This window comes from Panthera pardus, unplaced genomic scaffold (assembly GCF_024362965.1).
Source record: "Panthera pardus isolate Hobbes unplaced genomic scaffold, ASM2436296v1 HiC_scaffold_11, whole genome shotgun sequence".
NCBI lineage: Eukaryota > Metazoa > Chordata > Mammalia > Carnivora > Felidae > Panthera > Panthera pardus.
Genome location: NW_026526666.1, coordinates 106,348,216 through 106,458,094, shown reverse-complemented (window position 1 = coordinate 106,458,094; position 109,879 = coordinate 106,348,216). Strand labels below are relative to the sequence as shown.

Genomic DNA, 109,879 nt, shown 5'->3' with positions numbered 1-109,879 from the left:
CAGTCTGTTCAGAGTAATTTGGCTGGAGACCCAGAAGCCCCTTTCTGGTCTGTGGCGGGGGGGGGGGGGGGGGGGGGGGGGGGGAGGGGCCGGGAGGGGAGGGGGCGGTCTGTATCTGGGCTGAGAGACTAGACTTCTAGGTCTTGCTCATCTGTGACCAATATGTGTAGACAGGCAGCTGTGTGTATGTATGTGGGAGGGGTGCCCTCTTGGTTCCAGGTTCATTTCCTGGGTCCCCACCCTCACTTCTTTGTCATACTACAAATTAGCAGGTGTGAGCATACATCCTTGGGGCCATCCTCCTTCCCTGAACCCCTCCCACCAGGGTCGGGGAGGTAAGGTACCTTCTCCCAGAGGGGCTACTTCCTGCATTGCTTCTGGCTCAGAGATCTGTGGATGGCTTGGGGTGAGGGGGTGTGCCACAGATTCAGCCCTGGACGGACAGAAGGGGTCTCCTCCCCCTCCCCCTCGATCTTCAGCTAAGCTAGGCTCCAAATTGCACTCTCTGGATCTCAGTTGATCCCATGTACCTAGACAGGCTGGGTGGAGAAGGGCCCACCGCGCGGCTGAGGAGGGGGCGTGGCCGGCCGTCCCCTGCTGAGCCGACACAGTCGCGGCTGGACGACAGAGGGAGCCCTCGCTCTGCAGCCAGGCCGGGGCCGCCCCGGGACCGGGCGGTGGGCGGGTCTGCGCTCCGTTCTGACCAATCACCACAGCCACCCGGTCCACATTGGTCCTAGCCGGCCGGGGGCGCGGCCTGCTGGGGCCGCCTCCCCTCGCCCGAACCTGCTGGGGGTCCCGGACCCGGGCGAGTTTCTGTCCCCAGCTCCCGAGAGGGGCTGTGGTGTGCCATCGAGCTGTTCCCGCCAGGGGAGGGGCGCAGCCCTGCAGGGTCCGAGGGGCGGCGGGGCCCCAGGACCTGGCAGCCCCTTCCCGCGGCCAAGGAGCTCCCGCAGCTCTGGCCCCGGCGCAAGCCCGGAGCCCCTTGGAAGTCCCGTCACGTCGCCTCCAGATTATGCATTACCCGATTGCAGCCGCATTTCCTGGGCGGGGGTGGGGGTGGGGGAGAGAAGCCCGCGCAGGAGGGGGAGGGGCGTCCACGGGGGTGCGCCGCAGAAGAGCGAGCACCTCCCGGGCCCGCCCACCACCCCCCCCTCCCCGTCCCGTCCGCCCTCCGCCCTCCGCCCTGGCAAGTCGCACCACCCACCTTGGCCCGACCCAGTCCGACCCCCACCCTCCCACCAGCCCGGCCTCCGCCCGGCGTCGCTGTCCCGACGCTTTGTTCGCGGCCGGCGCGGGACGCTGGGCGCCGGGAGGGTAGGGGACCCGCGCGGGCTGGGGGAGCTGGGCTGGGGGGGGGGGCGGGAGGGGGGAGAAGGGGCGGGGAGGGGGCGGGGCTGCCCCGGGGTCCCGCCCCCGCGCCGCCCTCGCCCCCGCCGCCTCCCGGGAGCTGCGTCCCGTCCTGTCCAGTCCCGCTCCCGGCGCGGCCAGGCCCGCGGCGCTCGCTCGGCCGCCTTCCGCCGTCGTCGGCCCGCGCCATGGCCAGCCTGCGGCCGCCCGGCCCAGCCCTGCTGCAGCCACTGCTGCTGCTCCTGGTCGTGGCCGCGCGCGCCCTGCCCCGCGCCGACGGGACGTGCCCGGAGCGCGCGCTGGAGCGGCGGGAGGAGGAGGCGAACGTGGTGCTCACCGGCACCGTGGAGGAGATTCTCAACGTGGACCCGGTGCAGCACACGTACTCGTGCAAGGTGCGCCCCCGCCGGGACCCCTCGCCCTCGCCCCAGAGAGCCCCTCCTGGAAGCCGGGGCTGGGGGCCTCTTCCTCTGCCAGCCTGCGCCCCTAGCCCGGAGGCCGGCCACCCCACCCCACTGGGACCCCCATCCCAGGCCGTGGGAACGGGCACCAGACGCTCCGCAGCTCTCGCTCCCGCTCCCTTTGGCGACCGCCGGGCCCCCGGGTGGGGAGCGGGGTCCCGGAAAACTCGCGAGTGCCGGAGGGAAAGTTCCTGCGGCACCGCTGCGGGCCCACCTCGTGGTGCCAAGGCCCGGGAGACCCAATCGTGTCTGCCCCCACCCCCACCTCCAAACCCACCACCTTACTGGAAGCAAGTGCGCCGTCCCCCAGGGGAAACTGTATGGCTATCGCACCCCCTCCCATCAGCCATAGGAAAGGAACGGGGACAAGGAGAGGTGATGCCTGCTGTTTGGGGTGAAAGTGGGAATTTGGCCTATGGTCAGTGCTGTCACTACTCCCTCCCAGAGGCCTTTACCAGGGCCAGAGGGCGGCGGGGGGGGGGGGGTTCCGGAGAGAGTGGAGTGCACATAGAATCTCCCACCCCCAGGCATCCTGGCGGCGGGTGCTGCAGTGACTAGGTGTGGGGACAGGAGCAGAAAAGTGGGTGGAACCGTTGCTGAGCCTCAGCTGTGGAGGGGTGCAGGGACAGGTGCCCCATCCTGCTCCTGGGAGAACTGGATCCCCCTGGCCACAGGGGAGGGGTGCTGCTCGGCCTCTCCCTCAGCTGGATCTGGGAGTCTCCTGGGTTAGGTATGGTGGGTTTTTCCCATAACACGTTCCTAGGGAGGACTTAGGGGATCCAGGGCCCATCCCCGCTCTGGCCCCTAAAACCACCTCCCTGACCAGAAATCGGATCATTCCTTCTCCATGGAGATGGGGGTGGGGGGGGCAGCTTCTTTCAGATTGGCCTGTGTTGGCTACAGCTGGGATCCCCCGCCCAGCCCCCTCCCCTCCACCACGCCAGGGCACTTTGCCAAGTCCCTGCAGGATTTTCCCGACTTCCTCCCCGCTGCTCCTGGGTGTGGCTGGGGTGGGGGGAGGCGAGGAAAGCGGCCCAGTCCTCTCCCTGCTGGTTATCATCCTCCTGGAGCCTACTGTGTGTCTGGGGTTGGGAGGGATAAGGTTGGACAACTGGGCCACTGGAAGGTGGAGGGAGTCCCTAAGATGCTGCCTTCCTGAGGCTCCCAGCAGGGACCTGGCAGGTGGGCAGGCCACCATTGTCTTTCATCACCCGGTCCAGAAGTCTCAGATCCCCAGAGCTCCTGAGAAAAGGGGCTTCTTCTCAGGGAATGTGTGGTGGACTCATGTCCCCTGTGCATATGTCCCCACGGATCTGTTCCTTGGAGAACATCCCAGTGTAGGCTGCAGCTGCTGAGACCCTCCTGTACCCACCCACCCCCCTCGCTCCCCGGGCTGTGGGTGTCTCAGGGCTTGGTTTGTCAGAGCAGGTACCCTCAGGGCCCCAGGAGTGAGAGTGTGTAGGGTGGGGCTGCCCTGTGCTGCCCAAACTTGATTTTGTGGTTCGGAGGCTGCCTTGACTGCATTCACTGTAGGAGCCTGGCAGGAGGAGGGGTCTTTCACCTCCTGGGGTGTGTGGGGGGAGAAGGTGTCTTAGCCCACCCACAGGGCTGCAAGGAGCCAAGCTGGCCCAGAGCCCTGAGCTCGGGGCCCATGGCCCTTACACCCCATTGTCCATGTTCGCTGCTCCTGGCTGTCCCCAGGGGTGGGCCCAAAGTAGTGGTGGGCAGGTGGAGAAAGTAAGGACGTGGAAAGCAGGCACCCAGGCCAGGTGGATCCCCTTCCCATTTCCAGCCTGAGCTGAGATGGACATTATAGGAATTGGGGTGGCTGACGTCAGTTAGACCTAGTGGGTGGGAGTGCTGCCTCCTGGGTGAGGGCACACGTCCTTCTGTGTGACACGCACAGGCTGTGGCACCCATCAAGTGTGTGTGCTTCCCTGCAGCCCCCTCCTGCGGGCTGACCCAAAGATCTACGCACATCTGTGCCCAGGCTTTGAGTCTACTCTGGACGTTTGGCCTGAGCAACTGAGGTGGGAAGAGAAGAAAAAGCCCAGGCGCCCAGTCTGTACTTGTTCCTGGACTCTCCCCAGTGGAAAGAGGATCACTGATACCTGCCCCCCCCCCCCCCATGTCCACCCCAGGTTCGGGTCTGGCGGTACTTGAAGGGCAAACACATGGTGACCCAAGAGAGCCTGCTTGATGGTGGCAACAAGGTGGTGATTGGCGGCTTTGGAGATCCCCTCATCTGTGACAACCAGGTGTCCACCGGGGACACCAGGATCTTCTTTGTGAACCCTGCTCCCCCGTACCTGTGGCCAGCCCACAAGAACGAGCTGATGCTCAATTCTAGCCTCATGCGTATCACTCTGCGGAATCTGGAGGAAGTGGAGCACTGTGTAGAAGGTATGTGGGGACTTGACCAGGGGCAGAGGGTGACTGAGGTGGGCAGGCTTGGAGGAGCTCCATATCATGCCCTGGGGAGCAGAGGAGAGTTTGCTGTAGGCTAGAGCGCATGTGTCTTGGGGTAGTCTGCTCTCCTTCCTTCCTCCCTCATCTCCCAGCTGAGTCTGGCCATCGCAAGGCCACAGCTCCGATCTCTGACATTAGCAGGGATCCCCACTAACCACCCCCGGTCCCACAGTGCCACCGTCTTTTGTCTTAGGGCCAAGCAAGCCCCAGTCTTGGAAAGGGGACAGGCTTCCTCCTCTTCTGCTTACCCTCTCCCTCCTGGTCCTTTTCTGAGTGGGAGGAGGGGACCAGGTGAATGAACACCAGCTGTTTATGTTCCTGGAGAAGCCCAAACATCTGTCTGGACGGGTCCCAGATGTTGAGCAAACCCCTCAGAGTGCCCCCTTATGTGTTCCAAGAGGCCTGTCATTTCTAGAAGGGGGAGTTTGTGTGGGGTGGGGACTTCTGGGGGTTTGAGTGGGTGTGAAATGCTCTAATTGAGTCGAAGAACGTTTCCATGTCTGCTGTCCACACAGCACATGCCTATTCTGAATGGCCCAAGAGCTCCCCTCCCCCAGCCCAGCCTCTGGGAGGTGAGCTGGAATCACATGACCAAGGGCTTCCCTGCCGCCCCCCCCCACCCCCTTGCCCCAAGAGAGTCGCAGTTGGGGGCTGAGATCCTTTGCTGGGGAATGTGGCAGGGAGAATGTAGGAACTGCCCCTCGCCCCCACATCCTGTCTGTCCTCTCAAGGCTGCCTGGGAAGGGATGCATCGGAGGGGGGTGGCGGGGGTGGTGGTGGAAAGAACATTTCCTCCTCAGGGCAGTGGGAAGGGTCTGTGACTTCCTTTCTCGGGAAGGCAACCCTGTCCTCTGATTTGTTCTTTTGGCCAGCAGGGAAGTCCCACTTTCTATCTAACTTACTGCTGTGATGCTGGCTTGCTTTTTGCGGGATCCTGGATGGTGGTCTGAGAGGGACTGTGCAGGGGTAGGGGCAGGACCTGAAATGGGGAGCCCTGTGGCATTTTGCCCCTGCTATGATCATCTGTTCCTGAGCCTGCTCCAGGGTCCTGGGCCACAGCATTACACACAGAAGCCGGCAGGGCTGTGTATTCCCGGTCTCTTCCCAGCACTGACTCAGATGAGGGGGACCCAGCCTGGCCCCCTCACACCTTACAACCTTGCCCTGCTCTGGGTGTTTGTGTTCTGGGGGGAAAGATGGGAAGGTGGCATGGAGATGGGGCAGGCTGTGAGATGGTGATACCCAGTTTGGGGGATGGGTGGTGGTGGGGGGGGCTAAGGAGAGGCTGGAGAAGAGGGGTCAGGGTACAGAAAGTCCCCTGTCCCTATAAGATAGAGAGAGTGAATTATCAACTCTACAGCTGGGCGGGTCCAGCCTGAGGGTCTGTGACTCAGTAACTGTGGCCTTCTGTGGGGTCAGAGGGCATGTGGTGGGAGGGCCACCCTGGGCAGAACAAGGTTTGGCACCTTGCCAAAGCCTGTTCTACCCATGGCAGCCCCTGGCTCTGTATATGCCAGGCTGGGCACAGAGACAGCTGGAGAGGAGGGTACCCAGGGAGAGCCCCCCAACCAGGACTGGGTGAGACTTGACCTACTGTGTGCCCTGGGCAGCCAGCACTCAGTTACCAGGCCAGGACCTGAGCTCCAGCTGGAGAAGGGGTAGTGCTGGCCCCGTAGGCCAGTGTGCAGCAACTGGTGTGCACCCAGGAGGGGCTGAGCCACTGGACTCTTCCTGGGGTGGGCGGGCCTGCTAGGGAGGGTGGTCTTGGGAAGACGAGACCCAGAGAAAGGCATTTGCTGTGACTTAGCTTGGAGCCTTGCAGGTGGAGCCAGGTGGAGGGAAGAACCTTCTGGGGAGGGGGGTGGTGTAGATGGAGGAGCTTGGGTTCCACTGTAAGGTGCCTGGGAAGTTTTGAGCTGGGCGACATAGATCTCTACTTTGAAAGCAAACCAGGGTGCCATGGTGGGGGGAGGCGGGCGGGGCGGGCTGGGAGGGCCAGGTGCTAGGACAGGGTTGCTGCATCCCAATGGCCCAGGGTGAAGGGGTGCCTCCCCCTTGAGGCTCCGGAGGCCTGAGGCACAAGATCCCGAGGGGCTAGGGCCAGGCTTGGGCAAGTATTAATCCCGTGCCCACCTTTCCAAGCTGGGTGAGGGTGGGAGATTGGCCCGCCTCCTATTCTGTGTTAGGTAAGGACCTTGGACCCCACCCCAGGACTCCACCCTAGGTTCTCTGGGAATCAAGCGCCTCACCCTGGTGAGGGAGATGGATGGACAGGGCTGGAGCTAAGCTGACCCCTCCCTATCTGACTCTGACCCCATTCTGTTCCCAGGGGCCGCACTGTTGTCCCAGCCCCAGGGTGAAGCCTGGGCAGCCCCCAATCTGCGGAAGTCACCGTGAATCTGCCAGGTCCCACTGCGTGCAGGAAACCCCTATCCCTGGCACACTTCCCTCCCCAGGGCCGCCCTCCCCCCATTCCTAACGGCCCAGAGCAGCCAAGGTGGGGGGCAGTGTCCGTCCAGGCCCACCTCCTGGGGTACACCCTGGGCTCGCTCCCTCGTCATCACTGCCTGAGCACTGCTCCTGGCAGTGTCCTGAAGGGGAACCTGCCGCGGCGGCACACACCATCTCTAGGACTTGCCTTTCTCAGTTTCTCCCCCAGGGCCGACAGGGTCTTTCTGACTCTGCCAGGTCAGGCCCCCTTCCCCAGCCTCCGGCCCCCAGGAAGGCTCCTCCTCCCCCTGTCCTCCGCCTGGGGAACCACATTCCTGGCATAACTGAGACAGGTATGTGTCCCTCCCTGTGCGCCACCTTTGGGTGAGGGAGGCCTGCTGCTCCGGGGCAGCCTCTGCCAGAGGGAGACCCCTGCCCCCTGCTCTGTCAGGGAAGTAGCCTGGCCTCTTCCAGTGCCAGCTGCCCACGCACCGCGAGCCTGCCCAGGCTGGCAGCTGAGCAGGCATTTCCCCCAGTGCTCGGCCACCTTGCCTGGGCCTGGACACTACCCACACACACCCACTACTCTCCCCACCCTTGCCTCAAGAAGACTGGTCCTGGGGCTTCTCCTGTAGCCCCGGGGAGGGACATAGGCCTGTCTGAAGTCCTGGGGCCCTTGCCTCCCCACTAGGAGCCAAGAGCAGAGAAAGGAAGTGTTGTCTGCCCTTCTGGGGCCCTGGCACAGGGACAGGGTCAGAGTGAGTCTGGCATTGGCCCAGCCCAGCCCTGCCCAGCCCTGAAGGGGGTCCTGGCGGCAGCAATCCCCAGCCCAACCTGGCAGGCCTGATTCTAGTGAGCACCGTCCCTTCCTCCCTGCCAGGCCAGCTGTCTAGGGCCTTCAGGAGGGCAGTGCTATCGGTCCAGTTGGAGAGGCAATGGGTCCTGGGCCCTCTGACTTCTTTCAGGCACTACAGGCCTTGGAGCTGGGTGTGGGTGGAGACACCCCCAGACGGAGACCAGCTCTGTACAGTGTGGGGGCAGGTAGGTGTTCAGGGGAGGGTTCTGGGCAGTTAGCTTTTGCATTCCGCCCCCCCCCTTCATACCCTACTCCCCCCACATTCCTCCCTGCTGAAGTGGGAGGTAGCTTCTCCCTGTTCCTCTCCTGCTCTCTTCTAGACTGGGTTCTCACCCCACCGCCTGCAGACCCCACCCAGTGTCCTCCTGAGCCCCTCCCCCAGGCAGGTCAGCCAAGAGGGCTGAGAGAAGGCAGGCCCAGACTGGAGGTTGCCTGCCCTTATTCTCTCTTCTTCCCTTCCACAGCTGGGGGGAGGGAGTCTGCCCAGGTGGGGGATGACCCCCCCACCGTGCAGTCCTGTTCCCACCTAGGGAGTCCTTGGCAGGAAGTCCATTGCTTCCGGGGCACCTGCTGGCTTTGGCTTTGATTTTAGTGTACCTTCGCTGGGGTAGTCCCAGGAGTGGCCTTTGCTAGCTGAAACGGAGGGCGGGCTCTCCTGTTACTTCCCTGGGATGTCTCTACTTCGGCAGGGCTAAGCCAGTGAAAACAGCTCTTGGCTTTTTCCAGACCCACCCACCCCCTGGCTCCCCACCCAGAGAAGAGCCCCAGCCCCTGCAGACTGGAAATGGAAAAAAAAGGTTGTTTTGGAACTGTCGTGTCCTCTCCGTCTGTCTTCACTGGGCCTCCCGAGCTGTGCCGGGCCGGACACACTCCTGTAGGGCTGGTTATGCCCTTGCAGCATCTCTGTGGGTGCTGGGACTCCTGTGCACAGATGGGGAAATGGGAGATCACCTGGTCAGCACTAGCTGGCCTAGGTCTGGCGGCTGCCCGCCCACACCCTACCAGTCCTCGCAGGCCGAGTGCCAGGGTAGCGGAGGGGAGCATGGGTCTGCCCCAGGGAAGTTAATGGGACAGGGGCCCAGACCTCAGCACCAACGGTCCAGCACGGCCTCCTCCATCCATCCTGGCTGTGTTGCTTCCTTCCTGAAGGGTTAATCCCCCACCCCCAACCCCATGAGAATCAGAGCCTGCCCCCTATCACCACAGGAGGGTGGAAAACAGCTGTAGAAACAGGCCTCCTTCTCCGCAACCCCCTCCCCCAGTCCCTTGCCTCTGCCTGCGGGACCCAGACCAGTTGCACCACCCTGCATGCCCCCCATCCCCACAAGTTCTACTCTTGCCCAGAGGCCTGGGCACAGGGTAGAGAATGGACTCCCTTTCCTGTTCTGCCCTCCTGGCCCTGGCACTCCCCTTGCCACTGGAATTGGGGAATCAAAGCTCCCACTCAGGTCACTGAGGCCTGGCTGGGGCTGGGCTGGAGGCTGCAGGCGCTCTCACCACAGTTGCCCACATAGTGCCGTATACCTCAAGTCCCAGGAAGTTCTCACTGGAAGCGCTGACTGATAAGAAAAAGGGGGCTCAGAGAAACAAGACAGCACCCCGGTGACAGTTACCCTAATGATAGCGACAGCTCAGTGAAGGAGGGTAACGTGCCCCCCATGGTTCTACACTGGGGCTTAAGAGGGTTCAGGTTCGAGCCTGAGGCTGTGGTTAGGATCTAGAGAGGGGGTGACCTAGGCCTCTGGTGGAGCGTCCCGTGGGGAGAGAAGCTCCCCTAGAGGGGCCCCTCTACCCAGAGCAGACCCTGAGAACTTCCTCTGAGGAAGATCCCCTGCCAGGGGCTGCTTACAGCTGGATCTGGGAAGGGGAAGAAGGCCCCTCCTGGTCAACACTCCCCCCCCCCCCCCCAACGGAGCCGAGGCTCTGGAGAGGGGGAAATTTCTGTCCTCACATGCAGCCAGCTGTTTCCAGCTGTGTGGCCTGCACACGTGTGTATGCGTGTGTTTGTATGCACGTGTGCCTGCAACCACAGACCTACTGATCTGGGCACATGAGACTTCTGGTCAGAGCCCCAGCTGGTGGCTTGTGGTTTCTGCCACCCTTGTTTCCCTGGGCTTGGCCTGGGGTGGGAGCCCTGCAGGTGGTCTGCCAACTGGCTGGTTGCAGGCAACCTTTGCTTGTGTCTCAGGGGCCTTAGAACAGGACCCGGCCTCTGTTTGCTATGGCTGTCCCATTTCCTGCCTGCTGCCCACCCTGTGCCTGGCAAAGACTGGGCACCTCGTCCTGCAGGCTCTCCTCTGGGAGTGACCACGGTGGTTTCTCAACGATGAGATGAAAGGGCTGTGGTCCCTGGGGGCCACTCAGGTTCACTATCCCAGCATGTGCTTGTGGGACCCTGAGTCTGACACAGGGCTCTGGGGGTGGCAGGGTAGTTAAGGAGTCAAGCTGGGCAAGTCAGGAGGGGCAAGTCTGCATCTGGCCTAAGGTGGGCCTGAGTCTTCCCCCCTTCTCAGTCACCCGACCACCTGCCCTGGGAGAAGCAGACAGCCTGACACGGCTGCTGGGGGCACTTGCCCCTCCGTCCACAGATACGAGAGGCTCCAGTGCACATCTGGGAGAAGTAAAAGCACAAACATCTGGGCCAGATTGTTGCCTGTGCCCACCCACCAGAGAAGAGGGTACGTCTCTCTCTTCCTGGAGGGGGAGGCAGTGAAGCTATGCCCGTTCATTAATCCATCTAGTGGTTCCTTCCTCATGCACACATCCATTCACAGCCCAGCACCAGATCCTCACTAGAAGGTGTGTGTGTGTGTGGGGGGGGGCCTGGAAGAAGCTGCTTCCACCTGCACAGGCCCTGCTGGGGTCCTGAATGGGCTTCCCATGGAGATGGGGGTGAGCTCGGTGTTGGGAGGTGAAGGCAGAGGGGCAGGGGTGTTCTGGGCAGAGAGGACAGCAGCAGGTTCAGTGGGTGCAGGGCATAGCTTCAGTGAGGGGTGGGAGCAAGCCGCCATAGGCGTGGTACAGGAGAAAGGGCTGGAAAACCAGAACCCATTGCTACAACCGGCGGGCTGAGAGAGCAAGCTGGCCCTCGCCCTCTGAGCCTGCGCCTTCCCAGACGATGACAGCACGCCTGCAGACCCCATTCCTGTCTGCAGCTCTCTCCTCTCTGGGGCTCCGTCTCTCTGCCCCTTTGTTCTCTGAACCTCTCTCTGCCTCTCCCCGCCCCACCGGTGTCTGCCTGCCACTCCTCTGCATCCTGACGCCAACCCAATCATCACCTTCATAAAGCACCGCCACTCAGACCTTGGTGCCAGTCTGTGCACCCCCCATGGTGCCCAGTTCAACACAGCCGGGCCCTCAGCAGGAACACTCCCTGACTCACCTGACTCTCCTGACTCACCACGCACTGTCCACACTTGGGTGGCTCCCTGGATCCCCCAGCTCTCCTTTCCTCTTGGAGACGGGCAGGGCCTGACCAAAAAGAGGGGGACTTGGAGCCGTCCTGGAGAAGAGGGACAGAGGGTGTGGATCAGCCCCACTCCATCCCTACCTTCTTTTCTCCAGGCACCTACTCTCCTCCACCTCTGTTCAGATGGCGCCCCCTGGTGGCTACAGCTGGTATCCCGGCAGGTGTGCAGGCCTTGAACTGGGCGCCCTCCCCCTGTCCTCCCCAGGCCTGAGGATCTGCCCCTCTGGCTCCTTATCTCCTACTCCTAATGCCTGTTACCTTCAGGCTTCACCACACTGGCATCACTTGGTCTTTTGTGGGCCTGGGCCCTGGGCCTTTGTAGTTGCCTCTGGAAGCTCTTCCTCCTGGTCTATGCAAATCCCTCTCTGCATCACCCAGGTCTCTGTAGATGTCATCCCCCAGTCCCTCCAATCTAGGTCACCCCCCCCCCCCCCCCCGCTACACTGTACCCTCCCTGAGGGCAGAGAACCTACCTGACTTGGGATATCCTCAGCCTTCCCAGTGGAGGAGCTCAGACAGGCTAGTGCGTACAGGGCCTGGGGCACCAATAGCTATGTGTAAGGAGTGAGGGTTGGGCACAGAGAATGCTGGTCAGGCAGCTGGCGTCCAAGCATCCAGCCGTGCTGACCCCCTCCTCAAAACTGTCATTTAATGCCACCACCCTGCAGCGTAGACCACCCAGTGGAAGTGTGGGCCTTGCCTGGTAGCTGGGTGGGTGGGCACAAGGCCCGCAGAGTCAAACATGGGTACCTCTGGGCTGCACCTGAGGTGAGACTCAGGCTTGGGCCTGACGAGGCCTCCTTCCCAGTGGCTGGCCCTGGGCCAGCAGCGACATCCCGCTGTGAAGTGCCCATTGTCTGCTGAGGCCCCGGGAGAGGGAATGGCTGCAGCCTGAGAGCAGACACCAGGAAGCTGGGGCCTGGGGGTGGGGCCGCTCTGTCTGGTCCTCTTCCCCTCCCCCACCAGGGCAGCCAGACACCTGTGACTCTGGGCCAGCTAGGTAGCCTGTGTTCTCTTGCTGCGCTCCACAGGCGGCTGCGCACCAGTGTGGTGCGCGCCTCAAGATCCCCGGGGACTGGGGGGGACAGACAGACTGGAGGTGGCACTGGCAGGGGTGGGGGCGGAGGCCTCAGCATTAGAGGTGTGTGTGTGTGTGTGGGCATGTGCGTGTGTGTGAGACAACCAGTGTGTGTTCATGCCGGTGAGTTGTACACTTGTACAACGCCCAGTGCAGACTTGAGGGAGTGCGTGTACTTGGGTCTCTGCCTGGGTGACACCTGGAACACCGAATGTGTATGTGTACATCTGTGCGGTCACATGTTGCCGTGTGTGAGCCCAGAGACCAGAGGGGCCAATCTCTGGCTCAGAATATCCTCTGCCCCTTCCTAGGGCATGTGCCTGGTGGGCTGGTCAGGGCTGAATGATCTGGAGTCTGAAGATCCCAAAATAGCTCTGGTAGCCTGCACTCCCCTCCCCCTACTGGGTCTGGGGCCTCAATGGCCCTTTGTCTCTCTGAAGGCATGGAGCCCCTGTGGGGGGCTCAGACTCTGACTGGGGCCAGGAAGGACAGGCTGCCTGCTGGTTTCCCTTCCCCCAAGCCAGGCCCTAAGCTCCCCCCCCCCCCCCGCCCCCCACCATGCTGGCCGGGTGGACCAGTCTCTCCCCTTCAAATGAGCATCTGAAAGCCAGCCCATTTGCCCATGGAGACAATCCCTTGCCAGCCCCCACCCACCCCAGGTTTATACTGATCCCTGGGCTTACCCCTCCCACACCCTGGTTCCTTTATGCCCCTCCTCCTGCAAAGCCCACCCATGAAACTGTGGCAGCAGCAGACAGGGTCCATGTGTGGGCACGTGAACGTTGCTTGGGGTTTGACCCCAGCACTGTCCGTGGGTCCTCTTTGAGCCAAGCTCCTGGGGGAGCTGCAGTGACAAGTAAATGAGAAAATGTGTGAACTGCCTGGGCTCACTACACCAAGTCTTTGGGCTCTGACCCAAGCCCTGCCCTGAGAAGATAAAAAGTCAGACCCTGCCCTGGGTGCTCCCAGTCCAGGGTGACGTCCCGGGGAGCTGCCAGCACTATCAGTGTGGTAAGCATTGCCAAGGTCCCGTGAGGTGAGGTAGAGGGTGGGAGGCACCCCCGAGGTGAATGAAGGTGGGCTGACCAGGGGCGGGGGTCTCTAGGTGGTTCGACGGATTGTTGCTCTGGGTCCAGTGCACTGCGAGGTGAGGAAACCACTTTGTTGATTGGCTTTTCCTGCAAAGTTTCCTCAGAATCTCAGGCTCCAGGGCTCTAAGAGGTTTGAAGACCTCCGCTGTTGGTGATGGGGGACCCTGACAGGATGGGCTAACCCTGTGGGATGTGGGACTGGTGTGCCTGGCCACCGGATGGAAAGGACTCAAAGGAGATGGACCTCATAGAACTGGGTGCTGGCTGGCAGGTGGCTGCTGTTGCTGAGGAAGTGGGGGGGGGGGCGGGCAGAAGGTTGGGTGGAGTGTGGAGGAGCCTACCTGACCAGAGGGGACGGGGCGGGGGGGTGGTGGTGGTTAAGAACATGTTTATGTCCCAGAGAAATACATCGTCGGGTGGAGGGACTTTAGGGAGAGTCCAGGTGGAGGCTTGGTGGGAGTTGAGGCACTAAGACACCTGTTGGTGCCCTGGGGTGGCGTTACTCTGGATGAGTGGAGAGTTGGCACCAGGAAGGGCTTGTTCCAGGGCGGAGGAGCCCCACAGACCTGAGAGAGGACAGAGAGGAGACCTAAGAGTGACCAGGGCGGCACTGGTGGCTGTGGCAATAGCGGTTTGGCCGGAAGGGGGACCTGCTGACTTCACTTACAAATAACCCTGCGGAGTCCTAAGTGCAGTGTGGGTGTAGGTCTGAGTGAGTGGGCGGGTACGTGAGTCTGTGGAGTGTGGGACTATGTGTAGATGCGTATGATTGAGCATGGGGGTGGGTGGGGGGAGCATTGGTGCAATTAACATCTTTTCAGCTGGGATAGGGACCAGAAGGAGTCCTAGGATGGGGCTGGGGGGGAGGCCTGATCCCAAGTTGAAGAGGGACCCACTGTGCCTTGGAGGCCAAGCTTCCTCCCCCTCTCTCCTCAGAAAGGGCTGGCAGACTCTAAGAGAGGGACAGAGGTCACTGCAGAGACTCAAGGGCCTGCGACCAGGTCCAGGCTGGAAGCGGCCAGCCGTGGTGGGTGTGGCAGTGGGCGCTTAGGGGTTCCTCCCAGAGGACTGTGGGACGTGAAGGGACGGGAGTGCAGGGCAGTGAAGGTGTTGGTCATAGAGATCGCCACCAGTGGGATCCTGGCTGCGGAGGGTGACTGGTGTGGATGGTGGGGAAGGTACGCGACCCCTGCCTCCCTCCCTCCCCAACCGGGCAGGGGCTAGGAAAGGGGCGTCCTCTGGGGGCGGATGTGGACAGGCCTGACTCCGGGAAGGACCAGGCACCCCCCGGCCCGGCTGTGACGTCACGGCCCCGACGTTCCCTGGTGGCCTCTGGGGGGCGCTCCAGGCTGGCGGGACGGCGCCGGAGTCCCGCGATTATTTGCATAACACTTCTTTACAAGAAACTCATTTGCATGTTCCTCTCCACGGCCGGAAGGGAGGTGGGGGGCACGCGGGTGGTCTGAGGAGTTGCCACCAATTCCCGGGAGGGTGGACCCATCTTGCCCCCTCCACCCTCCGCGTTGGGCGCAGCCCGCTCCCCACCTGAGCGTGTACCTGGGGACCCTTCCCCCACATGCGCGCGCCAGGGCGGGGCCAGCACAGGCACACGCGCCCGTAGCGTAGAGTGGGGGCCTGCGTGCGGGCCTGAGCCCCGCGGCGTGCGCTCAGAACGATCCTCCAGTCCTCCGCCGCGCCCTCGGCCGCTTACGCACGCGGTACGGCCCAGCGCAGCCGGGTGGGCGCGGAAGGGGACCCGCCCCGCCCCTGACCCCGCCCCACACCTTCTGGTTCCGCCCACCCGGTTCCGAGCCGGGCCCCCACCCCCCCAACCCCGGCCCCGCCCCGGCACCTGCCTCCTCTCCCCCCACCCCTGTTCCTTCCCGGCCCCCGCCCCGGCTCCCACCTCACCCCCCCCCCCACCCCACCCCACACCCCAGCGCCCCCGCCTGCCCCTGCTGCTGCCCCCGCCCGCCCTCCCGTCCTCTTCCGCGCGGTCCTCTGCGCCGTGAGCCACGACTCCCCACGGACACCGGGGTCCCCGGAGGCGGCTTCCTTTGTCTCTGCTCCCCGCCCTCCCTCCGCGGCGCCCCTCGCCCCTCACTCACCGCCCCAGCCCCGGCGAGGGCGACGGAGCCGAGGCGCGGCCCTCCGCGCACCCGCTCTTTATTCTCTGCCTCCCGCTCGCTGCCTGCGCCGCTCCCGCCTCTGCTGGGGACCCGAGACCCTCCGCGCCCGGCCGCCCGCGCCTCCCCACGGGGTCCCCGGGCGAGGGCCCGCTCGCCGCCAGTGCCCCTCGGGCCGGCCCTTCCGGGGTCGCCCGGCGGGCGGGACCGGGGGCTCCCGGGGGCTCCGGGAAGATTGAGCACGCCGGAGAGCTGCGGGCACCTACGACTACCGGGCTGTGGATACAGGGGGTGGCCGCTGGCGGGCCCTCAGTTTCTCCTCCGCCTCCCTCTGAGCCCACATTTGGGGTGCTACTCCGGGAGAATTTTGCACATCTCCCATTATGAGCCTCAAAGGCTGCGGAGGGGTCCTGGCTCTCTGGGCTGTGACCGGCGTTGAACTTTGAGAACAGAGCTGCTGTCCGCTGCCCCAGGGGACCCAGCATGGGAGGAGTTGCCCCGAAGAGGCCCAAGGGCGCCCCTTGAGCGACCCGCTCACCCTGAGAGTGGGGGCTGAGGAGCCCAGGGCCATGCCTCCACTACCTCTGGAGAGGGACCCGCGGCAGCAGCGCGGGGTCTCCCTGCTGGTGCGGTATTTCATGATCCCCTGCAACGTCTGCCTGATCCTGCTGGCCACCTCTACGCTGGGCTTCGCCGTGCTGCTTTTCCTCAACAACTGTACGTGGCTGCGGGCATGGCCACCCCCACCCCTCCCCCCCCCCCCCGGGGCAGGCTCGTGTGACCCTCCTTCTGCTGGCTGAGTTCCCCTGCCTCAGCCACCAAAGACTGGGGGAGAGGCAGGGTCAAATAGAGGCGACCAGCTGAGAGGTGGCGCCGATGGGCCATCTGCATCTTTTGGGGATCAGGATCAGGATGAGTCATTCTCTGGACCCCTGGGCCTGTCAAAGCTTGTCCTTGCGTTCATGGGGAGCTGACCCTCACCCTGAGCTGCAGAGACAACTCGTTCTGGGAGCGGGGGAGGAAGGGAGTGGCTGAATACACTGCAAGTGGGGGCTTTGGCAGGGCCTGGGGCTGGGCCCCTATGGGAATAAGAGGCTGCCCACACCCCTGCTGTTGGAGCCCCCTGTCAGGTGTCCAGCCACACAGCTGAAGAGGCAGAGAAAAGCAAGGGCCTCTGCCTTTGTCTGCCCACAGGCTTTGGCCAACCCTCAGGGCTCAGAATGGGGCCAGGGGTGGGGGTGGGCACGGGCATAGAGGGCAGGTGTGGGTGTGCAGGGGCGGCCCCTCCAGACTGGGCAAAGGGACAGCTATGGCAAAGCCTACTCAGTGAGGCCTAACTCAGACATTTGTTTTTTTCCAGACAAACCTGGGACCCATTTCACACCAGCACCTCCAGTGCCTCCGGACGGTGAGTGAGTGGGGGGCCTCCGATGGGACCGGCTGCACTTGGGAGACTGTGTCTGGAGGGACGGTGGCACTCTTGGGGATCAGGAGCCATTCTTAGGGTGTGCACACCAGACATATCAGGTGTATCTGGAACAGATGAGGCTGGATGAGGGAGCCTGGGTCCTTCCTGGGATATCACAGTGGTGGACGGGCAGAGGGCGTGTCGGGTCTGGAGTCCTTGGGCCTGGCCCTGTCCTGGCCAAGGGCCATCGCACACAAGCATGTCTCCAACTTCTGTGGGCCTTGCACTTCTTGGCCGAAAAATTGGGAATAAGTCCTGGGGCCTGCAGGTTGTAAGATGGGTCAGACGACATGTGCAGAGCAGGGGGTGGGTGTGAAGGACCGGTGACTGAGGAGGGATTGGAGGGCCTGTCCCTGAGACTGAACAGCCTGGGCTTGGCCTTCCTGACCCACTTTATGGGCTGGCCTCCCTGAGAGGTCTGCTAGTCTGTAGGCCACTGTGATTTAGCTAATATGGGAAGGGGAGGGGAGGAAGCTGTTGATGCCACCAGAAAGGGCAGCTTGGGGTCCTCTCCTTGGGTGGGGACGTGGAGAGCTACCAGGTTTGCTGTCAGTACCGGGCGCCCTGCTGGGCAGGTGCCTGGCCCCGTCCACAGAAGTCACACGTAGGAGGATATCCTTATATGGGATGGGCTGTGGGAGAGGGTCCTGGAGCTGTCTGGATTTAAAGGCGGGGCTTGGGTCGGGAGGCACCTTCCCCTCTGCCGGTGTCCCCAGTCTCCTCTCCTAAAGCGTAAGAGCTGCGTCTCTGCTTTACGCACACCCCGGTCTTCCCTGCAGCTGCACACGTGGGCCCCCACACCCACACTCTGGTCCTACTGCACCCTTGGGGACGGCTACGTGCCACGGCCGTCATCATCCCTCCGAGGCACACACACTGTGTACTTGTGGCCATGGGCAGGGCTTGGGGTATCCAGTCCATCCCCCACCCGAGACCAGGGGAGGAGTTGAATATACTCACTCCAACCGGTGGTTATAAAAAGCCACTGCCGCCTCCAGCATGGCACGCGTGAGGGAGCCCTTGGGCGTGCAGGGAGCAAGACTGCGCAGGGAAGCTGAGTGGCCGAGGAAAGGCTCCTGTAGGAGTCTAGCCTGGGGTGAATGCGGCAGGACACGTGGCTCGTGGGTATATGGGTGCCCTGCCTGCATTTATGAGGGGCAGTTTATGGGGTGATTAAGGGCTAATATGGGCGTGGCTCGAGTGGTGCCTGCCACACGCAGGGCACGGCTGTTGTGATGAGCTTGCCAGCAAACACGTGTGCACGTGTGTGTGCTTGTGCGTGTTTTACGTCCAATCAAGAAACTTGTCTTGAGCCTCTGTGATTCCCTAGACCCGGGGGGGGTGTGGAGAGCAGACATGGGGACGGGCAGCTGTGGAGCTGTATCAGGGCTACGCGCGGGAGCAGCCCTCGCCTAGCCTGACGGCCTGAGCACGGGTCTGGGGAGGGAAACCATTTCAGCCTGGACAGGGTGAGCGCCGTGAACTCAGGCTTCTGCTCTGCCCACGTCACATCACCAAGGGCTGTAACTGTGCTGGGAGCCACGAGATCTACCCCCACTTTGCAGCCAGGAGATGGCCCCGGGCGAACCACCACTCTGACAGCGGCGTGGGCTCCACAAAGTGGTGGCAGGTGGGAGCGCTGGGGCTGGACCCGCCTGTGTGACTTGGGAGTCAGTGCGGGAGCCTGAGCTTGATGGCCCCCAGAGGCACCCTGGCCTCTCCTCTGCCCTCAGCCACCGTCAGTCCGACAGCTAGTTCCAAGGACCCTGTCCCCGAGACGGCTCTGGTCTCTGCCCCCAGCCCCCTCACCTTGCAGTCCATCATCCTCCCTCCGCCTGACCCAGTGCCCCAGCCTTGCTTGTCACAGGTTAGCTGTCAACACCGCCATCGCCCACTAGTAGCTATCTTGGGGGGACAAAGCAGAACCCTGGGCTGTGGAGGGAGGGTGCAGGTCTTGGTGGGCAAGGAACGTGCTGGTCATCCAGGCGTAGATGTCTTTGTCCAAGGGGTGGGAGCCTTGGAGCGGTCTGGCTGGACCGAGGGTGATCAGACGGAGAGAGGTCTCAAACCAAGGGCACAGGCACACGGCAGGCAGCCCAGGAACCAGAGGTGTAATGAGGTGACGACCAAGTCTTTGCCACGGGGTCCAGTACTCTGGAAGAGACCTCGGTCGGTAGGTCCAGTTGAAGCCAAACAAAACGGGGCCACTGGATATCAGCAAGTGCCTGTGGATTCTGCCCGGGGGGTCCCGGGGGCCTCGGGCAAGGAAGATGAGAGGAAGGTGCTAGGGGAGAGTAGATGGAGTTGGAGGGAGACAGAGAGTAAAGAGGGCTTGCGGGTAGACAGGATTTGAGTTTGGTTTGAGGCGGGACAGAGCGGGGTGCTGATGTAACGACAGTTCTTGTTACGGTCCGCATAGAGCTACGTGCTGGGCGCCCTCCAAGCCGCTGCAGATATTGGCCCCACGGTAACCCTGGGAGGCAGGTCCCACTGTCCCCACTCACAGAAGGAGATACTGAAGCATGGCAAGGTGATAACTTGCCCACAGTCGCCGGGCGGGCGGGTGAGTGCAGAGTTGGAGGCAGCCTGGCTCTGGGCTCTGCAGGAGCAGGGGCTCAGGTGAGGTGGGGAGGAGGAAGACAGGAGTGTCAGTGGGAGGGGAGTACAGGTGGCTGCAGGGACTCCAAGCTGGGGTGTCCCTACTGGCCCCGCCCTTGCCTCAGGCCTCGGTCCACTCGGCCTGTGTGGGGTGGGGGTAGGGATGCCCAGTCAGGCCCGGAGGAGCCTGGGGTGGGCTGTTGCCGTGGCAACGGCTGGCTGCAGCTCCCTTTGGGGCCCTGCCCCCCCCCCCCCCCGGAATGGAGGTGCTTCCCCCTCCTGCCCCACTTTCTGAGCCTGCTGGGAGGTGATGGGGGGAGCCACCCCACCCTCTGCACCATAACTTATTAATGATAATTACAAGCGATTAAACATTCATCAGGTCTAAACGGCTGCAGCCTATATCGGGCCTGCACTCGTGTGGGCGTGCAGTCCTGGTGGGGGTCCTGGTGGGGGTCCCAAGCAGTCAGCCTACCTGGGTCTTCTCAGGAGGACCTGTCTCTGACGGCTCTGGGTTTAAATGTCCGAGAGCCTTCATTCCTCCGGTCCAAGGGACTGTGGTCCCTCACCGGTGGGGTCAGGAGCAATACTTCCTGGGGCTGCTGTAGAGAGTAGAGGTTCAGCCACAGGGTGTGTGCTGGGCACACAACAGTTTTTAACTACAGGGTTAGGCACTGAAGTGTTTAAAGAGGAGGGTAACAGATCTGCAGAGCCCCTGTGCTCAGCCTCCCAGAGGAGGTCACGGTGGAGAGTATGGGGGGGGGGTGGGCAGCAGGACTGGGGAGGAGGGGGAGGACATTTACTGAGATGGAGGCCGCAGAGGACAGACGGGGGAGAGGGAGGTGTGTGAGCACCCGAGGGACCTCAGAGAGAGACCCCGTCAGCTTTCAGCGGGGGAGGCCGGGAGGGTGGGAGGGCCAGGAACCCTGGAGAAGGCCCTATTGAGAACGCCATAGCTGAGGGACCGAGAGAGATGTGGAAGGTTCGCAGGGTGGGCCGAGAAAAGCCCGAGAGGCAGAGCTTACGTGGAAAAGATGTGGGGAGAAAGGAAACCTGAGGGGAAGGCCTGGGGCCGGGGCCAAGGAGGGACCCAGAGCCAGAAGGTGGAATGTGTGGCCTGACCCCGGATGCTTCCCCCACACCTGCCTTAAAACCAGGTGACTCAGGCCAGAGGTGGCAGGGGTCGGGCCACTTTGGGACCCTGGAGCAGCCGCCCCCAGGAAGGGGCCGGGACCGGGGCTCTGAGGGGCGGGTCACGGGTCAGATGAGGGGCTTTGATTCTGATGTGGAGGCAGGGTGGGTTCCTGAGCAAACCCGGAGCCAGTTCCCTGTGATGTTGTCCTGGGGGTTGTAGGTGTGTGGCTCTGTGTGTAGGGTCCCCACGGCGGTGGGTCAGGAACAGGTGGACTCGATTCCCTGGTGCTGGTGTGAGATCTGGGGGATGCCCCCCTGCACAGCTGTGGGGTTTGGGGGAGGGGGCAGAGAAGGTTCTACCATGAGGAAAGGCCCTGGGGCTGGTGGCGGGGGGTGGGGGGGGGGGGACTGTGGTGGGTGGGGCTGGAGAGGGAGAGGGAACAGGTCCTGTCAGCGCGCACGGGTGCGTGTGTGCATGGCCGCGATGGACACACATAGGTACGTCTCCGCGCGTGCCAGCGTGGACGTGTGTGGACGTGTCCGTGGGGCTAACGAACGAACACACCGAGTGCATCGTGAGTGCAGATGCGTGGACGTTGGAAGTGTGCACCGGGGCCCGGGGGGCGGCAGAGGCTGGGCCCTGACCTTCCCTTCTCCCGTCCTACGCCCAGCATGCCGAGGAATGTTGTGTGGCTTTGGCGCCGTGTGTGAGCCCAGCGCGGAAGGTTCCGGCAGAGCCTCCTGTGTGTGCAAGAAGAGTGCCTGTCCGGCTGTGGTGGCGCCTGTGTGTGGCTCCGACGCCTCCACGTACAGCAACGAGTGTGAGCTCCAGCGGGCGCAGTGCAGCCAGCAGCGACGCATCCGCCTCCTCAGCCGCGGGCCCTGCGGTGAGTGCGGGCTCTGGGCGCTGCCCCAAGGGCAGAGGGGACGGCTTTGTGACCCCACCCCCCACCCCCACAGGCTCCCGGGACCCCTGCTCCAATGTGACGTGCAGCTTCGGCAGCACCTGTGTGCGCTCAGCAGACGGGCAGACGGCCACGTGCCTGTGCCCGGCCACCTGCCGGGGGCCCCCTGACGGCCCCGTGTGTGGCAGCGACGGGGCCGACTACCCCAGCGAGTGCCAGCTCCTGCGCCACGCGTGCGCGCGCCAAGAGAACATCTTCAAGAAGTTCGACGGCCCTTGTGGTGAGCCCTGCCCCTGTGCGCGTAGCGTGACCTCTGCGCGCGCGTGCACGGCACAGCACCCTGACCTCCGCCCTCCTGCCCTCTAGACCCTTGCCAGAGCGCCCGCAGTGACCTAAGTCGTATCTGCCGTGTGAACCCACGCACGCGGCGCCCTGAGATGCTGCTGCGGCCAGAGAGCTGCCCTCCTCGGCAGGCACCCGTGTGCGGGGACGACGGGGTCACCTACGACAACGACTGTACGATGGGCCGCACGGGAGCTGCCCGTGGCCTCCTCCTCCAGAAAGTGCGCTCCGGCCAGTGCCAGCCTCAAGGTGGGTGGCCGCGGGCGGGCCCGGCCTTGCCGCTCTGTGTGACCTACATCCCTGCCGGTCCCCACACTCTCCTGCGCTCCTCCCTGGTGCCCACTCACCACCTCCTGTACGAGTCCCAAGGCGGCACTCCGGCCGGTCTGATCTCCTTGCTCTGCCCTCCCAGACCAGTGCCCAGATGTGTGCAGGTTCAACGCCGTGTGCCTGATCCGCCGGGGTCGCCCCCGCTGCTCCTGTGACCGCGTCATCTGCGACGGGGCCTACAGACCTGTGTGCGCCCACGACGGGCACACCTACGACAGTGACTGCTGGCGCCAGCAGGCTGAGTGTCAACAGCAGCGCGCCATCCCTGCCAAGCACCAGGGCCCGTGTGGTGAGCACCAGTGGGTGGGGCCCACGCTGCAAGCGGGCTGGTCCTGCATGGGTCCCTGCCGGCTGTCATCACACACCATCCGCATCCTGAGTCACACTCCCGCTGGGGTCCTGGGCGAGAGCCGGTGACGGGGGAGGCCCGGCCGGGCTGCTGTCTGTCGATAGGCTCTGGGGCGGTGGCTTCTGTTCGGAGGGTGCCGGGAGTACCCAGCGGGGAGTGGGCAGAGCCGGGTGCCCGGCTCCCTGGTGCCTGCGTGGGGCCGTTCCGCCCTCCAGTCCCCTGGGCCCTGTGCGGGCAAAGTCTCAGTCAGGCTCGGGCTGCGTGGGGGCGGGCCGTGGAGGGTGGAGACAGCATATACTGCTGTGGCTCTGCCAACCCCCAGCCCGTGTCCTGTCAGTCGGTCTGTCCGTCTTTCCGCTCTCTCTCTCTCTCTCTCTCTCTCTCTCTCTCTCTCTCTCTCTCTCTCTGCGTCTGTCTTCTCTCCTCTGTCCTTCCTTCCCTCTTGGCTCCGCCTCTTGTGTCTTCCAGCCTGACCTGGCAGGATGAGGTACCGCGCCTGCCGCCAGGAGCCCACAGCCCGAGGTCTGCCCCCGGCACAGCAGGGAGGGGGGGTGGCTCGCTGCTGCCTGGCCTTGTGGTCCTCAGAGCAAGTGGACAGACACCTCCTCCCCCTTGTGGCCCTGGGTGTGACTGTGGGCTGCAGACTCCTCCCCCCCCATGGGGAGAGAGCCCCCCTACCTGTGTGGGTGTCCCAGGGCTGTTGGTGGCCAGGGGTCAGTGACCCGGATGGCTGCATAAGCCTGGCCTTCCCTCAACCCACGGCAGGGGGGGCAGTCAGGAAGTTCCTGCGTCTTGGGGGCGGCCCCTCCCTCCACTCACGCAGGGGGCCGAGGCTGTTTGGGTCTGTGTCCCTGTCCGCGTCTGTCGTGTGTCTGTCCCTTTCTCTGCTGTGTCCTGAGCATTTCGGCCCTTCTCCCGGTCCGCCTCCCCTCTGCTGTCCCCACCCTGGGAGAGGGTCTGCTGCGTGGAGCTGGGGGCTTTGTGCATAAGCCCGGGGGAGCAGGTGGAGCTCACTGGGTGCCTGTGTCCTCCCCAGACCAGCCCCTGTCCCCGTGCCTTGGGGTGCAGTGCCCGTTTGGGGCAGCGTGTGCCGTGAAGAACGGGGAAGCCGAGTGTGTGTGCCAGCAGGCGTGTTCGGGCATCTATGATCCCGTGTGTGGCAGTGATGGCGTCACGTACGGCAGCACGTGTGAGCTGGAAGCCACGGCCTGCACCCTTGGACGGGAGATCCGGGTGGCTCGCAGAGGACCCTGTGGTCAGTGGTGGGCGAGTGGGTCTTGCCAGTGGGTCGTGGGTCCTGGTCGCCGTGGTGACGGAGCCCCTTCCCTAGACCGCTGTGGGCAGTGCCGCTTCGGAGCTCTGTGTGAGGCCGAGACCGGGCGCTGCGTGTGCCCCTCCGAGTGCGTGGCCCTGGCCCAGCCTGTGTGCGGCTCTGATGGGCACACGTATGCCAGCGAGTGTGAGCTGCACGTCCACGCCTGCACACATCAGATCAGCCTGCGTGTGGTCTCGGCTGGACGCTGCCGTGAGTGGGGCCGTGGGGGCCGGCAGGCTGTGGTCCTGGGTCTCCCCCGCTCGGCTGGCGTCCCCTGACCGCCGCCTGGCTTCGCCCTCCACAGAGACCTGCGGAGACACGGTGTGTGCCTTTGGCGCGGTGTGCTCGGCTGGACGGTGCGTGTGTCCCCGGTGTGAGCGCCCCCCGCCCGGCCCCGTGTGTGGCAGCGACGGTGTCACCTACCACAGCGCCTGTGAGCTCCGGGAGGCTGCCTGCCAGCAGCAGACACGGATCGAGGAGGCCCGGGCAGGGCCCTGTGAGCAGGGTAGGCTCGGGGATGACCGGCAGGGGCTGCCGTGCACCCGCCTCAGACAGGACCCCACGGGTGACCCGGCCCCCTCCCCGCAGCCGAGTGCGGCTCCGGAGGCTCTGGCTCTGGAGAGGACGGCGAGTGTGAGCGGGAGCTGTGCCGGCAGCATGGCGGCGTCTGGGACGAGGACTCGGAAGACGGGCCCTGCGTCTGTGACTTCAGCTGCCAGAGCGCCCCGCGGAGCCCGGTGAGCAACCCCCCCCGCCCCCCCCCAAGCTCCCCCGGCTCCGGGCGGGCCGCGGGGAAGCGGCTGTGGCCACCCACGCTGACCCCGCCCTTCAGGTGTGTGGCTCCGACGGGGTCACCTACGGCACCGAGTGCGAGCTGAAGAAGGCCCGGTGTGAGCTGCAGCGGGAACTGTACGTCGCGGCTCAGGGAACCTGCCGTGGTGAGTGGGCACGCGGGCTCCGTCTGGGTGTGTGTGGCCTGTGCCCTGTGTGTGAATGTGCCTTGGCGTGTGTGCACACACGTGTGAGGCATGTGGGCAGGCACGTCCCCGTGAGCGCCGCGCGCGTGCCGTGTGGGGCGTGCGCACACGTAAGCGTTTTAAATGTGCGGCGGTGGCGAGCATTCGTGTTTGTGTAGTTGCACACGTGGCCGTAGGGTGCCCATCGGTCAGCGGGTGCGCTGAGCACCCACCGTGCGCCAGACTGGGCTTTGGTGCAGGGAGGCCGCGTGTTAGGGAGGCCCACGCTCTGGACACTTTGTTTTGGGGGAAGACTGACGGTGATCCGGTGGATACGTCACGTTTAGGTACTTCTACGTGTGCACGAGTGCTCGCGGGCGTATGCGCGTGGACTTCTGCACGCGTGTGCACATGCATGTCTGCGGGGTGTTTGAATGCGCGCGGTTTTGGAGGAACGTTGGCAAAGGTGCACACGTGCGTGTGTTTGTGTGTGTGTGTGCCAGTCTGTGAAAACGTGCTACCCTAAGCGTGTTTGGTTCCGGTTGTGTGTGTACATACGTGACCTTGGGTGTTCTGCATGCTCTTGGTCCCATGCGTCCGGACGTGTTTTATAAGTGGTGTGGTCCGAGCCCCAGGTACCCAGGTCCTGGTGGGAGTTGCCATCAGGGGAGGTTGAGGCGGAGTGGCCAGGCCCAAAGTGGGCATCAGGCAATGCGTGACATCTGAACCCTCTGCCCCCTTCCTGCAGGCCCCACCCTGGCCCCGCTGCCACCTGCAGTTCCCCCGCACTGCACCCAGACCCCCTACGGCTGCTGCCAGGACAACATCACTGCTGCCCGCGGTGTGGGCCTGGCTGGCTGCCCCAGTGAGTATTTGACCCCAACACCGACCCCCAGCCGGGTGGAGCCATGTAGCCGCAGTGACCTTATCCTGCCCTGGCCTTGCAGGCTCCTGCCACTGCAACCCACATGGCTCCTACAGTGGCACCTGTGACCCAGCCACAGGCCAGTGCTCCTGCCGCCCAGGGGTCGGGGGCCTCAAGTGTGATCGCTGTGAGCCCGGCTTCTGGAACTTCCGTGGCATTGTCACCGACGGCCGGAGCGGCTGCACTCGTGAGTGACAGGGGCGACGGTCAGTTCCCAGGTGGGCACTCCCACCTGTCCACCTTGTCACTGTGTTCCTCGTCTCACCTGCTCAGACCCTGGCCTGATCCGCACCAGGCAGGAGCTGGGCTGGGCTCTGGAGCCAGTGGGGAAACCAGGCGTGGACCTCAGGTTCTTCCCCCTGCCCCCCAGCCTGCAGCTGTGACCCCCGGGGTGCTGTGCGGGACGACTGTGAGCAGATGGCAGGGCTGTGCTCGTGTAAGCCTGGGGTGGCCGGACCCAAGTGCGGGCAGTGTCCGGACGGCCACACCCTGGGCCCTGCTGGCTGTGAGACAGGTGAGGGCCGTGCCTGGCACCGACCTTGGCTCCCTTTGCTGGGGGTGGGGCCGTCATAGGGGCCAGGCCTCCTCAGCCAGCAGGGCCCCCCGTGTCTGCCCCAGACTCCTTGGCGCCCGAGACCTGTGCTGAGATGCGCTGCGAGTTTGGGGCATCCTGCGTGGAGGAAGCTGGCTCCGCACACTGCGTGTGCCCAACACCCACCTGTCCAGAGGCCAGTGCCACCAAGGTGAGGGGTGGGGCATGTGGAGGGCGGTAGGAGAGGCGAGGGGCCTTCCGCCAGCATCCTTGCCCTGTGCCCCAGGTCTGTGGGTCGGACGGAGTCACCTACGGCAACGAGTGCCAACTGAGGACCATCGCCTGCCGCCAGGGCTTGGACATCTCTGTCCAGAGCCTTGGCCCATGCCAGGGTGAGGCCCAACCCACCGCCCCAGAACTGACCGCGAAGGCCCGACACTGGGCTGACCACCCGACCCAGCCCTCCACTCAGACTCTCTTTTTCTTGCAGAGGCTATTGCTTCTGGTGCCCGCCCAACATCTCCTGCACCCGTGGCCACCTTGGGGCTCAACGTGAGCAGGGCGCTGCCGCCCCCACCCAGCGCCCTCCCCCTGACTCCCGGCAGTACCCCTCACAGCCGGCCCACTCCTCGACCCTCACCGGGGCCTCGGACCACTGCCCGCATCCCCAGGACAACCACGAGGCCCGTGCTGACCATGCCTCCCACGGCCCCTGCCACAGCCCCCAATCTCGCCACATCTGCCTTTGGCGAATCTGGCAGTGCTGATGGGAGCGGCGATGAGGAACTGAGTGGTGACCTGGAAGCCAGTGGGACGGGCTCAGGGGGTGAGCATGGGCCCAGGGATGTGGGGGACAGCGCCCAGGAGGGCCACCCCTGGGGCTAGGCTTAGACTGTCCTTTCCCAGGACTCGAGCCCCCTGAAGGTGGCAGCGCTGTGACCCCTGGGCCACCCCTAGAGAGGGCTTCTTGCTACAACTCACCTTTGGGCTGCTGCTCGGATGGCAAGACGCCCTCGCTGGACACAGAAGGTTCCAACTGTCCTGGTGAGTGGGTAGCCGGGGGCTGGGGTGGAACGTGAATGGTGGCCTGGACACAGCCAGGAATGCTGTCTCCCCCCACCGCAGACAGGAGGCCTGTCCAGCAGGTGGGCCCTCAGGGTTTATAGTCTTCTGGTCTTGGCACACACACGTGCGTGGTCTCGGGGATTCGGTGTAGGCATGCACACGTGTGGCCTCGGCCCTCACGCACGTGTGGGTGCCTAGGACCCTGTGGCTAACTTCTTTCCTATTGCAAGCCGGCCTCGGGCACTGCTCCAAGAAGTCTGCCTGGTAACTGATGCCAGCCCTGCCCTGGGTCCCCACTAACCTCATGATCATCTGACTAACCACCACCTGCCCTGCACCCCGTGTGGCTTGCTGCTGGGGCCTGTGCCCGTGGCCAGCTCAGAGGCCAGGCAGGGCCTCACTGCCCCCTCCTCCACAGCCACCAAGGCGTTCCAGGGTGTGCTGGAGCTTGAGGGAGTCGAGGGGCAAGAGCTGTTCTATACACCGGAGATGGCTGACCCCAAGTCAGAGCTTTTTGGGGAGACCGCTAGGAGTATCGAGAGCACAGTACGTATGGGGCCCACAGAGCAGGGCTGCACTTCCCTCCCGGGACAGACCCAGAGACGGGCTGCAGCGAGAGGGCCTGACAACCCGGCCTGGGCAGCTCCCCGGAGCCTTCACCCGCTCCGCACCCACAGCTGGATGACCTCTTCCGGAACTCAGACGTTAAGAAGGACTTCCGAAGTGTCCGCCTGCGGGACCTGGGGCCTGGCAGCTCAGTCCGAGCCATTGTGGACGTGCACTTTGATCCTGGTGAGTTCCCTACCCTGGGCCCTCCCAGGAGACAATAGGGGCACTGTGTGGGGCTCCACCGTGCTCAGTGTCCCCTCCTTCTCAGCCACGACCTTTAGGGCGCCCGACGTGGGCCAGGCCCTGCTCCGGCAGATACAGGCCTCTAGGCGCCGGTCCCTGGGGGTCAGGCGGCCACTGCAGGAGCACGTGCGCTTCATGGACTTTGGTGAGTGCCCAGTCTGGCCAAGTGCTGTGGCTTGCCTGTCCTGTCATCCCCTGCGACCCCGAGGACCCTTGTCCCTGCTGGCCCTCCCTGTGCTCTGCCTTCTGGGTATCCTGACAGTCTCCGTAACCCTCAGACTGGTTTCCTGCGTTCTTCACGGGAGCCACCACGGGAGCTACACCTGCCGCCGCCACGGCCAGGGCCACCACCGTGGCCCACCTGCCTTCTGCTGTGACCCAGAGGGCCCTCTACCCCAGTCACACAAGCCGGCCTGTTGGCAGGACCACAGCCCTGCCCACGACACGCCAGCTCCCCACCACTGCCCCCCGTCATGTGCCTGGACGCCGGCCCTTGCCCCCAGGCACCCAGCCGCCACCAAGGCCCTGTGACTCCCAGCCCTGCCTCCACGGAGGGACCTGCCAGGACCAAGACTCAGGTGGAGGCTTCACCTGTAGCTGCCCAGTGGGCAGGAGGGGAGACACCTGCGAGAAGGGTAAGGGTCATTCACACTGGAGAGAGGCAAGGGGCAAGGGTCGGGGCTGCACCAAGCCACCGTCAGGAGTTGGGGGCTAGGCACCCCTGAGCCGGGGACAGGGCTGGGGATCTCCAGTTGGAGGAACACGCAGGGTGGGGCCAGGGTCTCCTGCACCCTGCAGCCGGTCCCTCCCCGTCCCCCTGCAGCACTGCAGCCCTCACTGCCAGCCTTCGGAGGCCACTCCTTCCTGGCCTTCCCCACCCTCCGTGCCTACCACACACTGCGCCTGGCGCTCGAGTTCCGGACGTGGGAGCCACAGGGGCTGCTGCTCTACAATGGCAACGCCCGGGGCAAGGACTTCCTGTCACTGACGTTGCTGGGGGGCCGCGTGCAGCTCAGGTGAGCACGCAGGGCTGCCTAGGCCGGGGTGGGATCAGGGCCAGGGCATACTGGGGCGGGGGTGGTCAGGACTGGAGGTGAGGCGGCTCAGGGTTAGGGCGGGAGGCTGAGGTTGAGCAGTGGACCTGACTCCTTTTCGCTGTGCTGACCGCCTGCTCCCATCCCCCAGGTTCGACACAGGTTCGGGGCCCGCGGTACTGACCAGCTCAGTGCCTGTAGAGCCTGGCCGCTGGCATCGCTTGGAGCTGTCTCGGCACTGGCGCCGGGGTACCCTCTCAGTGGATGGTGAGACCCCTGTTGTGGGCCACAGCCCCAGTGGTACGGATGGTCTCAACCTGGACACAGACCTCTTTGTGGGCGGCGTCCCAGCGGACCAGGCTTCCGTGTGAGCATCAAGGAGGGTGGGGTGCCCCTGATCCTGGAGCCCTGACCTTGGTCCTGACCCTTGACTCTTGTGGGTGGAAGGGTGAGCGTGGATGATGGCAATGACCCTGATTTGATCCTGATCCTGATTCTGTCACCCCTGGGGTGGCATCCCTGACGACCAGGGATGGTCCTGCTGGCTGCTGTGTTACCACTAAGGAGGGGCTAGGCTGGCCCTGACCTTCTTCCTTGAGCCTTGACCCTCAACCCACTTCTTGGTTCTGTCCTCTTTGTGGGACTAGCCATCTTGTGAACATCAAAGGGGCTGGGGCTGGGGATCCTGGCTGACTGGGGGGCGGGGGGCAGTGTCACAGGGGGCTGTGAGGGAGGATGCCTTTGGTCTCTGGCCTCTGACGCCTGACCCTCATCCTGGCGGCAGGGTGCTCGAAAGGACCTCCGTCAGCGTTGGCCTCAAGGGCTGTATCCGCCTGCTGGACATCAACAATCAGCGGTTGGAACTCAGCAGCTGGCAGGGGACAGTAACCCGAAGCTCTGGTGTGGGTGAGTGCAGGGACCACCCCTGCCTCCGTAGGGCCCTGTGCCAGGGACTGCAGGCTGGTGTGTTCCCTTGTCAGTGCCCACCCGGCCGCTGTGGTGAGGGTGGAGCCTGGGCCGGGTGCTGGGGCAGGGGGCACAGCTGTGTGTCTGTGGGCAAGGGTTCAAGTCTCCTGGGACCCCTTCCTGTCTCCTTCCAGGTGCAACCTGTAGTGATGGCGAGAACCCCTGTGAGCCGAACCCTTGCCACGGGGCAGCCCCTTGCCGTGTGCTGCCTGGGGGCGAGGCCCAGTGCGAATGCCCCCAGGGACGAGGGGGCGCCCTCTGTCAGACAGGTGGGAGCACTGGGCTGTCAGGGCTGGGAGGAGGGTGAGGAGGAGGGGTTTTGGATTGAGCATTAGGGTGTGGGTTCGGTTTGGGGTTAGGATCGGAGGTCAGGCTAGCGCTAGGGCTTGAGTTAGGCCTGGGGCGCATAGATCAGTGGGGTTCCAGGGAACCCCGGGGGTCAGGGCCCAGCCCCCTGTGTGACTGCTCTCTTGTCTTGCACAGTCTCCAAGCAGGATTATCCCCGGCCCTTCCTGGCTGACTTCAGCGGCTTCTCCTACCTGGAGCTGGAAGGCCTGCATACGTTTGCGCGAGATCTAGGGTCAGTAGGGACGGAAGGGGTGGACGAGGGGGAAGCGTCCCGCCAACCCCGTCCAGCCATTGAGACGCCCCCACCTGACCCTGCGTGACCCCAGGGAGAAGATGGCGCTGGACGTGGTGTTCCTGGCCCGTGGCCCCAGTGGCTTGCTCCTCTACAATGGGCAGAAGACGGATGGCAAGGGGGACTTTGTGTCACTGGCGTTGCATGATCGATTCCTGGAGTTCCGCTATGACCTGGGCAAGGGGGCAGCGGTCATCAGGTGCATCCTCTTGGGTGGGCGTGGGGGTGAGACTGGGGACACTCGGCAGTGTCACTCAGGCTCCTGAGTGGGCGGGCTGGCAGGGCCCAGAGCCCGCTCACGGTACCCCCTCCTCACCAGGAGCAAGGAGCCAGTGGCCCTGGACACCTGGACCAGGGTCTCACTGGAGCGCAGTGGCCGCAAGGGCGCCATGCGTGTCAGTGACGGGCCCCGAGTGCTGGGGGAGTCCCCGGTGAGTGTCCCCGGGGCCACGGACCTCCCACCACCAACACCCCTGCCTCCTTCTTCCTCCTCCTCCTGGGAGGCATGGCAGCCCCCACCCCACAGCTGGCTCTCACTGAACTGTTTTCTCCCCCGTCTGTCCTGTGCCTCTGTCTGTCTGTCTTCTTTCTGCCCTCACTGCTCTCTGGCCCTTGCTCTGCAACCCCCACCCTGCTCTTCGGACACCAGAAGTCCCGCAAGGTACTGGTCTCTGCTCTCATCCTGCTCATTCACCTTCTAGAGTAGCCCCTACCCCCACTAAGTCCCCACATCGGCCGCGTTTGTGTGATTAACTGCCTCCTAGGTGGGCTGGCGGGCGAGGGGGGGCGGATCACTGCGGGCCGGCGGGGCTGCTGATCTGGGGCTTAGCGTCCCTGTCTCTGCCCAGTGAGCTCCCTCAGCCAGCACCTCCCCTCAGGTGCCACACACAGTCCTCAACCTGAAGGAGCCGCTCTATGTCGGAGGGGCTCCTGATTTCAGCAAGCTGGCCCGGGCAGCTGCAGTGTCCTCCGGCTTTGACGGCGTCATCCAGCTGGTGCGTGGGGCAGGGGCAGGGGTGGTGGCGTCGTGAGGAAGGGCCCACCCATCCCAGAGTTGCCTCTGTCCCGGGGCAGGGGCTGCCATGGTAGGGAGGACACCCGGCAGGACGGAGGTTCTCCGCCTCTTATCTCCCTAGGTCTCCCTGAAAGGCCACCAGCTGCTGACCCAGGAGCACGTGCTGCGGGCAGTGGACGTCTCGTCTTTCACACACCACCCTTGTACCCAGGCCTCGGGCCACCCCTGCCTCAATGGGGCCTCCTGCCTCCCTCGGGAGGCCTCCTATGAGTGCCTGTGTCCCGGGGGCTTCTCGGGGCTTCACTGCGAGAAGGGTGAGCGCTGCTTGGCGCTTAGCTGAGGCTGGGTGGGGTGGAGCCCCGCCCGAGGTGACCCTCACCCCGACTATCTCTCAGGGCTGATTGAGAAGTCGGCAGGGGATCTGGATGCCCTAGCCTTCGACGGACAAACCTACGTTGAATATCTCAATGCCGTGACCGAGAGGTAACGTGCCGCCCGGGAGCTGGGCACCTCCTCTGCCCTCTGTTGTGTGTCAGGTCCTATCTGTGCGTGCGGTGCTGGGTAAGATGCCCAGACCCTCCACAGTCACCCTCAGCTTTGTGGCCAAGAGGGGAAGGCCCAGCGGCGCCTCCACCTCCCCCCCGTCGACTCGGCCACCCACCACCTTCCTCCACCCTCCTTTCTCACCACCTCTGTCTCTTTGTTTCCAAGCGAGCTGACCAATGAGATCCCAGCGTAAGTAGCACCTTGGCCCCCATCCCCGCCTTCACTCTCACCCATTCTCAGTTCCTCATCCATTGGCAGCATGCCCCTTGCCCCACCCCCACTGAGGGCAAGCGCGAAACTTTCCACCCTGGTGGAGGAGAGTGGGGTTGGGCTGCCGTTCGTGCCATGGAAGGGTTAGTTCCCTAGCTTGGCAGTGGGAAGATCCCCATTCCCGGGACCTGTGCTGAAGCCCAGTCACCACGTCCACCCCAGCAGCCACTGCCCTTGACAGAGGGCCCCAGCAGAGTGTGCACGTGTGTGTGCGCATCAGAATACCTGTGTGTCTGAGTATGTGGATGCACACGGGTCCGTGTGTGGCGTGTGTATGTCACGTGTGTTTGGACAAAGGCCTCTCCCAGGCGGGTGAGCCCTCGGTCTTCATTCCACGCCACCCCATGCCTCACCCGTCGATCTTTGGCCTGGGTCATGCCCGCCAGCCCCACGTGTACCCACATGTCACTGCCCCGGCTCTGTGGTGGGAGAGCCGATTCCCTGGGGTCCCGTGTATCTTCCGCGCGTGCGGGCTCTCTCACTCTCCATTGCTGGGAAGGGGACGTGGGGCGGGGCTTCCAGGTCGCCCCACACAACCCCCCCCCCCCCCCCCCCCGCCGACCCTGCGCTACAACCTGTCTGTCCCTTGCTCACCTGCTTCCCCTCTCTTCTGGCTTCTAAGTCCTGAAGCTCCGGATTCCGGGGCCCTCCCCAGGTGAGCAGTGACATCCCAACCCCCGCTGTCTGTCCACCTTGCTCCTCTGTTTGTGTGTCTGCCTGTCCGGCCACATCCCCTACCATCCGTCTCTCGGCCTGTCTGTTCCGTGTGGTTGCCCGCCTGCCTGCCCGTCCGGTCTCCCCGGTCTCATCACAGCTGCTGTCATGGCCCTTGCCCTCCCGCCTCCCCCGTCCCACCCCAGGATGCCCTCCCGGAGGCGCTGACCAGCCTTCTGCCCCGCAGTGAGAAGGCAGTGCGCAGCAACCACTTTGAGCTGAGCCTACGCACAGAGGCCACACAGGGGCTGGTGCTGTGGAGCGGGAAGGCCACAGAGCGGGCTGACTACGTCGCTCTGGCCATCGTGGATGGGCGCCTGCAGCTGACCTACGACTTGGGCTCCCAGCCCGTGGTGCTGCGTTCCACCGTGCCGGTCAACACCAACCGCTGGTTGCGGGTCAGGGCACACAGGTCAGTGAGAAGCCCGGGGCGCGCCAGGAATAGTGGCGGGCGCTGCCTGGACTTGCCCGGCCAGGGCGCACCCAGTCGCTTGTAGCCAGGGCACAGGCTTGAGGTGGGGGCAGGGCTAACTCACCCGAGGTCACTGCCAGTGATGGGGGGAGGGACCGGAACACACGGGAGAGGCAGTTATGGCCAGGGAACCCCTGATCTGAAAAGAGAGTCCCTGCTCTACCCAGACGCTGTTTGGAGACCTGTCCATACAGCCTGAGCCTGGCCGTCCCTTTAGCAAAGTTTAACCCACAGGAGGCTCCCCTGCGCTAGCCACAGGGTGCGCTCCTGGGGATCGGTGCCACCCATTCTGGCCCCCAGGGGTGACGGCAGCGGGCCCGGGGCAGGGCTTCTGGCGAGAGGGATTTGGGGGCTCAGGATCTAGGGGTGGCAGGGTGTGCCCTCTGGAACCACCTGAGGGCCTCACCCCACCACACCCCCAGGGAACAGAGGGAAGGATCCCTCCAGGTGGGCAATGAGGCCCCTGTGACTGGCTCTTCCCCGCTGGGTGCCACACAGCTAGACACAGACGGAGCCCTGTGGCTGGGTGAGTGTTTTGGGGGAGGCCAGGGAAGGGGTACCCAGGGGTCTCAGAATCTGAGGGAAGACCTCATCCCTTGGGGCTGGCAACTCAGTGCCATCTGAGTCACCCATCCAGGACAGCCGACCCACTGGCTGGGATAGTCCTGTCCCCTCTTGTCTTAGGCCCTGGGCGGTTATGGGGCCAGGAGAAATGCTCCAGCCTCCTGGCCACGTGGCCCCCCAGGGCACTGACAGGCCTCAGGTAGCTCACCTGTCCTTTTCAGTACCCGTGGGTCTGTCTGCTGGCTAGCGTCCCAGATTGCCCATCCCCGTGTCACAGTCGGGTGGCCTTCCCTCTGTCTTCTTGCAGGTGGCCTGGAGAAGCCGCCCATGGGCCAGGCCCTGCCCAAAGCCTACAGCACAGGCTTTGTGGGCTGCCTCCGGGATGTAGTGGTGGGCCAGCGCCCGCTGCACCTGCTGGAAGATGCTGTCACCAAGCCGGGGCTTCGGGCCTGTGCCGCCCCGTGAAACATACGCCACAGCCCACCAGCCGCCCTGCTGTCATTATTTTCTATTTTTGTAAACTCATTGCTTTTTTGATATGGTTTTCTTGCCTGTATGTTGGCCAGAGGGACTGCTGGACCGGCCTCCCTCCCATCCAGACAGACAAGCTACAGAGGCAAACTCCGTGTCAAGGGACTTGCAGGGGGAGGTGGTGCAGGCAGCGTGGAGGGCTTGACTCCAGCGCTAGTCTCAGGACGTGCCTCTCCACCTCGGGCCACCGTGTCCCGGCCCCTCGTGCTGTGCCTCCCCTGTGTGTCCACCTGGGCCGGGCCTGTGTCCCCAGAGCAGGAAGGCGCTGCTGGGGCTTGAGGGGGCCGTTCCTCCTTGCAAGCCCTCAGGGGCCTCCTCGGTTCCCACTTGAGCTGCTCCTGCCCTTGGCGTGTGCGGTAGGCCGGGGCTAGCCTCGAGCGCAGACCGGCCCCTCCCAGGCCTCCTGTGCCAATACTGTGACTTAGAAGCAATGTTACTGTTGGGGCTGTATATTGTACCCTTCCTTCCAGCCGTGTCCGCCAGTCCCAGAGTGCTGGAGAGCAGAGGCCAAGCCCAGGCCTGGTCAGGGCACCTTGGCCCTTAGTTGGCCTGCCTGTCCATCCGGCCACCCTGGACATAGCTGTGTCCCCTCCCTGATACCCCAGGTCCCATGAGGAGTCCTGAGAGGGAGCAGGACCGCTGTGTGATGTGGTTGATGTCCACTGCCTGCTCGTTTGGGCAGCCGGCATCCCCCTCTCAAGGATGGATGTTCGGGCCTGACCACCAACCTTTATGCATTGATTTTATTTGACACTTGGAGTGACAGGGCCATCGTTCTTCCTGTCCTGGCCCAAGGGCGGCTGAGGACTCCACACAGCAAACTCCCTCTCAGGTTCTGGCGTGAGGGTAGTTGTCATTGTCCAAGAATGACCGGGGGTCGGCCGAATGTCTGACCAAGGCCAAGGGGCGGGTGTAGAGGCAGCAGAAAAAACTGCAACGTTACGCCACGTCCTGCCTGTCCCCCCCACCCTCCCCTCCGTGGGGGTAGCAGCCCCAACACCCCCACATCTGGGACTGTGTCATGTTACTAACTCCAGTCTGTGTCTGTGTCTGTGTCAATCACCGTGAATTAAAGTCTGAACACTTTAAAAGAATTGCTGGCATCTGTCCACACCAGACACTGTCCTGAGCCCTGCCTGGCCTGGTGATGACCCGCCTGGCTGGCTTCCGTCCCATGGCTTCTCATTCAACTGTATGGTATAGCACAGGCTGCAAGTTCTCTTAGGAGGCTCTGGATGAAGGGGGGTGCCATGCACTGGGGATCAGGGCTGGTTTTCACAGAGTGCTGGTTATGGTGGGGGTAGGGGCATGGAGGCCAGCCTTGGATGGGACACCTTGCGGGCAGCAACCCCCGTGTGTGCGCGTGTGTGTGCATATTTGCACATGTCATCTACGTGCATGCGTCTGTGAGCACAGGATGGGAAGGAGGACTGTGAGGAGAGGGGCAACGGGGTGGAGGGGCAGGGTAGGTGGGGAGGGAAGGAGGGGGGCCTGGGGGTCAGCCAGGATGGGTGGGTGGGGCAAGCTGCCCTTTCCACTGGCTCAGGAGGGAGGGCAGCCGTTGGAAAAATACCCATACACACAGGACCCGGGTGACCTATTAGCCCTTGGGCATTCACATTTTCATCCGTTATTCTTTCGCTGTTTTGTTCAGGAGATGTGTATGGAGTAGATGCTGTGTTCCCATCACCTGGTCACCTGTCAGGTACTGGGGATGGAGGGGAGGGAAGCCCTAAACCCCCAGTGCTAGGGAGGGATTGGCAGGTGAGATGGAGGAAAGGAGGGCGGGACTAACCTGGGGCTCCGTGAAAGTTCCAGGAGGCCTGGTGCTCAGACCCTGGCCTGAGGATGAGCAAGTTGCTGGAGCAAGGGTGTAAAGGCCTGAGGTGGAAAGAGAAAGTGCAGGGCCAGCCCAGATAGCTGGAGGCCACACATGCAGGACCGTGAGGCCAACAGCCAAGCTGGTAGGAACAGGCGAAGATGGACAGGACAGATCTTGGGGGGGTTTGAGCCGGAGTTGCTCGGACTTCATGAGAAGGGCTCCTGATGTGTGAGAGAGTGCTGGGTCCCAAGTACTAATAAAAAGAAGAGGGGTGAGGCACCTGGGTAGCTCAGTTGGTTGAGTATCTGACTCTTTTTAACTTTTTTTGAGAGAGAGAGAGAGAGAGAGAGAGGGAGGGAGGGGCAGAGAGAGGGAGACAGAGAGAGAATCTCAAGCAGGCTCCACACTGTCCTGCTGGAGCCCGCCGAGGGGCTCGAACTCACAAACCGTGAGATCATGACCTGAGCCATAAACAAGAGTTGGACGCTTAACTAACTGAGCCACACAGGTGCCCCCAAGCATCTGACTCTTGATTTCAGCTCAGGTCATGATCCCAGGGTCATGGGATCGAGTCCCACATTGGGCTCTGTCCTGACAGCACGGAGCCTGCTTGAAATTCTTTCTTTCTTCCGCTGTCCTTCCCCCACACACGCACGCATGCTCTCGCTCTCGCACTCTCTCTAAAAAAGAGAAGAGAGGGATTTGGGAGAAGAGTGGATAGGCCTGGGCTGGGCTGGGCAGGGGACACTGATGGAGGCCCTAGGGCGCCTGGGTGGACACCACCCTGATTTCATGTGGAGGGGCCGGGCTTGAGGAGCTGAGAGCCACCTGAATGGAGCCCAGGAAGCCATGTAGTACCAGGTGGGAGGGGTGCTGAACTGAAGTCCAGCACATAAGGGAGCAGGTGGACTGCTCTGGGCGTCGAGTGAGGGGAGAAGGTGGGCCGGTGAGGCCGGGAAGACCAAGAGTGTCTGGGAGCTGATGCTTCCAGAAGGAGGGGGCTCTCAGGGTAACTGCTGCTGAGGGTCAGGACCCGCAGGTGGCCAGGTGAGGGGGCCTGGGTGAGTGGGAGAGGAAGCTCGGTAGCCAGAGCTGACCTGCTCTCCACATTGGTGCGTAGGGATCTAGGATCAGGGGTTGGAAGCTGCAGAAGTTTCCATGCCTTGGTGTACCACTCCTGAAAAGGTGGCAGAGGGGAGTTGAACAGGAGAGGGCCCCAAAATTCCGAAGGAGGGAATCTCAAGGTTGAGAGCCCAGGTAAATTAGGGTGGTGCTCCCCCGCGAGAGGCTTATGAAAGGTGGTTTGGCCAGTGGGGGCAAGAAACAAGCAGACAGGGGGCAGCTGTAGCAGAAGCAAAGGCTCTGAGGTGAAGGGGGTGTCAGCATCACTTAGGACGTGCGGAGACTGCCTGGTGCGAGTGGCAGAGGTGGAGGGGGGCGAGGGAAGCCCCGTTTCGTAGGAGGGGTTAGAGGAAGATGCGGTTATCACAGTGGATCCGGTAACCCATCCTCCACCTCAACACTTCAGGGGTCTCCTCCTCTGGCTCCGAGTCCCCTCCCCCCACTCCCCATGAGGGGAGCACATCCCCCCCCCCCCCCCCCCCATTAAGGAGGCAAGGCAGGAAAGGTCTGCGGGTTCTGGGACACGCGGGGGCCGGGACTGATCCGCTGTCGCAGAGCGGCGGAGACGGCTGGCCAGGCTGGGGGCCACTCGGACCCCTGCCGCCCGGCTCCCTCGCCCTCCGAGCCCGGGACTCCCGCGTGAATCCCCTGGTGCTGAAGTTGGGCGCCCTCGAAAACTTTTGCTTTTATCCCAACTTCTCCCAAGCGCGAGAGACGTGTGGGCGTGGCGCCTTTAAGGAAGCTCAGGGACTGGGCTCCGAGTGGGCGGGGCTCCTGGGGGCGGGGCCTTCTTGAAGCGGCCCGAGGGCGCGGCCGCCTAGACCCGCCAAGCGCCCAGCGTGGAGCAGACATGACCTCGCGCAGGTGAGCCAGGGCCGCTAGGTGGCTTGACGCCGCGACCCCTGGAGATGTGCTTTGGGTCCGACGGGCACCGACGGGTTAGCGGTGATATGTCCCCAGGCCTGACCTCCTGGCGCAGCCTCTCTCCACTGCCAGGCCCTTGAGGCTGGGCCTCACCCAGGCAAATGAAAGGACTCTTTCTTAATGGGAGGTGAGGGGCTGGGCCTGGGTGAAGGTCAGAGGTACCCTAACTCTAGGGAACAGAGCATGCCCTGCAGGTGGTGGGTAACAGTGGTTGGAGCCTAGAATGGGCGGCAGGTGTAGACTCTGCCCAGCTCCTGGCTCTGTTTGGGCCATCGGAGCTGTTTTCTGCCAGGTGGGGGCTACCTCTTCCTTCCCCAGGCCTGAAACCCAGGGCAGTAGCACTGAGGGGTCCTGCAGGGTCTAGTTTCCCCTGCTCTAGACTCGGTCCCTTGACCCTGCCTAACTGTAAGGACCAGCTCCCCCTGGAGAGGCTCGTCTTTGCTCTAGACCCTCCTGGGGCCGGGTTTAGGGGGCAAGCTTCGCAGAAGGGATTCGAGAGCCTAAGCGGCCGCAGGTCAAGCCAGCTTCCTGCCTCCGTGGAGAGGGAAAATGGGAAATGTGACAGGAACTGGGCACTTCCTGCCCTTTCTGCTGGATCCCTGCTATCTGGGTGTGTGCACACACGCATGTGAGCTCAGACTCTAGCGTGCATGTGGATGTGAGTGGGGGGTCATACAGGTGTGAAACACATATCACTAGGGGCTGGGTGAGGCCAGAGGTCACAAGAGGGGTCGTGCTAGGACCCTGCGTGACTCCCTAGATCAATGAGGGGCTGGACAAGGTCTGGGCTTCAGGGTCCAAGGGTATCTCTCTGCCTGAGCAAGATCCTTGGCCCAAGGCGGACGCCACTGCCTCCCCACAGCTCCCACCAGCAGTGCCTCAGTGATGAGGGTCCCGGGATCCCTATGAGGGATGTGGTTAGGAAGCAGCCAGGCACAGAGGCCTCCATCAAGGTCATAGGCTCAGGAGTAGTGGAAATCGGAACTTGTCAGCTCCAAAGCTCTGTGATAATAGCCCAAATTGAGGGAGGAGGAGGTTTTGAGGTCTGGTTGGAATGACCTCTCAGACTCACCTCAGCCTCACTCTTAATTGTTCTCCAGACAAGTTCTGGTGCTCAGAGAAGGCCCAGTCTGTGTCACAGGCTCCAGCCTGGGAAAGCCCCGAGTAGGGCTCTGCCCGCCCTTGCCAACCCCTGTCTGCCCCACCCTGTGGCGACCATCTGGATTGTCACTCCTCTGGCCCCTGGGCCCCTTGCACACCCCTGTCAGGCCTGGGCAGATCTGACTAAAACCCAAGTAAGATCTATCCCCCCGTGCCCAACTCCACCTCGTGTCCCCTTCCAGTCACCCTCTGGCTTGTGAGCCAATGGGCACCTCTGTCAGCTCTGCTCACTCAGGGGCTTCTAGTGCTGTGGGGCAGAACTGGGTGCAGGTACATTGGTACTGATGCCTGGGAGGGGGCCGGATCCTACAGTGGGGTGGGGGCCTGCTACACCCCTCAGGCTTACCCTCTGTTCTAGGAGTTGGAGAAGAAGGTGCATCTCTGGTTAATTTAGTTCTATATAGACAGGGTGGACCTTGGTTCAGTTTCCTCTTGGACCAGAAGGGTCAGGGTCTGAGGATGGGGCGCTGGGAGCAGGGAGAAGGAGAAGGATTATTGCCCGTGCTCTGGGGTCCTGAGGCCTGCAATTCTAACCCAGAATCCTCCACTGGCCTGTGTATTCCCCACCATCGCAACAGCATCTGCCCTGCAGGAGTGTCCAGCCGCTGTATCGTGTGTGTAGGCGTGTTGACAGGCTGTTCGTGTGCCTTCCAGGGTTCCAAGGTTGGAGGAAGGCCACACGGGGAGGCAGACCAGCCAGTGCCCTGTCTGGGTTCAGGCTGATCCGTTGGGTGACACGGGCTTCCCTGGGCTCCAGAGCACTGACGGGGCTCGGCTGGGCCTTGAGGAGTCCGAGCCATTAGACCTGTTGGGAGCCCAGTATGCCTTGCTCACCCTGCTTGCCCCCCTTCCCTGGGCCTGCAAGGACATGTCACCAGGGCAGAGCTGAGTCACTGACCCATCACAGAGCAGGGAGCGCTTTGGCACAGAGGTGACCCTGGGCCCTGGCACAGAGAGGGTATGGGACTCGGAGATGGGGACCTGTAGCCTCCCCACCTCCTCCCTCCCCCTCAGCCGGGGCCAGCAAGCCTCCTGGCCTCCTGGGTGTCAGCTCCACCTCGAGGCTTGGTTGGGGGATGTGAGGCCCTGCCTCAGCCTGGGATTCTGGAGGGCCGTGGTGTGAGTGGCTGCAACCTCTCAGGACGCCCCGCCCCTGGAGATTTCCACCTGATATGCCCAGCGGCAGTTTGTGGGGAAGAGAGGGCAGTGGAAAGTATGACTGAGAGTCCCTGAAAGGACAACAAGGTACCCTGCACCCCTCTCTGTGGCTTTGACTCTGGGCCTCCACCCTCCGCCCCTGTCCCCACACTCTGGGCACTGCCCATCTTGGACTGGAATCTGAGGCTCCTGTGGCCAGGGGCAGCGGGCATCTGGGCACAGGATGTGGTTCAGCAGAGTAGGTGGTCCAGGGTGGAGGGGTGGTTGGAAGCTTTCTTCTGGGCTCGGGTCCCCCCCGCCTCCACAGTATCTCATCACGGGTCCGGCGACAGCACAAAGCCATTGCCCTCTTCCCGGTGGCCTTGCCCACTCTCCTGTGATGGGCTCTGGAGGTCACCATGTGGCATCTCCTCTTCTAGGAAGCCTTCCCTGGCAGCCTCACCTGCTGGACCACTTGACCAAAAATTGCCCCCAGGTCTGGCTCCCCTACAAACCCATGTCAGGGAGAACTCAAAACGCTATGCTCAGAATGTGCTCAGGAAGTGCCTGGACAGCGGTAACCCCCATTCCCCAGGGAGAGTGAAAACAGGAGTGTTGCTCAGGCTGGGTGGCCCCAGGCAGGCCACCTGAGCTCCCGGGCCTCTCTGAACCAACACATGGACCCTGGGGAGCCATCAAGGTCAGAACTGAGCCTGCCCTCAGTGAAGACAAGGCTGACACAAAAGTGTAGAGGTGCCCATGGGCTGTTAACAGATGTCCTGTGTAGAAGGTAGGACAGTGGTGGGGGCTGCAGTAAAATGCAGAGACGGTGAGCCGTGCCCAGCAGGGGTGGTTGGTTCTGGGAGCGTTTGGGAGGTAGGACAAGAGGGCTCTGGGGAAGAGAGCACGGAGGGGCTGCGGGTTGGTGACCTGAGCTGTGAGGGGTGGCGGCTCCCTTCACTGAGTGAGCACCACGTAAAAGAACAGGGGCTTGTGGGCATGGCCAGGAGTTTTCAGTTTTGCAAATGTTAAGATAGAAATGTGGCTACGCTTCCAAGTAGAGATGCCGAGGGGAGAAGTACCTATGAGCCCGCGTGGGGCTGGAGGTGTAGAAGGCGCACGGATGCGTAGGCACACGCAGGGCACAGGTGGGGAGCTCTGACATCGACGGGTCAGAAAGAGGAGGGCCCAGCAAAGGGTCCTGGCCAGGTGAGGCAGAAAACGAGGGGGGAGCGGAGAACACGTTTCTAGAAGGAGGCAGGGTGCCCGTGTCAGTCAAATGCTGCTGAGGACTGAGGCCCGACCACAGGTCCCCGAGCCCGATGGGCACCCTCGATGCTGAGGTCTCAGTAGGGCTGGAGGGCAAACTCAGGCAAGGGCGGACGGTGGAGAGCAGCACAGAGCAAGGGAAGTCTCTCCTACCGCTGTCAATGGTCTCCGAAGCCACACGTGGCCCTGAGCAGTGAAATGTGGCCGTGTGACTGAGGAACCGGGTCTTGACTTTGCTGAATTTTCATCCATTTACATTCACATTTCAGCGTGCTGTAGGCTGCTGTGCTGGGCACGCCCGTGCAAACTGTGCACACAGACAGCTCCTTGGAGGCGTCAGGACGGGCCCCGAAGGCAGGAGTGAAAGGAAGCCTGATGGACGAGAAGAGCCCAGAGGAGAAGGGTCCTGCAGCTTTAGACGCGTGGTCTGATTTCCATTGTAGAAAAGCCTCCACAGGGCAGGACCATCGTTGCTCCTATTGTTGGGTCAGATCTAAACCTGGGCCCGAAATTCCTGCCGTAACAGGGAAGCAAAAGCTACGAGGGCAAAGAACACAGCAGTTCTGACCCTGGACACGGGCTTATGCACAGCCCTGAGTGAGGGCCCTCCTGGCCTGTCCCCCACTTCATGGCAGAGGCTGTGAAGGAGGACAGTCCCGGGAGGCAGGGCGGGGGGCAGAGGCGGGGTCCCTCTCAGCCTACACTCCCCCTCACCTCTAGTCCTTTACCAACACCTGCCTCCGTCTGTATCGGGCCCCACGGTTGGCAGAAGGAAGACAGCTCCTGACCTGACCTGCAGCTGCCCAGGCCCTTCTCTCGAGTGAAGCCCATCCATCCACCCACGCCCCCACCATCCGTTTACGTATTCATTCACTTCTTTTTTTTAAATTTTTTAAAATGTTTGTTTATTTTTGAGAGACCGAGCACGAGTGGGGGAGGGGCAGAGAGAGGGAGACACAGAATCCGAAACAGCCTCCAGGTTCTGAGCTGTCGGCACAGAGCCCGACGCAGGGCTCGAACTCATGAACCGAACCGTGAGATCGTGACTTGAGCCGAAGTCAGACGCTCAACCGACTGAGCCACCCAGGCGCCCCACGTATTCATTCACTTCTTAATTCAAGTACAGTCACTAATACCCAGGCACTGTTTACGCCCCTGGGATACAGCACTGCACAGAACAGTTTCTGCCCTTTGGAGCTTAAATCCTTAAGTGGGAGATAGACAGTAAACCAATAAATATATCATGTGTCAGAAGGTGACAAAAACTATGAAGAAAGATAAAGCAAAATAAAATAAAGGATGAGAAATGAGAGGAGTCCTCAGCCATATGGATGTGGGCCAAGGGAGCAGAGAACAGCTAGTATAAAGGCCCTGTGGTCAATGACCTCACGTGAGTGAGGAGCTAGGGCTGGGGAGAGGGGTCAGGGTGGAAGGTAGACCTGAGCCTGTAGGCTGTGCTTTTGTTCTGGGGCGGGGGACAAGGGTGGTCGGGAGGGCTGACTAAGCGACTAACACATTACGGCGCGGTTCCTGGGGCTGCGGCCGGTGCCCCTTGGGAGGTGGTAGCCAACACCACACCGGAAGGAGTGGAGCGAACAGGGTCTGTTGATGGGCTGTGAGGGCAGGAAGGAAGCCCTGGGTGACACTGGAGCACCCCAAGTGCCTCTGGCCTAGCTGGGATGCCCTGGCAAGGCCGGAGGGACCAGACACAGAGTTTGAGGCGAGGTTCCTAATGGTAGCTGTGTGCAGGTGCTGGAGGGTGTCTGTCCCACCCCACCCCAGCTGCAGGGGTCTGCCCATTTGTGTCCCTAGGACCCCATAGCCCCACCTCCTTCCACACAGGCCTCAGGCCCTGTGGTCATTACCCATGCGGGTTTCGAGCAGGGGGGCCAAAACAGGCACCGTGGGTGGAGGTTGGATGTGGGCCGGGATTTTGGGGGACGGGGGGGGGGGCGGCCGGAATGTTAGTGTCACCCCAGCTCTCTGGGATCACCAACTTGTGGTCCTCGTGCCAGGTGGTTTCACCCCAACATCAGTGGAGTTGAAGCAGAGAGGCTGCTCCTGTCCAGGGGCCAGCACGGGAGCTTCCTGGCAAGACCCAGCAAGAGCTGCCCAGGGGCCTTCACACTGTCTGTCAGGTGGGTGAAGGTGGGTGGGTGCTACGGCCAGGTGTGAATGGGCCTGAGGCTCCAGGAGCCTCAGCCATCTGAACACCCTCAGCTGGGGGGCAGGTGGGGATCAGTCTCCCTCTCTTCCCAGAGGGGTGTTGGGCATCATCCTGGGCAGTAAGGATCCCTGCTGGGGGCTGGACACCCAAGAATCCGGGTCTTGTCGGGAGGTGGGAGCCAACGGTTTGGCAAGGGGTGGGTGGAAGTCTGGCATTCCTGACCAGATGGCTTCTGAGCAGGAGGGAGTCATTTAGAAGGGCCCGGTGAGGTAGAGAGTTGTCAGGACCTCCCTCCTGCCCTCTGAGGGGTCTGGCATGCTGGACAGGGGCCTCGGTGGCCCTGATTATGATCCCGTGTCCTGGGGATGCTCGCAAATGCTGCCCACAGGGGGTCTGGCTGGAGGCCATGAAAGGGCCACTGCGTAGGGAGGAGGAATGGGAAAGGGCTGCAACCAGCAGAGTGGTGATCAGGGCTGGGGGGGTGGGGGGAGGCTTCCAGAAGGCCTCTAGATCTTCCAGTTTCTCTGCTAAAACTGAGGCAGCAGGCGTCATGATGCCAGCCCTCAGGATGGACTTCCTCCACCTCGGAGAGACTGAGGTTCTCCCTCCAGGGGCTTCCCTGATAGCATCACATGCTGTGACCCTGGGAAAGCCATCTTGAGGGCCCTGTCCCCAGTCAGCTGGAGCCCCTAGGCAGGTGGTCTGGGGTGAGGCAGAGCCCCTTGCGGAGGGCTGTTTTAGCATCTGCCTCCAGGCCAAGGCAGAATCAGGCCTATGGTCTGCAAGGCCAGTCCTGACTGCACGGTGGGGAGGAGGCAGCGGGGGTGGGGTGTCCACCCCCCATGGTGGGGCCCCCACCCTAGCTGGACACGGAGGGGCCTGTCCTTGGCTGTTCCTGATGGAGGAAGAGCACACAGGCAGAGATGTCAGGGCTGGAAAAGCTCAGGGACTGTTCTGGAAACTGAGGGCGGTGATGGGAAGAAGGGGGTTGTGGGGACAGACCCCCCCCCCCACAGCAGTGATTGGTGCGCCCACCCTTCCAGGCGCCATGATGAGGTGACACACATCAAGATCCAAAACACGGGGGACTACTATGGCCTCTACGGAGGGGAGAAGTTTGCGACGCTGGCCGAGCTGGTGCAGCACCACACAGGCCAGCACGGGGGGCTGCTCCGCGAGCGTAGCGGGGCCCCCGTCGAGCTCCGGCACCCACTGGGCTGCCGGGACCCCACATCTGAGCGGTGAGCGGCAGGCATCTGCATGTTTGTGAACGTGTGCGTGTCCGAGGGGCGCGGGGTGTGCTGGGCATGGCCCCCGGGCGTCCTCTGCCCTCCACGGCTCAGGCTCAGGCTTGGGCACAGCTGCAGCAAAGTTGAGGGAGTGTCCCCTGGGGTTCTGGGCACTCGCTGCAGGGGTGGGAGTGGACAGCAGGAGCCCTGTTGCCAGTCTTGTACCTTCCCTCTGGCTGGTGACTCACGTGGGCAGTTTTCTCCAGCCTCAGTTTCCCTGCCTGCCCTGCTGAGGCCTGAAGAGGCTGCATCTGCCAGGGAGGGGGCATGGAGCGGGTCTGGGAAGGTGGCCCTGCCCCTCCTTGCTGGGGACCAGGCTGCCACCTGGTGGCCACCCTGGGCCCCGCAGAGCCCACCTGTCTTGACTCCTGCCTTCTCCCGGGTAGGGTGAGGTGTACTGGTAGGGTGAGGTGAGCTGGGCAGGGCAGGTGTCCTGCCGGGGCCCTTGAAGTCTGAGTGGGTCTGTCTGTCTGTCCCTGTGTCTGTGTTCTGGCTCGGAGCCTTCTGGCTGCAGGTGGGTCCGTGTCCCCTCACCTGGCCAGGCCATGGCCTCCAGTCTCACCTGCACTCCTTCCCACCTCCACCTGGCCAGGTGGTACCATGGGCACCTGTCTGGACAGGAGGCCGAGCAGCTGCTGATGGAAAAAGGACGTCCAGGCACCTTCCTGGTGCGGGAGAGTCGGAGCAAACCCGGGGACTTCGTGCTGTCGGTGCTCACGCAGCCGCTGGACAAGGCAGACCGCCGGCCGCGGGTCACACACATCATGATCCGCTTCCAGGTGGGAGGTGGCAGCAGGGGTGAGGTAGGGGTGTGACTCGGGAGGCGGGCAGCGGCCGGGCCCCTCATTGCTGCCCCTACAGCCAGACGGCACGTATGACGTGGGAGGTGGGGAACGGTTCGACACTCTCAGGGACCTGGTGGAGTGCCACAAGAAGAACCCCATGGTGGAGAAGTCGGGGGTCGTGGTGCACCTCAAGCAGGTACGCCCCAAGGCACATGACCCTTAGGATCCGGAGCGAGCTGCACCCCTGGGGTGGGAGGGCCCCAGGGGCAGCGGTGCCCAGGAGAAAGGATGCTAGCCAGTGCCGAGGGCAGGGTGGCCGATCTGGGGCCAGAGCAGCCGCCCCTGGGGGGCGCTGTGGGGTCTGCTGGACCCTGCGAAGCCTGGACGCAGGCCTCTCCGTGCCAGCCCCTCAAGGCCACGAGGATCAATGCCGCAAGCATCGAGAGCCGAGTACAGGAGCTCACCGGGGCCACTGACGCCGGCGAGAAGGCCAAGCAGGGCTTCTGGGAGGAGTTTGAGGTGCCCGCCCCTCTCCCCACCGCCCACTCTCCCACGGACTCCCGTCCTTTGGTGCTGGGGTGAGGGCCAGCAGAGGGGAGGTAGGTCAGTCACTGAAGGCTCTGGGGAGGGTGGGGCAGCAGGCTGAAGCTTCTGCCCCCCCCCCCCCACCCAGATGCTGCAGCAGCAGGAATGCCAGCTCCTGTATCCCCGGAAGGAGGGACAGCGGCTGGAGAACAAAGCCAAGAATCGCTACAAGAACATCCTTCCATGTGAGGGCCAGGGGCGGGGGCTTCGTTCGGGGCCAGAGCTCCATCCACTCCATGTGGGGCCCATCCGGCAAGGAGGGGCCCTGGGGAGGTTGAGGCCGGATGTCACTTCCCACCACCGGTGTGACTTTTTCCCTCTTGCACATTCAGGGCTCCTTCCTCCCTCCTCCTGCTCACCATGCGGTCAGCAGGCAAGGAGGCAGGTGGGTCCATCCCCCCCCCCCCCCGGAGACCCGAGCAGTATCTTCCCCTTCCCAGTTGATACCACCCGTGTCACCCTGCATGACGTGGACGACAGCGTGCCTGGAGCCAACTACATCAACGCCAACTACATCAGGGTGGGTGTGCGAGAGACAGGTGTGTGTGGCCGGCTGTGTGCGTAGTCTTGCATGGATCCGACAGACATCCTGAGCCATGTGTGGACACACCAGTCACCCCATCCCCCTATTATGAACCTGGAGCTCTTTCTGGCGGGCCCAGGAACGATCCATGGACCCTGACGGGACAGTAGACATTGTTGGAGAGGGACTGTGGTGGTTTCCAAGGAGTCCTCGGAGTGGGCCGGACTAAATATTGGTCCTGAGCTCCTCCCTCACCTAGGGCAGGAGGGGCTGTGTGTGAGCCACCTGCGGCTACTTTGCACATCGTTTGCATAGACTTGCATCGTCCTCTGGCACTTTAAATCCTGGAAACTGCAGACACCTGGCCCCCATCCCCTTACAGAGTGATCCAGAAGAGAAGCCAGGCCATGGACAGGGCAAGGTATACATCGCTACCCAGGGCTGTCTGCAGACCACAGTGGCGGCCTTCTGGGCGATGGTGCACCAGGAGAACACACGTGTCATTGTCATGGCCACAAGGGAGGTGGAGCGAGGCCGGGTATGAGCTTGGGTTTGACAGCCCTGTCCCCACCATGTGTTCGTGTGGTGGCTGGCCCAGCCTCTCTTCTCCTGCAGCCTTTGGGAAGCTGGGGGGAGTGGCGGACCACTCTGGAAAGACCCTGCGGATGCATGTGCATGCATGAGTCCCCACAGGGCACAGGGGCAAGGGCGCAGGTGGCCTTCCAGCACAGCCGATGCAATGCACCCTCCCTCCCAGAACAAATGTTTCCGATACTGGCCAGAGCTGCATGGCCGCCAAGAACATGGCCGTGTGTGTGTCTGCAACTTGGCTGAGCACCAGGCCCAGGGCTACTGTGTGCGGGAACTGCAGGTGTGGCGGCCAGATCAGGTGAGCCTAGAGGGCCACAAGATATGCGGGGCCAGGGTCACAGTGGTCAGGAAGTCCCCAGGTCTGCGCTGGGGGTGAGCCCTGTGCTGGGAGAGAAAACCCACCCACCCATGTGGCTCCATCCAAGCCCATCGGCCTTGGGGGTATTCATATCCCTCAACCCAGTGGGCACAGTCCTGGCCCGGGCTCTACTGGGCAGTGTTCACAGGCAGGCCACAATCTCAACCTTAGGCCGCTGGTCCCAGGTGCCCGGCTCCAGGGTGGCCTCACACCCACACCGCCTCGCCCTCCCCAGTCTTTCCCTGCGCCAACTGAGCAGGTTCAGTGCCCTTCATATGCCAGTGGTACCTATTTTCGTGTCAGGCACAGATCCCTTCCCATGCCCCACCCCGTCCCTTATGTCTAACCATCCCTTTGGTTCTTCCCAAATGGAGGTCGTTGTCCCTGAAACTTGCTCCCTCACCCCATCACACCCCCTTCCTTCCCCTAGGGGCCTGAGCCACCTGGGGCCATCTGAGGGCCCCCACGCCCTGAATTCCCTATTTCCCTCCCAACCCTTTCTGCTCAGCCTTGACCCTGCTGGTCACTCCTTATGGCAATCCCCGCCTCCTCCCAGCTCGTGCCCTGGGGGGTGCGGAGGTCACGGCAGTGCCACTCTGACCCTGTGGCCCGGCCCCGCCTGGGAACTGCTCATTCTGGCCTGGCTGGCACTCACCAGCCCGCCCTGCCCAGGGGGAGCCACCGCGCACAGTGAAGCACTACCAGTACTTCAGTTGGCCAGACCACGGGGTCCCGGCCGAGCCGGCCGGCGTCCTCGACTTCCTGGACCAAGTGAACAGGGCACAGAACAGCATGCCAGGGGCCGGACCCATGGTGGTGCATTGCAGGTGCGATCGGGGATGGGGTGGGCGGGCAACGCAGGTGCCACCCGAGGCGGGGCCGCGGCCTTCTCCCCTAACCTCTTCCCAGGCCTCCTGGTCCGTCCCCACAGCGCCGGCATCGGACGCACTGGCACCATCATCGTGATTGACATCCTGGTGGACATCATCCGCAGGCAGGGTGAGCCGCGCGGCCCCCTCCCGCAGGCCAGCCCCTCCTATCTAGGCCCTCTCCTCCCGGCTACCCCGCCTCCCCGGCGCCGGCCCCCCCCCCCCCCCCCCCCCCCCCCGTCTACCCCGCCGCCCCCCCCCCCGCCCCGCCCCGCCCCGTTCCGCCCTGAGCGCGCGCGCTCGTGCCCAGGTCTGGACTGCGACATCGATGTGCCCAAGACGATCCAGCTGGTGCGACGGCAGCGCTCGGGGATGGTGCAGACCGAGGCGCAGTACAAGTTCGTGTACCTGGCGCTGCAGCGGTACATCCAGGACGAGCAGCTGCGTCTGCGCGAGCAGGTGGGGGCGGGGCCGGGCTGGGGCGGGGCCTGCGCCGACCGCACCCTGGTGACCGGCGGGTGTCCCCCCACCCCACCCTCACCCCGACCCCCCCCCCTCCCGCGCCAGCCGCCAGAAGAGCACGAGCATCTGAACGCGGGCCTCGCGTCGGCAGACCCGGGCCGCAGCCCTGGGCCCGCGTCGTCCCGGGCACCGGCGGCGTGAGTGGGGCCGTCAGGGCGCGGGCCCGGGTCCCGGGGTGGGGGCGGGACGGCGTCGTCTCCGGGAGTGGGCAGGCCGTGGGGGGGACGGGATCCCGCGCGCCTGCGCCGGCCGAACCCTCTCTCCGCCCGCAGGACCCCAGAGGGCCCCGGCGGCGTGTAGAGAACCTGCGGGGCCTCGGGCGGTGACGGTCTTCGCGTGCGCCGCCCGCCCCCCCCGCCCCCCCCGCCCCCCAGGGCCTGGAGCCGCGGCTGGAGGCGGGAGCCAGCAAGAGGCACTCCTCAAGAGACTGTGTTCAGCACTGTACAGCCCGGAGCTTGTCCCTGAGTGCTGGGGGAGGGGTCCCGGAACCCTCAGACCCTCACTGGCCTGGGCCTGGATGCCTAGAAATGGGGAGGGGCAGTCGGGAGCCCCGAGTGCCCCTGCCCTTTCTGGGGCTCCCAGGTGAGGGAAGAGGGGGAAGCAGGGCTTCAGGGCGGTGGTTTGTCGCTCACCGGGGGGCCACCAGTCGCCACCCGCACAGCACAGTGACCAGTGCGACCCCACGTGTGCCACGTTTGAGTGTCGGCCTGTATGTGTGACGCGAGTCACCGACGAGCAAGTGGCCAGTCTGTGCTTGACGGGACTGTAGCCGTTGGTGTTGTGCCTAGCTCCCCTGTACCCCAACCACCCCCCTTCAGAGCTGGTCTTCAGCCCCACCCACAGCACAGGTTACATGTGGAAAATGCTTCATCAGGGAATGTGCGAGATGCCCATGTGAGTGCGTGTGCGACGTCACGTGCCTGGCGTGGGTCTCACGTGTGGACTGGTGTGTGTGACGGGTGTGATGTCGCCCGCATGTAGTCTGTGGCCACACCCTCCCATCTCGGAAGGCCCTGTGGCTTTGTGGGATCCTCAATAAAATGCCTCGTTCTCAGTTCCGCGTCTTCGTTGGGGTCTGGGGCCCAGCTTCTCGAGGGTCTCCCTGAGCACCCTCCCTATCCCAGGCCGGCCAGAAACCCCGCTGGTTGGAACAGGAAGTCCCGGGCTTTGGGGCGAGGGGCGAGGAGTCTGAGGCCTGGCGAGCCAGAACCAGCCTGGCCTCTCTTCACCGTGCTAACTGGCGGTGTGGGATTCCTGGGGCCGACAGCAGGAGCGGATCCGGGCGGCCTGCCGCCCACCCGTCCAGCCACCGCACCTCGCGGCTTCACCAGCCAGGCCGGGCCCAGGGAGGATCCGTGAGAGATCTTCAGGGACACACTGGTGGTCACTTCTGCTTCTGTACACCCTTAGGCCTTGGTTCCCAGGAGCTCAGTCCTGGGGTTCTACGACTTCTTGGGGTGCCACCTGCTGCGTCCATAGTGGGGGGCTCTGAACCATGCCAGGGCCCCGCCCCACTCCGGCCCAGCTGCTCCAGCCCCTCCCCATCTTCCTGGGGGAGCCTCAAAGTTCTAGGGGAAGGGCAGGACTGCTCCAACCCATCCACAGCCCAGGGAACAGGAGTTGGACACCCTAGAACCTGGGGTCTGTCTGCCCTGGGGGCTGCTGGGAGTTCAATCCGGTGGCGGTGTCCTCTTGGCTTAAAGCTCTCCGAGGCAGGGGCAGACCTGGCTCTTCTGGGAGGGAGAGGCTCGGTGGTGCAGGGAGGAGGGCTTACAGGGTGAGGACCCCTTACCAAATGTGGATACAAAATAATTTATTTAAAAATGTACAGTTTAGGAGAGGGGGGTGGGTACCGGGGGACCCGGCCTCTTGCTGCTGCCCCCTGTCCCCCTGGTCGCCACCCCCCCCCGCCCTCCCCACTTCCCGCACAATGGAAGGGGCCAGCCCTGCCTGGGGAAGGGGCCATGGGTGAAATGTGAAAATAAAGATGGCGAGTCCCCTCCCTCCTCAGCCGAGGGCTCCCACTGCAGGCGGTTCGCAGCGTAGAGGGAGGGACCTGACCAAGGCCGTCTCTCCTGGGCCCGGGTCTCCATCTGCACCCTGGGAAAGAGGAAGGTGGGCTCTGGGATCCGTGGGAGCCTGTGATTCTTGGAGGCTTCAGGGACCCTTTTATTCATGCCGTCGGGACCCAGCACCACAGAGTGCAAGGAAGGTGAGTCGAATGGGAAATGGGGTCCTCAGAGATGCTGGGGCTCCTCCAGGGGACCAACTCCCAAGAGCTGCTGCTCCTGTGACCCAGCGGGGGGCAAGGGACCCACGCGGGCAGCTGGGGCAGGGATGGCTGACCCTAGTTGTCAGCCAGGGGCCCAGAAGAGAAAGCGGTGGCCGTGGCCGTGGCCGTGGCCGTGGCCGCGGAGGGCTGAGGAAGGCAGTGCAAGTTCCCAGTCTTGAGCGCGCACTGCACGGGCCAGAGCACCACACAGGAGAGCACCAGCAGCAGGGCTGTGACCAGCGCCACCCGCCTCCAGTTCCTGCAGCGGGCCCAGCAGCGGGCCAGGCGGCCCCGGTGGCGCGCGGGGTCTGGAGTGGGCGTGGGTGCGGCGGGCTGGGCAGGCTTGCTCAGGCCCACGTCCACACACACGAAGCCAGGCTCGGGAAGGCCCGGCGCGGAGGGCGGTGGGCGGCAGCACAGCTTCGTGCCCTCCAGCCACACGGGCTCCTCCCGCCGCAGGTGCGCCGGCATCCTGGCCTGCAGCTGGCGGCTGGTGCGCAGCGCGGGGGCCCCGGCGGCAGGCACAGCCGTAGGCTGCCGGCAGAACGGGCAGGGCACGGCCTCGCTGCCGGGCTGGCCGGTTGGCTGGGCGGCCGCCAGCCGTGCCAGGCACTCCAGGCAGAAGACGTGTGTGCAGGAGAGCTCCTTCGGCGTCTTGAAGAGGTTGTCGTAGCCCGAGAAGCAGATGGAGCATTCCAGCGGGGAGGCCGCCTTCTCTGAGCTCGGGGTGCTGGGGGACCTGGGGCTGCTGGCTGAGCTGGGGGACCCGGGCACCGTGGCTGCAGGGCTGGTCCGACCAGGGGCCAGCATGGCCGTATGCCACGCCTGCTGGCCTGACGACATGCCTCCGAGCTGCGGGACGAACGGAGTGCGCTGTGAGTGACCACAGGCTGCCCCTTCCCTGCACGGTCTGCTGCTTTTCACCCTGTGTCTCTCTCACCCACACCGGCCCCAGAGATCTCTGCTAGGCTAACTCTAGAAAGGCCCCATACCCAAGTCAAGGTCTTTCTGTTCAAGTTGTAACCCTGCCCTCCCCCACTCGCCGAGTCAGGGGCGAGCATCTGCGGGTGGGGGTGCTCCAGGTCTGACCGGCCCACGGATGGCCTGGCCACGGAGTCCGTGCGCGCAAGGGCATCATGCTGACTGCTTAGCGGACGCCACCTACGGGGCCTGTCCTACCTGGCTGTGCCATCTGGGCAGAGATAAAGTTGATGACGATGGCCCGCAATCGTTACTATTGACATCTGGGCTCTGCCACACTGGGCCCAGGTCACGTGACACACAAGAGCCACGGTCTAAAAAAGGCACCTTAGAGGGTGGAGTGACTCAGCCAGGGTCACCTGGCCAAGAGGTCGGCAGGGCCTGGGCTCTCACTGGAAGAGTGTGACTCTGGGTCAGACGAAATGCATTTGAACGTGGATCCCAACACGGGGATCTGATTTGTCGGTACACATCCAGTTTTCGGGCAGGTGCTTGAGGGCAGGGTGCCAGGCCCAACTGGGTGAGAGTCCGGACTCGGTCTAGGGTCAGGATGAGCTGGTAGGCTGTGGGAAGTCAAGCAGGGCCGGCCCGCACAGGGGTGGGGGCCGCGTCCTAAGGATGGTTCGTCTCCCAGCCTTGCCCGAACCGGTAGGGCCAGCATGTCCGGCTGGTGACGAGGGCTTTCTGCTGGCCCTCGGGGCCTGGAGATGCACCTCAGCCCAGGAGCCAGAGGTGGAGGAGCCCCAGCCATCCTCCAGGATAACCCGGCCCCCTGCAGGGTCCCGTAGGCACACAGCCGCCACCCTCCTGACCCTCCTGACTCCCGTTTCCACAGCAGACCGGGCCTCTGTTCACCGGGGAGGACTCAGGTGACCTGCCTGCTGCCCAGGGCCCTGCCTGGAGGAGGAAAGGCAAGGAGGACAGTGGACAGACCCCATGGAGCTCAGAAGGAATCCCCCCCCCGCCGCCCCCAGACGTGACCCCTGACCCTGACTTGCTGGTTAATCCAGGTGGACCAGCGGAACGACTCTGTGGTGATGTGTCCTGAAGGTTTGGGTGTTGCTGCATGATGACCGTGACCACCGTGAATCATGGTGAGGTCACCGTGATGTCACGAGTGCTCCCAGCATTGCAACATGAAATGTCACCACATTTTGGGGACGGCAGCAGCCTCGGCATGGTCTGGGGGGGGGGACCGCGGGCTAACCTCTTCCAGGCCAGCGTGCCCCCGCATGATCAGTTCCTTGGCACTGAGGTCCCGGCCCTCCTCAGAGGCACCCCACCCTGAGCCCGTACCGGTGAGGGGTGAGTGCTGGCCGAGCGGGCCTTACCTGGTGGCCGGGGTTCAGCAAGGGCTGGGCATGATCCTCTCGGCTGGGCCACGGCCAGGCCCTGAGCCCTCCCGCCCAGCAGGGCCGGTCCGTGCTCCACCTGGCAGGCGTCCCCCTGCAGCAGAGGCTGCCAGCAGCTGTCCTGGTGGCACCGGTCTGGCAAGCGTGCCCTCTCCTCTATCCCAGGCAGGTGGGGCTCGGGGGAGCGTGTGTGCTCTTCTAGATGCAGAGCACCGTCTGAGCAGGCGTGAGTTCTCTGGGTGTGCACTCCTGGCAGGTGCATTTATACACTCGAGGTCATGCAGGCCAGGGGCGTGGCCTGGGGCCTCCGGGATTGGCTGGCCTCCTGTCCTCACCCTGGCGGGCTGGGCAGCGGCGGGCAGGAAGTCAGAGGTGAGAGATCAGAGGCTGGGGTGAGGCTGGGGGTCGGCGTAGGTCTCCACGGTCGGGCCGGATGCCTGGGTAAAACCTCCCCCCGCAGCAGCCCTGGGATACTGGAGGAGCCGGTCCAGAGACCGATCCACTCACTAACCCTGTTTAAGGCCCTGGTGCACCGGAGCTACTAGGTGGGCCTCCCAGGAGGGCCTCTCCGAGGAGCCCCCCACCCTCAATCTCAGCCTCGCTTGTCACCCCCCGCCTCATCCACACCGCCCACTCACATGCGTGTGCCACCCCAACGTACACACCCGCGAGGGAACTTCCTGCTCTGGGTCCAGGGAGTGGGGCGAGAGGTCAGGGCTGGGCACCCCCAGGGGTGGAGTCAGGGCGAGGACAAGTGAGGGATCAGACTGGCCATAGGACTTGTTTTGGGTGAGTGTCTGCCGGGGACACCCTCAGTTACACACAAGGGCAGGGATATTGGAGCACAAGGAAGCCCGGACACAGCCAGGAGGCCTGGAGATCTTCCTGGGGGGGAGGGGTAATGGCTTCAGCCAGTGTGGGGTCCTCGCAGACCCCAGGGCCAGCCTATGCAAAGGCCTGGGGCTAAGGCAGGGGGGGCTGAATGGAGGGCCTGGGGGCCTGGGGGCCTGGGTGGAGGACGTGGGGGGCTGAGGCCCAGCCAGTGGTACGGCTTGTGCCCCTCACAGCCATGTCGCAGCTGCTCTGACAGTGGGAAACCAGAGACCCCGCTGGTTCACAGAGGTGTGCTGGCTGGCCAGGGGAGGGGGAGCTCAGCCAGGGGGAAGGGACCCAGAGAGGGGGCGGAAATTCAGACGGCTGGGGGCTCAATGTGGGGAGCTACTGTGTGGGCCTGGCCCAGTGTCTGCGTGACAGGGTGCTGGTTCCCAAGGGGACCGTGACTCAGGGCCACATGCTGCCTCCAGGAAGTGCCCTCTGTCTCTCTGCTCTGAGAACACCCTCCTGAGGGCTTCTGGGAATATTCAAGCTCTGAGATCACTTGAGCTCCTCAGTGGACAAGTCAGTGCCCAGAGGCAAAGGGAAGACCCGAGGAATGTGCCATCTGGGGCGGTGGCCAGGCCTGACTGCACGGGAGCAGGGTCCAGACCCTGGCACTGGGATCTCGGCAGCTCAGGACCTGGCTGACCCAGCTGGTACCCACACCCCTGCTCATACTCCACCCAGCGATGGGCAGCTGTGCTGCGTGGATGTGGGGCCACACGCGCTCTCTGTGTAAGGGGGTATATGTGTGCCAACAGGCCAACCTGGCTGTGTTTGAGCACAAATGTGTCCCTCGGGTGCAGGTGCACACACACACACACACACACACACACACACCTGTGCAGGGAGCATGGCTTTCAGTGTGTGACCCCACAGGCCTGGGACTCGCTGTGCTGAGGAGAAGACAAGGTCCCTAATGAGCACCTCACCCCTGTCCATCTGTGGCTTTTGAGATGTGGGGTTCCCTAGACACCTAGGAGTTCTGGGCTGGACACAGACGTTGTCCTTGGCCAGATGAGCAGGGAGGACTGTACCCCAAGGGCCACCTCGGCTATGCCCCCCCCCCCCCCAGGACTGGGACAGAACAGGCTTCAAACCCCAAGTGCTGTCAAGGACACACACACAATGGCCGCTGCATGAAGAGGCCCTTCAGGGCTCATCTGGGGCCCAGGTGGCCTGGGGGTGTGAGGGCTGAGCCCCCAACCCTGCCTGCCCAGTGTTGGCTGATCTGTCAACTGCTCTGCTGCCCCATCCCTGCCAGCTAGGGACAGTGATACGGGAGAGACTCTGGGACACATCCGGGCTGCGATTCTGACATGGGCAGAGAACGGGCCCTGGGCTCTGGATGGGCTCAGCACTGCCCTGTGGGCATGAGGAAACCCTGCCAGGATGTCCGGTGGACTCAGCCAGTCCTGTCCCTCTCATGCCCAGCATGGAGAACCGGGTCCCCTAAGGTCAATCGGCCAGCCCTCCCCCATCATGCTGCGGCCAACTCCTTCTGGGGTCTTGTGCCCAGGCTCCTGGCCAGGACCTCTGCACTCACATTACCTCCTTGCGCCCCACTCGGTCCTGCTCTGTGCACCCACCTCCTAATGCTGCTGGAGAGCTTCCTCTTGCTGGCCTCTGACCTCTTCCAGCTTTCAGTGATTCTCCTAGTGCTGAGTGAACGAATGAATGAATGAGCTGCCAGCTATGACCCGGGGACTGTGTCAACTGCTCACCGCCCACACCGTGCTCACCTCCCAGGGTGAGGGGGAGCTGCAAAGCAATTGACATGGTGGGGGGTCAGGAGGTGACAGGTACCCCACCTGCCTTTGGCCTGAGCGATGACCCCATAAATCGGCCTCATTTTGGCTTCTTACACGAGAGCTGGGATCCAGGTAAGGGCTGGCTGCGGCTGGAGCTCAGGATGGACATGGGAGGGGCTGGTCAGGGCCCCACCGGGGATGCCTTGACTCTGCCAGCTAACCCGCCCCCAGCTCAGGTGCCCCCATACCCTATGGCACCCACTCACTCACAAGCTTTCTAGCCTGAATGCCCATTAGGGTCATGGAACTGGTCCAGTGACCACACTCCCCACTGGGGCCTAGAGAACAGTGGCACGCAGGCCCAGGGGTGTCCAGTGGCAGAATCTTGCCTCTGCGGCTCCTGGATCTGTGGTCTCAGGCTTGGGGGCGGGGGCTCAGCTGGCGTGGCTGAGGGCCACAGAGGCCAAGCCACCCAGGCCTTGAATGTCAGGGGAAGGTCATCCTGAGTGTAGGAGCCAGAGGGGTTGCAGGGTGAAATACAGACTTGTCTTTGCTGCCAGGGATGGGGCAAAGCTGGGGCTGGGGGCTGGGGGTGGGGGGAGGACTCGGAGATGTTAGAATGGCCCCAGGTTTCCAGTTTGCAGCTTAGGGTGGAGGAAATAGAGAAGGCCGCCGGAGGTGGGGTCGGGGGCATCTGTGCCCAGCCTGGGCCTTCAGGGCCTGACTGGTGCTACCTGCTATCCTGGTTGAACATGGCTCTTCGTTTCCTGTTTTGTCCCCAGATTAGCAGCAAGGGTTTGGTGCAAATGTGGGAACGGGGACGAGCGAGTGTCTTCGCACGTCTGCCTCCCTCCCCACAAGGACCCACAAGATGGGACGCCCTCCCCCCCCGACCTCGGGGGCCACAGAAACCAAGGGAGTCTGGACGGTCCTGCACGTTCTCCCCTGGCAATCAGCCCCAGCCTCCCAGCCTCCGATCGGCACAGATGGGCAGTGGAGTGTCACCTCACTTCCCCATGGTCCCTGAAGCTGGGGGGGGGGACCCTGAGCCTGGTCTCCCCACCTCCTTCTGGGTCCCCTTCTCCTCACACCAAGGGGACAGAGGAAAGAACAACAGTGCCCACAGGGACAGGTCACCGTTCCTGGAGAAGTGAAGGAGTCCACGTCAGCCTGGCTGGGGGCCCGCCGTGGGGGACTTGGCTTTCTCAGCACCCCTAGGTCTCCCCCAGAGTGGGGCAGGTGGGGCCAGGCCACGGCGGGGCCTCACCCTTACTGAGGAACAGAGGACCCTTGGCGCAGTGAGGATGGGGAAAGCCCTGAATAGTTTATTGACACTGATTTTGAGCTGCTGCGCCCCGCTCAGTGCTGGGCCCGTCGCGGGTTCAAGTCTTGAACGAGCTCGTACCCATAAACTGTAGACGCGTGGGCCACGTGTCACGGTGCAGAAGGGCACAGCAGCTGAGCACACAGGCCCTGCCTCGGGACCCTGGGATGTGGACCAGGTGCTGAAGGAGCCATCATTCTCGACTGAGAATCTGGGAAAGACAGTCAGTGCCGAGCCCAGTGCGTGGGAGGTAGCCACAATCGCTCCCTTCTCCTCGGGAACCCCTTTCTGTGTGCAAGCAGCCAGGGACAGCACGGCCCTCCACAGGTCCATCCAGACCAGGCTACCCAGGCAGCAGTCACAGGTAAATGTGACCCTGGGCAGACACGTCCCTCAGGGGACCTGGCCTTGGCCTCCAGAGCTTTCAGGCCAGTCCCTGCAACACATGGGCCCCGTGTGGGGAGCAGGTGATGAGCAGGAGACAGGACAACAGGGCCCCTCCGCCTTTGCTGCTTCAAACTGACAGAAGTCAGTAGCCAACCAAGAAACTCGCCTCTGCAGCTCCTGGAAATCTGTGGTTTGGGGTGAGGGGTGAGGGGGCGGGGCCCTTGGCTACAGGATGGCCCTGTAGGCGCCTCAGCCTTGGAGGGGCCAGTTCTCATGTCCCACCTCCCCTGGTCCGGACACCGTCCGGGCGGGGAGGCCAGGAGGCCGACTGGCCTGGTGGTGCGGGGGATGTCTGCCCGCTGTGGGCTCTGATAGGCAGGGTGGCTGAGCTCCCAGCTTTGCCAAGCACGGAGAAGCCCAGCAGTCCTTGTCTCTCCTGAGGGGCCCAGACCCCACATGGCCACGCTCTGGAGCCCGCCTCAGGGGCGCCTCCCCCTCCATTACACCGAGCAGCTGTGGGGTGGGAAGAAGCACCTTCCGGCAGCTGGGCGGGTTCCAACTGAGCATCTGTCGCTGGGAGACGGTCAAGCTGAGCCGGGGGCCGTGTCCAGACCTGCCCTCTGTGTGCTGGGCTCTCTCCGCGGCGGTGTGCAGAGTTGTGGGTGGGTCCCCGGGTCAGACGTTGCTGACCCGGGCCTCCACCGAGGAGATGGCAGTGGGGCCTGTGTCCCTGTCCAAAGGCCGCTCGCGTCTGACATAGCGCGGCTTCCGCACTGAAACAGGGTCGGAAACGGGCAGGGTCAGAGGGGGGCCTGGGACAGGAGGAATGGCCCCCGGTGTCGGCTCTCAGCACAGCTCACAGGAGTGGGGTGTGGCCGCAGCCGAGGGGGAGGGAATCCCACTGAGCTCCAGCTTGTGAGCGGAGTGGCCGCAGCTGAGGGGAGACTCTGTGACGAACGCTCCGCTCATTTGGGACACCCGGTGCCCCTGCACCCCAAGCACCTTGGCCTGGACGAGCACCTTGCTCTCCCGAAACACAGAGGCCAACAGGTCCATGAGACACAATAGGACTGGATGGTGTCCCCCCAAATGTGTCCATGTCCGAAGCCCCGGAACCTGCAGATGTGACCTTACTTGGAAAAAGGGTATTTGCAGATGTGATTGAGGGTCTTGAGATGAGATCCTCCTGGATTATCTGCTGGGCCCTAAATCCGATGGCCAGCACCTCATAAGAGGGAGGCAGAGAGAGGAGACCCAGGAGAAGTCACGTGAAGATGGGGGACAGAGGCCGGAGTGGTGTGGCCACAAGCCCAGGGACGCCTGGAGCCACCAGAGGCCGGAGGAGGCAGGACGGACCCTCCCCTGGAGACTCGGGAAGGAGTGCCCCCACCCCCCACCTTGATTTCTGACCTCTGGCCTCCTGAGCTGGGACGGAGTGCATTTCTGTTGCTTCAAGCCCCCCAGTTGCAGTTCGCGGGCATTTGTTATGACGGCCCCAGGGTGCTAATGCAAGGAACTTACACTCAAGATGCCTGTAGCTGGTACTGCTTTAGAGACGTCACAGACAAGCGTTGTATGGGACAGGGAGGAGCTAGCCTTGACCAAGTAACTTCTTTGTGCCCAAAGAAGAGGGACACCCACCCTGTCCCCACTCCAGACTTGTGCACAGAGGTAAGAACAAGACCGGGAAGGCCAGGAGACTTGCTGCATGGCCTGTGGATATGTGGGATATGTGACCACGGGCCAGTCACTTAACCTCTCTGTGGTCATGGCGTCATCTATAACAGGGTTCGTGTGTGTACCTACTCCCGGAATCATCCAAGGTGGGGCACACCTGACCCAGTAAGACTGAAGTGCCAGCCACCCGGAGGGGCCAGCCTGCTCCCTGCACCTACCGCCCAGCTAGAGCTGGGACTTGGGGAGGGCCGAGCAAAGGCTTCCGGGGATGGCCCCAGACCCTCTGCTGGGTACTCTCCTTGTCTCCCGACAGAGCATGTCAGGAACGAAAGGAAAAGGCATGAGAGCTGCAGTTGACCATAGGGGAACCCGGTGTCCCGTGGCTGACGATGGGGGAACCCGGTGTCCCGTGGTTGACGACGGGGGAACCCAGTGTCCCGTGGCTGACGATGGGAGAACCTGGTGTCCCGAGAACTACAGGGCCAGGTGCCTGCAGAGCCCAGTCCTGCAGTGGTCCCTGAAGGGCGGCTGATCCCAAGGGAGGGACAATTTTGAAATCTTTCACCCTGAGATGAGGACTGACGTACCTGAGGACTGTGGCGGGGGAATCATAGCAGCCTTGAAAAGGAGAAAAGGCACAGTGAGAAGTGCAGGCGGCCCCCAGCACAGAGGCCCACGACACGGGGGCACTCAGCCCATCCTTCTGGTTACTTACAGCTTCGCCAGGCTGCAGGGCAGGGGCTGCGGGCAAACACAGGCGTCACCTGGAGGCCACATAGTTGCCTCGCCCGGGGCGGGGGTCCCTCGCCTAGGGAGGGGGTCCCCAGGGCCTGCAGCGGCTCTTCCCCCGCTCCAGGCTCAGCCCAGCCCCACCTCCACACACCTGCCCAGCAACGCCCTCAGCCTAGCAGTGGTCTGTCCGGCCACACTTCCCAGATGCACTTGGGGTGACGGGCCCCCAAGCACCCCAGGGAGAGCCGCCCTCCCAGGCCCTCTTGGCGGAGCCACAAGCCAGCCCTCAGCAGGCACATTCCTCTTGGTCTCCAGCACCGTCAGGAAGGCAGAGAAGGCTCTACCCTTGCCTGCATTTCCAGGTGAGGCCCAGAGCTGGGGGCCCGCCTCAGGAGACCACCACAGTGCCCACTTCTCACCTCCGTTGGGTAGGCCGCTATGCACCCCTGCGCTCTCGGTGGGCACCTAGGCTGCCCGGGAGCGGCTCTGGGGGCGGTAGGGAGGAGGCTCGGAGTGGGGGTGCCCCGGCCACTGCACTGACACACCAGGACCTCCGTGGCCACTGCAGCGGAGCAGCCTCCCACGGCGGACTCGGAGTGCCCATCCTGACTGGCGTGGGGGCCCGGCCCCTGACTCTCAGGACCTTCGAGCTACAACAGCCCCTCGGAGGCCCCCAGCATTGGCCATCGGTGGGTGGACAGGGTGTCACTGAGGCCAGGTAAGGAAGCTCTAGCTAATCACCCCCAGCACTGTCCACTGTAGGATCAGATCCGTCGGCCAGACCATCTGCCCGGCACACCCGAGGGCACGGCGGGAGTGACACCCATATCTTCGGGAGGGAGGCGGGTCTGCAATCCAGTCCAGGGTAAGCTGGAGTGGCATGGGGCCCCACTGTCCCTGCACCAGCCTGCCTGTCCCCCCCAGTCCCGGGGAGGCAGGACGGGGAGAGGAGACAGCTGGCTGGAGGAGCTGCAGGCAGGCGGCCCCTCGACCAGGGATGTCACCCCCTCCCCGCACCCCTCCCACCCCGCATCGGCGACCCCGCTGTGATGCCCTGAGGTGGAGTCTCGCCAACACCTCCACCCTGAGAGTCCCACAGAATCCACACGGGAGCCTCCCTAGGAAGTGGCTGTCCCTCTTACTCTGAGACACAAGAACCACGTGACAAGCCAGTCCCCTTCCTGTCGTTCTGTGAGGAGTCTTCATTGCTGGGCACCCTGGATCTCGCCACCCTGGCCCCCACTTCCCCGTGCCCCCCAGGCAGTACCCGTGGCTCCGTGCGGGTGTGTGCACTGGGCAGGACCCGCTGGCTCAGCAGGGTGTTGCCACGGTGGCAGGAGGAAATACCTTTGTTTCTTCCGTAGAAGACCTTGGGGAGTTTACTGGTTCGCTTCAGATAGAAGAACCCAGCCACGGAGAGGATGAGGCCAGAGCTGATGAAGAATGTCCCCAGGAAGAGAGAGGCTGCCACTTGAGGGCCCCCTGTGAGCAGAGTGAGTGGCAGCCAGTGGCAAGCCTGGACAGGCCTCAGGGGACCCCCCAGACCCCCGTTCCCTGAACACACCTGGGCTGTGGGGCTGAGGTGCTCAGCCTCCCTCGGCCTCAGGCTTCCCACAGGGGGGTGGGATATGGAGGGGGCCGAGGATTCCAGCCCCCGAGAACAGCAGGCCCCGGGGTCCCCGTCTCCTTCCCAAAGGCTCGGCACGGACTGTGGGCTCCCGTACCCCTGGCACTCCAGGTCCAAGCCCTCGACTCGGGCAGCGGTTCCCACTACGTCCTCCCCTCCTGGGGGCCGGTCAGCAGAGGGGACCCTGGGCCCACGATGCCTGCCCGTCTTTACCTACACGGGTCAGCAGGACAGGCTGGCTGGGCCCGTGGGTGGGGGCTCTGGGTGGCAACTGTGGGGAAAGTGCTCTCAGACTGCCCGTGGACGGGCATGAGGCGCGGCCACGGCTACACCGGGGCCTAGAAGTGGGGATGAATTCCAGCTCATTTGGCAAGGGTGTCCTGCCCCAAACTTGCTGCAGTGAAAATGGGCCCGACAGCCAGACTCGCGGCCTTCCGCCATCAGCACCCCCACTGCCAGACCCGGCGCGGTATCACAGGAGGCTGGGGCCGTCTGTGCTGACCCCACCCTAAAACTCCTCCTCTGGTGGCTGACCTTGGTGGTCAGCACAAAGCCACCTGCTTCTGGTCCTGAAACTTGTGCAGAAGGCCAGAGCCCTCTCAGTCCACGTACAACGTGTCCTCTGCTGAAGGCCCAGCGTCTGCAGGTCACAAGACCCCGTCACCACCTGGTCACCTCAGAAGAGGTGACCACTCCTGGGGCCGGTCCTGCTCCCCGACTGCAGTGGCCCCAGTGGCTGGGGTGCCACACCTCCATGGCAGGACCATGCCGTATCTCGGACGGGATGGGACGCCCAGTGATCAGGAGCAGGCTGAGGACAGAGTGTGCAGGAGGGGGGCCTGTGTCTGGCCCCGAGGACCGGGTGGTGTGATGGGCTCTTCTGCCTGGCATGCAGTGTTTGCAGGCCAGACCCCACATCCCCAGAAGAGCCACAGCGGAGGGAGGCAAGGGGACCTCCGGGCACCCTCCAGTCTCCAGAGAACCGCACACCCAGAGTTTCTGTGGACTGAGGGGCTGGGTGGGCCAGGACTGAGGCCACGGGTGAGGTGGCCTTCCACTAACTAGAACCTCGGGGGCACGTGTGAGTGCTGTGGCAAAGGCCTCCCGCCTGTGCCCACTGACGCCAGCCCCGCTCTGTGATCAGGCAGGGTTCTCGCACATAGATCCCTCGGCCGGGCTGCAGTTCGACCTTGGCCGTAGCCGTGGCCCTGCCGAGGCCGGCATAAGTGGTCACGGGCACTAGGAATGCCCCCTTTTCCACCGAGACCTGGCAGAAGCCCTGCTCTGGGCCGGTGAGCCGGAGACTTACCGAAATCAGGCCGCCCCGGTGTCCCTGTGCTCCTGTTCACCGGGAAGTGCGTGCCCCAGCCAGTGGCTGTGGGGAAGCAGACGTGTCAGCGTGCCGGCTCCCGGGCAGCCCAGACCCACAGGCAGGTCTGGACCACGCACGGGGACCCAGCTGAGGACACCCAGGGGACCAGAGACACAGCTCAGCGGGGAATCACGGGCCAGAAACCAGAAAGGGAGGTGGCCATGGGGACACAGCTGCCCTCGCCCCATGGCCGTCCTGCAGGGACAAGGATTTGGGCACAGAGGGGACCCGAGCGAGGGTGTTCACTCGACGGCTGGTGGTCCCGGGTGAGGTGGGCCACCCGCTGCTGTGGGAACAAGAAAGGCAACTCCCACCCGTTCCTCCAGAACTTGGAGATGAGGCCCCTCGGCGGGAAGCAGGCCAGGCGGGCCCGGTGGGGGGTGCCGCGGGGCGGCCGGGCAGCGACGTGCGGCCTCTGCATTCGGAGCCGTGGTAGGTGCCATTTCTGCATCGGACGCAGCTGATACTGCCGTCTTCGTTCCGGTGCCTGTAGCAGCCTGCGCAAGAGACAGTGACTCAGCTGCGAGTGACCCACGCCAGCTGTCTTCAGGGGGCTTTTCTGTATTCTGACTTTGTGAAATGAGAGTTCGTCCAAGAATGTGCATTCTGCAGGTCTGGATGGGAACGGCATACCTGCTCTCAGAAAAAGAAACAAACTCGACGGGAGCCACGGCGAGCTCGCTCACCCAGGGGCTCCTGTGGGCTCCTTTACCGGACATCTCGTAAAATTCTGCAGGCAGGCGCCACGCACGGCCGTGGGAGGACCACGATGGCCTGACCGCCGGCCCTCACCCTGCCCCGTCAGTGGCACTGCCTCCAGCCCAGGGGTGACCCTTGCCCCCTTGTTGTCCCCGCCCTCCACACCCTTCCCTGGGGAGGTCCCAGACTGATGTGCCGGCCAGCAGCCTCCCCCTCCCCCGGTGCTGGGAGCAGCCCAGCTCTCACCGGCCAGCGGTTCATGGACAGTCTGTTTTGCCAAGTAGCCAGGGCACCCCTTAAGGGCAAGAATTGTGTCTTGTACCTTTATTTTTTCTTAACATCCCCAACATTTAGCACAGAGGCTAAGCAAACACATGCTCGATTGCAGGTACTGACCTGGGCCTAAATGCTAGCGCTGGCCGCGGGGGCAGTGTCCAGGGACAAGCCCCAGACTCAGGTGCGATGTTTAATCTACACAATGTGTCACTGTGAGATGACGCTAAGTGGATGGCAGGCCTGAAGACTGACCAGCGGTTACTCCTGTGGTACCGCGGGCAGACAGGCCCAGCACCACACCAGGAGGGCTGGGAGCGTGGGGTCCCGGAACAGACCTGGTGCCGGCGAGGCCATTCTTCTGGGAAGCACCCCTCCAACCGGCTGCAGGGTAACCGGGCAAAGCGGTGCAGGGCTGCCGGCCCCAAGGAGGCCCAGGGCTGGGCTGCTTTGTGCAGGGACAAGGCACAGTTAGAGAGCCAGGACTGGTGACCAGACAAAGGAGCTAAGGTTGACTTTACGAAGCCAATGAAGCCGCTTTTGAAAAACCACAGGAGGGGTGCCTGGCAGACTCGGTCAGTGGAGCGTGTGACTCTTGATCTCAGGGTCATGGGTTCAAGCCCCACGATGGGTGTAGAGATTACTTAAAAAAAAAAATCCATAAGGGAAGGGAAGGGGAGATAAGAGGCGAAGGGAAAAGAGGGACGGGAAGGGGAGGGGAGGGGAGGAGAGGGGAAGGAAGGAGGGAAGGAGGGAAGGAGGAAGGGAGGGAGGGAAGGAGGGAGGGAGGGAGGAAGGAAGGAAGGAAGGAAGGAAGGAAGGAAGGAAGGAAAACCACCTGATACTTCCCAGCCTCACTTACAGGTGAGTAAGGAAGCTCACTTCCTGGCAAATCCAGGAAACTTAAGGGTATTTTGACCTTGAGAAGAGGGGAATTCAGGGCGCCTGGGGGGCTCCATAGGTGAAGCATCCAACTTCTGCTCAGGTCATGATCTCACGGTTTGTGAATTCGAGCCCCGCGTCGGGCAGTGCACTCTCAGAGCCTGCTTCAGATCCTTTGTCTCCCTCTCTCCCTGTCCCTCCCTTGCTCGTACATACTCTCTCTCTCTCTCTCTTCTCTCTCTCTAAAATACATAAACATAAAAAAAAGGAGAGAGGAATTCACCGATATCTATAGGTACTGCAGGTAAGGTCTGATGGCGAGTCCTTGGCTTGGCTTCCCAGCCTCGAGAGTGCAACCTAAGATTCCTTGTGAAAAGGTCCAGCAAGGCAGACTTAAAAGTCTAAATGGTTAATCACTATTCTTGCTGCACTTAGCTAGGTAATCGGGCCAAGTTTAGTGAGGCTAGACTTATTTTAAAAACAAATTCAATTCGGGGCGCCTGGGTGGCTCAGTTGGTTGAGCATCCAACTCTTGATTTCAGCTCAGGCCATGATCTCACGGTTCGTGGGATCAAGCCCCACGATGGGCTCCGTGCTGAATGTTTATTAAGTATTTATTTGGAGAGAGAGAGAGAGCACACATGCACGAGTAGGGGGAGGGGCAGACAGAGGGGGAGAGAGAGAGAGAATTCCAAGCAGGCACAGAGGCTGACGCAGGGCTCAGTCCCACGAACCGTGAGATCGTGACCTGAGCCGAAATCAAGACTCGGATGCTTCACTGACTGAGCCGCCCAGGTGGGCAATAAACAAACATTTAAAAAAAAAAAAGAACTAAACTGCCGTCTCCCCAAAGCCCTGCAAGCTGAGGCCGGACGTCTTGACACGAGCCTTGCAGAAGTCACCTCGACACCTCACGTGTCGACAACCTCGTGCCTACTGCTGTGTGGGCCACTCGGGAAGCTCACAAGAAGCCCCACGACCTCACCAGAGACGCTCGCCGCAGTGCAACCCGGGAAATCCGTCAGACTGCCTCTTGCTGTCCTCACCCCCCAAACAGGCTTTGAGTGCAGCATCCAGAAAGGTACTTAGAGACTGCCCTCTAGACTGAAAAACCAGGTTTGTAACTCGCTACCACCATTCACGTCTGTTTTCTTTTGTTTCCCCAGAAATGCCTCTGCCTACACACCTGCCCGCTCACGCCAGGCCTCGTGCCGGTGGAGGCCCGGCCTGAGCATCGGTCTCACTGGACACCGAGCCCGAGGCGTGCCACCAAGGGCTCAGACCCGCTCTTTCCTGCCCGCTCCACCTACGCTCTTTCTCCCACTGCCCGTCCCTTATCTCACAACTTCCAAGCAAATCTCCCTCAACTACCAGCTTGGCTTTTAATGTGTGAAACGTTCTGAGGATGAAGTTTCACGTGGGGGCTGAGGGAACCCGAACGTCACCCCAAAATATGCCTCTTTCACACAAAAATTATTTTGAGCTGAAGACCCTCAAAACACAGGAGCAAGAAGGGCTCTGGCGTCCCTTTCTCTCCCCGAGAAGCAGGGACAAAGGCCCCACGTGGAGGACGCCCACGCAGCAGGGGGAAAGGAACGCGCGCATCGCCAGGGACCCGAGCCCGGCGGACCTCGTTAAGGTCGCCCTCGCCTGCCTCCACCCCACAGGCAGCCTACTTTCCCGCAGTCACCTCTCCCTGCTCAGCCTGGCGCGTGAGCGCTCCCGTCCTGGCTTCTTTATGAGGCTCCCGTGTCGCATAAAGCTTATGTGACTCGGGCTGTGGGCTTGTCCCCGTGAATCGTCCGGCCGGACACCCTAGGAGTTGAGGTAGAGTCTCGCTTCTCCCACACCTCCCACTGCCCGGAGCCAGTCTCCTCACGGGGTCCCGCCCCTTCTGCCCAAGAAGAGGCAGCCAGGCTGCTGGCCAGGAGGGAGGCTCAGACGCGGTCCTGTCCCCTTCCTGCGGCTTCTGTCCGCTCTCCCAGCCCCTGGCCCAGCTCCCAGGCCTCTCCAGCGACCTTCCTGAGGGGCCGTGTGCCCTCCTGCTCACACCAGGTGCGGTGAGCTCAGCAGAGTTCACATGAGCGCTGTCCTCGTCACCACGCTGGTGATGGCCGGTCAGGGTTGGCTCATGCCAAAGCAGCTTACCTGGGCCACACGGGCTTGTGCTCTGGCAGGTGGTGTTGACATCCACCAAGTCCACACAACATTCAGGCTGCTGGCCCTAGAGGGGAGATGGTGGTGAGCTGCCAGACCCCACAGCCGGACGCTCGGGCAGGACAAGCAGGCCGGGCTGGGAACGGCCCTGGCCTGGGGCAGCGAGGAGGGGCAGGGAGCGGTCCTGGGAACACTTCCGGGACCCAGGTTTATGGAGTCGCTTCCCTCCACTGCCTGCCCGGCTGACCACCCAAGGCCTCGCCTGGGAGGTGGTGGGGGCCGTGGCCCTTTCTCCAGGTGGGTCTCGGGTCTGGGGCGGAGCTGCTGCCGATCGCCCCGCGGACCACGGGCGGATACGCGGTGGGGCACTTCAGTCCAAGAAATGATTGACAGGCTTTACTCAGAGGTACTGCGGATTCAGTTCCAGACCACAATAAAGCGCGTCAAGTGAATTTTCTGGTTTCAGGTATGTGTACAAGTTACGTTTACACTATAGTCCATTAGGCGTGCAGTCGCGTCGTGTCTAAAACACAATGTACGTGCCTTGATTAAAACTGCTTTACTGCTGCAAAATGCTGGCCGTCACCCGAACTTTCAGCGGGTCATAATCACTGATCACAAGTCACCGTAACAAATGTGATAGTAATGAAAGAGTCGACATATTGTGTGGGAATCACCAAAATGTGGCACAGAGACCTGTTGTGAGCAGATGCTGGTGGAAACGTGGCACCCACAGACTCGCTCAACGCAGGGTGGCCGCGAACCTTCAATCTGGAAAAATGCAGTATCTGCACAGCGCAATAAAATGCGGTGTGCCTGGCTATTCGCCACCTGCCAGACGACAGAGGTGCCAAACCCTACCGCAGGGCCACATGTGGACTCCTTCATGAAAAAAGGACACACGCGTTTTTCTAGGCTATAATAAGATATGAAGATAAACCCAGGCGGCCCTGGCCTCCCTGGTGAGGTGTGTCTGCCCCTCACTCCCAACAAAATAGTCACCCCCTGGGTCCTGGTTGGTCCACCGATGTTCTCAGAAATGCTACGGATGCCTTCCACCGGGGGTTTTCAGCTTGACCCTCGAAGAGGAAGTGCCCAGACCAGGGCAGGCTGTGGGGTATGACCTCACACCCGCTGGGTGAGCACGCAGGAGTGCACCACGCGGGGGACAGACATGCCAAGCGCTGGCGTTTACGGGACCGGACTTGAGGGGTTTCCAAGGGGAGCTCGGCGCAGTGTGTTTATCGTAGCTGAGCTTTTGTTTCTTGCGACAAGACCACAGTGAACAGTAAGGTGTCTAAGGAATGGCACGGAGTACCCACACCACCACAGGAAGTGTCGAAGGCCGGTTCACAGCTGAGGCCCAGCCCACGAGGGACACCCCAGCCATCCCATTCCACCCAACCCTAGCAGAGGCAGAGTGGTGGAAGGCCCCACCCGGCCTGGATGACGTGTGGCTTGGGAGAGCCAGGGCACCTGGTCACAGGAAGCCTGGGGCAGATCCTGCCTTATGCCACTGCTTGCCTGGAGTAAGCAGTCTCCAACCACCCTGCTGTCGGGCAGAGAGCCCGCAGGCTCCATTCAGGGCCAGTGGGGGGCAGCTGTGTAGAGACCCTATTTCAGCTACAGCAGCAGGTTCAGTCTGGCAGAGACAGAAAGGAGGTTCTAGGGGACATAACAGAACAGGTGACAGTTGGGGGCATGTGTTTGCTGACCTCCACGTGGCACAGGCCTCCCTGACCGCGACAGAGGGCACAGTCAGTGTCTCTGGGGCCAGGGCAAGGGTGACCCCCAAAGGTCGAAGGGTGAGGCCCCTCTGGGCAAACAACTGGGAAGACTGTACTTCCTGGCACCCATGCTGCCCCGTGACGCGTCACCTACCACACTTTCTGAGGATTTGCTAGCAACTTCCACCAGGAGACCCGCCAGAAGGACAGCGCGCTGGAGCTCCATGTCCCAGAGCGCAGGGTCTGCAACAGACAGGGGCACTGTGTGGGTGCAGGCACCTCCTTCTGGGGCACCGTGGGGGCCGAGGTGCAGGACCCTTACCTGGCCTTCTGGGATGGGAGCTGCAGACATCCAGAGCCTGTCGCCCAGTGCTCAGGGGGCAGGGTGGGGTTGCTAAGAAGCCGCAGATCCCTGGTCCCGGGCCTGCAAACCAAGGCACACAGTTGAGGCCCGTTGTTCCCAGGTCGACCGGACTCACCACAAGGAGCCCCCGGAGCTGGGGGACTGGAGGGGCTGTGCTCAGTCCGTCTGGAGCTGGAGCTGGATAGACTCACTGCTTCCTCCAAAGCCTTCAGCCATTCACTGCCTCCTGAAAGGACGAAGCACAAGGGGGTTCTGGACCGGCCGGTCCTACTCATGAGCTCAGATGGATGTTGTCCATCTGCCATCTTGTTCTGTCCTAGGGAAACCCCAACTCAACCATTTTCACCAAGACACAGAACACCTGGGCAGCGAGGTGCCTCTGGGGCCAGCACGGGCCAGTTAGGGACCTGCAGTCTTCTAATTTTCTGCTACTCACCCTGTTCTTGTCATGAAACTGCAGGAAAGATGTCAGCTTGGGTGATAAAAGTGCTACCTAAAACCACAACTGAGGACAACTCCAGAGCAGAGGACTTCTGATGGCTGATGGGGCCCCACGCAGCAGGTAAGTTTCCTGACACTAGCAAATTCAAAACTCCACAGCCCGTGAGATGTGCTTACACTGCCACACTTCCAATGTGGTCAGAGAAAACCCACTAACCCGCACAACCCCTGCAGTGAATTGTTTCAGTTTTGAACAAATTTTTGTTAACTTACAAGGTGGTAACCATAATTATAATCTGTCCAAAACACAGCTGGCTAAATATTTGGACATAGAAAAGTCAACTCTAAAAGGGCTTTTTACGGGGTGCCTGGGTGGCTCAGTCGGTTGAGCGTCCGACTTCGGCTCAGGTCATGATCTCACGGTTCGTGGGTTCGAGCCCTGCATCGGGCTCTGTGTTGACAGCTCGGAGCCTAGAGCCTGCTTCGGATTCTGTGTTTCCCTCTCTCTCTGCCCCTCCCCCGCTCATGCTCTGTCTCTCTCTGTCAAAAATAAATAAAACATTAAAAAAAAAAAAGGTTTTTTAAAAAAATAAAAGGACTTTCTACTTGACAGAAAGAGCTGCTTATTCAGGGAACCTGTTCAGGTTCCTGGAGATGAAGCTTCCACAGCGGCAAGGTGGGTCGGCAAGGAACACATTTGGAGCCGGGGAATGAGAAACCACCCCCTCAGCCAGCCGAGGGCCCATCGAGACCAGGCGGTGGGCGAGCTCCTGGCTGGGGGTCCTGGGGAAGAGCCCCACTGCCGAGGATGGTTGACAGGCCCCTTGCACCGTGGGCCCCAGGGTTCCGAGCTCGGCGGGGAGGGAGGGTGAAGGCAGGATGACACATGCAGGAGGGCGGTATAGGAACAAGGGCGGGGCTCCGTCCTGTTAGCCGCTTCATGCTAGAAGCCCTACACAGGCAGAAACAACTATCAGGCCTTGTTAAGAGCCCCCTTGCTGCCCCTCATTCATGCCATCCATCCAAAATGCACGCTTTATTCGAAATGCACCTTCTTTCTAGGACAGCAACTGCTGATGTCACAGACACACTGACCCTCATCTACAGGGTGTGATCACATCTTTTCCATTTTTGCCCATGTAAGGTTGGCTCAGCAGAGGCCATCTATCTCTCCGTGCCTTGTGGAAACCCTAAATGTCATGGGACCTTCAGCTCAATCTGTGGTTAAGAGGCCACCCCAGGGTCATACTAAGTCACAAAACACCCTTTCAATTCAGGAATCAGATCATCTGCTAGTCAGTCAACCTCTTAGGGTATAATTCACACACAATAAACCGCATCCATGCAGAGCACACAACTCGGTGAGTTCGGACACGCTGTGCAGGGCGTCTCTGCCACCCACAGACGACGCCTGAGCCCCTCTGCCGTCCTTCCCTCAACCCTGGCTTCATGCACCCACGGGGCTGGCCTTTGTCACTGCATCGGCCTGCATTTTCTAGAATTCTACGTAAATGAACACAGTGTGTACACTTGTGTGCCTGGCTCCTTCCATTTGAAATAATAATCTTTAGATTCATCTGTACCTCGTTCCTTTTATGGCTGAATGGTACGCAACGTTGCCTTTACCCAACCACCTGCTGATGTTCACCTGGACTGTCTCTGGATTTTAGTGGCTGTGAATAAAGCTACTGTGGACATTTTTATACATATCTTTGCGTGGACATTTGCTTTAATTTCTCGGGTAAGCACTCAGTACTGCAGCAACGGGGTCAAGGGAAGTGTAACCTGCCGATCTGTCTTCCGCGGTACCGCGTGCGCTCCCACCAGCAGGGTATGAGGGCTCTTCGGCTCCACATTCTTGCCAACAGTGGGCATCGTGTCAGTGGCTGTGCCGTGAGCATTTCACTGTTGCTTTAACTTGCATTTCTCTGGTCACTAATGATGGTTCCTCACCCTCATATGTCTTCTTCGATCATTCGTCCATTTTGTTTAACTGGCTGTCCTTCTATCACTGAGTCATAATAGCTCTTCACACGCTCTTTGTCAGATATGTGTATTTCAGATGTAAGTATATTGCAAGTATTTTCTCCCATCTGCGGCTTGACTTTTCATTTTCACATGGGATCTAGAAGAACAAATGTTTTCACTCTGATAAAATCCAATGCATCCATTTTTTCTTTTACATTTCTTGCTTTTTGTGTCCTAAGGTTAATCTCTGCCTTGACCCGAGGGTCATTCCTGTGTTTTATTCTAGAAGTTCTAGAGTTTTAGGTTTTACACTTTGAGTTACTTTTCTGTATGGCTGGAAGCAAAGATCAAGGTTCATTTTTCTCAGATGTGTGTCCAGGGTCTATAGCACTGTTTGATAAAAAGATTATCCTTTGTGGGGGTGGCTGGGTGGCTCAGTTGGTTGAGAATCTGACTCTTGATTTGGGGTCAGGTCATGATCTCAGTTTGTGGGACTGAGCCGCGCACTGGGCTCCACACTGAAGTTTGGAGCATCCTTGGGATTCTCTCTCTCCCTCTCTCTCTGCCCCTCACCCACTCATTCTCTCCCTCCCTCCCTCTCTCTCTCTCTCAAAATAAATTAATTAATTTAAAAAATTTAAATTAAAACAGCCTACCTGTCTCTGGGATTTTTTTTTTTTTAATATTTTCCTTCTTGGGGCACCTGGGTGGCTCAGTCAGTTGAACATTCGACTCTTGATTTCAGCTCAGGTCAGGATCCCAAGGTCGTGGGATTGAGCCCTGCTTAAGATTCTCTCTCTCTGCCCTCTCCCCCACTCATGTGCACTCTCTCTCTAAAATAAAAAAATAAAACTGAACACCTGGGTGGCTCAGTTGGTTGAGCATTCAACTTCAGCTCAGGTTATCATCTCTCAGTTTATGGGTTCAAGCCCTGCATCGGGCTCTGTGCTGACAGCTCAGACCCTGGAGCCTGCTTTGGATTCTCTGTCTCCCTCTTTCTCTCTCTCTCTCTCTCTCTCTGCCCCTCCCCTGCTCACACTCTATTTTTCTCTGTCTCTCTCTCAAAAACATACATTAAAAAAATTTTTTTTAATAAAAAATGTAAAAAGACTTTCCTTCTGGCATCTTCCATCATGGCATCTTTGTTGAAAATCAACTGAGTGTGTATGTATGGGTCTACATCTGGACTCTACTCTGCCCCATGCATCTATGTGTCTGTCCTTCACCAACACCACAGTCTCGATTACTGAAGCTTTCCTGAAAGCTTGTAAACCAGTAGCATAAGCTTTGCTCTGTCAGGTCCAGGTCATATGCATTTCTGTATTTTCGAAATCACCTTGTTAATTTCTGTAAAAGAGCCTGGTGGCATTTTGGCTAGAATAATGGACATTTTAACAATAATGAGTCTTCTGATCTATGAAGGTGCTATCACCCTCCATTTATTTCTTCACATTTTCTTTTAAGCTATCTCGGCAACATTCTGTAGTTTGCAGTGAAGAGGTGGTCCTGGGCATAAGTGGGTTCTGAATAAGCCAGTCCTATACATGAGCTCAGACTACTTAATAAGTGAGCTTGTCAAACTTCTTGCTAAATATTTTATTTTTTGGTATTATTGTAAATAGAATTGAATTTCTAATTTCACTTTTTAATAGTTTGCTGCTAGTACATAAAAATACAATTAAAATCTGTGCATTTGCCTTGCTTTCTGAAATCTTACTAAATTCATTTGATAGTTCTCGCACTTTTTGTAGATTCCTTAGATTATTCTACATAAACAATCATGTCATCTGCAAATAAATACAGCTTTACTTCTTTAGTTTTTTTTTGAAACTTGTTTTAGGGCACAGCAATTGGTCTATGTTAGAGAATATACATTGTGCACTTAGTAGGAATCTGTATCGTGCTTTTGATGAGTATAGCTTTCTACAAATATCAATTAGGTCAAGATGCCTGAGCGTAGTGTTCAGATCCTCTATGTCTTTACTAATTTCTTTTGCTGTTTTATTCTAATAATTGGTGACAGAAAGAGATGTTAAACTCTCTTATTATAATCATGGAATTATCTATTTCTCCTTTTAACTCTGTCAATTTTGCTTCATTTACTGTGAGGCTCTGTTATTAGGCACATTCATAAATTGATAGGTCTTCTTGAAGAAATGACCCTTTTATTATCAGATATTTCCCCTTTATCTTTGGTAATACTCAATATACTGGAATCTATTTTATCTGATATAAATGCAGCCAATACAGTCTGATATTCACTGTTTGCAACATAGATGGATTTTTAGATCTATAGATATATTTTGCATCTATATATCTTATCTTCAACCTGTGTTTTTTAATATTTAAAGTGAATCTCCTATATACAGTATGTAGTAGGTCTTGCTTATGTATCCATTGTGGCAATCTCTATCTTTTTTTTTTTTATGTTTTTATTTATTTTTGAAGGGGAGAGAGAGAGAGAGAGAGAGAGACAGAGAGACAGAGAGACAGAGAGACAGAGCATGAGCAGGGGGGGAACAGAGAGAGATTCGAAGCAGGCTCCAGGCTCTAAGCTGTCAGCACAGAGCCCAACGCGGGGCTAGAACTCACGAACTGTGAGATCATGACCTGAGCTGAAGTCAGACGCTAAACCGACTGAGCCATCCAGGTGCCCCAATCTCTACCTTTTAATTGGAGAGTTCAGTCCATTAACACTTAATGTAATTATCACTATTGTTAGATTTAGGTCTACCATTTTATTGTTTGTTTTCTACTTGTCCCTCTATTTTGTTTTAATATATAAAATATTTTTAGAGCAGTTTTAGGTTCACAGCAAAATTGAGCAGGAAGTAAGCAAGTTCCCATAGTCCCCCACAACAGAAGCAGAACCTCCTCCACTATCAACATCCTGTACATTTGGTATAATCAATGAACCTATACTGATAGGTTTATTTAGTTTGATAGAGAGTGTGTGTGCACGTGTGCACGTGTGAATGGGGGAGGAGCAGAGAGAAGGAGAGAGAATCCCAAGCAGGCTCTGTGCTGTCAGAGCACAGAGCACAAAACCCAACCCGGAGCTCAAACTCACAGACCGTGAGGTCAGGACCCAAGCCAAAATCAAAAGTCAGACGTTCAATCGACTCAACCACCCAAACACCCTTATCGTCACTCTTGATGTATATGTGGGCTTTGAAAAATGTATAAAGACACTATGGCTACCATTTTGTTTTCTTTTGGTCTCTATGGTGTTTTATTCCTCTGTTCTCTCTTTCCTGCTTTCTTTTATATTATTTGAATATTTAAAAAATTCTCTTTCAGTTTATCTTTTGGTTCTTTGGTTATACTTCTTTGCGTATTTTTATAGCTGTTGCTATAGAGACTGCAACATACAATCCTTACTTTTTCACAGCCTAATTAGAATATGGCACCACTTCTACTAAAATGTAGACGCTGCAGGGGTGCCTGGGTGGCTCAGTCAGTTAAGCATCGACTTTGGCTCAGGGCACGATCACACAGTTCATGGGTTCGAGCCCCGCCTCGGGCTCTGTGCCGTCAGCTCGGAGCCCGGAGCCTGCTTCAGATTCTGTGTCTCCTCTCTCTCTGCCCTTCCCCCGCTCGCACTCTGTCTCTCTCTGTCTCTCTCAAAAATAAATAAAACATAAAAAATTTTTTTTTAATGTAGACACTGCAGAGTGCCTAAGGGGCTCAGTCAATTAAGCACAGGACTCTTGATTTTCACTCAGGTCACGATCTCACAGTTCATGAGATTGAGCCCTGCATCAGGCTCTGGGATGACAGCGTGGAACCTGCTTGGGATTCTCTCTCTCCCTGTCTCTCTGCCCCTCCCCTACACTCTCTCTCTTAAAATAAATAAACTTCTTAAACAATCTAGAAACTTTGCAACTCTAAAGGTTCGTGTATCCTTTACTATTCTTTGTGCTACGACTGTCACACCTATGACATCTGCATACACTGCACACACAAGAGATGTTTTAATTTTTCTAAAAATATGCACTCGAGGGGCGCCTGGCTGGCTCAGTTGGCTGAATATCCGACTTTGGCTCAGGTCACGATCTCGAGGTTCGCGAGTTCGAGTCCCACATCGGGCTCGCTGCCATCGGCACGGATCCTGCTTCGGATCCTCTGTCCCCTTCCCTCTGCCCCTCCTCCACTGGCACGCTCTTGCGCTCTCAATAATAAACATTAAAAATAAATCGATTAATTAAAATACGTACTTGAAAGAGAACATTTCCCCCAGATATTTACCATTCCTGATGTTCATCACTCACTCAGAAGATCTGAATTTCACTTTGGTATTTACCTTCAGTCTATAAACACCTCCCCGGCACTTTTAGCAGCACACATTTGGTAGCAACAAATCCTATCAGTTTTCCTTTCTCTGAAAATGCTTTCATTTCACATTCAGTCTCGGAGGGTACAGAATTCTGTGTTGACAGTTCTTTCTTTTTAGTATTTTAGGGTGCAATACCACTTGACCCTGGCCTCCATGTTCCCTGATTCAGTCTTTGCAATGCTATACTATATGTGATATGTTGCTTCTCTCTGCTTTCAAGATTAAAAAAAAAATTGGGGTTAGGGGGTGCCTGGGTGGCTCAGTCGGTTAAGCGTCCGACTTGGGCTCCAGTCATGATCTCACATTTCATGGGTCCGAGCCCCACGTTGGGCTCTGTGCTGACAGCTCGGAGACTGGAGCCTGCTTCGGATTCTGTGTCTCCCTCTCCCACTCGCATGCTCTCTCTCACTCTCTCTCTCTCTCGCTCTCTCAAAAATTAAAAATTTTGACTAATTAAAAAAATTAGTCAACATTTGTTATTTCTGTTTTTTTATAATAGCCATCCTCATGGATGCAAAGTAGCATTTTCCCTGATGATTAGAAATGCTAATCTCTACTTTTTATTTGGAGTATTGAATCCATTTACATTTAATGCAGTTATTAGAGTATTTTAGTTTAAATCTACCACCTTAATGTTTGAATTCTGTATTTCCCCTCTGTTCTCTGTCCTTCCTCCCTTTTTCTGGGGGGGGGGGTGAATCAAGTTTTTTAAAGTCCATTTTATTTCCTCTACTGATTTTTTAATTCTCCCTTTTTATGCTATTTTTTAGTGGTTCCTCTACAGACTAAATATGCATATCAAACTCATCATCGTCTATGTGGTCTAAAAAATACTCTTGGGGGCGCCTGGGTGGCTCGGTCGGTTAAGCGTCCGACTTCAGCTCAGGTCATGATCTCACGGTCTGTGAGTTCGGGCCCCGCGTCGGGCTCTGTGCTGACAGCTCAGAGCCTGGAGCCTGTTTCCGATTCTGTGTCTCCCTCTCTCTCTGCCCCTCCCCTGTTCATGCTCTGTCTCTCTCTGTCTCAAAAATAAATAAACGTTAAAAAAAAAAATACTCTTGTACTTCACGAGCAATGTGAGAACCTTTACAGCAGGCCCCAGACCACCTCCTACCCCTAGAGCTCTTGTTGGCATGTCTTTTACTTCTACATATGTGAGAAAATTCTACAACAGACTGTTATTATTTTTACTTCAGTTAATAGTCTTTAAATAATAGTTAAAGATGTATTACATATATTTTTTAATTTTGGGTACTTTCACTTGTTAAATTGAGAATTTCTGTAGAATTGCATCATACTTGGGCAGATGTGTAAAACATATTATTTGTTCAACGTTGTAAAACAAGCCATATTCATTGGCTCCAGCTGAAAAACTCTCAGATGCTAGTTTAGTATGGTCGGTGAGTAGAGGTTCTAGAGCTAGAGGCCAGGCCCATTCCTTACCCTGCCTGTACTTGCTGTGGGATCTGCTGTAAACCTGTTTTGTCCTCTTTAAAACAGGTTGATAATAGGCACTGTTGAGAGGGTAAAATGAGTTCTTGTATGTAAATCACTCAGAGTGGTGCTTGGCACACAGTCAGTGCTATATAAGCATTGTTCTTGCTGTTGTTAGATAGTGAACAGATTCCTGTCCCTTGGAGAACCAGGATCTACAGCAAAAAGAGACTTTTTTTTAATGTTTATTTATTTTTGAGAGAGACAGAGTGCAAGCAGGGGAGGGGCAGAGAGAGAGGGAGACACAGAATCTGAAGCAGGCTCAAGGCTCTGAGATGTCAGCACAGAGCCGGATGCAGAGCTCGAACTCCTGGACCGTGAGATCATGACCTGAACTGAAGTCAGATGCTTAACCGACTAAGCCACCCAGACACCCCAACAAAAAGAGACTTCTTGATACTTCTCAAACCAATATGGCATGAAAGGCCAGCCCTGGCTTCACATACAGTCTCTAAGGACGTAAAATAACACTTCATAGGAGACTTAATGTCAGAATATTATTTATTAATTTGGTTGTTCTTTCAAGAATGCTCTAAAGATGAAAGGGTCTATTAAAGTAAGGTAAGTGCAACTTATTATCTCAAATTTATCTCTTTGCAATTAGATTCATATTCTTATCCCATAGGAGTGTCTTTTAGCATGCATCCTTAGTTTACTGTCCTGAGGCCCACACGAAGCCTGTCTTTATCTAATTCCTGCCCAGTGAAGATGATATTCTAGGGGCACAGCAGTTCCCTGCAAGTGTTCTGTTGTTGACAGCTGTAGTGCTTAGGAAACGACACCTGTGCCCCCCATTTGGAAACTAAAGTTGCTTTGGTTTCTGAATACAAAAGCCATGCAGTTCTATTTCCAGTATGAAGAATTGGCTTCTAACAAAATGACTCTCCCACTGGTAATTACGCATCCTGGACAAGAACAGCTACCTGAAGGCTCTGAACAAAAACAGGCAGATTTTGAGGGCAGTTTAAACTTAAAGGAAGTAGCCCGAACAGAATGCATTTCCTGTTTTCGTGTCTTTACCCTGAGGGCAGCACAGTCATCACAGTGGTGGTATTAGGTGATGAAAACTCTGACAGAAAGCCCACTATCTTTCTCGTTAGAGGAGAAGGAGCTGGGCAACCAGTGCTGCTTAAGAGTGAGAGGAGAAATCTGAGAAAGAGGGATTGTGTGTATAAACTCTGCTCAGATTTCCAGCCAAGTCTTGAACTGTCTGTGTGCAGTCCGGGCTGAGAAGCCATCTGAATTGAGATCTGAGCCAGAACTTATCACAGGTGTGACAGAATTTGCATTTTGAATCTAATGAAAGTAGTTGCGTGCTTAGGCAAAAACATTAACTCTCTTCAGAGGAATATAATCAAATCCAGAGTCTCCACAACATAACATTTGCAGTATATAGGATACGATCCAAAATTATCAAGCATATGAAGAACCACAATAATATGAGCCATTCTCAAGGGAAAAGACACACAACAGATACTAATTATATTATGACCCCGGTATTGATCAAACACTTTAAAGCAGACTTAATAATTATATCCAATGAGATAAAGGAAAATACACTCAAAATGAATAAAAATATAGAAAATCCCAGCAAAGAAATAGAAGATATATATGTATATGTACACACACACACACACACACTTTTAATGAGCAAAATGGAAATTTTAGAACTGAAAAATATAGCATCTGACATAAAAACTTTACTGAACAGCTTAGTAGAATGGGAGTGACAGGAAGTCCTTGGTAACATCAAAGACTGATAGAAATCATAGTCTGAAGGAAAAAAAGAGAAATGGCTGGGAGAAAACCATGAAGAGCGCCAAGAAGGGTATAGGGGCCAACCCAACTGTATGAAACATCTAACACATGGGTAATTCTACGTTCCAGAAGAAGAGGAGAGACACATAGTGGAGCAGAAGAAATATGTGAAGAAACAATGACTAAAACCTTTCCAAATTTGGTGGAAGACATAGATGGGACAAATATAATAAAGCCACACTTAGACACATCATTTTCAAATTACTGGAAACGAAAGATTAACTTTAAAAATCTTGAAAGGAGGGGCACCTGGGTGGCTCAGTCGGTTAAGGGTCTGACTTCAGCTCAGGTCATGATTTCATGGTTCGTGAGTTCCAGCCCATGTTGGGCTCTGTGCTGACAGCTCAGAGCCTGGAGCCTGCTTCGGATACTGTGTCTTCTCCTCTCTCTCTCTGCCCCTCCCCTGCTCATACTCTCTCTCTCGCTCTCTCTCTGTCTGTCTCAAAAATGAATAAACGTTAAAAAAAAAACTGAGCCACCCAGGTGCCCCAAGAAGATAAGTCGATTTCAAATACGTATGCACTTAATAGAAGGCTTCTAAATACATAAAGAATAAGGTGGCAGAGTGAAAAGGAAAAAGACAAATCTACAACCAGGGTTGAAGACTTTAACATCCCTCTTTGAATAACTGATTAAGTAGAAAACAAAATTAGTAAGGATATAAAAGATTTGGGTAAAATTCTCAACTAACTCAACTCAAAATTGTAGAACATGACTCTCCACAAAAATGGAATACACATTCTTCTTAAGTGCAAACAGAATATTTACTAAGAGATCACATGCTAAACCATAAACAAATACCAATGAATTTCAAAGGATCAAAATCATAGAGCATAGTCTCTGACTACAATGGAATTATATTAAAAATCAATAACAAAAGATATTCAGAAAATCTCCAAATATTTGGAAATTAAACAATAGACTTCTAAGCCAGTCACGGATGAAACAAAGGTAATTTCAAAACATTTCAACAGAAAGGGGGGAGCCTGAGCGGCTCAGTTGGTGAAGCGTCTGACTTTGGCTCAGGTCATGATCTCACGGTTTGTAAGTTCAAGCCCCGCATCAGGTTCTCTGCTGTCAGCGCAGAGCCCGCTTTGGATCCTCTACCCCACCTCTCTGCCCCTCCGCCACTTGTTCTCTCTCAAATAAATAAATAAATAAATAATAAAAACCCATTTTAACAGAAAGATCATGAAGTGTAGCATATCAGATTTTGTGTAAGGAGCTAAAGCTATGCTTAGAGGGAAATTTATACTTTAAATATCTATGTAAGAAAAGAAGGCACATGTAAAATAATTGATCTATGCTTCCATCTTAAGAAGATGAAAAAGATCCAATTAAACCCATGTTAGGTAAGAGAAAGGAAATAATAAAAATAAGAGTAGAAATTAATGAAATAGAAAATGGACAAAAATTAGAAACAAGAAGTAAAATCAAAACTTGGATCTGTGAAAACATCCACATCACTAATTATCAGGAAGTGCAAATCAAAGCCGCCATGAGAGATCGTCCTACATCTGTCAGAACGGCTACAACAGAAAAGACAAGAAATAACAAGTGCTGGTGAGGATACGGAGACAGAGGAACCCTGGCGTACTCCTGGCAGGAACGCGAATTGGTGCGGCAATTGTGGAAAACCGTACGGAGGTTCCTCAAACGACTAAAAGTAGAACGACCATATGACCTAGTAAATCCACTCCGGGTATTTGCCCAAAGAAAACAAAAACACCAATTCAAAAAGGTGCACGCACCCCATGCTTACCGCGGCACTAATCACAAGAATTACAATCGCCGAGGTACGGGAGCAGCGCAAGTGTCTCCACAGGTGAGTGGAGAAGGAAGGGGGGAAACGTGCACAATGGAATATTGCTCAGCCACTCGCAACAACAGGGATGGAGCTTGCGCAAATTACACTCAGTGAAACGATCAGACAGAGAAAGACAAATAGCGTATGATTTCACTCATATGTGGGATGGCAGAGACAAAACAGTGGAAGAGAAAAGAAAAGAGAGACAAATAAACTCAGACTTTTTTTTTAAGCTTTATTGATTTTTGAGATAGACAGAGTGTACGTGGGGGAGGAGCAGAGAGACAGACACAGAATCCGAAGCGGGCTCCGGGCCCCGAGCTGTCCTCACACAGCCCGACGCGGGGCTCGAACTCACGAACCGCGAGATCGTGACCCGAGCCGAAGTCGGACGCTCATCCACCTGAGCCACCCGGGCGCCCCAACTCAGACTTTTGAATATAGAAAACTGGTGGTGGTCAGAGGGAGGCAGGTGGGGGATGGGTAAGATCGATAAAGGGGATTAACTTCCAGTTACAAGGTCAGTAAGTCACCGGTGGGAAGTACAGCACAGGGAATGCAGTCAGTAGGTTGCAGACGTGCCGCGCGGGGACGGACGGGGACCTCGCTGACTGCAGTGAGCGCTGACACAGTAACATAAGAACTGCTGAATCACTACGCTTTGCGCCAGAAACCAATACGACACCGTATGTTAATCACGCTTCTATAAAAATAAATACATAAAACTGACAAACCTCCGGCAAGAATAATCAAGAAAAAATATCAATGCAAATTATCTATATCGGAAATGAAAGGGGAGAAATCACTACAAATCCTACAAACATGGCAGGATAATCAGACAGTATTATAAAGAACTTTAAGTCAATAAATTCAACAATTTAGATAAAATGGCCTCATTTATTTAAAGATAAAAATTACCAAAAATGATACAAGATGAAGCAGAAAATATGAATAGCCTTATAGCCATTAAAGAAACTGAATTCACAGTTTTAAAGCTTCCCCCAGAGAAAACAACCCAGACAGTGTCTCCACTGATGAAGTCTATCAAATATTTAAGGAAGAAGTACCAATATGACACAAAGTCCTTCAGAAAACAAAGAGGGAACAAGTCCCAGCTCACTTATAAGGCCAGCAAGACTCAAAGATGGTCCAACATAACCCGGATGGAAATCAGACAAGGACATTACAAAGAAAAAAGTACAGACTACTATCCTTCATGAACATCAATCCAAAAACTCTGACAAAATATTAGCAAACTGTATACAGTAACACATGAAAAAGGTGATAGAACGTGACCAAATGAGCTCCTTTCGGGACACAAGGCTGGCTTGCCACACAAACACCGGTTATTACAATCCAATGCTTTAACAGATTAAAGAAGAAAAACAATCGTATGACCTTTTCAGTAGCTGCAAAACCAGCTTTTGACACAATTTCAGGATCATTCATAATAAAAACTCTCAGCAAACGAAAAATAAAAGGAAACACCCCCAACCTGATAGAAGATACCTACAAAAAACCTACAGCTAACATATTAACAGTGAAATATAGGACATTCCCCCTAAAGACTGAAGGAATCAAGATATCCAATATCCCTGGTGCTAGTCCGTATAATAAGGAGAGAAAACAAAGAAACTGTCTCTGTGTAGATGGCATGACTATTTATATGGAAAATCCTAAGAAATCTACAGAAAAAAGCTAGTATAAGTGAATTTAGCAATGTTCTAAGAACATACAAATCAATTGTTATTTCTATATACTAGCAACAACTATTTGGAAAACGACAAATAAATATAATTTACAATGGGATTCAAAAACATAGTTTGTGGGAATAAGTTTATTTTAAAATATGTAAGACCAAGGGGCACCTGGGTGGCTCAGTCGGTTGAGCGTCCAACTCTTGATTTCAGCTCAGGTCATGATCTCAGAGTTCACGGGTTCGAGCTGACAGTGCAGAGCCTGCTTGAGATTCTCTCTCTCTCTCTCTCTCTCTCTCTCTCTCAAAATAAATAAATAAACTTATTTTTTTAAAAAATAATAAAATACAGGGGCACCTGGGTGGCTCAGTCGGTTGAGCGTCCAACTTTGGCTCAGGTCATGATCTCGCGGTTCGTGGGTTCAAGCCCCGTGTCGGGCTCTGTGCTGACAGCTCACAGCCTGGGCCTCTTCAGATTCTGTGTCTCCCTCTCTCTACCCCTCCCCCCGCTCATTCTCTGTCTCTCTCTTCTCAAAAGTAAATAAAATCAGGGGCACCTGGGTGGTTCAGTCGGTTAAGCGTCAGACTTGGACTCGGGTCGTGATCTCACGGTTCATGGATTCAAGCCCCACATCGGGCTCTGTGCTGACAGCTCACAGCCTGGAGCCTGCTTCAGATTCTGTGTCTCTCTGCCCCCTCCCCTGCTCATGTCTGTCTGTCTGTCTCTCTCAAAATAATAAATAAGCATTAAAAAAAAAATTGGACCTGTACTCACATAGTATGAAAACTAAGAAATGGATCATGAAGCTAAATGTAAAAACTGAAGCCAGAAAAAGCCTCTAGAAGAAAATATAGGGGAATATCTTGGTGACCTGGTTAGTCAAAGACTTTTAGAAAGGACGCAGAAAGCATGAACCAAAAAGAAAACCGATTCATACGTTAAACTTTATCAATATTAAAAACTTCTGCTCAGCAAAATACACCACCACAGTGGACACAAGACTAGGACTTGTCAAAAGCCATAGGATCATGTATCACAGAGAGTAAAGTTCAATGTACACAAATCAAACGATGTTGGGGATCTCAAGACAGAACACACACTGTGACCAATGGTTCTAACTGGGTCACAAATATATGACAATACACTGAAGGGGATGCAAAACAAGGAGCTGACCTCAGCACCCCTGGAAAACGGTGTTTGACTAAGAAGCTAAAGATCCAAAGAACCACACTTAAGCTACACTCAACTTGGTAAATTTGTTTCTTGTCGGGGTGGAATGTGGGCGAGCAGTTCTGAAACTGCCTCTGTGTGCACCTTGGGGCTAGAGATAAGAAACCGATGGCAGCTGTAGGAGCCAGGTTCTCACAGGAAGGTTACACACACACACAGATCACAGACGCACACACCCAGATCACAGACACACACACACAGATCACAGACGCACACACAGATCACAGACACACACAGATCACACACACACAGATCAGACACACAGACAGATAGACAAACAGTCGCACACGTTATCTAACTTCATCCGCCCCCAAGACCTCAGGCCGTGACAGCTGCAGCAAGGCGCACACCACTGCCCCAGGTCCTGGCTTCTAAACACCGTCCTCCAATAAAAGACACCAGGGCTCCTTGGAGACGTGGTTGCTACGGCTGAGGCGGGCACACGATGAGATGAACCCGGAGCCCCCGGCAGGGCCACAAAGTAAGGCGGTGCCCCCGAAACAAGCAAATGAAAGAGCCCCCAACGGCCAGGGCAAAACAACACAGTGCGGGGCTGGACCCCAAGTACACGACACACATCCACGAGTCCCTACTGGTGGAGGGGACCGCTGATAAACGTGAGCACGTGGGGGAGACAGAACTCCTCCCTCCAGAATTCCAAATACTACAGCGGTTCTTCCCCGCCGCCCCCCGCCCCCACCCCCACCGGTCCCGGGAGGGAGGACAACTTCGTCCCCAGCCCCGCAGGGAGACCGCCTCACTGAGTGGCTGCTGCCCAGGAAGACAGGAGGGATGCCCGGCAGGCACCACCCGAACCAGGTGACCGGCCAACAGGACCCCCTGATAGGATGTGACAAGAGGGCCACCTCACCTCTGGGGTGTCCTTTCCCCAAGCCACAAACCCTTCTGACCATGAGAAAACACAAGAGATAAACCCGAAACGAGGGACATTCGACACAACACCTGTGCGGTCCTCCTCAAAACTGTCAAGGTCGTGACAAAGCAAGAGAAGCTGAGACACACATCCCGGAGGGGACAAAGGAGCTGCGACAACTCAGCGCAGTGTGGGACCTGGACAGGGACGCTGTGGACCTGAGTGACACCTGCTGTCTGGAACGTGAGCACTGCTATTCTCAGTTCTGAAAAATGCACCACAGTCACCTAAATGTCTGTAGTAGGGGAAACCGGCTATCTTTAACACTTTTCTGTAAATCTAAAACTCCTCCAAAATTTTTAAAGTTAATTTTTAAAATGTAACATTCATAGATGAATAAGCAAGCCAAAGAATGAGAGATATTTGCAATATATATCTGACAAACCATGTATCCAGAAAATAGAAAGGACTTTCACAACTTGATAATTTTTTAGAAAGGGCAAAAGACTGGATCAGACATTTCAGAAAAGAGGTGTGACCAGTAATGAGCAGGTGGGAAGGTGCTCAGCATCACTAAGCTCAAGGAAATGCAAATTAAAGCCACCCCGAAACACTGCTTTGCTCAGTAGACCCAACCCAGCAGTGTCACTCCCAGGGATTTTCCCAAGAGAAAGGAAAGCACACCCACAGATGTGCACAATGTCCATAACCTCTTTAGTCACCTAAGCCAAGTGCCACCACAGGACTGATAGGCGCACTGTGGCACATCCCAGGAGTCCTGACACAGCAACACGGAGGGACTGGAGCCAAGACACCAAGATGCCGGAAGATTCCAGAGATTCCGTGTCTGGCTCAGCCTCCTTCCCGTCCTGCAGATGGTAACTTCTTTCGGTGTCACACAGCCTTCCCTGTGCCTGTGACCAGATTTCTCTCTTCTCTCCTAAGGGCACTAATCTCACCATGGGGTCCATTCTCGCGCCCTCATCTAACCCTGACCACCTCCCAAGGGCCCCACCAGCGTCCAAATACCAGAACACTGCGAGTTAGGGCTTCAACATATGGATTTGGGGGACACACCTTTCAGTCCACAACACGAGAGACCTTTCCAGGATGACAGAAATGTTTTCTATCATGATCGGTGTGCAGGTTACACAGTTGGGTGCATCTGTCAATAACTGCATGTGAATTACACCTCACTAACCGACTGAATAGATGTGATTTGTCCTGATCGTATCAGAGCGAAAAGGTTAAGTAACTGGATAAAAATATTTCTACGTGGCAATGAAAAATTTGGTGAGAATTAATTAATTTACTTAAAAAAATGTTTTTAATGTTTATTTTTGAGAGAGAGAGAGCGAGCGAGCAAGCACGAGCGGGGGAAGGGCAGAGAGAGGGAGACACAGAACCCGAAGCAGGCTCCAGGCTCCGAGCTGTCAGCACAGAGCCCAACATGGGGCTCGAATTCGGAACCGGGAGATCGTGACCTGAGCAGAAGTCAGATGCTCAACTGACTGAGCCACCCACGCACCCCAAAACTTGGTGAGAATTTAAATTGTACTGTATGTTCTCTCACAGCTCATTTTTCCTTAGAAGAACTGGTTTCAGTGAAGAAATAAAGCCTCCAGGCCGCTGTGACCCTAGGCAAGTAATGCATCAGGGCTGACTGGGTGGGGTTATCTGTGGTCCCTCCATAAGGAGTTAGGGCTGGGGGGACGACCCTGCAAAAGGCTCTTCAGCCAGAGGGAGCACACAAGTGCTCACTGCAGCTCGGTTCCCCGAGCCTCCAGGCAGCTGTGGCAGGACAGGAGAGTGGGGACAGGGGGTCACCAGCTTCGGGCTCTGAGGCACTGATGAAGCACAACACAGGCCCGTTGCCCACCCCTCCCCGCCAATCAGAGTAGGTACTGCCGATGGTCTTCTCAGCAAGCAAAGGAAGCCAACGTGGAACTCGTCTCTCGGGAAGATAAGAACCGTTGAGAACTTAGGAACGTGCTTCCCGATCTAAAAGTCCCATCTCGCGCTGTGATGGAAAATAAATGCCGTCCACGGTTTGACCGGATAGAAAGGAAACATTCCGGTCTGTTGACACGTGTGGCCGATGCCACGAATGCCACGTGGCACCCACTGCCCACCATTCTGCGGCCTCTGCACACCTGACAGGGGTGTGGACCCCTGCAGCCTCCGCCTGGGGTCTGCATGCGGGAAAACCACTCAAAGGCATCCCTCGCCTTGGAGGTGCAGAACTCTCAGCGCTGTGGTGACTCCTTCATGCTTCTAATGAGTCACATGATAAGTCACAGCTTGTCTTGGAGGACAGAAGTAAGCGAGGGGCTGGGAGGTGCCTTTGGGGTCCTGCGGTGTCCCTGTGGACCAGCCCACTCAGGTGATCACCCACCAATGCATCTGTTTGCTCTGCTCCCGGGAGGACTGTACCAGGGCACCGGCATGTGCTAGGAAAAGAAACTTTTTGGATAATTCAGATTCTATCTCCTTCTAGGAACTTCTGAAAACAATGTGGCCATTAAGATTCTGCCTGAACACAGACTACTTATCCACTGGCTCCTGGCTGGGAGCGGGTGTGGGAGTAATCCAGGCGGGCTCCCTGACCACCCGGTACGGGAACCCGTCCAGGCCTTCCTCAGGTTAAAAACCACGAGAAAGATGAAGACCTAGGTCAGCATCCTCCTTATAATGTAGCAATACTAAGAAAAACACAAAACGAAAAACGGGGCGAAGGTTGACACCTTCGAATCAAACGAAACCGTTAAGAATTGTCAGAAAACAGGTTTTTGGGCGAAGCTGCATTTGCCAAAATGCTACTCCTTCAAACCCTTGAAAGGCCGTATCCGAATGTACCCTAGTGACCTGCTCTTAAGTTACACCGGAACTAACACATCAGTCAAATTGTTACGGTGGCAACACGCTCCTCGAAAACCTGCATAACGACTCAACCTTGACAATTTCGTGGCGATAAACGGACTAATAGATCCCGCAACCTCCAGGGAGAGTGCCGGTGTGAACACGGCTTCCAAGGGCAGCCGACGGCCTCACACTCCCCCCACCCACCCCGGCCTGCGTTCGGTCCTGAGGGCGAGACCTCCTGGGGCTCCGCGGCTTCGGGGGCGGGGGAGGGGGCCTGAGTCCAGCTACCGACGGTCTCTCTCAGATGACGACTCCTGCGGGAGGTTCGGTAGCCCGAGGGGAGCCGGGTCCCCGCGGACCTTTGTCCGGGTTCCTCGCCCCACACCGCGTCGGAGACCATCCGGCCCGGGCGTCCGCGCCCCAAGGCCGCCCCCGGCGCCCCTGCCTCCGCCCCCGGTCCGCCCCCGGTCCGCCCCCGGCCCTGCAGACCGCGCGCCCACCCCCGGCCCATCACTCACCCCGGCGCCCTTCGCGTTCCTCTTTCGTACCCCCCGCCCTCCAGGCGGTCGCGCCTCTCCCCCTGGGACTTGTAGTCTCTCCGCCTTCGTAGTCTCCGCTCAGCCTTGTAGACTCCTCTATAGTCTCTCCTCAGCCTCAAACTACAACTACCGGCGGTCCTCGCGAGAGCTCCCTCTCTCCAGATGGGTTCCGGCACAGGGTTCTCGCGAGGCTGTGGGAGACGCGCGTGGAGCGACCTAGGAAGTGTAGTCCAGGGCGCCTAGGTCCTAATAGCTGAGCCATGGACAGAGTGGAAAGGAGGGGAAGAACTACACTCCCCAGGAGTCCTCGCGCGCCGGCCATCTTTGGCGTTGCCAGGAGACCGGGAAGCCCCGGGATGCAGGCCAGCAGGTGGCGGCGCGCGAAAGGTAATGTGTTCCGCGGCCCCGCGTCAGCAGGGACGGGTGCGGGGAGTCAGCGTCTGCGCGTTACCCTAGAGGAAGTCCTGGATAACTGGAGCTTCGGCCCATGTCCGCTTTAGCGGAGGCTGCCTGGAAATGAAGACCGCCAAGTCCGTCCCCAAGGCGACAACGTTTATCAAATACTGTCGGTTTTAGGCGGGGGATAGAGAGCTCCAACGTGTGGCTGATTCTAGGGCTACCTTTCGGTTTTACGAGAGGAAATGAGAACAGGTGTGACCTTACACACATGACAAGGTTACGTGACAGGAACATCCTCAGAGGACAATGCCATTTTATGATTTGTCTGGAGAGTAAGCCGACTAGCCCACTGAAAAGCAAAAGCTCCTTTGGGAAGCGAAGACGTGTCTCCTAATAAGCCCTCTGTAAAATCTACACTTCCTACCTCAGGTCCGGGGTGCCCCTTCAAGACCTTTCAGACCCCTGTGTCCTGGCTGTCTGGACGAGAGGCCAGCACTTGGCCCCAGTGAAGAGCTGGGGAGAGACTAGGCCTTTGAAATGTTTGCTCTTTGTGGAATTCTTGATGTGAAGCCCTAGAAAGGAATCTTTGTTCTTGGCTTACCTTGCAGACCAGTTTTGCTGCTTTAAAGACCTTGGTCAGCTTTCATGGGTGATGCAGAGCCTTTCTCACAGGGTGGGGTCGGGATTAAATAGGATATCTTAGTGTTTGGTCCACACCAAGGCTGGCCTTTCAACCACCCCCCCCCCCCCCATCCTCCCGCGGGCATGCAGAGCTAGCCCCTGGAGAAAGGGTATGCCAAGGAGCTTCCAGGAGAAAACGGAGTAAGACTGACTGCTCCCCTTTGTATGTCCAGCATGGTTATACCTTCCTGATGGCCCTCCAGAGCACAGCAGACAGGAAAGGACAAGGGGGGGGGGTCATCATGAATAAAGAGTGGCTGCTTTCCCATGGGGCTGAGACTGGTTTTCCTCAAGGGCCTGTAAGTGAACCGGGAGAGCTACGACCTCAGCCTGAACCAGGAAGGACACCCATTGCCCAGCACAGGCACAAGGAGGCACCCAGGCCTCACCTGCACTTGCACCTCGCTGTGGATAGGAATAGATGGAAAAGAAACAGGTGCCAGCCGGTGGGGCCAGTGACTGGTTACTCTTCCCACTAGACTACCCTGCAGCCATAAGGACTCATGGATGGGGAGGGGGCTGTGACTGCTCCCCACAATGAGTTCCAAAGTCCATGGGATCTATGTGTCTAGTGTGCTGGGTTCGCTTTGTGCCAACAGGATGACCCCGTGGCTGGTGGAATTTCCACAAGCGTGGTCTCAGGCTCTGCTTCTGAGCTGCCCCCGGACAAAAAGAACAGTTGTGTGCATCCTGCACACTCACAGCTTTTCAATAGATAGAGTCTCTCGTGTGCTAATAAAAGGGTTTGGAGCCTGTCAGCCTTCCTAGGGGTGTCTGAGTGAGAAGTGAGTGTGGGTCAGGGTTAGGAGTTGCAAGTGTACTGGGGCGTGGGTGCCACAGGACTCTGGCACCCGGGGCTCCCCAGCTCTGGGACATCCATGCGACCTCCTTCCCAGCTGGCCTCTGTGCCTGCGTCCTGGGTGTTCTCTTCCCTTCAGAATGCACCTTAGGACATCCTTCCCAAGTCTGAATGTCCAGACTTTTCAGCGAAAATAGAGTGCTAGCCTTGCAGCATAAGGATATTTCCAAGCAGGAGTATTGAGAACAGGAGGGAGAGTCCTTTTGTGTCTCTTTCTTGGAAGACGGCATTCTCCGAGCCTCTTTAATTGGAGGTGGGAGTGCTGCCCAGGGTGCTCCTCGGGGGCCTCTGTGGCAGTTGACGTGTTACAGGCACGGCTGTCAGGTGTGCAGGCCAGTGTTCCAGGGACAGACTTGCCGTGAGAGTGCCAGGGGCCGACGGAGCTGGCCGGAGAGGCTGCTGTGGGAAGGTGAACGCGGGCTGCTCCTGCTAGGCCCAGTGGTGGGCTTCGGCCTTTCTGAACATTCTGGTCCTGATTGGTTCCAAGCTGGAGGGCAAGGTCAGGCCCACGGCCCCCAGGAAGCTGGTGGAGGTGTAGGGGGAGGGGCCCCATGCAGGAGCTATACCCAGGGTCCACCTAAGGGTTAGGGCTCTGAGGGCAGGAACTGACCACAGGGACCCTGGTGGGGGCTGGGCCATAAGCCAGGCTGACTCCCAGCCAGCCATCTGGTTCCTCACCTGAAGGATTCTCCATCAGCCAGTCCCCCCGCCCCCATCACTGCCGGTTCCCACAGGCTCTCCCTTTGCTCAATGGCAGGACAGAGCTCAGGGCTGACTGTTTCTCTGCCCCACGCCCCTCAACTCATCTAAATTCAGCCCCTGCCAGACCCCACCTCCCTCCCAGCTCAAGCCTCCTCCCCAGGCTTCCTGGGCATCCCTTGGGATGGTCAGGGAACCTGGCCCCTGGGAGGGACCAACTTACTTCTACATCTTGCCTCCTGCCCTCTGTCTGTGGTCCTGGATGACTGTCTCTGGTTCCCCACGTGTCCTTTCGTGGCCTTGCTGTACGAGTATCTCCTGTCCCCTATCTCATTCAGGCACTGAGGGCAGTATTCTCTCCAGCTCGTGTCCTGGCTGCCAAGCAACTGCAGGGTGCGAACCGCCCCCCCCCCAGTGCCCCCCCTCCCCACCCAGTGTCCCTCCTCCCCCCCGGTGCTCCCCCAACCCCTGCCCAGTGGCCCATCCTCAGCCCAGTGCCCCTCCCTCCCGTGGAAGGCAGGCGGGGGTTGCCTGGCACCTCCTAGGGCAGGGGAAGGCCAGCAGGATCTGTGAAGCTGTTGTCAGTGAGGGCACCCAGCGAACACTGAGGAAAAGTCTGCATTAGGTGAAAATTCTGATGGGCGGTGGCCCCCTGTGGCCCAGAAAAGGCCGAGAGAGACATTCTTGGAACATTTTAAGTAACCCCATGAGCTAGACAGTGCCGAGAATATGAAAGAATGTAAGATTTTATTAGGCTAGGTGGATAATACAAGACATCTCCTAAGGAGCCCATAAAGTTCAAGAAAGTTCTCTAGATTAAAACAAGAAATATATTTACTGTCTTAAGGGCCAAAAATGCAAAATCTCATTCAGCAGTCATGTGGGGAATGCTCCCTGCAGGGGACAGGGAGCAACACAACGTGGGACGTGGGTGCCCATAAGAACCCACCACGGTCAGGGGGTGGATCCCGCCAGCATCCTGCAGAGACCTCAGAGTGGGGGCATGGCCTTGGCCCGCTGGGCTGGCTGTGTCCCTGCATGAACACCTTTCCATCCTAGAGAGATTTCAAATTCGGCCTGAGAAAGCCTGGGACGGTCAGTAAGTCGTCATGCACAAATGTGTGTGGCATTGAAACGGAATCAGAACACGTTTTATGTGTGTAATGCCGGAGAGAACTCATCCCATGAGAGAGTCGGCTTTGCCACCAAATCCTGTTCACCAGACGAAACTTCTCAGACTTTGTGTTGTAAGGTGAAATCCTGCTGAACTTATCTCCAGTGTTGAAAAAGTTAAGAGACGCTTTGGAATAACCTGTGTATAAGTTTCATACAATTTAGCTGGATAAGTTTCATACAATTTAGCATTTGCTGGGGGAAAAAATCCAATCCAGGAACGGCATGGATGGCGAGAAGGGGCAGCAGGAGGGGTCTCCGTGGGGCAGAACATTCTGCATCTCGATTGCAGGGAGGTCACAGGAATCCCACGTGGGATAAAATGACAGAATAAACACACTCCCAGGAGGTGATGGTTGGCCAGCCTCCCTGGAGAGATCTGAAACTGTCCCCAAAGCAGAGGGCAGGCGAGACAAAAGAAAGAGGCAGGACGCTGGGTAGGTGGCAGCTTTAATAAACAAGGGAACTTAGGTAGAGGCTAGTCTTGGGCAGCCCCAGGACAAATGCATCCCCCCACTCATGCGCCAAATCTTAAAAGTGTATACAGAGGCCTTCAGTGGCTCTGTCACGCGTGCAGGCGTTGTCCACACCTCACCACCTCCAAAGTGTGTCCCGGAGCAGCTGCTGGGAGTGGGGAGGCCACACTCCGGGGATAGGGGGCAGGAGAGGAGCCTCAGTGGCCAGGTCAGCTCACGGCGCACACGCTTGTCTTCTCAGCCGTGATGTGCCCCATGTCTTTAGGAAGGTCCTACTGCTGGGGGGGCCTGAGTGCCGGGCACCCGGGACTCGCGGGACCTGCTCCTCCGGTACCTGCAGCTGTCTGCTGCTTATCGGCCGTCTCTGGGTCATTGGTTTCCGTTCTGTCTCCTGAAACCCAGTCACCTTCCTTATGCTCAGCTTTTTCCTATAATGTGGCTATTTGGACAAAGGGGGCCTGCGGCTTCTGAAAGACGGGAAGCCCTTGTTGAGCTGCCAACAGAGCCCCGGACTAGCCACACTCTCTTGGGCCAGGATTGTCCCAGAGGAGCCTGAGCAAAACAGCCAGCTTCCCAGGGGTTGCAGGAGCATCTGAGGCCTTTCTGATGTTGCTTCAGGAAGGAGGTTCCTGTGCCAGCCTGAGGGAAGAGACATGCCTGGGCTCATTGCTCCAGGCGGGAAGGGGGGGAGCTCCTGGGCTCCGTTGGGAGAGTGTCCCTGCAGTTCCGGGGAAGGTGCCCTGGCTTCCACACAGCTGTTCAGGGACATGTGCGGAGGTGGGCAGGCTCAGGCCCCTCTGCCTGCCTGGTGACCCCATCCACCTCCTACCTGCACAGTACCAGGAGCAGGCGAAAGTTGGTGGCTCTTCCCAAACAGCCGGGAGCTGGGCGAGGCTCAATTATCAGCTAATTAATTGCCTGCCATTAGAGAGAGGCCTTAATTGCTGTGTTTACAACACCCCCCACCCTGTCCTCCGCAACCAGTCCCATTTCCCTAGGCTGTGGGGTATGTGAGGAGCATGCGTGCAGAGACCAGGGGGGAAGCCGACCTGGACGCCCCAGACTGCCCTACCCTACCCTGTCTTTGCCTTTCGAGGGTGTGAGCGGAGGGGGGGCCTTGCTGGGATGCCTACCACTCGAGGTGTTCAGCGGTGGCCATCAGCAGGCCTGGCACCTACGACAGGAACCCAGCACGCGGCAGTGCTCCCCCAGGAGCCATGGGCTACAAGGACAGTGTGAATACTTGTCCTTGAGTCAGCCACAGGGCTGGGTGGGGACAGGGCCTGGAGAGTGCTGGCCTCTTGGATACTAGGCCTGTCAAGCTGAGCCCCCTGGGCCCCAAGGGCTCCCTACTCACTGAGCCAAAGAGCATTGCAGCCTTGGCTGGAACTTTCTCAGAAATGCAAGAAATCAGCCTTGCAGGGAAGCCAGTATCCTGTTATTAGCAAACCTCTGAAGCTGGAGGACATGCCCCACCTATGACCAAGGTCACGCTGCCTTTAGGGCTCGACCACCCCCTAGCTGGGGCCTGGGCACAGGGATACTGCCCTGGTGACCTCGATCCTTGGTCTGCGGGGCCTCACCTAGCCACCTGCTGCGGGGCTGAAATGGGACCCCATCCTCCCTTTGGTCTGGGGCCATGGGATCTCGTCCCAGCACTGGATTGCCCATCCCCGGGGGCGGCACGTTCTCAAGTCTGCCTGCAGGTGGCGTCCCTGTCCAGTGGGAGTCCAGCCTGGACCCCTGACACCATGCCATTCTGATGCACAGGTGAGAACCTAGGCCCTTTCTCAGGGAAGTGCTCAAATGGGGGTTCTCAGGACCTGAACGCTGGCCCCTCCACAGTGAGGAATGTCAGAGTGCTCCTCAGGTTGGCAGGGAGGAAGGGATCCTGCCTTCAACCTGTAACACCCAGAACCTCCTGTCCCAGGCATCCGAAAGCACCAGATCATGGGTTCCTGCCCCCCTCCCCCAAACCCTCACCAGCACCTCAGAGGAAACCTGGCAAACCCGGGGCCATCACACTCCCCCCGCCCCACACACACACACTCTGAGCACCTCTGCAAGCATGTGAGGACTGCTCCTTCTCCAGGGAGCCTGTCTTCCTGCTTCTGGAAAGCCTGCTGAGGCCCCTCTCATGACCTGAGAAACCCAATCTTTTCTCTGAGTCACAAGGTGACCCTCACCCCCCAGAGTCGCTCACCAGCCCCTGGGCCTGGATGTGAGGCTGATGCACAGGTCTAGAGTGGCTGGCATATCTCTGACCCAGGGGGGCAGCGTGGGCGGGATAGATACGCTGGACCCCTGAGGCGGGCAGGCCCACCCCTCGTCCCTTCTGCTCCATTAGATGAGCAAGATGCAACCCACCGTCAACCACTCACTGGGAAAGTATGTGTCGGGTATGTGTTGGTCAAGGTTCTCTAGAGGAACAGAACCTGTATAAAGATCTACTGTGAAGAATGTGCTCATCAGATTGTGGAGGCTGAGAAGTCCCAAGATGCACTTGGCAAGGCAGAGACCCAGAGAGCTGCTGCTTTAGCTCCAGGCCGAGTGCACAGGCAGGAAAAGACCTATATCCCGTCTTGAAGGTGATCAGGCAGCCGCGATCCCCTCTTAGTGCGGGAGGGTTGGCCTTTTTGTTCTGTTCAGGCTCTCAGTGGATCAGACGAGGCCCACCTTTGCTGGAGAGGACCATCTGCCTTACTCCCTCCACCTCTACAAACATTAATCTCATCCAAAACCACCCTCACAAAAACACCTGAATAATGCTTGACCACGTATCTGGGGCCCCTCGTGGCCCAGCCAAGGTGACACAAAACCAACCCAGATTCTGGCTTGGCTTGGAGACTCAGGTGCTGCAGAGTGACTGAAGTACAGTATAAACGGGTGGAATGACCACACACGGGGCCGTTCTTATGAAATTGCTTAATGCTTGAAAAGACCAGATAAGGACAACGTGTGCCAACATTTCTGTAGAACAAGATGTTGTCAGACAACAGGTAGCAGGGACCTCAGTGTGCATGTGGGTTCCTGGGGTCTCTGGAGAGAAGGCCTGTTCCCAGTTGAATTTAGTTGAAGTGCGTATCTTTTCAAAACTCCTCCCACTTGATACTCAACCAACCAATCACAAACAAGCACACCCATAAATGAGATGAATGGCTTCAAGGAAGAAGCAAAAGGAAACAACAGGGAGTGGGCAGCGATCCTGACCAGTGGCTGTTCTGAATGGAAGCACCCATGGTGGGCAACCTCCAAGCTGCCTCAGGCGTCCCACTGTGAGGTATTTGTCCCCTGTGCCGCCCCTCCCCTCCCTGATTCCGCACTTACCCCAGGTGGACACGATGCAACAAAATTCCGAGGGCAGCACTTTCCAGATTGGTTCTGAGAAGGCTGCAGCCTGTCTCTGGGCTCTCTCTAGGACTGCCCGCCCTGGGGGAGCCTTCCACCGAGCTCTGAGGTGATGCAGCCCCGTCCCATACCACAGTGCAGCCTCGCCTACGGCCACTGTTCTGCTCCCTGAGCCACAGAAAGAAGACAAATGCCTGTCCTTGCACACACAACACGTGGGATCACTTGTCATGCAGTGATAGGTAGTTCATACAGCCACGGGGACTCAGGCTGTTGACGGTCAACATGGAGGCCCCTTTACTACACTCTGTTCACCTGTGGGACCTGCCACCTGCTGGCTGGCCTCTGGCATGGATGATGGCTTCCTGTGCCCCTCACATTCCCCCCCGATTTCCCAGTGCCTCTGTTCTGCTCAGTCCCTTTGCTGGCCTTTGCCTGATGCCGGGTCGGCTGAGGGGTGACCTCCGCCTTCCAGTCTGAAGAGGGGGGCCAGGATGTGGCCTGACAATACATCTGTCATCTCCCATGCTCCCATGGCCGCCCGGGCCCTTATACGGCTGCCACAGGATCCTCTGACTTTAGGCCCATTTAATACTTAACCCTGAGCACCAAGCCCCACCCTGGGCAAATATTTATTTGGCAATTAAGGGCTCACCAGGACGAAGGCCGCAAGAAGCTTCTCAGAGCCATGGCGGCAGAGCATGAGCAGGAAGTTTGTCAGGGTGGGGGCAGCGGGAGGGTGCCGGGGGATGGGAGCAGGAGGCCATGGGGACGGGTGCTCGGACACCTATCCCCTGTGCAGAAGGTGTGGGGCATCATGGTGCTGGGAGGTGGCCAGTGGCCTGTGGGGGACAGGACGTGTCCTGGTGCTGAGTCTCTGTGTGCTGATGATGTGATAGTGGAGGCGAAGGTGATGAAAGGGATCCGTAGCCTTCATTGTAGGAGGGCTGTGGTCTGGAAAGACGCCTGAGGCTGGCCCTCAGTGAAGTATTGCCTCAGGTGCAGCACGGCTGCCCTCACCCCAGAACTGGGGAGCAGTGGGAAGGGGGCCGTACGGTGTGTCCAGTTGGAGCCCCTGGGCACCCTGCAGGCCTCTCCTGGTGGCACCACGTGCTCACCTTGGAAGGGGCTGTCGTGGCTGAGGTGTCTTCTAGGGACCCCGCCACACAGACTCAGCAGCTTCTGACCTCTCCCTAAGCCCGTGGGGATCTCCTGGGGCCTGCCACGTGGTCAAGACCTCGTTCCTCTCTGCTCTCTGTGCACACGGAGGGGACATGGCACGAGGAATCCTGACTCACATTCCTCCAGAGAACTGTGCCGTCCAGGCAGGGAGGAGCCTGGTCCCAGATGAGGGTCACTCTCCTGCTGACAGAACCACCCCCCCCGCAGTTCCCTGGTGCAGACATGAAGCACACAGCTGCCTTCAAGTTGGCAAAAGCCTGGGGCAGACCCCACAGCTGGTCCTGACCCACCGAGGCAGCCATCCTGCTGAGAAAAGGGAAACTGGGCAGGGAGGCAGAGGGCGCAGGTGAGGAGGAGTCGAGGGAGGCCCCACAGCTCTGGCTGAGAGCGGGGACCCTCGGCCACCCCAGAGTGCTGGCCTTGGGCAGGTCTCAGTGACCCCGAGGAAGGCGTGGGGTCTTCCCCTCCATGGGGACCCCAAGACATGGCCAGCCGGGAGAGCTTGGGACCAGGTTCTCAGTCCCTGCCCCCGGCCAGACCTGGGGTGAGCAACTCGGCATCCCCGTGGCTCATCTGTAAGTCGACAGAAACCGGCATACCGGCTGCCCAGGGTGCTGGCCCTTGGAACTTGTCCCCAGAATTCTAACCCGAAATAAGAGATGAGGCGCTCGCCTGACACCCCAGAAACCAACTTGAGCAAACCCTGTTGTGGGCAGATGATATCATGACAGGCAGCTACTCAGCCATGTGTGCTGAGCATGTCATAACAAAAAAGGGAGAAAATCTAGTGCGGTCTCAAATGCGAAAAAGCGTGGTTGGTTTTTAACCCAGTTCTTGCGTCAACGTGTAGAAAAAGTTTATGAGGGAAGGCACCAAAGTGCCGGTGCTGGGGCCTGTTAGGAGTGGATCAGCGCTGGTGTTGACTTTCTTCTTCCGCTTGTGCGTATTTCCCACGTGATCAGGGGACCCCGTGTGCTGGCGCATTTTGTTTGGTGCGCACAGCACACGCCTGCCCGCCGTGAGGCTTCCAGCTTTGTATTCCAGTGGGACCCCAGCGGGTGACCGGTGATCCGGCTCAGGTAAACATGGGAATGGCTGGCCGCTTTCAAGAGCTGGTGCTGTCCGCCTGGGGCCTGCAGATGCCCTCCCGCCAGGGCTGGCCGAGCTCAGCGGTGTGGGCCGAGCGGGCTCTAAGGAGAGCTCACGGCGAGCCTCCCACGTTGTGCCATTTGTGCGGTTCTGGAGGCGGCTAACGGCCGGGAGCAGGCTGTTCTCTTCCGGGCGCCCACAGCCGACCCCCGACCACCTCGCTGACGGCCCCCCAGGAGGTGCCCTGGGGCCAAGGGTGGCCAGCATCGCACTCCCCTGAGTCTCCCAGCACCTGCGTGGGCTGTGGGCGTCAGGTGCCTTCCTCTTTGCTGGGCGCAGATGGGCCTGGCTTGGTGCCGTTCCAACCCGCTGGCTCCTGGAAGCCACACATCATAAGAGGGCAACTTCTCTTCGTTGGCTCCCACACGTCACAGGCATCCCTCCCATCTTGAGGACAATGGACGGCCGTCAGCTGTGAGCCCCCCGCCTTTTGAGGGTGCCCGGCACACCGGGGCCTGGGGTTGGGGGAGGCATTTTCCACCACCAGTCAGAGGCTGCCCCACCAGGGCCTCCGGGCCCTCCTGGCTGCTTTGGTCCCTGCAACTGCCCCGGCCTGTGGATTCTCACGGTTCCGACCTGTGGCCAAGCCCAGGCTCCCTGAACTCCAGACAGCCTGGGACCTGGGCAGGCTTCCCAGCAAACGGCTGGACCTGGTCCTCTGTCACCTCCCTGGCAATGTAGGTGTGGGGGGGACACCACACACACATGCACACACAAACACACACATACTTGCACACACACACCCAGCAGACCCTTTCCAAGGCAGTCCTCCCAGGGCGGTGTTCCCATCACCATACATGCTGGTGGGTGTCGGGAGGTCTCTCCCCCGGTGTCCTGGAACTTCCTAGGGGCTGAAAGAGGCTCACAGCTGGTGCTGCCCTTCTCTCCTCTGGACATGTGAGAGGCCCCTGCTTGTGGGGCACACACAACCTCTCTGGCCCCTCAGCTGCCTGGGGATGTGGTCAGGGTTCCAGAATGACCGCTCTCCGACCCTCTCTGGCTTGGGCCTGCTCGTCGCCCCCATCATCAGACCTGTTCCACGGAAGCACGGTTCCTCCTGGCCTGTTTGCTGTCCCCATTTGTCACTCCTGCCAGGGATTGGGACGTCTCGTCTTGTGTCAACCCTGTACATTCGTGGCTTCCTCACATCCAACCCTTGGCCCCAGCCAATCGGCAAGGTCCGACGCGCTCTGGCCCTGCTCCCACCCCAGCAACACGTGTCACCTGCCGTACCTGCTCCTTGGCCACGCCTGCCTTCCTGGGACATAACTCTCTTCCCAAAGCCTTGCCTGGCCTCCTAAGCCGTACCTGCCTTCTCCCCCACCCCCTCCACTTGCTCACTCAGGCCATTTCCTAAGACCCTCACCCCCTGCCTCCTTTTCATTGCTCAGTCCACATGCTGCCCCCTGACTAAAGCCGCCCCATCTCCCAAGACCTGCTCTCTGTCCTTTACGGACACAGCCTCAGTGCCTGGTACTCACTGCGCCTGGTCAGAGCTTGTGGGTTCCATCCGGGGGTAGTTGGGGTCCCTCTCTGCTCCTCTGTCCCCTGCGTGGTCTTACTGCTGTGACATTGGTGGGCTTTCCTGAGAGGTGGGTGCGAGGGTTCCGATTCGACAGCCGCAAGCAGACACCCCAGGATGCACCCCGTTTGGTGTATACTTTTTACATACACTCACAGCAGTGTTAGTGTTTGAATAAACTTGAACTCATGGTGCCTGATGCTTTTGTGTTTCTCTAACTGCTGGCGCTGGACATTTTCCCAAGTGTGCCTGCCGGTGCTTCTTTTGAAGAGGAGTTCCTGTGAAAGCCTGAGAGTTCTAACTTCTCAGTCCTTTAAATGTCTTATGTGAAGGACACTCGGCTCTTTTTCTGTCATTTTTTCCCTTGGAAAGGGTGAGGTGTGTTCTCTGCATTCTGGAATGTCTCTGTTCCCTTTGTTGGATTCCCTGAGAACCTGCATAAGCATTTAAATGTCACTAAATCCACATCTTACCACACACACACACACACACACACACACAGCACCTGCTGTGGCTACAAGGACGCTACTGATGGTCCCCCAAGTCTCCAGGGGCCTCACGATGCCCCCAGGATGGGAGGGAAGGGACCTCACGCCCAGTGCCCAGCACAGGGAACAGAGGCAGCAGGGAGACAGGCCTCCCCGTGTGCTTCGAAGCCTGGGGTTTGCTTTGAGGTTTCTGGACCCTGCCCCGACCCAAGAGGGGAAAGGCCAAGGGGAGGTCAGGGCAGAGAAAGGTCAAGCAGTGCCCATGGGGATGTGGCCCTGCTGTGCGGGCCTGTGGGGCAGGGATGCAGCCTTTGGCTCTCAAAATGGAAATCCTCTCCGCAACTAATCAAATGAAACAGTGTATTAAAAATAATACATCACGGCGCCTAGGTACCCGGGTGGCTCAATTGGTAGAACATTTGGCTCTTGACACCATGAGTTCAAGCCCCACATTTGGGCACAGAGACCACTTAAATTAAAAAAAAAAAAAAGAAGAAGAAGAAGGTTAATTTTATGTTATGTAAATTTCACTTCATTTTTTAACAATGAAAAAAACCAATAGTATTCTATAAACTAGCATTAACCCATTAGGGAAAACAAAGAACTCACAATAGCAAGGAAAACGATCAAGTATCTGGGAGTCACCTTAAGAATACACACAGCGTCTGTGGAGAGAACAGCAAACCTCAAATAAAGCCTGTGGACGCTGATCTGAACCAGCAAGAGGCTCTCTGTTCTGAGATGGGGGAAGTGAGCGTTATACAAACACAAGATTTCCTCATTAATCTGCAAAGTCCATGCAATCCTATTCCAAATTACAGATGGAGATTTTTCAGGAACTAGATATGAAAAAAAAAAGGATAACCAAGCAAATATCAAAAAAGAGGGAAAGGGGGGCCAGCTCTTCCAGGAGTTAGGGGCACTTGGCAAAGCGACAGCTTCACCAACCAGCTGGTTTGGGCAAAGAGAGACACAGCGGCGGGGGGAGCAGCAGCCGTACCCGGGCAAGTCAGCTGGGCCGGGGCAGGGGAAACAGGGTTACCACGTGGCGCAAGACAGGCCAGAGAACTCGCTGATGCCTGGTGGCCTGGGAGGGACAGAGACAGAGACCCTAAACAAAACTTCAAATGTACAAATGTACAAGACATCATGGCAAAAGTGGATGCATTTGGTTATATCAAGGTCAGGGATTCCTGACCAAGGGACATGACGGGACCTGAGTTCACTGAAATGAGTAAATCCATAGGGACTGCTATCTAAGGTATATAAGGAATTCTGCAATTTAACAGGAAAAGAATAGAAATCCCACCCCAAAAAAGTGAGAAAAGGAGCAAAGGCTATGAGTGTTCCAGAAGAGGGCCCTGAGCCCGGGGCCGTGTGGGGAAGCATGTCCCAGAAGAGGGGGTCCTGAGCCTGGGGCCCCACGTGGGGAAGCATGTCCCAGAAGAGGGGGTCCTGAGCCTGGGGCCCCACGTGGGGAAGCATGTTCCAGAAGAGGGGCCCCTGAGCCCGTGGCTTGACACGGTCAAGCACATTAGCAGTTGGCGACACGCAAAGTGAATCACGAGAATTCACCACCAGACTGTCCAACGTGGAGTGTGTGGGCAGGTGTGGACGAGGCAGCCTGGCTGGGGTGTGGACAGCAGGGCGTGGGCCTCCCTGCCGTGCTGTCAGGGAAGCGGCAGGCGCGTGGGTGGGCAGCCCCAGAGGGCAGCATACAGGGCTGGGAGTCTTTCTGGAAGCTCGAGGGCTAACTGACACATCCTGAACCCGGGGCAGGACAAACACAGGTGGAAGGAGCGTCAGCCAGCTCAGCACACTGGGGGCTGACAGCGCCCACGCTTAAAGCAACCCTGTGGCCCATAGGCAGTGCGGGGAGTGGTGGGGGCACGACCTCTCCCCTCACCCACGGTAAGAAGGATCAGAGCTCTCCTGTCCGAGGAGCCCCAGCCACCTGCAGCCTGAGCCCACACCCCAACAGGTTACCCCTCAACCGTCGGGGATCCTGGCCTGTGGCCTCGCCCGGGTTTGCCGTGTCTCCCATTCCTTACTCACCCCTTGGCATCCAGCGTGCAAGAGGGCGTGTCCTGAGGGGAGCCCCTGCTCCCCATGCATGTTCCTGAGGTTTACTGCCAACACGGGCCGGGATGAGTGTCCGCCCTGCTTGGACATATGGCCTGTAGCTGCCATGATGCACATGCTGGGTCATTGCAAAATGAGCTTTCTGCTGTTCCTGAACAAGCCCAGGGGTGTCCAGGGACCACACGATGTTTTGTGAAGAGGCTGGGGAGCCAAGGTGGGGAAGGGTGGTGGGAGCCAGCCCCTCCTGACCACCTGCCCAGGACCCTTGTATCTGGCCCCACTGCTTGACCCCACCCCCAGAGGCTGGACCTAAGCCCCTTCCAGGCTCAGTCCCTCCAACACCTAGGGTTCCCTGTGGCGACTCCCAGGGAGCTGAGCCTGTGGCCCATGTGGCAGAACAGAGCTGGGCCCCCTGGATCCCCACCCTCTGCAGTGGATGGTGATACCACCTCCTGTGGCAGCCCAGCACCCTCCTGCGTGGATCTGTAGGCCTCTCCCGGGACGTCGAGGGTGTCGGTCACGCCTGTCTTGGAGCTGAAGAAAAACTCGAGGTCTTTGAAGGAAAACTTTGGCCTCAGGCTGTGAGTTTCCCAGCTCCAGCTTGCTGTATGATGGTCACTCTGGGCAGGGCCGGCCAGGCCGTCCCCTCTGCCATCGTCCCCAGGGCCCACTGGAGCTCCAGGCGGCCTCTGTCTCCTGCGGCCACAGGATTACTGGCCCAAGCCCTGGATGAATATACAACTAACGCCAGGAGTATGGAAGTCGGGGTCTGCAGGTGGCAGAAATGGTGCCTGGCCCCAGCACTTCCTGAAATCCGAGGCTGTTGAGAGAAATCAGTCCTGGATGAGGAGTTACGGGGGGGGGAGGGGATGAGGGGTGGGGGAGCGGCCGCCAAGCCGGCTTTGTACCCAGAGTGTGAGGGAGTCAGCGCCCCGGCTTCACCACAGAAGGAGAGGTAAGACCTGGCTGTAGCCCAGCTGAATGGTCCCTAAGCCCCTGTGACTGCTTTCTTTTTCTGTTCTTTTCTCTCTTTTTTTCTCCCAAGGCAGGTTTCCTTGTTATTATTGAGGTATTTACTTTTAAGTGAAAGCCGCTTGGCATTCCTATGTAGACAGACACTATATACAGCCCTGGTTTTTTCTCAGAGCAGAAGTTAAAAATTATTCAACGCAAAATTCCTGGGCTGTGCTGCAGAGGCCGGTTGTACCAGGCAAAGGTTTCCACCACATTCCGCCCAGCCAGGCCACGATAAGGCAGCCCTGGGAGCCGAGCCTGCCGACCTGCCCACCTGCCCTGCCGCCCAGCTGTCCCCACGGGGACCAGGTAGGACCGAGGCTTCTGGGAAAGCGTCAGGGAGAGGTTTGTCTCGTGGGGTCTACAGTGACCTCATCACTTGTAATCGGAGCTGGCCTGAAAGTCCCCACCAACCTGAACTTTTTCTTTCGGAGCTGTGATCCAGCCCACAGTCTCTGGGATGTCCTGGTGCTGCCGATGGCACTGAAACATGAGGGACCATGGGGAGGCCCTAGCCCATGAGCTTTCAAGAGAGAAAGAGTGGGGGCCTTTGGAAGGGGCTGCGTCAGCTGAAGGGGTCTTACAGAAAACTGGTGGTGTTTCTACTATTTGTAGATTTGAAGATGCCCAAGGCCCATCTTTGGGAGTGTTGGAAGATATCTGGGCATGGTGGGGGGGCGGGGGGAGGGGGCACCGGGCCTGTGCTGGCCGGGCAGGCTGCCCGAGATCCCACAGCTCCGTGACCTGTTGGAAATCCAGCCCCATGTGGCTGCATACAAAGGCCATGAGGTGACACACAGTCTCCCCAGCAGAATGGGGGTCTTTGCCCTCTGTGAAGGGTGTGGGTGTTTTCGAGCATCCTCCGGGAAAGAATGATTGTTAAGTCCCTAGAATGTTCACTTATTACCTGGCCATCTCTGAAGATGACAGCCAGGATCCTGGGGGCCCAAGGAGAAAGGGATCAAGACTGAGATCATTCCCGTTTCCTAAACGGGACAATGGCCAGAAAGCGCCGGCAAGGAAACCAAAGTTATTCCATTTCACAAGACACACGTGCACTATGCGTAACTACTCTAAAGGTGCGGAATTCATGACTGGCTGGGGTAGGGCCAGCTTCCTCCATCAAAGCTGAAATTGAACCCTGCTGAGATTCGGAGCCCAGGGTGTCACGGTAACGTGAGGTCATGAAACAAGACGTGGCCTAAAACACAGGACGGTCCACAGTAGGGCTAAGCCTTGAGTGGTCTCACGACAAAAGGGGCAGAACGTGGCGGAGACTATGCCTGCCCAGAACGGTGGACTCAGGGTGGGAGCGCTAGACTCCGTGAGACCCCATCACGGGGAAACGGTCGTTGTCCCAGCTGAATATCAACTATCAAAAGAGGAGTGGAGAGTGTGACAAGGTCACTTATCGTAGGAGAGCAGAGAAGTTTGAGCTTTAATTACACGTCATTCCAACATTACTGAAGTGGTTGCCAGGCCTCACAGGGTGCAAAGTATACCGACTGAATTTTTATTTGTTTAATGTGTATTTATTTTTGAGAGAGAGGGAGAGAGAGAGAGCATGTGGCCGTGAGTGGGGGAGGGGCTGCAGGGGGTGGGTACACAGGATTTGCAGGGGGCTCTGTGCTGGCAGCAGCAAACCGATGCGGGGCTCGAACTCACGAACCAGTAGATCATGACCTGAGCCAAAGTTGGGCGCTCAACCAACTGAGCCACCCAGGCGGCCCTTATTTCATTTTTTATCAAAGTTATACTTGTATGTAGCTTAGGAGTCAGGCATTCCTATGAGGCTTGGACAAACACAGCCTCCCAGTCACCCCCTATGCTGTCCCCAAAGACAACTTCCATATTCCAGATAACTTTTGCGTTATTTACATGCATCTGTGCAACAACATGATTAAACCACAGTTTCCTGGTGTTTCTGTTTTAGGTATTGTCCACTGAATTCATTCTATGGACAATAGCTTTTACTCCTTCCACCTCTCCCCACACTTGTGCCCCCGTTTTCAATGGAGTTATAATTTTAGTTAGCTCTGTCCTCAGGGATTAGATTTGTATTCACACCAGGCCTGTGGCATGCCATGGTTATTGTTCCACCCCACACACGTGTTGTTTTCCCTGGAGTTAATAATCACCTTTCTTTTCTCATGCTTGCTGAGTTTTCTCTGAACTCATTACTAATTCATCCTTAGATTCTTGCCAGTGGCTTAAATTCAAACACACGGAGTATTTCTAAGGAGGTACCTCCGGGAGCTTCTGCCCTGTCCCAGGCCTGGTCAGCTCTCCCTGGGTCCACGGCAGGGCTGGCCCCTCAAGAACTCCTTGATCTGCATCCTGAAGATTCCTTTTGCTGCTCCCCTGGGTTGGATTTTCCTGGATCTGAGGCTTGCTCTTTCTTAATTAGTCCCTGTTCTAGTGAAGCACGTCCTTCAGTAGCTTCCTGAGAAAGGGCACATGGCAGACACATGGCTTTAAAATATCTTTAATCCACTTGTGTGATAGTTTGGTTGGGTATAGAACCATTTTCCCTCCATAATGTGAGAACTGTTTCAGTGTCTCCCAGCTTCTGACGCTGCTGTGGGTAAAGGCGACGTTGTTTAAGTCCTGATCTGTGGTATGGAAACCGCTTGTTTCTTCTTGCTAGAGGTGTTTAGGGGCTTCTTTTTGTCCTGAGTGATCTGACGGTTCATGAAAATGACCTTTGTGTGGATTCATTTCCATCCCTTTTGCTAGATGCCTGGTGGCTCTTTTGGTCTGGGAATTCCTGTCCTTCAGTTCCAAAAAATTTTCTTGAATTACTAATTTTAAATTATTTCTTTTCTTCCCTTTTCTCTGTTTCCTTTTTCTGTGGTAAATATCAGGATCCTGGACCTCTTTGGCAGGCCTCTAATGACCTTTCTGAATTCCTTTTCCCGGTATTGTGGCTTCACTTTCAAGGAAATGCTTTTATTCTGTGTTCCAACTCCTTCATCGAGCTTTTCATTCTTCTGTAATATTAATTTCCAAGAGTACATTTTTGTTCTCTGAATATTTATTTCTACAGCATTCTGATCTTTTACTGTGGTCACACTATTTTCTCTCATCTCATTGAGGATATTAATAATCTCTCCTTTTTAAGTTTTCCTCTCGTACAGACTCTGAATAAACGTGATAAATACACTTCTGCACCTATTTCCTTACAGTCATGCTTGCCATAGCAAAGTTGAATCAGAATTAAGAACTAATAAATTGTCAAGCAAAACACAAGATAGGGACGCCTGGGTGGCTCAGTCAGTTAAGCATCTGACTTCAGCTCAGGTCATGATCTCACAGTTTGTGAGTTTGAGCCCCACATCAGGCTCTGTGCTGACAGTACAGAACCTGGACCCCACTTCAAGTTCTGTGTCTCCCTCTCTCTCTGCCCCTCCCCCGCCCCTGCTCACACTCTGCCTCTCTCTTTTTCAAAAATAAATAAACATTTAAAAAAATTTTTTTAAAAAGTAAAGAAAAACACAAGATATTCTATGGACAGATAGGAGTGGGCCATGGCCCAGTGAGCCAATGATCACATCCATGGGCCATCAGAATTGAGAAAAGTTCAGATTCACTAGTTCTCGGGAAGGCAAAACTCAGACACTGGCTCATTTTCTGGAAGCAGAGCCTGGGGCAGGGGATCCTGTGCAAGAGGAGTACTGTGGGGAGGGGTGCCTCAGAGAACAGAGAAGCAAGACTGGGCAGAGAAGGAGCTTCTGGCCTTGGGGAGCAGGCCAAGCTACCCTGCAGAGTATCAGTCATCATTTTGAGGGTGACAACCCCCAGGAGGGAGCTGAGAACCCTGGGCGGTGGGGACTGTGCACCTGTTGTAAGGGTTCCCGGGTGGGCACCTGGCTTCATTGGAGGTGAAGTGTCGTTTGGGAGGAGTCACACTTGCAAAACCGAACAAGCGAAGCACCAACAGCTACACAGGCGCCTGTGGGGAGAGCAAGCTCTCGCGCTATGGGGGATGCAGGAATCAGGAGCACTCCACTGGGAGCCTGCAAGGAGGCCCGAGGGAAGGTGTCCTACGGCAGCTCACAGCGTGTGATGGGAGGCAGAGAGAGCACTCGCAAGGGCTGGCTGGGCGCGTTGAGTGTGTGCAGTCTGTCCGTGGTGCCCGGGAAGGGGTTCTGGTCTATCTGTAGTGCCCCCGGTGGTGGGCCAGGGTCTCCCGTCTTTGGCTGTTGGTGCGTCCTTCCCAAATGGGGTCATCGCAAGGGTGACGCTCCTGTGTGCACAAATGTCATCGTCTCTACTGCTCAGGGAGGCCATGAGTGAGAGGGGCGGGGAGCTGGAGGCACATGACGCCCTCCCCACTAGCCCAGGGGCTCGGTAGGCCCCAGTGTCAAGCTGGTTGGTCCCTGCGGGGGGGGGGGGGGGCTCCTGCATTAGATTCAGAGTCTCTGCTCCCAGGCAGTGGTGGGAAGGCAGCCAATGGGACAACTGGCCTTGCATTTGAATGTCTCACTCCTTCCCCTGCTTGATTAACCCTGGGTGGGGCTTTAACTGTTTCTGTAGAAACCTGTCCCCCCCACCCCCCACCTCAAGGAACAGAACAATGGCCTTTCCCTCTAATCTGTCAGGTCTGTGCCAGGGTCAGCAGCAGGAACTTTGGGGACACCCACAATGTCTGTCCATGAAATGATTTGACAGGCTAGGCTAGGGGTTCCTGGGTCTGTTTGGACAAGCGTATAGTTTTCTGGAGTTTGACCCAGTGGGTCATTGGTCTTGGGAGAGGGAAGTGTCCTAGAGAGTAGATTCCGCGTTTGGTTTTCCTGAAAGAGAACAGTTTGATTAATTTGCACATCTTCCTCGTAAGTTCCCTTGCTTGGGCCTGTGAAGAGCTAGTGGTCGGGAAGACACGAAAGCTTCTGTCTCTCCTAAGAAACAGAGGCACAACTAAACATCAGCTCACTGGGAAATCCAAGTCCAGGCTTGCCCTCTCCTTGCACAGACCCCTCTCGGGCCTTCTGCCCCCTCCCTTCCTGCCATCCCACTCCGAAAACCACTTCATTTTATGGAGATCAGCCACTTCTCTCCATAAACCCATTCCTCACATCCTGTTAACACCAATAACATCCCAACAACAACATCCGAGAGAGCCATCCCTACCTCCCAGGACATCACTGTGTGGTGGCCTTGAGGGAGGGAAGGTCCCCACACAGGCAGGCCCGTGACCCTGGGGCCCCAGAGCTGTCATCACACCCTGGGCATCTCTGAGAACTTCTCACTGTCTTGGGAAGGACTCTGCAGGACCCCCATGGATCCCCCACAGGATGGGTGCCAACTCTTT

At 58.6% G+C, this 109,879-nt stretch overlaps 4 protein-coding genes and 1 long non-coding RNA gene across 14 annotated transcripts; 2 read left to right on the top strand and 3 right to left on the bottom strand.

Annotated features, from left to right (window-relative positions):
• Positions 1-1,399: 1,399 nt before the first annotated feature.
• Positions 1,400-35,947, top strand: AGRN (agrin). Of its 6 annotated transcripts, none has more exons than XM_053899136.1 (37): positions 1,403-1,745; positions 3,953-4,214; positions 16,691-16,738; positions 21,202-21,417; positions 21,491-21,715; positions 21,802-22,026; positions 22,190-22,396; positions 23,493-23,711; positions 23,787-23,981; positions 24,076-24,276; positions 24,360-24,508; positions 24,604-24,709; positions 25,476-25,592; positions 25,675-25,839; positions 26,023-26,166; positions 26,271-26,395; positions 26,471-26,576; positions 26,675-27,010; positions 27,091-27,228; positions 27,668-27,795; positions 27,927-28,041; positions 28,127-28,246; positions 28,380-28,736; positions 28,925-29,117; positions 29,287-29,502; positions 29,920-30,041; positions 30,236-30,370; positions 30,585-30,681; positions 30,776-30,940; positions 31,061-31,172; positions 31,391-31,402; positions 31,620-31,736; positions 31,878-32,070; positions 32,152-32,239; positions 33,474-33,698; positions 34,181-34,284; positions 34,630-35,947. In XM_053899136.1, the coding sequence occupies exons 1-37, from the start codon at positions 1,539-1,541 to the stop codon at positions 34,785-34,787; spliced, it is 6,048 nt and encodes a 2,015-aa protein (XP_053755111.1). In that variant the 5' UTR covers positions 1,403-1,538; the 3' UTR covers positions 34,788-35,947. The 6 variants fall into 6 exon arrangements, with proteins under 6 accessions (XP_053755112.1, XP_053755111.1, XP_053755110.1 ...); XM_053899135.1 differs by having other exon boundaries at positions 26,657-27,010; XM_019461005.2 differs by lacking the exon at positions 31,391-31,402 and having other exon boundaries at positions 1,404-1,745.
• LOC128775925 (uncharacterized) lies at positions 8,346-15,426 on the bottom strand. Its single transcript, XR_008420918.1, has 4 exons — positions 15,313-15,426; positions 11,509-11,571; positions 10,949-11,068; positions 8,346-8,487 (listed from the first exon to the last, which is right to left on the bottom strand). It is a non-coding gene; the product is annotated as an uncharacterized LOC128775925 (long non-coding RNA).
• A 2,641-nt stretch (positions 35,948-38,588) lies between the features above and the next one.
• Positions 38,589-51,031, top strand: LOC109273906 (tyrosine-protein phosphatase non-receptor type 11-like). 2 transcript variants are annotated; one of them, XM_053899133.1, is made up of 15 exons: positions 38,589-38,661; positions 44,304-44,426; positions 45,499-45,696; positions 46,337-46,523; positions 46,606-46,725; positions 46,935-47,048; positions 47,203-47,299; positions 47,555-47,634; positions 48,020-48,175; positions 48,395-48,526; positions 49,259-49,413; positions 49,518-49,585; positions 49,766-49,914; positions 50,023-50,114; positions 50,250-51,031. In XM_053899133.1, the coding sequence occupies exons 1-15, from the start codon at positions 38,648-38,650 to the stop codon at positions 50,275-50,277; spliced, it is 1,713 nt and encodes a 570-aa protein (XP_053755108.1). In that variant the 5' UTR covers positions 38,589-38,647; the 3' UTR covers positions 50,278-51,031. The 2 variants fall into 2 exon arrangements, with proteins under 2 accessions (XP_053755108.1, XP_053755109.1); XM_053899134.1 differs by lacking the exon at positions 46,935-47,048.
• A 742-nt stretch (positions 51,032-51,773) lies between these two features.
• Positions 51,774-54,670, bottom strand: RNF223 (ring finger protein 223). 2 transcript variants are annotated; one of them, XM_019461010.2, is made up of 2 exons: positions 54,562-54,670; positions 51,774-53,101 (listed from the first exon to the last, which is right to left on the bottom strand). In XM_019461010.2, the coding sequence occupies exon 2, from the start codon at positions 53,090-53,092 to the stop codon at positions 52,325-52,327; it is 768 nt and encodes a 255-aa protein (XP_019316555.2). In that variant the 5' UTR covers positions 53,093-53,101; positions 54,562-54,670; the 3' UTR covers positions 51,774-52,324. The 2 variants fall into 2 exon arrangements, with proteins under 2 accessions (XP_019316555.2, XP_053755107.1); XM_053899132.1 differs by lacking the exon at positions 54,562-54,670 and adding an exon at positions 53,429-54,555.
• A 1-nt stretch (position 54,671) lies between these two features.
• On the bottom strand, positions 54,672-89,601 carry CUNH1orf159 (chromosome unknown C1orf159 homolog). Of its 3 annotated transcripts, XR_008420916.1 has the most exons (12): positions 89,476-89,601; positions 70,389-70,490; positions 70,221-70,309; positions 68,331-68,406; positions 64,643-64,825; positions 64,266-64,331; positions 62,677-62,811; positions 61,313-61,338; positions 61,185-61,215; positions 60,331-60,423; positions 59,455-59,693; positions 54,672-57,119 (listed from the first exon to the last, which is right to left on the bottom strand). XR_008420916.1 is itself a non-coding variant. In XM_019461014.2 (11 exons), the coding sequence occupies exons 3-11, from the start codon at positions 70,290-70,292 to the stop codon at positions 59,596-59,598; spliced, it is 780 nt and encodes a 259-aa protein (XP_019316559.1). In that variant the 5' UTR covers positions 70,293-70,309; positions 70,389-70,490; positions 89,476-89,601; the 3' UTR covers positions 58,513-59,595. The 3 variants fall into 3 exon arrangements, 1 of the variants encoding a protein (XP_019316559.1); XR_008420917.1 differs by lacking the exon at positions 60,331-60,423; XM_019461014.2 differs by lacking the exon at positions 54,672-57,119 and having other exon boundaries at positions 58,513-59,693.
• Between the last annotated feature and the right edge of the window lie 20,278 nt (positions 89,602-109,879).

Excerpts from the sequence above, each read along its gene's own strand:
- LOC109273906 (XM_053899133.1), top strand. Across the intron at positions 44,427-45,498 it reads GCCTTCACACTGTCTGTCAG|GCGCCATGATGAGGTGACAC; the intron begins GTGGGTGAAGGT and ends CCACCCTTCCAG. Across the intron at positions 47,049-47,202 it reads GCTTCTGGGAGGAGTTTGAG|ATGCTGCAGCAGCAGGAATG; the intron begins GTGCCCGCCCCT and ends CCCCCCACCCAG.
- AGRN (XM_053899135.1), top strand. The coding sequence starts at position 1,539 with ATGGCCAGCCTGCGGCCGCCCGGCCCAGCCCTGCTGCAGCCACTGCTG. Across the intron at positions 22,397-23,492 it reads CAAGCACCAGGGCCCGTGTG|ACCAGCCCCTGTCCCCGTGC; the intron begins GTGAGCACCAGT and ends TGTCCTCCCCAG. Across the intron at positions 23,982-24,075 it reads GGTCTCGGCTGGACGCTGCC|AGACCTGCGGAGACACGGTG; the intron begins GTGAGTGGGGCC and ends CGCCCTCCACAG.
- CUNH1orf159 (XM_019461014.2), bottom strand. The coding sequence starts at position 70,292 with ATGGAGCTCCAGCGCGCTGTCCTTCTGGCGGGTCTCCTGGTGGAAGTT. Across the intron at positions 61,339-62,676 it reads CTTCTACGGAAGAAACAAAG|CCCCTGCCCTGCAGCCTGGC; the intron begins GTATTTCCTCCT and ends GTTTGCCCGCAG. Across the intron at positions 61,216-61,312 it reads CCCTGCAGCCTGGCGAAGCT|GCTGCTATGATTCCCCCGCC; the intron begins GTAAGTAACCAG and ends CTCCTTTTCAAG.
- RNF223 (XM_019461010.2), bottom strand. The coding sequence starts at position 53,092 with ATGTCGTCAGGCCAGCAGGCGTGGCATACGGCCATGCTGGCCCCTGGT.